Source organism: Pan troglodytes, chromosome X (genome assembly GCF_028858775.2).
Source record: "Pan troglodytes isolate AG18354 chromosome X, NHGRI_mPanTro3-v2.0_pri, whole genome shotgun sequence".
In the NCBI taxonomy this organism is placed as follows: Eukaryota; Metazoa; Chordata; class Mammalia; order Primates; family Hominidae; genus Pan; species Pan troglodytes.
In genome coordinates, this window is record NC_072421.2 from 99,390,926 (window position 1) to 99,535,104 (window position 144,179).

Genomic DNA, 144,179 nt, shown 5'->3' on the forward strand with positions numbered 1-144,179 from the left:
GGGGAAAGTGCCACACTTTCAAACCATCAGATATTATGAGAAGTTACTCACTATCACGAGAAGAGCAAGGGGGAAATCTGCTACCTTAATCCAATAACCTCCCATGAGTCCTCTCCCCTAACATGTGGGGATTATAATTTAACATGAGATTTGGTTGGGGACACGGAGACAAACCATATCAAATGCACAGCATCTTCTAGTGCTGAATACACATTTGCATCATTCATTATATTTATTGTTACTCCTCCCAACAATCTAAAAGAGAGTCGTGTGAATGGGGTTTGCATTGCCAGGCAATGTAATTGTTCTGTAGTGCTGCACCTTCATCTTTGTTGGGAACAAACTGGTTGACATATAGTTTAAAGGAAGACTATAAAAAGCTCAGGAGCAGTCTCAGATATATAACATTATTTAGTATAAAACAGATTTGGCATTTCCAATCCGTGCATTCAGATGCATGGTTCAAGAAATGAGACAGGCGCTGTTTGCAGATGACATGATTGTATATTTAGAAAACCCCATCGTCTCAGCCCAAAATCTCCTTAAGCTGATAAGCAACTTCAGCAAAGTGTTAGGACACAAAATCAATGTGCAAAATTCACAAGCATTCCTATACACCAATAACAGACAAACAGAGTCAAATCATGAGTGAACTCCCATTCACAATTGCTTCAAAGAGAATAAAATACCTAGGAATCCAACTTACAAGGGATGTGAAGGACTTCTTCAAGGAGAACTACAAACCACTGCTCAATGAAATAAAAAACGTTGTGCACATGTACCCTGGAACTTAAAGTATATATATATATATATATATATATATATATATATATATATATATATGAAAGGACACAAACAAATGGAAGAACATTCCATGCTCATCGATAGGAAGAATCAATATCCTGAAAATGGCCATACTGCCCAAGGTAATTTATAAATTCAATGTCATCCCCATCAAGCTACCAATGACTTTCTTCACAGAATTGAAAAAAAACCTACTTTTTAGTTCATATGGAACCAAAAAAGAGCCCGCATTGCCAAGACAATCCTAAGCCAAAAGAACAAAGCTGGAGGCATCATGCTACCTGACTTCAAACTATACTACAAGGCTACAGTAACCAAAACAGCATGGTACTGGTACCAAAACAGAGATATAGACCAATGGAACAGAACAGAGCCCTCAGAAATAATACTACACATCTACAACCATCTGATGTTTGACAAACCTTACAAAAACAAGAAATGGGGAAAGGATTCCCTATTTAATAAATGGTGCTGGGAAAACTGGCTAGCCATATGTAGAAAGCTGAAACTGGATCCCTTCCTTACACCTTATACAAAAATTAATTCAAGATGGATTGAAGACTTAAATGTTAGACCTAAAACCATAAAAACCCTAGAAGAAAACCTAGGCAATACTGTTCAGGACATAGGCATGGGCAAGGACTTCATGTCTAAAACACCAAAAGCAATGGCAACAAAAGCCAAAATTGACAAATGGGATCTAATCAAACTAAAGAGCTTCTGCACAGCAAAAGAAACTACCATCAGAGTGAACAGGCAACCTACAGAATGGGAGAAAATTTTTACAGTCTACTCATCTGACAAAGGGCTAATATCCAGAATCTACAAAGAACTTAAACAAATTTACAAGAAAAAATCAAACCACCCCATCAAAAAGTGAGTGAAGGATATGAACAGACACTTCTCAGAAGAAGACATTTATGCAGCCAAAAGACACATGAAAAGATGCTCATCATCACTGGCCATCAGAGAAATGCAAATCAAAACCACAATGAGATACCATCTCACACCAGTTAGAATGGTGATCATTAAAAAGTCAGGAAACAACAGGTGCTGGAGAGGATGTGGAGAAATAGGAATACTTTTACACTGTTGGTGGGACTGTAAACTAGTTCAACCATTGTGGAAGACAGTGTGGCGATTCCTCGGCGATCTAGAACTAAAAATGCCTCTTGACCCAGCCATCCCATTACTGGGTATATACCCAAAGGATTATAAATCATGCTGCTATAAAGACACATGCACACATATGTTTATTGTGACACTATTCACAATAGCAAAGACTTGGAACCAACCCAAATGTCCATCAATGGTAGACTGGATTAAGAAAATGTGGCACATATACACCATGAAATATTATGCAGCCATAAAAAAGGATGAGTTTATGTCCTTTGTAGGGACATGGATGAAGCTGGAAACCATCATTCTGAGCAAACTATTGCAAGGACAGAAAACCAAACACCGCATGTTCTCACTCATAGGTGGGAATTGAACAATGAGAACACTTGGACATAGGATGGGGAACATCACACACTGGGACCTGTCGTGGGGACAGAGGGGAGGGATATCATTAGGAGATATACCTAATGTAAATGACGAGTTAATGACCAACATGGCACATGCATACATATGTAACAAACATGCATGTTGTGCACATGTACCCTAGAACTTAAAATATAATAATAAATAAATGAATAAATACATAATAATAAAAAGAAATGAGACAGGTGCATCTATAGATGGTTCAATAAAAATCAAAGCTCAATACTTTTCCCATGGCAAATCATTTAATATTAATTAAAACATCAACAAAACAATAAAGCACAAAACTGTGTATCTATCAAAGCTCTATGAAATGCCAATGCAATATACATGCAATGTATTTGCATGTTTGCAAGCAAAAAAAAAAATAAGGGAAAGAAATGCAGGAATATTTTAACAGTTTTTTCCTGGTTATTGATATTTTCATCTCTACAGTTAACTGTATTTTAATCATTTGAGTCATTGGTAAAATGAGTATATGTTTATGATATAATAAACCTTCAGCTTCTAAAATTTGTGTTACTTATCCAACATATCAAATATACAAAATGTTATAGAGAGCTATGAAGTGAACACTTGTGTATCCACCACCCAGGTTAAGCAATAAACTTGACAAATGTTTGAGCCCATCCCCTCATTTCACTTGTCCTTCCTCTATTCCTCAGATGTAACTCATAACCAGAGTGTGGTGTTTATATTCTCCATAAATTGCTTCATAATTTTATCATGAATAAAAGCATTCTTAAAGTATTATATATATGTTATATGCATATATTTTCATACTGTAGGTGTCTTTATTTTCCATATGATCATGATATATATTTCCACATATATATGAATATATGGTCTGATTCTTATAGGTCTAGGGCATTTATTTTCATGACTATAGAATATTCTACTGTAAGAATGAACAACAGTGTATTTTTTGGACTAATGGTACTGGACATTTTTGTTTTTCCTATAGTTTTGCTCTCACAAACAATGCTGAAGTTACCACGATTACAGATGAGGCCATGTACGGACATGCCAGACAATCTCTAGTTTCTTGCTACTCAAAGTGTGATCCATGAAATAGTAGCTTCAGCATTACCTGGTATATTAGGGATCTACCAAGAAATGGGTGTGTGTGTGTGTGTGTGTGTGTGTGTGTACTTTTAAAGAAATTAGCTGCCATGAATGTGGAGCCTGGAAAGCCTGCAGAGAAGGCTGGCAGGCTGGAGACCCAATGAAGAGCTGCAGTTCACATCTGAAGGCAGTTTGCTGGCGGAATTCCCTCTTCCTCAAGGGAGGTAAATCTTTTTATTCCTGAAGGCCTTCAACTGATTGGATAAGGTCAACTGACGTTCTATAGGGTAATCTGCTTTATTCAAAGTCTACAGATCTAAATGGTAATCTAATCTAAAAATACCTTCACAGAAACATTTGGAATAATGTTGGACCAAATATCTGGGTACATGGATAAGTATGTGAACTACCTAAGTAGGCCTAAGTTGGCATATAAAATTAACCATCATACCTGGGATCCTGTTACAAATGCAGATTTTGAGGCCATGCTACAGAAAATCACATCCCCAAGCTCCCACAAACTGTGCCCTCCCGTCATTACATCATCACCTTTCTTTGATGCAGGTTAGAGTGCTAAGAACACCCAGACGCCATTTCTCCCCACTTTATTTTATTTTGGTGGGGGTGAGGGACAGTGTCTAACCTTGCATGACCTAGGTTTGAGGTTTCTGCTCTTGGATGTGGCCATTGAAGGGGAGAAGGGTTCACATCCAACCACTGGCTTTCTCCAGCACAGGGGTGACAGGAGGGTGGGATCATAAGGAGTCCCGCATAGAGGGGAATTCTGAGATCATTAAAGGAATGATGCCATTAAAGACTCATGAGCAGATAACTAGGATGAATGGAATCCATATTTGCAAAGATCAGCAGCAGCTATGCACTAAGGCTGAGGGCAGGAGATATAGGCAGGAACCCCAGGGGTAAGGGGATCAGTTGGAGGCAAGTTCCGGGATGAACTATTAGGAGTGCAGAGTAACACACAGGTGCCAGAGATATTCTGAAGGAAGGCATAAAAGTTAGTTGGAGATGAGGGATAGAAAAGGGCCTCTTTGAGGCCACTCACCCTGGAGTTCCTGCAGTTGCTTCTGGACTCCTTCCACACTGAGGTTCCTAGGCTCCAATGAGGACAGGGAGGGATCCACCACCCACCCACACCAGCAACCCTTGTAAGAAGTGCAACTTTGCTGGGTGACTGTAATCTCAGCTACTTGGGAGGCTGATGCTGAAGGACTGCTTGAGCCTAGGAGTTTGCACCCAGGAGTTTGAGTTCAGCCTGGGCAACATAATGAGACCCCAACTCTAAAAAAAGTACACCCTGTTGGAGGTGTCCATAAACTTGATGCCATCATTTGCAATGGGCAGGAAAGCAAGTGACATATGGGAAATAATGCCGATTCTCAGGGATGAGCCCTTTGGATTCCATAGCCCCAGGCTCCCTGCCACCCTGTCCCTAAGGAGAGTGTGCCAAGGCCCAAGGAAATGAACAGAGAAGCTGTGGCTGGACTCTCCTGGCTGTGACTGCCATTTGCTGCTTTCTGTCCTAATCAAACTTTCCACTCCATGCTCCACGCTATTAACACATAAATGAACAATGTCAAGAATAAAAGAAAGTCATCACTGCAGATCTACATAAAATTATAGCATGATGCCATGAAGAGCTTTATGTTAATGACTTTGTTAACTAAAATGAAATGGATATAAAACTGTATCTGCATTATTTCTTTTATATAAAAATGTGTGCTTATATATATTTATGTGCACATATAGATTTATTCAATCATTTATGACTGAATTGTTCTCAATGATTCTAAAAAATGGCTATGTCAATTTACATGCTTGGAAACAATGTATGTGAGTACTCATATCTCCTCCCTCCAACTTCAGAAATAATCTTGGGAAGCATACACTTTGCCTCACCATTTAGACTTCCAAGATTGTGTCCTAATGGACCATTTGCAGAGAGACGTGTGTGTGTGTGTGTGTGTAGAGCTAGAGAGCTCGAGAGATGAAAGAAAGAGTGAGTTCAGGTGTTTAGAATTAGCATGTGCTGGGAACATAGGACCACAGGAAATCGTGGGAATTGGCAAGAGGATGAGTGACTGGAAGACCATGGCATCCGAGCTGGCTAGGGAAGAAGGTCCAGGCTGTGGAAGCCTGATGATGTACAGAGAGGAAGTAGAGGGGACATGTGTTGGGTTCCATGGTTCCTACCCACAAAGGAGTCCTGGCAGCTCCAAGAGCCTGAGCTGAACAGGCACTGTGGTTGATAAGTAACATGTGAGGCCATCCGTAGGCTACACGTTGAGGCTGAGAAGCACACAGTGTGGTCTCTGCTCCCTGGGTGAGAGGACCAAGGCTTAGAGAGGTACAGGAGCTTGTCTTTGACTATTGAGGCACTACAGGGAAGAACAAGGTTGGCATTATTCTTTATGTAATTGCAACTATCCCCTTAGTTCCTAGTTTTAAGAAATTCACACTCCAACATATGGCTCCTTAATGTACATGTACATAAAGAACTGAAAAGTGGCAAGTGGTAGGAAGGTGGCAAGTGGTAGGAAGGTGGCAAGTGGTAGGAAATAACGTATGCCAAACGAAAGTGGAGGCATAATTTGTAAACTGGTGGTACCTCTTCTATGTCATCATTTATAGGATTATGACTTGAAAATGTCATACTGCTATTATTTTAATTTCGAAAAGGATGCCTGCTGGTTGTCTAACATGCAAGCATCACAGAAATGTGGACAATAAATTGTGCAAATGTCCTGTTCAACTCTTGCCTGCAATTTGGAATTGCTAAATGCTGGTCATTGAGAACTGATCATAATGTGAGATTCTGTGCTACTGCTGTTTGTTTAGAAATGAAAATAAATGGCTGAACCCCTTCAAGAACATGGATGTGGAGTACCTGGTGCCAGCTCTCTGAAGAGTTCCCTGGGCAGACAGGCTGAGTCTCCCTCCCACTGCAGGTGCTAACCTGAGACTCCTCGAAAAGTGCACCTTCAGGAAAGGGAGGGGTTGGGATAGTGGATGGAAGCCCCTGGTGTGCCAGGTAACATGCCTGCTTCTGTGGGCCTCCAGGTCGAGCATATGACAGAGTTCCATTGTCTCTCAAGGCCAATATCTGGAAGGGGCATGTGTCCTTTCTCATCAGGATTTATTGACAAAATTACCTATGAAGGGAAGCCAGATCGTTGTATCTGCTAAGGCCAGCCAGCGATAAACAGGGATGCAGGGCTTTTCTGTCCTGGCCCCACTGGCTCATGGTTGGGGCAGGGGAAGAGCAATCCAGGGCACACAACATACAACATGTAACATCACTGTTTATTATGAAAATAAACGGTGATCATGAGTGGGGCAAATACACAGAACAACTGGCTCTTCAGGTGGCTATGTCCTGTGGCCTGCAAGTTAACTTTGGCTTCTTGGTCAGCCAGGCCTCCAACCCCAGTCCTTAGAGTGGCCTTAGGCTGGTGAAAAGAGGAAACAAAGAGGATGAGAAGGAAGACAAAAATGACATCAAAGGGCTCCTTTTAGGGGATTTGCTTGAAGGCCTCCACTGGGATCTTGCCCTCAGTCTAGAGGAAGTAAAGAAAAGGAGTTGGGATGTTAGTAGAGCCAGGTGCCCTGGGTTCCATCCCCACACTACCCGGCCTCCATCTTCTTGGCCCTCCTGAAGGCCCAGAGACAGCTGTCTTTTACCCCCTTGATTCCCAGACCTCACCTGGAGCATAGTGAAGACCTGACCAGCTCTGATGTAGTTCCACTTATTGTCCTGAAGGCACTTGGGGTGGGAGAATAGGTGCTCTCCATTACTACCCCAGTACAGACACGCTGACTATGCAATGCCACACTTAGTCTATGCTACCTGTTTGCTGGGACACATGTACCAATATGAGCACTATTGTAAGGATGAAAAAAGGCCTAGGGAAAATGAAAACACCTATCCCTGACATTCATTCCCACTAGAATTCAAATCAGAAACATAGGGTTATTCAAATGAAGAAGGGAGCTTAATCCATATTGGTAAAAAAGATGTTCAAGAAATAACAAGTGGAAATTCAATAATACGTTTCTTTTTTATTGAGATATAATGTACATGCTGTAGCAGTCACCATTTTAAGGTGTACAATTCAGTGCTTTTTAAGTCTATTCACAAGATTGTGCAACCACCACAACTATCTAATTCCAAACTATTTTTATCGCCTCAAAAAGAAACTCCTTAGCTGTTAGAGATCACTCCCTGTTCTCCCTCTTCCCCAGATCTTGGCAACCACTACTCTGCTTTCAGTCTCTATGGATCTGGCTATTCTGAACAATTCATATGAATGGAATCATATAATTATGTGGCTTTTTGTGACTGGCTGCTCTCACTTAGCATATAATGTTTTCAAGTTTCATCCATGTCATGGCATATATCACAACTACATTCTTCTTTATGAATAATATTCCAATAATATTCCACCATATGGATGTACCACATTAATCTATCCATTCATCAGTTAAAGGTCACTTGATGTGTTTCCATTTTTTGGCTATTTCGAATAACACCATTATGGAAATTCATGTGCAAGTTGTTGAATAGGCATATATTTTCATTTCCATTGATGTACACTTAGGAGTGGGATTACTGGGTCATGTGGTAACTGCATGTTTAAGATTTTGAGGAATTGCCAAAATCTTTTCCTCAGCGACTGCTCCATTTTATGTTCCCAGTTGCAATCCATAAGATTTCCAATTTCTTTGTATTCTCACTGACATTTGTAATGTTTCTTTTTATTGACTAAAGCCATCCTAGTGGGTGTGAAGTGGCGACTCATTTCGGTTTCGATTTGCATTTCCATAATGACTAATGATGTTGAGAAATTTTTCATGTGCTTGTTGGTCATTTGTATATCTTCTTTGGAGAAAAGTCTATTCAAATCCTTTCCCCATTTTCTAATTGGGTGGTTTGTCTGTTTATTGTTGATTTGTAAGGGTTCTTCTTGTCAGCAATGTAATTTGCAAACATTTTCTCTTGTTTCATCAGTTTTCAACTTTCTTGATAGTATCTGTTGATGCACAAAAGCTTTTAATTTAGACGAAGTCTGATTTACCTATTTTTCCTTTGGTTGCTTGTGCTTTTCATTTCATATGTAAGAAATGGTTGCCTAATTCAAGGTCATGAAGATGTACACCTATAGAGTTTTACAGTTCTAGCTCTTACTTTTAGATCCTTGACCCATTTTTCAGTCAGTGTTTGCACATCATGTGAGGCAGGTGTCAACATTCATTGTTTTACAAGTTGATATCCAATTGTTACAGCATCATTTGTTAAAAAGACTACTTTTTTCTATTGGATTTTTTTTCAGCACCCAGAATGATAGTCAACTGGATATAAATGTGTGAGATTATCTGTGAATTCTGAACTCTGTTCCATTGATGCCCACGTCTCTTCCTATATCGGTACCACGCAGTCTTGATTAATGTAGTTTTGTAGCAAGTTTTGAAATCAGGAAGTGTTAGTCTTCTAACATTGTTCTTCTCTTTCAAGATGGTTTTGGTTGTTTGGGGTCCACTGTATTTCCACATGAATTTTGAAATTATCTTGTCAATTTCTGCAAAGAAGCCAGTTGGGATTCTGTCAGGGACTGCAATGAATCTGTAGATTGTTCTGGGTGATATTGCCATCTTATTGATACTAAGTCTTCCAATCTGTGAACAAGGGATGTCTTTCCATTTATTTAGGTCTTCTTTAATTTTTTTCAGCAATGTTTTGAAGATTTCAGAGTATAATATTTGCATTTATTCCCTTAAATTTGTTTCTACATATTTTACTTTTTTTCATGCTACTGTAAATGGACTTGTTTTCTTAATTTCATTTTTTTGTATTGTCCATTGCAACTACATAGAAGTACAAGTGATTTTTGTGCATTATATCTTGCAACCTTGCTCAATTGGTTTATTAGTAGTTTCTTGTGGTGGGTTCTTTCAGATTTTACATATGGAAGGCAATGTCATTTGAGCCATTTACATGACCATATAAAAATTATCTACAATATATCAGTATAAAAGTATGATACCTTTTTGATGGGCCCACTTTTTTTGGAAGCAAAACATCCAGATTACTGGGGGAAACCACCCCCAATATTTCAATGTAGGTTCTTTCTATTTTCCATAAGTGTTGGCCAGCTGAGAAATAAAGAGAGACAGTATAAAGAGAGGAATTTTACAGCTGGGCCACCGGGGGTGACATCACATATCAGTAGGACCATGATGCCCGCCTGAGTCTCAGACCAGCAAGTTTTTATTAAGGGTTTCAAAAGGGGATGGGGTGTAAGGACAGGGAGTAGGTAAAAAGATCACATGCTTCAAAGGGCAAAAAGCAGAACTACTAATAAGGGTCTAACAAAGATCACATTCTTCTGAGGGAAAAAGACAAAGGGAAAAAGCAGAACTACTGATAAGGGTCTATGCTCAGCAGTGCACATATTGTCTTGATAAACATCTTAAACAACAGAAAACAGAGTTTGAGAGCAGAGAACTGGTCTGACCACAAATTTACCAGGGCAGAGTTTTTCCCCACCCTAGTGAGCCTGAAGGTACTGCAGGAGACCAGGGCGTATTTCAGTCCTTATCTCAACTGCATAAGACAGACATTCCCAGAGCAGCCATTTATAGACCTCCCCCTAGGAATGCATTCCTTCCTCAGGGTATTAATATCTTCCCTACTTGCACATCCATTTATAGGCTCTCTGCAAGAAGAAAAATATGGCTCTATTCTGCCTGACCCCGCAGGCAGTCAGACCTTGTGGTTGTCTTCCCTTGTTCCCTAAAAATCGCTGTTATTCTGTTCTTTTTCAAGGTGCACTGATTTCATATTGTTCAAATACACATGTTTTACAATCAATTTGTACAGTTAACACAATTATCACAGTGGTCCTGAAGTGACATACATCCTCAGCTTACGAAGATAACAGGATTAAGAGATTAAAGTAAAGACAGGCATAAGAAATTATAAAAGTATTATTTGGGAACTGATAAATGTCCATGAAATCTTCACAATTTATGTTCCTCTGCCGTGGCTCCAGCTGGTCCCTCCATTCGGGGTCCCTGACTTCCCACAATAACAGATAGTTATTTTTCCAAATTGCATGTGAGTTTCCATTACTCACTCTTCTGATGTCCCAACTTCCCCCATCCCCATGTACTCCTAGTACTCACTTCTGAGACCACTCTAGTTTCATCCCAGACTGGGCAGAGAAAGCCTGCACCATTTCCTGTGCTCCTAGGAGAGGGAGGGCTCAGAGCTGGAGGAGAGTGTGGACACTGGGATGGAGAAGGCACTCTGAGTCTCTTGGGGGCTGGCATCCCTCAGAAACAGCTTATCATTCACGATGCACAGACTGGAGGAAAGAACAATGCACCCTCAAACTGGACAGGTAGACAATTCCACACTCTCAACAACAGGATCCTTCTTAACCACTACTGCCGCTCAACAACCAAATTGCTTCCATATCCCTACTGTGCCTGCCTCCCAGATATTTTGGCTGGTACCTTCTAACCCTCCTACAGAGTCTGCCTTTGGAGAGATTGTCTACCAGCTTCACTAGATTTTTAGAACCCCAGCACGTTTACCCTGTACAACAGCGCAAGGAAGTGGATACTCTTATTCTAATTTTCAGAGAAAGGCACTGAATCTCAGAGAGGTCGAATAAGTTGATCAAGGTCACATAGTTTGTGAGTGTTGGGGTGAGGAATAAAAACTGTATTCCAACTCCAGGGCCCACACTCTTAAATATTAGGCTGGACTGTTCCTTGGATCTACCTGTTGGCCTTCCACAATATTGAGAACACCCTGAGGACTGCACCCAACACATTCCCACAACACTGACCCCAAGCTGGGATGCGTGCTCCCACCCACAACATAGCACTAACCTGGAATTGCGGCCAGAGGTAGTGATGAAGGTCCACATGAAGGCAAGATCAGAACCCTGAGACCATCCTTCCACTTCAGAGACAACAAACACCACCACCTGAGAGTTACACAGGCTTTACATGCTCACACAGTGATCCCCAGTCAGAATCTTGCTTGACACTCACACAGAAGGGGGGACAGACCAGGACAATTGTTCATTTGGAGTCAGGCAGATGTGGCAGGAATGGGGAAGGCAACAACAGGAACAATCAGCTCCCAGTGATAGGGCCCCTATCATACATGGGGCCCTGTGAAAACCACAGATTCACTTGATTCCTATTTCACAGTAGCCCAAGAAATGGGTTATTATTAGCCCCATTTTGCAAATGAGGAAACAGAAAGGTTAAGTAACCAGCACAAGTTCACAGAGTAAGGACCTGGGATGAGAGCTGTCAAACTCCACAGTCTGTGTCCTTAACGTACACCTGAGCTGTGCAGGGCAGACAGGCATGGACCTAGGTCAGATCAGGGTGGTTTGTGGGCAAAGTGGGGGTGGGAAAACACAGAGGGAAGAAGAGGAAGGGATGGAATGAAATCAGAGAAGCTGGGAGAATTCTGGGAAGGAGCCCAGCCAGTGGGAGGGAGCAGTGGGGGATCTGGGGAGGGGACTCTGCAGTCACTCACCTTCCTTGAACACTCCGTTGACAGAAAAGCACAGCATCCTTTCCTGAAAAGGAAGCGCTCAGGTGCTCAGGATCCCCCTTAACCTCCTACCCACCTCTGGCTCTCTGGGCCTGCCCGAGGGAGGAAGCAGGTGTTCACGGTCTGGCACCACATGTCCACCAGGATGGAGCTGAAGTCATGCTGAGTTTCAGGCAATGCACTGAGGGAGTCCACATTTCGTGGACATTTTGTGTGCTTTAGCAGCTTCCTCTGCAGGTCTATAGAGAAGAAGAGAAGCAAGGAAGGTGCGGGGTGGGGGGAGCTGCCATACCCTGGTCCTTGGCCCCTGTGATTGTTCCTGTCACACTCCTTGACCCTGCCCAATCTTCTCCGTCACACACTTACAGGGGTCTTTGAGAATTTTTATATTCCTGCTATCCTTGAAGTACTTGCACAAGTTGCTCCTAGGAGAAAAAGAGGAGCAGGAGTGGGTGGTCCGGCCAGTGTGGGCATTTCCAGGAGTTGGCCTGTGTCTGCTGGGGAGACACACAGCCCCAGCGCAGGGTCTGAGCCGTGATACTCACGGGGCTGAGTCCTTGGGGTCGAAGGGAATAGCCAAGGAGAAGCAGGCCTCATCGTGGTAAGCACTGAGGAGACCCTGTCGATCTCCAGAGTCATAGATCGAGTAATACCTGTGGGGAAGCAGTGAGGATAGGCTATCTCTGTGGCCTGGGCCCCAGATGAGACTTGAAAACTCCCAGGCTGCACGGGTGGCCCAGCCTGTCTCAGCCCTCCCCTTCCTCATGGTCCCAGGGATACTCACTGCTGCAGGAATTGCAGGACTAAATGCTTTAGGGTCTCAGATCCAGTAAAGTTTTCCTGAAATCAAAAGACAATTTGGATCTATGCGGTGGACAAAGCCTCCCTTACAGCAACCCAAATCTTGCTTGGTCCTTCTTCCTCACCTTGCAGGGTTTCATTGTCTCAGAGCTGTCAATGTCAACAATCACTGGTGCAGATAACTCTCGGCCGTCCTGGAGAAGGAAAGAGGAAGTCAGCAGTGGAGACCAAGGAGGTGGAGCTGGATGATAGATAAGATGAACATGCCCAGGGAGACAAGCATCAGAGGCTAGGTAGGAAATGGCCCTGGAAATTCCAGTGGGTGGCTTTCTCATGGGGTGCTGGACATCTCTACTATCACATGCAAATGTGTGTGTGTGGGGGGGGGGGGTGGCGGCAGGGGGACACATTTTCCAGGGAGAATATTCTTGTCTTTTTCAGGAATCCATGCCTGTAAAATGGATGAGGGTCTGATACAAGCATGTAATCTAGGCAAGACCCAAAGGAATTGAGGGCAGGCGTGGAGGTCCTTTTCTTGAGTAAGAGGAGACAATGATGACGGTATTATACATACTTACCAGGCGTAACAACTTGGGGAAACAATCCCGGATGGCACTGTCCAAAACCAAAAATTGAATGAAGTGACTGACAGTTCAGGGTTGCACAGTCTCTCTCCCACTCCCTCTCACACTCCTCCCTCTCCTTCCTCCTGGTTAGCTTCCATCTAGACTGTCCTGACTCCCTTTTCTCCAGTGCCACAAGAAGCAGCATTGGGAGCCCAGGCTCCAGGGCTTTCTTCCTCTCCCTCCTTCCCCTTTGCCCAAGTCACCATGGAAGGCTCTGCAGGGAGCAGGAAATGGGGTGGGAGCCCAGGGCTCTGCCACCTCACTGGCTGTCCATCAACCTGCCTGACCAGGCCCTGGCCAAGACCAGGTCAGCCCTTAGGGATGGCCCAGGATGCTGGGACACGGAGGTGAGTGAGGCCGGACTCAGGAGGCAGGAAGCGGAAGGCAGAGGGGACGACAACAGAAACGGGGTGAAGGTAGGGGAGGGATGGGTGGGTGAGACATAGGAGAGGAGAGACAAGGGAGAAACAGGATGCAATGCAAAGGGAAGGGAAAGACTCTCTACTGTGGAGGTGGAGTTCAGGGAGGAGAAGAGGAGAAAAGGGCTCCCCTGCTGCAGCCCTTTCCCTCACTGCTCCCTGGCTGGCCCTGGGGACCGAGGCAGGAAAGGAAAACATGTGCCTGTTGGGCTGGGGCCCACTGGATGCAGCTGGAGCCTTCCTCACCTGTGTGAGCTCAGTCTGAGCTGGGCATGGGAAACAGAGCAGCCACGGGGACAGGAGACCTTCTCCCGGGAGGAGTGAAGAGTCAGGCCCCAGCTCAGCATGGGGTTCAGAGTCTGGGGACCCCCTCTCCAGACCACTGCATTCTCTTCTGATGGTCCCTGACTCCTGTGCCCCTCTGTGCTGACGCCTTGACCGAGGAATGCTACCCATCTTGGGCTACCCAGGGCTCCTCTGAGGGCCCAGGAAGGACGACGTGAGGTGGAGAAGGAGGGAAGGTGGGGCAGTGCCCTGAGAGGCCTGTCCTTCTGTCTTCTCAACCTCCTCTGCCCTCTGCCTTCCACTCCTGCCTCAGGAACGTGGCCCGCTTCTGGCCCCTTGACGCAGGAAACCCAGGTTTCTCCCCAAGGAGGGCCCAGCTCCTGGCATTGGGCCAGAGGAAGAGATGGCATGACAGCAGCCACCCAGGGCCCCAGCCCTCAGTATGGGGCAGGGAAGCCCCCATGCCAGCCCAGGACAGGTGGGGGGACCTTTTTGGAGCAAGAGAAGGAGAACCCCTCTCGGGACAGGGGAGGGAAGCCCCATCTCAGCATGGAGGCAGGAAGGCCTGTCTCAGCATGAAGCCCCGGACTAAAGGACTCTTCTCGGTCCAGGGCACCAGCATCTGAATACTGCTGGTCCTGGGGAGGTGGGGGAGCCCCACTTCCTGGAGCACACTCACAGAGGGCACACTGGAGGAAGCTTGGTGGAGACAGGCGGGAAACACACCCCAGAGCAGGTGAAAAGGGGACCATGTCAGAGGAAGGAAAGGAGACCTCTAAGCACAGATGAGTGAGTGACAGAGAGAGAGGAGAGAGAGAGAGAGAGTAGGAAGGGAGGTCTGTGGTCCTCCCAGAGGACCAAGGCTGCTTCTTCCTGCAGAAGGGCACCTTCAGACACAGCTCAGTCACCCAGGGAGCAAAGGTGCCCAGGAAGGGTGCCAGGGGTTGCCACTGACCTTACATAGGCGGACTGGTCCAAGAAGGTGCTGCACAACGGGTTCCCTTCTAGCCATAGCTCTTCGAGCTTCAGCCCTTTCACCTTGCCCAACTCCCACGCCGACTCCAGCTAAGAAAGATGGGGAGGAAACTGGAGAAGGAGGGCCAGGGAAAGAGAGACACCCAAGACCCTGGGCCCTGAATTCCCCCGGCCCTCATAGTCATCCACAGGTGCCACTGCCTGGCTGTTGCCATTATCCTGATGTGTCCTGCCCTCCACCCAAAGTTGATCTGGCTCCCCCTTCTCACCTTATTTTTGGAGAGATTCAGGGTCTTGACTTTGGGAGCCTTCTCTGTAATGTCAGAAAGGCCATCCAGCTGGTACAGTTTGTTGTTGCACAAGTTCAAAGACAACAGCTTTGGGTCAAGAAGAGTTAGAGTGGCGGCTACTATCTTGGGCCTCAGAGACAAATCTGCCCTCCACCTTATCCCTTCCACCCCTCTAACTAAATACCAGCACTGAGCCTAAGGCTTCACCTCAGGGAAATTTCTTTCAATGATCTTCAGGGTGGCAGCCATGCAGTTTCTTCGATTCAGGATTATATCAATGTCACGGCCCATCAAGTCTTGAAGAAGCCAAGAGAAGGGAATCGGAAGGCTGGGAGGGCCCTGGCTGGACCAGAGCCAGCTCCAACCCCTCTGTAAATTGCCATTCCTAAGTCTCCCTCCCAGGCAGACCTCTCTGCCCCCGCTTGTCTTAGAATTGCTGCTGTCAGCCTTACCTGGGTCAAAGCGGAGATTCTGGAGATCAAGAGCTTGCTGGGAGACATTGTACCGTTTGTTCATGGTCAGCTGCAGAGATAGAGATGAAGACAGAGGCCCTGGGGCTCTGGTGATGGTGGTGGTGGTGGTGGTGACAGGGAAAGAGGGGGCCAGGGGAAGAAGAGGTGGGTCCAGGAAGTGGACATACAATGATCCTTGAGTCTGTATTACCTTTAGCATCTCCATTTGGCCTGGCTTCAACTTATTCTTCACAGAGTAGGGCGCAGTAAAATGATTGACAAATATACATATCTGCAGGAAGGCAGGGTGGTAAGTACCAGGACCTCTAATCCCAAAGACGATGACCAGTCCCCTGGCCTGTCCTCCTGCCCAAAGACTAAGTACAGGGAATGCCCTCGGCACACACCTTTTGGTTCTCATCATCATAAATCTTATAACTGACATCCTTCAATGCGGAGGCAGCACTAGCAACCTGGACAAAGAAGCATGCCCGATTTCGGATGTAGTGGAACTACAGGGAGTGAAGGCAAGAGCAACAGCGTCAGAGGCCAATGGCCCCTGCTGAGCCAGGTCTCTCTCCGTCCCCCGTGTCCACTCATCTGGCTTCACCATCCTCTCTTACATCAACCGGAGTGAAGGGGACACTGCAATTGCTCTGGATTGAATTCATTAGCCATGCCTTGTCATACTTTATCCCATAAGGAATCTAAGCATAAAAAGAAGAAATAGCAGAGAAGGGAGAGACAACATGGAACTAAGTTTGGAGAACAGAAACAACCAGCTGTTTATTTTTCCAGCTTTCTACTTAGCTTGGACTTCTAAAGAAGGGACCACTGACATGATTTCTTATTTTTGTGCCAAATATGGATTCCCTAAGCTACCTTTCTCTCCATTCTGAAGCTCTCTTTCAAATAATCAACTTAGGGTGTTTTATGTGGTCTTCTTTCTATCAGGTTCCAGAATATTCTCTCTCTCTCTTTCTGTCTTTCTTTCATTTCTTTCTTCTTCTCCTTCCTTCCTTCTCTCTCTCTTTCCTTCCTTCCTTCCTTCCTCCCTCCCTTTCTTCCTTCCTTCCCTCCCTCCCTCCCTCCCTCCCTCCTTCCTTCCTTCCTTCTTTCTCTCTCTCTTTCTTTCTTTTTGGAGACAGAGTCTTGCTCTGTTGCCCAAGCTGGAGTGCAGTGGCATGATCCCAGCTCACAGCAACCTCCGCCTCCCAGGTTCAAGCAATTCTCCTGCCTCAGCCTTCCGAGTAGCTGGATTTACAGGTGACTGCCACCACGCCCGGCTAGTTAGTGTATTTTTAGTAGACGTGGGGTTTCACCATGTTGCTCAGGCTCGTCTCAAATTTCTAACCTCAAGTGATCTGCCTGCCTCGGCCTCCCAAAGTGTTGGGATTACAGGTGTGCGCCACCGTGCCTGGCCCAGAATATTCTACCTAATGCAGACCTCAACGAGATACTCACTGTGACCTTGAACCATTTCCTCATGTTTTCATCTTGTGTGTTCCGCCTCATTTTTCTCTCTGGAGGTTTTCTATTTCTCCAAATGGTAATATGGATTTGATCTTCACTATGTCATTTCACTAGCTTCCTGTTGCATTGGATTCTATAAGGAGTGCTGTGGGGAAAGGGAGAGAAGGCGGATATTCATTAAAGCTAAGAAAGTCTTCTATACACACTCCCCTCACTGACACGACGGCTACAATTGGGATTGCTCAGCCATTATTGCACTTCCAGCATTCTTCAGTTCTCTAATGAGAGAAGAAAAGGAAGACCACAGAGAATGAAAGGGTTGCACAGTCCCGGAGGCTGCTACGTGCAAACCAGGCTGCCTGGTCACTTACTGTCTTAGTTGGCGGTCCTTGTGGACATCCCTCATCTCCATGCTTCCATCATTCTCCCGGCAGCGTGAAGGCAGAAGTTCATACCCACCATGTTCATAATGACAGTTCCTCTTGTCAAAATTACCCTGGAAATGACTCCCACCTTTCTTCCTTCTTTGAAAAGTGCTACTACATATACGGCATTCTGCAATTGGGAACAAAACACAAGTTTGAAGACACATCAATGGTCCACTTACCATGTCTCATGTTGTGGGCTAACTCCGTGGTAGGACAAGCAAAGTGCCAACCTGCCCCAAGGGACCGATCACACAAGCCCCAGAAAACAAACTCCTCTGCCTGTCCAGATACAAGAGCCTTATCTCACAGGTGGCACAATCAGGGGAGAAATCCTGGAAGAGGAAGCAACTGTGTTGAACCTCTTAAAAAATGGAGCAGGAATTATAAAGAACAGAGGTGCGTGTGTCCATGGGTTAGACTAGACACCAGCTACACACCTGGAAAGGGTCCTAATCTTGCCTTCTCTCAGGCTTCTCTAATCAAACAACAGCACCAACACTTGGGAGACAACCTCTCTCGCACCTCCGAAATCGCACCTCCAGTCCCCAAATGCATTCTGTGAACAATCAGCAAGCTGTACTTCTTTGCCGGTGTAGTACAAGCTTTAATGACAGGTGGGACTGATGTAACAGCTTCCCAAGCTGCCCTCCTGTCTCCAGCCTTGCCCTCAACAATACTCAGTTTGAAATATCCAGAGCAAGCTTTCTTTTTGCCCAGCCCGAAATGCTTTCAGCCCAAGAGACAACTCTTCCTAAGCAAGTGACAGAATTACTAGAAAGAAAGAAAATCGGCAAGGATATTAAAAACCACTACAGTAACAGGATCTAAATGACATGTATAAAACACCGTAACCAACAACGAAAGCAGGGCATGCTTTTTCCACTCCCCCCCTACTGTCTTGCAGCATTCACGAAGGTAGACCATCTCCTGGGCCATCAAACAGACCTCAACCAATTTCAAAATGTACACGTTGTCTCAGGGCAACCTTATGAATAAAATTTCAGTCACTGCTGACCTCTCTGCAATGTACTGATTATGGCCAGGCCTCTGATTAACTTCTGTTGGGGGGGGGTCGTTGCTTTCACTGTGTGTGACCCACTGTCAGGACAGTCCTGCTACTCTCGAGTGTTGGGACTTTCCCTGTGTGCCGTTAGAAGTGAAATTAAATATGGGCAGAGCATGTGACCTAGACATTCCTGATGCTTGGTCCCCACAACATGGAAGTGGGCCTGGAATGCTCTCTTTATCTCACACTCTACATCCAACCGATCAGAATGGATGTATCTTCTCTTGTCTCTACCTTTAAAATATATCCAGAGTCTGGCAACTTCTCACCCCCTCCATTGCTACCTACCCTGGCCAGGTCACCAACATCTATCTCCTGGATTATGTTGCTTTCCAACTTGTCCTTCTGCTTTTGCCCTTGGCTCCCTTACCATCTATTTTCAACACAGCAGGAAGAGTGATTTTTTAAAGCATAAGTCAAATCTTGTCATTCCTCTACTCAAAATCCTTTAACTGGTATGTTAAAAAGCTATGAGTCCATAACAATACTCAACAACAACAACAAAGGTCCCTATTGGTGACATTTGGAGGATGTCCAGGAACCAACTCATTTTCATGAAAGTCCATAAATGAAAGGGACAAAAATCAAAGATTAAAGTGAGGGTTAAGGGCACATGGTCAATATATGGAGCACAGGAAGAGTCAATGTTATTTTTGAGAACCAGCATTACTTCAGAAATAATGTCACTGAGGGGAAGAAGGTGTAAAAGTTAGCTAGCCAACAGCTACAGCTACAGCCTCAGGCAAGGCCTTGTGTTTGAAGAGAGCACATGTAATAAAAAGCCACAGAGGGACCCGACAGAGAGAGATGCTGAAGATAAGACACACACAGGTGCACATCTACTTACTGAACTCTGGCATCTCTGCACAATCCCTGTCTTGCAGTTGTGCTGCCAGAATTACAGGTGTTCTCAACATAAAGCAGCTTGTGCTTCTCACCCAGACCACCTGGGTTTCCCATCAGGCCCCACCATATGTTGGTTGGTCCTCCCACACAGACATAGTAGTGAGTATCGTTTATGACATCATGTGCGTTCCTACTGGAACTTCCTGTGTCATTTTGGAATTCTGCCTACATCACTGCCATGCCACTGAGTGCATGGCATCAGCATCCCTGCTACGGCAGGGAAAGAATGGGATAAGAAGAAAACCAACCCTTGCCCAGTGGCAACCAACATCTGCTCAGTGTTGGGCAGACTCACTAGGTTTCTCTTGACCTCCTCACAGAAATCCCATGAGAATTCTATCCACAGTCCCTTTTCAGATCGTGAATATTAGGCTCACAGATGTCATGTACATTTCCCAGTCAAGTAAGTGGCAGAACAGGAATTATGTCCTCACGTATATTGGTCTGCCTCTACACCCTGAGTGCTCCTCCAGAGACTGCACTGGTTCTCCCTTAAATGGAAAGCTTTCCGGTCTCATGGACAGATTTTTCCGAGCAGGCCAGGGATGATGTTTTATGCTAGTCACTCCTGTTGGGGTGGGAACCAGTTTTCTTGGATAAAGTGGAGATCTCTGTCTTGGACCAGATGGGTGAAATCTGTTTGGGCCACTGGTTTTCAGATTAGGAGTCACTTTAGGCTGGTAGTGGTCTGGCATAGAATAAGGGCCTAATTAATATTTGTGAAAAGAATGCACGTGATGTCGTTTTGGGATCATCGACAAAAGCACTTTTGAGAATACATCCATCTGAACCATTTCTACCAACCTCTATTTATTTATTCCAGACCTATTCATGCTGCAGAACTATTTCATAACCTGTTTGCAAAACTAAAATGAATTACATTTTTCTTCTGCAAAATTAATATTTTTTTCATTGATGTATCATTAGAAATAAGTACCTCCCTGTAGACTAAGTACCTCCCTGTAGACTAAGGCTAGAACTGCAGCTTTGAGGATCTCAGAGAAGGGGACTTTTGCAAATAATGGTGACAAAAATGAGGAGAGGCATTCCCTGAATCCAGTAGATAGAGCTTTCTGGACATCTGGTGTCCGTAGGAAGAATGTTTTGGACCTACAGGCATGCTGTGTTCACTCAGCCTTGTGACAGACAGGAAGTACCATCCCTGTCTCAGAGAAAGGAAAGAGTGTGTGTCTGTGTGTCTGCGTTGCCCATGCAAGCAAGATTAGTGTTTTGTATTACATACTTTTAGAATTAGGTTACTGATACATGTACTCCAAATCATGTTGGTAAACACATTGCCACACAACACTGGATCCCACTGCACATTTCGTTTCCTGTGTTATGTATTGTATATGGCCAAATTTTGTTTCTTGTTCAGAATATGCTTTTTAGTGTTTTTTTTTCTTTACCTCTTGGTGTTTTAATATTTGAGTTGATTGTTTTAAAATAAGAAAGTAGTACAGTTGTCTGTACAATAATGTAATGGAACAATATCCATGAGTTGACCAGGGTTACAGAGCACCCCCAGTGGGGGAGGCCAAAAAACCCAGTGGAACACAGCTTGGGCTTTGAAGTGGGGCTAAGATTTTGAGTCCCTGCTCTACACTTTCCCAGGAAAAGCACATGAATACTTTTAAGCATAAAGTGATATTTTCCTAAGGATTTTCAGTGATATTTACACCAATATACACTTGCACTAACCATGTGTGAGTCTAATTTTCTGCAATATGCCTAACGATTCAGAAGTCATTCTTACAATGATCTGGATATTTCACTTTTTGAATTTATTACATAAATCACTCTCTGCCTAAATATATACATAAGATTATATGGCTGTGCTTTACAGGTTGTTTGGGACAGAAGGATGACGGGACCAGAGAGTGGCTAATATTGTTAGGGGAGAAGTAGAAATGATTGTCCTTGGAATCAAGTAGGCATGGCAAGGAAAGGGCATGAGTACCTGACATACAGACTAAAAAGGCCAAGGAATGGATGTGTGGGTCAGAAAGAAGAGGGTGAGTACAGAGAAGACAACAAAACACACATTGAAAAAGCCTCCAGGGAAATGAATTCATCCTGGTGATACATCCCCCTCTGGAAACCTTCCTTCCTTCCTTTCCATGTATGTCTTATCTGTCCCTGTTACTTCACTTCCAGTTGAACACCAGAGAAACAGTTCCCACACAGTCTCAAAAAGGAGAGATGGTACCGGGCAACAGTGTGCATTGATAAGTCTCTTGCACAGAAGGCTGGAGTCAGGGGTCATTGGTTTCAGACACAACACCCATCGTTGCCCAGCAGACTTTGAGTGGGCCCTGTCGCACCGCTCATTTCAGCCTTGACACAGAGTCGCACATTATTGGTTATGGGCCTAGGATTTGAGGTCAGATCCACCAGGATTTCAATCCTGGTGCTAAATTCTGTGATCCAAGGCAAGTAATTGACCTCATTGTGACTCAAGTTCTTGTTTGTTTTCCCTCTAACTCAAAGATAGTAACAGTTTCTACCTCCTGGGTTAGTGTAAAAATTAAATGAGTTAACACATGGAAATACATAAAAAGCACCTGAAGAAATGCCTGTGACCTAACAAGCACTATAAATAAGTTTTCTATTGCTATGTCAAGAACTTAGTACAACATCTGGCATTTATTGAGGAAGAAATATGTCTTAGTTGCATTTGTTGTTATTAATCCTCCTGGAAATGAGGAGGAATACAGATGAGTGTATAGGGACAAATTGCTGTGTTGGCTACTAATGTGTTTTATTAAGTGGCAATATTAAAACAAGAAAACCATGTTGGAAAATAATCTGACATACTGATTAAGGAAATCAAAATAAGAAGCTCAGAGACTGAAATATGTATATGGAAAGCTTCAATGGTGGTGGGGGGGATTTAAGTTTCTAATTTCCAACTTCATTATTCAAGAAATTGTTCTGGTTTAAGTGGTAGACTTGGAAAATAAAGCTAGAGTATTCCTCATACTACATGACACAATGTGGAAAAAAGTCCAGGATATAAAATTGAATATTCCAGACTGACATCAGCATGATCTCAAGCTAGAAAGCTACAAGTTGTCCTTCCATATACATCTTGAGTTAACAATACATGGATCAGAATACCTCTGACAATTCTAGAGACAAGTTGGGAAGCTATAGCACTTAGGCTATTGTAAAACCCAGAGGAATACTGCAAACGGGGTAGGAAAATTTGTGGTATTTAGGGCATCCATTAATGTTTCTCCTATGTGGCATAGCACGGAATGACCATGAGAAACTTCTGTACCCAGGCTCCTTCCTCATAATGGAAAAAATAGTGGGCTATATGTCCAACGTTCTGGTTCATCTGAAAGCTTCCCAAGGGGCTAGTTTCTGTCTTGCCTGACTCAAGAGCTGATGGGACCCATGCAATATTTTGGACACTGCTGAAAACAGAAGTAAGAAGCGTGTTAGACTTTCCATTCCACAGGCAGATGTCAGGGGGAACAATAGATTAGAAAATGCTTGAGAGATCCTAGAATCTCCAGCTGGACTGGTTTTTTATTTTTTATTTTTTTTGAGATGGAGTCTCAGTCTTTCACCCAGGCCGGACTGCAGTGGTGCTATCTCTGCTCACTGCAAGCTCTGCCTCCCGGGTTCACGCCATTCTCCTGCCTCAGCCTCCTGAGTAGCTGGGACTACAGGCGTCCACCACTGCGCCCGGCTAAGTTTTTGTATTTTTAGTAGAGATGGGGTTTCACCATGTTAGCCAAGATGGTCTTGATCTCCTGACTTTGTGATCCGCCTGCCTCGGCTTCCCAAAGTGCTGAGATTACAGGCGTGAGCCACCACGCCCGGCCTGGACTGATTATTGATAGTCTTCTCTTGCACGATGCTAGTATACAAAGACTGCGTGAGGTGGCTTGTTTTTCAAATACTCAAATTCTAACAAAAAATAGGAAGGCATACAGAGGAACATGGCCCAATCAAAAGATGAAATTAAACTCTAGAAACCAACCTAAAGAAACACAGATCTATGAGCTGCCTGACAAAGAATTTAAAATAACTGCCATAAAGATATTCAGTGAATTAAAAGAGAACATAGATATACAGATAAGTAACATGAATGAAAGAATGGATTAACAAAATGAGAATATCAATGAAAAATAGAAACTATTAAAAAAGAAATTTTAGAGCTAAAAAATACAATAATGAAACTAATATTTATTAAAGGGGTTTAACAGCACAACTGATCTGGCAGAAGAAATAATCAGCAAACGTAAATATAGGTCATTTGAAAAACCAAGTTAGAGAAGGAAAAAGAAAAAGCAATGAAGAAAAGTAAAGAGAACACTTGGGACATGATCAAGCAGGCAAGACATGCATTATGGAAATTCCAGAAGGAAAAGAGAGATAGAAAGAAGCAAATAGCTTATTTGAAGAAATAATGGCCAAAAACTTTCCAAATCTGGAAAAGGAAATGGATATATAGATTTTAAAAGCTCAAATATCTTCAACTCGGAAAATAAAAATAAAATGAGACACATTATAATGAAACTGTCTGAAGTCAAAAATAGAATCTTAAAAGCAGCAAGAGAAAAGTGATTTGTTGCAATGGAGCTTCCATAAGATTATCAGTGTATTTCTCAGCAGAAAATTTGCAGGCAAGAAGACAGTGGGATGACACATTCAAACTGCTTTAAGAAAAATAACTGTCAATCAAGAATAATGTATTAAGAAAAGCTATACTTCAAAATTGAAGGGGAAACAAGACTTTCCCAGATAAACAAAAGCTGAGGAAGTTCATTACTGCCAGACCTGCTCTAAAGACATGCTAAAAAGAGTCCTTCAAATTGAAGTAGGACAGTAGACACAAAGCTGTACAAAAATATAAGGTTCATCAGTAAAGGTACACAAATGGATTAATAAAATAACTGGCACTATTGTAATTTTATGCACAGAATTTAAGTGACAAAAACATTTTTTAAAAATATAAACCTATTTTAATGAGTACATAATATATGAAGATGTAATTTGCCACATCAATAACATAAAATGGGAAGTGTGGAGTTGTAAAGGAGAATTTTGTATGCAATTTGCAGTTAAGTTGTTATCAATTTAAAATATAATGCTATACCTTTAATTTAATATGTTTTATGTAATTGCAGTGGTAAACCACAGAGAAAATATCTACAGGATACACATAAGAGCAAACAAGAAGGGAATCAAAGCATAACATTATAAAAAAAAATTGATGAAACACAAAGGAAGTCAGTAAGAGAGGAAAAGAGGCACAAGAAAGCTGCAAGACATATAGGAAACAATTAACAAAATGATAATTACTATCAGTAATTGCTTTAAATGGAATTGGATTAAACTCCCCAATCAAAATACCTAGATATGCTGAGTGGGTTAAAAAAAAAGACAATTAATTAAAAAAAAATTTTATTTTAAGTTCCGGGATACATGGGCAGAACATGCAGGTTTGTTAAATAGGTATATGTGTGCCACCTTGGCTTGGTGCACCTATTGATTGACCCTTCATCTAGGTTCCCTCCCCTCGCACCCCACTCTCCAACAGGCCCCAGTGTGTGTTGTTTCCCTCCCCGTGTCCATGTGTTCTCATTGTTCAACTCCCACTTATGAGTGAGAACATGTTGTGTTTGGTTTTCTGTTTCTGTGTTAGTTTGCTGAGGATGATGGCTTCCAGCTTCATTCATGTCCCTGCATAGGACATGATCTCACTCCTTTTTATGGCTGCATAGTATTCCATGGTGTATATGTACCATATTTTCTTTGTCCAGTCTATCATTGATGGGCATTTGGGTTGGCTCCATGTGAAACAGACAAATTTTAAATTAAGAAAAGACTGTTACAAGAGACAAAAAGGACATTATATAATGATAAACGGTTGATTCACCAAGAAGATATAATAAGTATAAGTATTTAGGCACCAAACCTCAGAGCTATTAAGTACATGAATCAAATTTTGAAAGAATTAAAGTGAGAAAAAGATAGCCACATAATAGCAGGATACTTAGATACCTAACTTTCAACAATAGACAAAACAACCAGATAGAAGATCAATAAGAAATCAGAGGATTGAACAACACTAGTTTAACTGCACCTAACATATGTATACAAAACACTGCACCCAACAACAGCAGAATATACACACTTATCAAGTGCACATGGAACATTCTATAGGATAGATGATATTAGGCCACAAAACAAGTCTTAACAAATTCAAGAAGATTGCAGTCAAACAAAGTATCTTTTCCTATCACAATGGAATAAAACTAGAAATCAATAGTATAAGGAAAACTAAAAGTCTACAAATATGTGGAAATTAAACTACATACTCCAATAAATTGGCCAAAGAAGAAGTCACAGAGGAAACTAGAAAATACTTTGAGACGAATGAAAATGAAAACACAACATATGAAAAATTATGGGATAGAGCAAAAGCAATGCTAAGAGGTAAATGCATGGGTGTAAATGTGTATATTAAAAAGAAGAGGCTGGGCGCGGTGGCTCACGCCTGTAATTCCAGCACTTTGGGAGGCCAAGGCGGGCGGATCACGAGGTCAGGAGATCGAGACCATCCTGGCTAACACGGTGAAACCCCGTCTCTACTAAAAATACAAAAAATTAGCCGCGCGCGGTGGTGGGCGCCTGTAGTCCCAGCTACTCGGGAGGCTGAGGCAGGAGAATGGCGTGAACCCAGGAGGCGGAGCTTGCAGTGGGCCAAAATAGCGCCACTGCATTCTGGCCTGGGTGAAAGAGCGAGACTCCATCTCAAAAAAAAAAAAAAAAAAGAAGAAAGATCTCAATCAACAATCTATCTTTATACCTCAAGGAAATTTTTAGTTCAAGGAACAAACAAACCAAACCCACAGATAGCAGAAGGAAGAAAATAATGAAGATAAGAGCAAAAATCCATTAATTAGAGAATTAAAAAATGTCAGAAAAAAATCAACAAAACGAAGAGTTGGTCTGTTGAGAAGATAAACAAAATTGACAAAACCTCAGCTTGATAATCTAATAAAAAAGATGGAAGACTCAAATAAAATTAAAAGAGGGCACACTGCAACTAATGATACAGAAATAAAAAGGATTATGATAGAATACTATGAACAATTTTGCAGGAACAAATTTGGAAAACCTGAAAGAAAGGGATAAATTCCTAAAAACACGCAACCTACCAAGACTGAATCATAAAGAAACAGAAAATTTGAACAGACCAATAACAAATGAAGAGGTTGATTCAGTAATCAAAAACTTCCCAATAAAGAAAAGCTGGGGCCAGATGGCTTCACTGGAGAGTTATACCAAAACTTAAGAATTAACACCAATCCTCCTTAAACACTTCCAAAAAATTGAAGAAGAGGGAATACTTCCAAGCTCTTTCTATGAGGAAAGTATTGCCCTGAGACCAAAGCCAGACAAAGACACTAAAAGAAAAGAAAACTACACAATATCCCTAATGAATATTGATACAAAGGTCCTCAACAAAATACTTGCAAACTGAATTCAGCAACACATTGAAAAGATTATAGGCCAGGTGTGGTGGCTCACACCTGTAATCCCAGCACTTTGGGAGGCTAAGCAGGAGGATCACTTTAGGCCAGGTGTTCAAAACCAGCCCAGCTACTCAGAAAGCTGAAGCAGGAGGATTGCTCGAGTCCAGGAGTTTGAGGTTATGGAGAGCCGTGATTGTGCCACTGCACTCCAGCTGGAGTGACAGAGTGAGACCCTGTCTCAAAAAAAAAAGGTTTATTCACCATGACCAAGTGGGATTTATTCCTGGGATGCAAGGATGGTTCAACATATGAAAATCAATGTAACATAAAACATTAACAAGATGAAGTATAGAAACCACATGATCATCACAACTGATGCAGAAAAAGCATTGAATAAGATTCAATATCATTTCATGAGAAAAATACTCACCAAACTAAGACTAAAAAGAAACTACCTCAACATAATAAAGGCTATTTATGAAAAGCCCACAGCTAACATTATACTCAATTGTGAAAGATTGAAAGACACACACACATGCACACACACATACATATACACACAGACACACTCACATGGCCATCCTTTTTTGTTTTTACCTTTTTAGTCTCTATAGTAAAGGAAAGCATAGCACATAAGAGTGTGAGTGCTGGAATAGTTGCCAAGTGAGCCAATTCATAGTATATTTTACAAAATCTTTTTTTCTATTGTAATTGGTATATTCCCAATGAAAATGGTGTTTTCTCTATTTTGCAAGTATTTTATATTATTCTTATACCCAGTAAGTTTAATTTCTATTATTAATTATAATTTTCTATAGATTCCATAGTTTTATATAAAGATGATTATATTAAGACTTTTCTTTTTTATCCCTTTTATACATTTATATATGTGTGTGTGTGTGTGCGCGCACGTGTGTGTGTGTGTGTGTGTGCATGTATTTATATTGGCTTACTTTACTGCCTGGAAAACAGTAAGAATCTGAACAGAAGTGGTTATATGAGTCATACTTGTCTCTTTTCTGATTTAAAAATGGAAAGTCATTAATGTTTCACTATTATGTTTGGTATTTGCTGCTTTTTAAAAAATACCCATTATCAATTTAAAGAAATGTATTTCTATTCCTGGTTAGCTGGGAGTGATTGCTATTGTTGCTGTTTAGTCTTGATTGGTTGTTGAATTGCATTGTATACTTTTTTTCTGGATCTTTTGTGATAATTGTCCTTTTCTCCCTCCTTTATTCTATTGAAGTGTTGAATTATATTATGGATCTCCTTATGTTAGGCCAATATTCCAAGCATAGGATAAACACAGTTTTCTCATGCTGTATTACCTCTTTTAGCCACTACAGAATTTAGTTTGCTATCATCTTATTTCTATATTTACATTTACATAATTAATTGAGATGGAGTAGTAATTTTGAATTCCATGTCAAGAAAACATTTAATATTTTCTATTTCTTTAACATAAAAATTATATATTTTTTTCTGGAAACTAATCTAAATTTTCAAATTATCAGCATATCTTTTTAATAACATTATCTTTTTTTTCTCTAGCCACCTTTATTTTTATTTTTATTTTTTATTATACTTTAAGTTTTAGGGTACATGTGCACAACGTGCAGGTTTGTTACATATGTATACATGCGCCATGTTGGTGTGCTGCACCCATTAACTAGTCATTTAACATTAGGTATATCTCCTAATGCTATCCCTCCCCCCTCCCCCCATCCCACAACAGGCCCCGCTGTGTGATGTTCCCCTTCCTGTGTCCATGTGTTCTCATTGTTCAATTCCCACCTATGAGTGAGAATATGCGGTGTTTGGTTTTTTGTCCTTGTGATAGTTTGCTCAGAATGATGGTTTCCAGCTTCATCCATGTCCCTACAAAGGACATGAACTCATCCTTTTTTATGGCTGCATAGTATTCCATGGTTTATATGTGCCACATTTTCTTAATCCAATCTATCATTGTTGGACATTTGGCTTGGTCCCAAGTCTTTGCTATTGTGAATAGTGCCGCAATAAACATACATGTGCATGTGTCTTTATAGCAGCACGATTTATAATCCTTTGGGTATATACCCAATAATGGGATGGCTGGGTCAAATGGTATTTCTAGTTCTAGATCCCTGAGGAATCGCCACACTGACTTCCACAATGGTTGAACTAGTTTACAGTCCCACCAACAGTGTAAAAGTGTTCCTATTTCTCCACATCCTCTCCAGCACCTGTTGCTTCCTGACTTTTAAATGATCACCATTCTAACTGGTGTGAGATGGTATCTCATTGTGGTTTTGATTTGCATTTCTCTGATGGCCAGTGATGATGAGCATTTCTTCATGTGTCTTTTGGCTGCATAAATGTCTTCTTTTGAGAAGTGTCTGTTCATATCCTTCACCCACTTGTTGATGGGGTTGTTTGTATTTTTCTTGTAAATTTGTTTGAGTTCATTGTAGATTCTGGATATTAGCCCTTTGTCAGATGAGTAGATTGCAAAAATTTTCTCCCATTCTGTAGGTTGCCTGTTCACTCTGATGGTAGTTTCTTTTGCTGTGCAGAAGCTCTTTAGTTGAATTAGATCCCATTTGTCAATTTTGGCTTTTGTTGCCATTGCTTTTGGTGTTTTAGACATGAAGTGCTTGCACATGCCTATGTCCTGAATGGTATTGCCTAGGTTTTCTTCTAGGGTTTTTATGGTTTTAGGTCTAACATTTAAGTCTTTAATCCATCTTGAATTAATTTTTGTATAATGTGTAAGGAAGAGATCCAGTTTCAGCTTTCTACATATGGCTAGCCAGTTTTCCCAGCACCATTTATTAAATATGGAATCCTTTCCCCATTTCTTGTTTTTGTCAGGTTTGTCAAAGATCAGATGGTTGTAGATATGTGGCATTATTTCTGAGGGCTCTGTTCGGTTCCATTCGTCTATATCCCTTTTTTGGTACCAGTACCATGCTGTTTTGGTTACTGTAGCCTTGTAGTATAGTTTGAAGTCAGGTAGCGTGATGCCTCCAGCTTTGTTCTTTTGGCTTAGGACTGACGTGGCAATGCGGGCTCTTTTTTGGTTCCATATGAACTTTAAAGTAGTTTTTTCCAATTCTGTGAAGAAAGTCATTGGTAGCTTGATGGGGGTGGCATTGAATCTATAAATTACCTTGGGCAGTATGGCCATTTTCATGATATTGATTCTTCCTACCCATGAGCATGGAATGTTCTTCCATTTGTTTGTATCCTCTTTTATTTCATTGAGCAGTGGTTTGTAGTTCTCCTTGAAGAGGTCCTTCACGTCCCTTGTAAGTTGGATTCCTAGGTATTTTATTCTCTTTGAAGCAATTGTGAATGGGAGTTCACTCATGATTTGGCTCTCTGTTTGTCTGTTATTGTTGCATAAGAATGCTTGTGATTTTTGCACATTGATTTTGTATCCTGAGACTTTGCTGAAGTTGCCTATCAGCTTAAGGAGATTTTGGGCTGAGACGATGGGGTTTTCTAGATATACAATCATGTCATCTGCAAACAGGGACAATTTGACCTTCTCTTTTCCTAATTGAATACCCTTTATTTCCTTCTCCTGCCTGATTGCCCTGGCCAGAACTTCCAACACTATGTTGAATTAACTCTCTGCTGTAGCTGCAAGTGTGACAGCTTTTCATTCCAAAAGTGGTTTATTTGTGCCATAGCTCTAATTTTCTTGATTCATATTGCCAGAAGATTTTTTATTACCTTATCTTTTGAAAGCATTGACATCTACCATTTTTATTTAACTCTTTCATATATCTTATTATTTTCATTAAATTTGTTGTTATTTACATTATTTGTTCCTTGACAATAATGGAAAGACGAGATAGTTTTATTAGACATATCATAAATGAACAGTCTTTTCATCTACCGTTAGGTTTTACCTTATAATGATTATCTGTGAATAGATATACCAATATTCAATACATTTATTTACTTGGAAAAGACTTGTGGCTTACCAATCCTTGAGATTTTTAACCAATTCCATCATGTCTATTTAATTCCATTACTGGAATATCAGCCACTGAGGTTTAGGGGTTGCTGATAAGCACAGCATTACCTAGCCTCTCCTGACTTATATATCTCATCTGTAAATTTAAATGACACCCTCTTTGGATTTTTCTGTGAGTTAAATGCAATAACTTTCATGATGAGGTTATCATAGTGCTTGACACACAACAGGGACTCAAAAATGGCAGCTATAATTATTAAATAATAACATTATTTTTAGAAAATGTAGAAAATTTGTATAAAATGAACAAATTTGCATCTGTTCATCCTGACAGGTAAGTTGTAACCTGCTTTCAAGGGTGAGGTACTTTATTTATTGGTATAGACAACACTTCCTAATGAAATGTTAGGCTCTTATTTCTTGAAGTACTTATGCACTTATTTCTTGCCATCATGATATTAGAAATATGCTTATAAGTTACGGGTACTTATAAAGAATGAAAATTGGAAAGAGTCAAGCAAGAGAGAGATTGACTAATGAAATAAAATGAGCTAAAGAGCAATAAGTAACTCCTTACTGAGAAGAATAGATTATAATTATTATTTTTATAATATAATTACTAGTAAACATACATTCCATTGTTCTTTGTAAACAAAGGTATAAGATATTAATGTGGCAGAAGATACTTAGTTTGAACAGGATTTCCCACAGTGTTTTGTGACTAACACTAGTACCTCAACTACTCATTGGAAAAATACTCAATTTCCATATAAGTTGGGGAAACTATCCCTCCTTTTGAAATTCATGTTTCATATCAGCATATTATCTAAAAAATTGCTATTATATGGAAATCCTTTTACCCTCAGTTTTGTGTGTCTTACATTTCTTTAATGGTAGAGTATACTTTTGTTGTTGCTGTCTCTCAGACCTAGTGTTTTCCAGAACAAACCTGGAAATGCTGAAATGAGAGAAAAATAAAATGGATTATTTAAGCTACATGTAATATAAAATATCTCAAGTTTAACCTTATTTCAAACAACAGTTAAGTCTACCATAAATGTAAATGCAATCCTTTATTTGAAGAACTTTATTCATTTAGTACCATCTTCATGAATTTTTAAAAATGAGAATATCGCCTATAATTTTGCTTAAATCTTTTTTTAAAACGATTCACTATTTTTTTCCACATGGAGGAAAAGTGAGAGTTTTCAAGAAGGAGTCTAAAAAGCAATTGTTAGAAAAATCGGAGCGAGGGGTTGTGGTGCAGAAGAAAATAGTGTCTGGCTGGACTAGTTTAAGCTATTTAGAGATCCCAAGCACAACAAGATTATGGCATCCTATTCCATATGTACCTTGAAAACAAACGGACTTCCAAGTAAACATAAGAACAAATTTCGAGTCTTCACCTGATGGCTACTTTCACATTTTTATCAATATATCAAATTCTTTTTTAAAAGTCTTTCTCCCTCCCTCTCTCTTTACAAAATCAAATAAGACATAGAAATTAATATTGTATTGGGAATCATCTATACAAACTGGCGTCTAGGGAGTCTCAAGTGTCCTTAATAACAGCATGGTCAGAGGAAGAGCAAAGGACATCATGCTGATTCATCCAGCATTGAATCAGGAAGCCCTTTAGTGTGTGTTGCGGGAGGGGGTTTCCCACCTAGGCTCTACAGCCCTGTGGCTGAGATGACTTACAAGTCCATGAATCCATGCTGTCTTCCCTAACCCACCTCACCGCCAACTCCCTTAGCTGCACCTTCTGCCCCAGTGCTTTCTACTCCTCCACTTCACTTTCTACCAACAATAGCTCCTATGAGTTCAGGATCAAGACAGATACACACACACACACACACACACACACACACACACACACACACTGCCAGGCATACAAAAGTTTGGCCAGATTCAGAAAGCCCTCTGTCTCCACTTAACCCCCTCTCAGGCTCTCTGCTATTTGGAGGCCACTTGGCCACCCCTTAAAGTTCAATTCTACGAGTAATCATCTAGTACTAGCCAGAATACCAAAATACCACCTAGTGTGGCAGAATATAGGAGTTGGTGGAAAAGTTGGGATTGCAGCCAGAGTCTGATCAACTATCAGCCTTAGCGAGAGCTCTGATCATAATTCTAAACATCTTCTGCACCTGTAGCTCAGACTCTTCAGAAGGCCAAACATGGCTACAATACTTAATTGGCGGGGTCTGGTGCATGACCACAGGGAAGGTCACATGACTCCAGGATCCGTGTAACGCGTAAGTGTGGGGCCCTACCTGGCTGCTAGGTGCTTGCCTGGCAGGGGCTACATGATTGTAAGAATCAAGTGACCTCAGGGTTCAGGAGTCCTCAATTTTTATGTGACTAAAAGGGTTGAGCCACATGGTGATAGTGTGGCACGTGACCATAGGATTCACATGTACAATAGCCATAGTATAGCTCTGGTGCTCACATGACTGCAAGGGCTTTGCCTGCTGCGTGATGGTAGGAGCCACATGGCTGCCGACACATGGATCTGCAGAGTTCAGCTGCTCACAATCTTCACGTGAGAGAGCTGAGCCTGACACTGTGTTTGTTATGGGGAGGGATGTACTTGACCATAGCATTTACATGACCCTAAATAGTAGGCCATATATAGGACTTTGGGGGCTGAGACTTCCACATGCTGGTAGTTAGTGATGACCACCTGACAGCATTCACGTGAACGGCAGGTTTCAGGACTCTAGTGACTAGAACAGCTGGACCCACAACATGATCATACTGGCAACATGACCAGAAAGATCACTTGACCTCAGAGTTTAAAAGTCCATGGTGCTGCCATGACCAGTAGGGCTCTAGTTGTAGGGCTCCTAATCATATTGTCCTCATGATGGCAACTTCCAAGTGATCTGCAGCCTTAGGGACTGACAAGGCTCCAGTGCCCAGGAGGGATGTGTCAGCTTGGGTTATCTTCCTGACAGTAGGGTCCCGTGACAGTAGGGTTCTTCTGATCTGCAGGCTTTAGGGCACCATTCTGTTCATAAGACCTGGAGCTCTGAGATTGCCCACATTACTGAGATGGTGGTGCCTCCAGGTGATCTGCCACAGCATACAAGCTTGGGCTTTAGCTACCTTCACCCCTCCTTGATGTGTTAATTTTACGTGGTTTTTTTTCTAATAACACATAAAATATAAGGGAACTCAATTTGGTCAGGGTACCACTTGGGCTCTGGGAGGGCAATTTCCCTTATGACAACCACCCAAAGGAGGTGTTGATGCTGGCACAGGCCAACCTATGGGATCTGTCTGGGTCTACTATCCATTTTCCACCACTGACTTGTTTAATTGGAAAAACAACAAGCTCACTTATCAGGAGGATCCAAAGCAGATGGAGAAGATGTTTTCCTCCATATTTGCTACTCATAACCCCACCTGGGCAGACATACAAAATTTATTTAACATACTAACCTCAGAGGATGGGAGAATGGTTTTAGATAAAGCTTGGGAGGAAGCTGATTGAATGCATGCCGACTCTCCTGGCAATCTGGTAAGAGCAGCTGCCCAAAGAAGTGCCCACCATTGACCCAAGATGGAACATAAACACATTCCATAATGTAATGTAATGTAAACACATACACACAAGCTTATAGACTACCAGGATTGCATTTTGGCTGGTCTCTGCCAGGGAGTGCCCAAGCAAAGAAGCCTCAGTAAGGTACAGGAAGTTAGACAGAAACCTGAGAGCCCCTAGAGGCCTTAGAGTGGGTTTTCAAGGCCTTCAGATAGTACACACATACTGACCCAGAAGTCGCAGACAATTAAAAAATGGTAGACATGATGTTTATTAACCAAAGTGCCCCAGATATTCAGAAAAAGCTGCAAAAGCTGGATGAAACTTTAGGAATGCCTTTGTCACGATTGGTGGAGAAAGTATTTACTGATCAAGATGAAGAAATGGGAAAAAAAGCAGAAAATGAAGAAGCAGGCTGATTTACTGGCTGCAGCTTTAACTCAAGGAGTCTCTGGGCCATGATGGGGGGCCCCAGCAGGCTTACCATCCAAGGTAGGAGCACCCAGGCCCCAAACTGTCAATAAAAAGAGACATCCCACTGCAGGTCCCAAACAGTATGCCTATTGCAAACAGGAAGTTCACTGGAAACCAAAAAACAACCATTGCCCATGCTTCAAAAAGCCCAATGCTGGGAAAAGTCAGCCTTCAGTCAACCTAATGCCCAGGATGGCTGAAGCGCTTGAGGCAGATCCGGAATTACAGGGCCCAGGGGTTCCACTCAACCCAGACCACACCCTCCTATATTTCCCACATGGAGCCCTGGGTTGCAATGATGGTGGGAAATCAGCTTTTGGACTTCTTAGTAGATTCTGGTGCCTCTTATTCAATATTGAACACCTGGTTGTCCAAACTTTCTTCACGGACTATGAAAGTGACTGAGGTCTTGGGAAAGATACTGACAAGATCATTCCTCCAACCATTGGACTGTCAACTAGGACAAGCTCAATTAAAACACAGTTTCCTATATATGATTGAATGCCTGATCCCTTTGTTGGGGTAAGACCTGACCAAATTAAATACTAATGTTATCTTTTCCCTGGGACAGCTGAACATCTAGGTGCCTCTGGAACAAACTCTGTAGGCTGTTTTGTTACAACTAGAAGTTCCTGAAAACACCTCCATCTCTGAGGAGATACTCCAAAAGGTGAGTCTGGAAGCCTGGGTGGATAGGAGGCCAGGCAAGATGAAAACTGCACCCCCAGTGTGAGTCAATGTTTGTTCAGAATTAACACTGCCAAACCTAAAATGGTACTCTCTGAGAGAATAGGCACGATTGGATATTCAGCTTCTGTTGAGGCAAAATTCTGATGAATTTTTCTGGTTTTCAGACTTAGACCTAAAAGATGCCTTTTTCTGTATTCTTCTGGATCCATAGTCCCAAGAGCTGTTTGCCTTTGAATAGGAAGATCCAGATTCTAAAGTCTGACAGCATGTACTGTTGGACAGTGCTTTCTAAAAGTTCAAAAACTCTTCAACAACCTTTGGGGAAATACTTGCCAAGGACCTCCAGTATCTCCAATTAAAAGATGGGACTTTGTTACAATATGTAAATGATATGTTAATAGCCAGCACTATTAAGACAGACTCTGAACAGAACACTATACTGACTTTAAATTTCCTGGCAGAATAGGCAGACCAGGTACCCAAGGAAAAGGTACAGATCTCACAGCCCATGGTCAAATATCTTGTCTTTGAACTTTCCCAGGGGCAGAAAAATCTGCTCCCAGACTAGAGGGAAGCTCTTGCCAGGGAGGCCAGACCCATCACATGGTGGCAGCTATGAGGTTCTTTGTGTATGGCTGGGTTTTGCCACATCTGGATTCTTAATCTTGGACTTACGGCCAAAACTCTATATGAAGCTTTAAAAGGAATAGACACTGAGCCTCTAGAAAAGACTGGAGAATGTCAAAAAGGCTTTCAAACCATTAAACGAAGATTGTTAACAGTTCCAGCCTTGGGACTCCCAGACATAAGAAAGCCATTAGATTTGTTCATGCATGAGAAACAAGGGATGGGTTTAGGAGTGCTAATCCAAGACCTGGGAAATTAAGAGGCCTGTAGCTTAATATTCAAAACAGCTGGACATTGTCACAAGGGCTTGGCCCTTTTGCCTGTGATCAGTTTCTGCCACCTATGACCTCCAGGAGGCAGAAAAGTTTACTTTGGGGCAAGCTGCCACGGTGCACACCCCTCACTGTGTGCTCTCTCTATTAGAACAGAAAAGGGACTACTGGCTGACTTCTGGAAGCTTGGGTAGATATCAGGCCATACTTCTATATAACCCAAATGTGACTTTGAAAGCTGTCTCCACTCTAAATCCTACCACCTTGCTTCCTCAAACCACAGCTGAACCTGTACATGACTGCTTACAAGTTATTGAGCGAGTTTAGTCTAGTCAACTAGACTTGACTGATATTCTTCTGGAGAATCCACACTGAAAAATGTTCAATGACGGGAACAGGTTTATGGATCAAGGGAAACAGAAGGCTGAGTATGCTGTGGTAACACTCTGATGGGTTCTGGAAGCAGAGGTACTTCCTCCTGATGTGTTAGCACAGAAGGCAGAATTCATAGCACTATGTAGCACACTCCAACTAGGTAAAGATTTCCAGGTGATCATTTACACAGATTCCAAGTATGCCTTTTCCATTGTTCACACTCACAGGACTATCTGTAGAGAAAGGGGACTCCTAACCTCCAGTAACGAAGAAATTAAACATGGTAGAAAAACCCTAGCCTTACTAGAAGCAGTCTTAGAGCCCAAGAAAGTAGCTATAATACATTGTTTTGGGCATCAACGGACAGATAACTTGGTGGCAAAAGGTAACAGTTGAGCAGACTAGGCCACTAGAGAAGCAGCAAAGAAAAAGACCTCCAAAGCTCTGCTAATGCCATTAATACTTGAAACAGACCTCAGTATAAAACCGCGTAATTATTCAGAAGACTTAAAAAGAGCACTTGAGTGGGGTTTTGGCCCTGATCAAAGAACCCAGGACCGATGGATCTACAATGAAGAAGAAAAAGTCCTAGTACCTAAATATTGTGTGATAGATATTATCAAACATACACATGACACCACACACTATGGCAGAGAGACCAATCTCCAATGGATTCAAAATTACATTGTTGAGACATACTTAAAGAGGACTATGCAAAAGGCATTTCTGGACCTACCCTGGTCCAGAGGGGAGCCGCCCACTGCTTTGAAGGGTGAGTTCCAGTCTGGGCAGCATTCACCACAAGCTGCCTTAAGAGCCCTTGGCTCTTAAGGGAACATTAGCAGTAGTCGGACAGTACTTCTTGTGGTCTGAGGCAATGGTAGCTATTAGATGAGGCTCCTCTGTATTTCCAAAGGGGAGAAAACAGTGAGAAGGACTACATCTTGTGGTTTGAGTGCCAGCTCAGGTACCATACCATAGAACACCAGGTAGATTTCTAAAGTTTCTGACTCTAGTCCCTGACTCATCAATGGCACCTCTGGACCCACCCAAGGGCCTGGGGGACCTTGCTTCCCTGAAGGGAAGAACACAGGCCTGGCTGGTTTTACCACCTGCTGATTGTAGAGCGACAGGGCCTTGAGTGGCAGTAGCCAGGGAGTGGTTACAACAGGTCTTGGTGTGAAGAACACCTGACCTGTGCTTCAGGTGTGACCCAGCACAGTCATAGTGGTGGCTACAGGGGTGCATGTGTCACTCCACTGCCAGATTTAGGTGGCTCAGAAGAGAGAGAGACATTCAGTTTGGGAGACAGTACAGGAGGAGAAGAAGAGTCTATTCCTGTTAAACCAGAAAATTAACGTGGGTCTTGTCCAAGATAAATAAGGCAGTACCTATCCACAAGAACCACAGAGTTACTGGGCTTGGGGTGCCCCCTAAAGAAGATATAGCTTAGATTACAACACCCAAGTCCTTTAAAATATCTGGAAAGCCTTTCCAAGAAGGACAGCTACAAATAAGCCTAGACAATGAAGACTACAATAAATAACTAACTCTTCAATGCCAGACACTGAAGAACATCTACTAGCATCAACACCATTCAGGAAAACATGACCACAGTAAATGAACTAAATAAGGCACCCAGGACCAATCCTGGAGAAACAGAGATACGTGATATTTCAGACACAGAATTCAAAACAGTAGTGTTGAGAATAAACTCAAAGAAATTCAAGATAATACAGAGAAGGAACTCAGATACATTTAACAAAGAGATGGAAATAATTTAAAAGAAGAAAGCAGAAATTCTGGAGCTGAAAAATGCAATTGGCATACTAAAGAATGTATCAGAGTCCTTTAATAGCAGAATTGATCAAGCTCAGAAGAATTAGTGAGCTTGAAGACAGGCTATTTCAAAAGACACAGCCAGAGGAGGCAAAAGAAAAGAGAATTAAAACAATAAAACATGTGTATGGAATCTATAAAACAGCCACAAAAGGGCATATCTAAGAGTTATTGGCCTTAAACATGAGGTAGACAAAGAGATTTGAGTAGACTTTATTCATGGGATAATAACAGAAAACTTCCTAAGCCTAGAGAAACATATCAATATCCAAGTACAAGAAGGTTATAGAACACCAAGCAGATTTAACTCAAAGAAGACTACCCCAAGGCATTTAATATATCCAGTGAAAACATCCTTCAACATGAAGGAGAAATAAAGACTTTCCAAGACAAACAAAAGCTGAGGGATTTCATCAACACCGGATGGGTCCTACAAGAAATGCTAAAGAAAGTACTTCAATCAGAAAGAAAAGGACATTAATGAGCAAGAAATAATCATTAGTAAATAAATAATCAAGGTACAAAACTCACTAGTAATTAGTAAGAAAACAGAAAAACACAGTATATTATAACACTGTAACTGTGGCGTGTAAACTACTCTTATCCTAAGTAGAAAGACTAAATGATGAACCAATCATAAATAATAACCACAAGAACTTTTCAAGACATATTCAGTACAGTAAGATATATAGAAACAACAGAAAGATCAAATGAAGGGGGACAAAGTTAAAGCATAGAGTTTGTATTAGTTTTGTTTTTGCTTTTTTGCTTGTTTATGCAAACAGTGTTAGGTTGTTATCAGGTTAAAATAATGGGTTATAAGAAGGTATTTTTGCCAGGCATGGTGGCTTCTGCCTGTAATCCCAGCACTTTGGGAGGCCAAGGTGGGCAGATCATGAGGTCAGGAGATTGAGACAAGCCTGACCAACATGGTGAAACCCCATCTCTACTGAAAATACAAAAATTAGCCAGGCATCGTGGTGCATGCCTGTAATCCCAGCTACTTAGGAGGCTGAGGCAGGAGAATTGCTTGAACCCGGGAGGTGGAGGTTGCAGTGAGCCAAGATGGCACCACTGCACTTCAGGCTGGGTGATAGAGTGAGACTCTGTCTCAAAAAAAAAAAAAAAGGCATTTTCAAACCTCATGGGATCCTCAAACTAAAAAACATACAATGAATACACTAAAAATGAAAAAAAAGAAACTAAATCACATCACCAGTGAAAATCACATTCACTAAAGGAAGACAGGAAGGAAAGAAAGAAGGAAGAGACGACCACAAAACAGACCAGAAAACAATTAGCTAAATAGCAGGAGTAGGCCCACACTTATCAATCATAACATTGAATGTAAATGGAATAAATTACCCAATCAAAACACACAGAGCAGCTGAATGGATAAAAAAACAAGACCCATTGATCTGTTGCCTAGAAGAAATACAATTCACCTACAACACATACATAGGCTGAAAACAAAAGGATGGAAATAGATATTCCATGCCAATGGAAACTGAAATAGAGCAGGAGTTGCTGTACTTATATCAGACAAAATAAATTTTAAGACAAAAAGTATAAGGAGAGACAAAGAAGGTTACTATATAATGATAAAAGGGTCAATTCAGTAAGAAGATATAACAATTTTAAATATACATGCACCCAACACTAGAGAACCCAGACATATAAGTAAATATTAGAGCTACAGAAAAAGATAAGCTTCAATGCAAAAATAACTAGAGACTTCAACACTCCACTTTCAGCACTGGATAGATCTTCCAGACAGAGAGTCAACAAAGAAAGAGCAGACTTAATATGCATTATAGATAAAATGGACCTAAGAGATATTTACTGAACTTTTTATCCAATGGCTGCAGAATACATATTCTTTTCCTCAGCATATGGATCATTCTTAAGGATAGACCATATGTTAGGTCACAAAAAAACTCTTAAAACTTTGAGAAAAATGAAATAATATCAAGAATCTTCTCTGACCACAATGGAATAAAACTAGAAATCAATAACAAGAGGAATTTTGGAAACTATACAAATACATGGAAATTAAACAACATGCTCCTGAATAACCCGTGGTTCAATGAAGAAATTAAGAAGGATATTGAAAAATTTCTCAAAACAAATGATAATGCAAACACAACATGCCAAAGCTTATGGAATACAGCAAAAGCGGTACTCAAGGGAAGTATATAGCTTCATCAAAAAACAGGAAATACTGAGAATGATGGTTTACAGTTTCATCCATGTCCCTATGAAGGACATGAACTCATCATTTTTTATGGCTGCATAGTATTCCATGGTGTATATGTGCCACATTTTCTTAATCCAGACTATCGTTGTTGGACATTTAGGTTGGTTCCAAGTCTTTGCTATTGTGAATAGTGCTGCTATAAACATACGTGTGCATGTGTCTTTATAGCAGCATGATTTATAATCCTTTGGGTATATACCCAGTAATGGGATGGCTGGGTCAAATGGTATTTCTAGTTCTACATCCCTGAGGAATCACCACACTGACTTCCACAATGGTTGAACTAGTTTACAGTCCCACCAACAGTGTAAAAGTGTTCCTATTTCTCCACATCCTCTCCAGCAGCTGTTGTTTCCTGACTTTTTAATGATCGCCATTCTAACTGGTGTGAGATGGTATCTCATTGTGGTTTTGATTTGCATTTCTCTGATGGCCAGTGATGATGAGCATTTTTTCACGTGTTTTTTGGCTGCATAAATGTCTTCTTTTGAGAAGTGTCTGTTCATATCCTTTGCCCACTTTTTGATGGGGTTGTTTTTTCTTGTAAATTTGTTTGAGTTCATTGTAGATTCTGGATATTAGCCCTTTGTCAGATGAGTAGGTTGCAAAAATTTTCTCCCATTCTGTAGGTTGCCTGTTCACTCTGATGGTAGTTTCTTTTGCTGTGCAGAAGCTCTTTAGTTTAATTCGATCCCATTTGTCAATTTTGGCTTTTGTTGCCATTGCTTTTGGTGTTTTAGACATGAAGTCCTTGCCCATGCCTATGTCCTGAATGGCATTGCCTAGGTTTTCTTCTAGGGTTTTTATGGTTTTAGGTCTAACATTTAAGTCTTTAATCCATCTTGAATTAATTTTTGTATAAGATGTAAGGAAGGGATCCAGTTTCAGCTTTCTACATATGGCTAGCCAGTTTTCCCAGCACCATTTATTAAATAGGGAATCCTTTCCCCATTGCTTGTTTTTGTCAGGTTTGTCAAAGATCAGATAGTTGTAGATATGTGGCATTATTTCTGAGGGCTCTGTTCTGTTCCATTGGTCTATATCTCTGTTTTGGTACCAGTACCATGCTGTTTTGGTTACTGTAGCCTTGTAGTATAGTTTGAAGTCAGCTAGCGTGATGCCTCCAGCTTTGTTCTTTTGGTTTAGGATTGACTTGGTGATGCAGGCTCTGGAAACCATCATTCTCAGAAAACTATCGCAAGGACAAAAAACCAAACACCACATGTTCTCACTCATAGGTGGGAATTGAACAATGAGAACACATGGACACAGGAAGGGGAACATCACGCACCAGGGACTGTTGTGGGGTGGGGGGAGGGGGGAGAGATAGCATTAGGAGATATACCTAATGCTAAATGACGAGTTAATGGGTGCAGCACACCAACATGGCACATGTATACATATGTAACAAACCTGCACGTTGTGCACACATACCCTAAAACTTAAAGTATAATAATAATAAAATTTTAAAAAAGCAAAAATTAACAGACACAAATCCCGCAGTATTGGTAAAAAGACTGAATGTAAATGAATAAAAAATGTAATCAAAAGACAGCTATTGTAAGACTGGATTTAAAATTCTAAGTGTATACTATCTACAGCACCTTGATATAAAATATAAATTTATTGAAAGTGAAAAGATGAATAAAGATATATTATACAAGCAGCAACCACAGAATTAGTGGCTATAATAATTCTAGGCAGATAATGAAACAAAATATGTTATTGAGCTAATAACTTTTTTTTTTTGAGACAGAGTTTCTCTCTTGTTGCCCATGCTGGAGTGCCATGGCGCCATTTCGGCTCACTATAACTTTCGTCTCCCAGGTTCAAGTGAGTCTCCTGTCTCAGCCTCCCAAGGAACTGGGATTACAGTGGCTGCCACCATGCCCAGCTAATTTTCTGGGGTTTCACCTTGTTGGCCAGGCTGGTCTTGAACTGATGACCACAGGTGATCCACCCGCCTTGGTCTCTCAAAGTCATGGGATTACAGCTGTGAGCCACCACGCCTGGCCCATAATTTTTGTCATTATAAAATGATATATAATTTTATCATTATAAAAATATATTCTATAATTTTATTATATTAAGAGAAACATTTTATAATTATAAAAACATGTAACAATAAAATGTTAGTTCATCAAGAAGATACAATAGTTATAAATACATATGTATCAATAGTAACAGAGCACCAATTTACATGAAAAAAATCTGATGAAAGTAGAAAAAGACAAGGTGAAAAAATGGTTGCATACATAAATGCACCACTTTCTGTAATGGATAGAACAATCAGACAAAAAATAAAGGCAATAAACGATTTAGCACTATAAGCCAACTAGACCTGGAAGACATCTATAAAATGCATCACGATAATAGAATGTACACTTTCCTCAAGTGCACATAGAACACCTCCATGATAGACCATATCCTGGCCATAAAGCAAATGTTAATAAATGTAAAAGGATAGAAATAATGTGAAAAAAAGAGGAAATACTTAAAAAAGAGGAAAAACTTCAAATAAACAATCTGGTGATGCATCTTAAAGAGCTAGAAAGAACAAAGCAGGAGGCATCACGCTACCTGACTTCAAACTATACTACAAGGCTACAGTAACCAAAACAGCATGGTACTGGTACCAAAACAGAGATATAGATCAATGGAACAGAACAGAGCCCTCAGAAATAATGCCACATATCCACAACTATCTGATCTTTGACAAACCTGAGAAAAACAAGAAAGGGGGAAAGGATTCCCTATTTAATAAATGGTGCTGGGAAAACTGGCTAGCCATATGTAGAAAGCTGAAACTGGATCTCTTCCTTACACCTTATACAAAAATTAATTCAAGATGGATTAAAGACTTAAATGTTAGACCTAAAACCATAAAAACCCTAGAAGAAAACCTAGGCATTACCATTCAGGACATAGGCATGGGCGAAGACTTCATGTCTAAAACACCAAAAGCAATGGCAACAAAAGCCAAAATTGACAAATGGGATCTAATTAAACTAAAGAGCTTCTGCACAGCAAAAGAAACTACCATCAGAGTGAACAGGCAACTTACAAAACGGGAGAAAATTTTTGCAACCTACTCATCTGACAAAGGGCTAATATCCAGAATCTACAATGAACTCAAACAAATTTACAAGAAAAAAACAACCCCATCAAAAAGTGGGCGAAGGATATGAACAGACACTTCTCAAAAGAAGACATTTATGCAGCCAAAAAACACATCAAAAAATGCTCATCATCACTGGCCATCAGAGAAATGCAAATCAAAACCACAATGAGATACCATCTCACACCAGTTAGAATGGCAATCATTAAAAAGTCAGGAAACAACAGCTGCTGGAGAGGATGTGGAGAAATAGGAACACTTTTACACTGTTGGTGGGACTGTAAACTAGTTCAACCATTGTGGAAGTCAGTGTGGCGATTCCTCAGGGATCTAGAACTAGAAATACCATTTGACTCAGCCATCCCATTACTGGGTATATACCCAAAGGACTATAAATCATGCTGTTATAAAGACACATGCACACATATGTTTATTGCGGCACTATTCACAATAGCAAAGACTTGGAACCAACCCAAATGTCCAACAATGATAGACTGGATTAAGAAAATGTGGCACATATACACCATGGAATACTATGCAGCCATAAAAAGGATGAGTTCATGTCCTTTGTAGGGACATGGATGAAATTGGAAATCATCATTCTCAGTAAACTATCGCAAGGACAAAAAACCAAACACCGCATGTTCTCACTCATAGATGGGAATTGAAAAATGAGAACACATGGACACAGGAAGGGGAACATCATACTCCGGGGACTGTTGTGGGGTGGGGGGAGCGGGGAGGGATAGCATTAGGAGATATACCTAATGCTAAATGACGAGTTAATGGGTGCAGCAGACCAGCAGGGCACATGTATACATATGTAACTAACCTGCACATTGTGCACATGTACCCTAAAACTTAAAGTATAATAATATTAAAAAAAAAAACAAAAAACAAAACAAAAAAAAGAGCTAGAAAAGAAAGAGCAAACCAAACCCCAAATTAGTAGAACAAAAGAAATAATAAATATTAATGAGGAAATAAATAAAATTGAAATAAGAAAACAAAGATAAATGAGACTAAAGTGGGTGTTTTGAAAAGTTAAACCAAATAGACACACCTTTGGCAAGACTAACAAAAAAAGAGAGAAGATCCAAATATATAAAATCAGAAATAAAAAAGGAGACATTACAACTGATACTGCAGAAATTCAAAGGATCATTAGTGGCTACTATGGGCAACTATATGCTAATAAATTGGAAAATCTAGAAAAAATTGACAAACTTCTAGACACATACAACCTACAAAGATTGAATCAGGAAGAAATAAAAAACCTGAACAGAACAATAATAATAAGTAATGAGATTGAGGCTGTAATAAGATGTCTCCCAGAAAAGAAAAGCCTGAGACCTGATGGCTTTACTGCTGAATTCTACCAAACATTTAAAGAATCAATACCAATCCTACACAAGCTATTCTGAAAAATAAAGGAGAAGGGAATACTTCCAAACTCATTCTAAGAGGCCATATCACCCTGATACCAAACTCAGACAAAGACACAACAAAAAAACAAAAGCTATAGGCCAATATCTCTGATGAATATTGATGCAAAAATCCTCAACAAAATACTAGCAAACTCAATTCAACACTTTAGAAGATCATTCATAATGACCAAGTGGGATTTATCCCTGGGATGCAAAGATTTAACATATGCAAGTCAATCAATGTGATACATCATATTAACAGAATGAAGGATAAAAATCATATATTTATTTCAATTGATGTTGAAAAGCCATTTTGATAAAATTCAGCATCCCTTTATGATAAAAACCTTCAAAATACTGGGTATAGAGGGAACATATCTCAACATAATAAAAACCATATATGACAGACCCACTGCCAGTATCATACTGAAAGACCTTCCCTGTAAGATGTGGAACACAGCAAGGATTCCCAGTGTCAATGCTGTTATTCAACATAGTACTGGAAGTCCTAGCTAGAGCCATCTGACAATATAAATACGTAAAGGGCATCCAAACTGGAAAGGAAGAAGTCAGATTATCTTTGTTTTTTTTGGGTTGGGTTTATATCATTTATTTATTTATTTATTTTTCTTCATTTATTCTAAACACAAAAATGGGATACATGTGCAGAACATGCAGGTGTGTTACATAGGTATACGTGTGCCATGGTGGTTTGCTGCTCCTATTGACCCATCCTCTAAGTCCCTCCCCTCACCCCCCACCCCCCACCCCCCAAAAGGCCCTGGTGTGTGTTGTTCCCCTTTCTGTGTCCATATGTTCTCGATGTTCAACTCCCACTTATGACTGAGAATATGTGGTGTTTGGTTTTCTGTTCCTGTGTTAGTTTGCTGAGGATGATGGCTTCCAGCTTCATCCATGTCCCTGCAAAGGACATGATCTCATTCCTTTTTACGGCTGCATAGAATTCCATGGTGTATATGTATCACATTTTCTTTGTCCAGTCTATCATTGTTGGGCATTTGGGTTGGTTCCATGTCTTTGCTATTGTAAATAGTGTCACAATCAACATACATGTGCACGTGTCTTTATATTCCCTTGGGTATATACCCAGTAATGGGATTTCTGGGTCAAATGGTATTTCTGGTTCTAGATCCTTGAGGAATCGCCATACTGTCTTCCACAATGGTTGAACCAGCTTACACTCCCACCAACAGTGTAAAAGCGTTCCTATTTCTCCACAGCCTCACCAGCATCTATTGTTTCCTGACTTTTTAATAATTGCCATTCTGACTGGCATAAGATGGTATCTCATTGTGGTTTTGATTTGCATTTCTCTGATGGTCAGTGATGTTGAGCCTTTTTTCATATGTTTCTTGGCCATGTAAATGTCTTCTTTTGAGAAGTGTCTGTTCATAAACTTTGCCCACTTTTTGATGTCCTTTTTTTCTTGTAAATTTAAGTTCCTTGTAAATTATGGATATTAGACTTTTGTCAGATGGGTAAATTGCAAAAATTTTCTCCCATTCTGTAGGTTGCCTGTTCACTCCAATGATAGTTTCTTTTGCTATACAGAAGCTCTTTAGTTTAATTAGACTCCATTTCTCAATTTTGGCTTTTGTTGCGATTGCTTTTGGAGTTTTTGTCATGAAGTCTTTGCCTATGCCTATGTCCTGAATGGTTTTAGGAAGAAGTCAAATTATCTTTGTTTGCAGATGATATGGTCTTATACTTGGAAAACCTGAAAGATTCCACAACAAAACTATTAGAACTGATAAACAAATTTGGTAAAGTTGCAAGATACAAAATCAACATACAAAAAGCAGTAGCATACTGCATGTCTATATGCCAACAGTGAATGATCTGAAAAAGAAATGTAAAAAGTAATCCAACCCCATCAAGTTATCAATGACTTTCTTCACAGAATTGGAAAAAAACTACTTTAAAGTTCATATGGGACCAAGAAAGAGCCCGCATTGCCAAGTCAATCCTAAGCCAAAAGAACAAAGCTGGAGGCATCACGCTACCTGACTTCAAACTATACTACAAGGCTACAGTAACCAAAACAGCATGGTACTGGTACCAAAACAGAGATATAGACCAATGGAACAGAACAGAACAGAGCCCTCAGAAATAATACCACACATCTACAACCATCTGATCTTTGACAAACCTGACAAAAACAAGAAAGGGGGAAAGGATTCCCTATTTAATAAATGGTGCTGGGAAAACTGGCTAGCCATATGTAGAAAGCTGAAACTGGATCCCTTCCTTACATCTTATACAAAAATTAATTCAAGTTGGATTAAAGACTTAAATGTCAGACCTAAAACCATAAAAACCCTAGAAGAAAACCTAGGCAATGCCATTCAGGACATAGGCATGGGCAAGGACTTCATGTCTAAAACACCAAAAGCAATGGCAACAAAAACCAAAATTGAGAAATGGGATCTAGGTAAACTAAAGAACTTCTGCACAGCAAAAGTAACTACCATCAGAGTGAACAGGCAACCTACAGAATGGGAGAAAATTTTTGCAATCTACCCATCTGACAAAGGGCTAATATCCAGAATCTACAAAGAACTTAAACAAATTTATAAGAAAAAATCAAACAACCCCATCAAAAAGTGGGCAAAGCATATGAACAGACACTTCTCAAAAGAAGACATTTATGCTGCCAACAGACACATGAAAAAATGCTCATCATCACTGGCCATCAGAGAAATGCAAATCAAAACCACAATGAGATAACATCTCACGCCAGTTAGAACGGCGATCATTAAAAAGTCAGGAAACAACAGGTGCTGGAGAGGATGTGGACAAATAGGAACACTTTTACACTGTTGGTGGGACTTTAAACTAGTTCAACCATTGTGGAAGACAGTGTGGCGATTCCTCAGGGATCTAGAACTAGAAATACCATTTGACTCAGCCATCCCATTACTGGGTATATACCCAAAGGATTTTAAATCATGCTACTATAAAGACACATGCACACGTATTTTTATTGCAGCACTATTCACAACAGTAAAGACTTGGAACCAATCCGAATGTCCAACAATGATAGACTGGATTAAGAAAATGTGGCACATATACACCATGGAATACTATGCAGCCATAAAAAGGATGAGTTCATATCCTTTGTAGGGCATGGATGAAGCTGGAAACCATCATTCTGAGCAAACTATCACAAGGACAGAAGACCAAACACCACATGTTCTCACTCATAGGTGGGAATTGAACAATGAGAACACATGGACACAGGATGGGGAATATCACACACTGGGGCCTGTCATGCGGTTGGGGGATGGGGGAGGGATAACATTAGGAGATATACCTAATGTAAATGACGAGTTAATGGGTGCAGCACACCAACATGGCACATGTGTACATATGTAACAAACCTGCACATTGTGCACATGTATCCTGGAACTTAAAGTATAATAATAAAAAAAGTAACCTCATTTACAATAGCCACACATAAAATTAAATACCTGGAAATTAACCAAAGAAGGAAAAGATCTGTATAATGAAAACTACAAAACGCTGATGGAAGACATTGACGAGGACACCAAAAAATGGAAGTTTCCATGTTCGTGGATTGGAGGAATCAATATTGTAAAAATGTCCATACCACCCAAAGCAATCTAGAGATTCAATGCAATCCCTATCAAATTACCAATGACATTCTTCACAGAAGTAGAAAATCCTAAAATTCATGTGGATCCACAAAGTACATAGAGTATCTGAAGCTATCCTAAGCAAAAAGAATAAAACTGGAAGAATCACATTACCTAACTTCAAATTATCCTACAGAGCTATAGTAACTCAAACAGCATGGTACTGGCATAAAACCAGACACATGGATCAATGGAATGGAATACAGAACCAATAAACAAGTCCACACACCTATGGTGAACTCATTTTTGACAAAGGTGACCAGGACATACTCTGAGGATAAGACCATCTCTTCAATAAATGGTGCTGGGAAAACTGGATATCCATATGCAGAAGAAAGAAACTAGACCCCCATATACATATCTTTCCATATACAAAAATCAAATCAAAATGGATTAAATACATAAATCTAAGACCTCAAACTCTGAAAGTACTACAAGAAAACATTGAGGGAAAATCTCCAGGACATTGGTCTTGGCAAAAATTGCTTGAGCAATACCCCAAAAACATAGACAACCAGAGCATAAATGGACCAATGGGATCATATCAAGTTAAAAAGCTTCTACACAAAGGAAACAGTCAACAAAGTGAAGAAACAATCCACAGAACGGGAGAAAATATTTGCAAACTACCCATCTGACAAGGGGTTAATCACCAGAAGATATAAGAAGCTCAAACAACTCTGTAGGAAAAAATTTAATAATCCAATAAAAAATGGGCACAAGATTTGAATAGACATTTTTCTAAAGATATATAAGTGGCAAACATGCATATGAAAAGGTGCCGAACATCACTGATCATCAGATAATTCAAATAAAAACTACAATGAGGCATCATCTTAACCCAGTTAAAATGGCTTATATCCAAGAGACAGGCAATAACAAATGCTGGTGAAGATGTGGAGAAAAGGACACCCTGTACCATGTTTGTGGGAATTTAAATTAGTACAGCCGCTATCGAGAACAATTTAGAGGTTCCTCAAAAAACTGAAAATTGAGTTTCCATATGACCCAGCAATCTCACTGCTGGGTATGTATCCCAAAGAAAGGAAATCAGTATATTGAAGAGATATTCCTGTTTGTTGCAGCACTGTTTACAATAGCTAAGATTTGGAAGCAACCTCACTGTCCATCAACAGATGAATGGGTAAATAAAATGTAGTACATATACACAATGGAATACTATTCAGCCATAAAAAGTATGAGAACCTGTCATTTGCAACAACATGGATGGAACTGGACATTGTTAAATGAAATAAGCCAAACATCACATGTTCTCAGTTATTTGTGGGATCTAAAAGTTAAAACAATTGAACTCATGAACATAAAAAGCAGAAGGATGGTTACCAGTGGCTGAGAAGGGTAATGGGGGGTGCCGAGGAGGGGCAGGAATTGTTAATAAGTAAAAAAAAACGTAGTTAGAAAGAATGAATATAAGACCTAGTATTCGATAGCACAACAGGGTGACTATAGCCAATAATAACTTAATTGTACATTTGTAAATAACTTAAAGAGTATAATTTGTTTGTAACTCAAAGGATAAATGCTTGAGAGGATGGAATAAATAAATAGGTTGTGTGAAAGTTCCCTCCTAAATATTGCAAGTCTATACCTAAGAATTATATCAATATACTCATAAAAAACAGAGATCGAAATATAAATGGGCCAAACCTTTAGTGAGTCTGTGCTAATGATTTTGTTTATAGAATAGCAGATCTGTGGGGAATCATTTTTGACCTTTCTGGAATATGATTAGTCATTCCTACTCCCAAACATGTTTTTCAAGTGCCTAACTTAAATTGAAGCTCAGAGTGAAACTTTATTGTCCCCAGGTTATACAGGTCAATTATTAAATACTTACAGTTTTTTATTCTCTTTGGTCTCAAAAGATCCCAGGAAACTTAGGTTTTTAATGAAATTATTAGGTTTCTTTTCATCTGAAGACTATCAGTTTCCTTTAATGACATCATGATCTTAGTTTGCCTTTCTTAATTTTGGACATCGTGGAAATGAAACAGGGCTTTGCTTTTCCCATGATCCAGCCTCTCAGTTTGAATTTTTCCAGGCATCCATGACCAAGCCTAGCATTTCAGAGTCTGGTCAAGAGAACTTCATAGTCTCTTCCATCTGTCTGTTACTTCCAGTTCTCTCTGACACCCTCCTAGTCCCTAGTGTCACATTTGGATTCCAATACAGATCCTGTGTCTGGTCACCTTTTCTGCCCACCCTTCCAGCTTCACACTAACTTTTTAAATGAGCACATTACAGTCATTAAGACTACCAGAGACAATTCAGTTCAACTTTCTCTCATTTTTTCCTGCTCATAAATTCTCAGTGACTCCAGTCTTAGCCTGCTTTGTGCTGCTATAGCAGAATACCTTAGACTGGGTAATTTATAAAGAGTGGAAATTCATTTCTTACAGTTCTGGAGTCTGGGAAGTCCAAGATTAAGGCACTGGAAGATTTGGTGTTTGGTAAGGGCTCAATCTCTGCTTCCAAGAGGGTGCTTTGAATGCTGCATCCTCCAAATGGGATGAACAATACTCCTCTCACGGCAGAAGAGCAGAATAGAGCAAACCCACTCCCATAAGCCCTTTTTATTTTGAACATAATCCATTCCTGAGGACACAGCCCTCATAACCTAAGCACCTCCTATTAGGCCCCACCTCCCAACTCTATTGCACTGGGGATTAAGTTTCAACATGAGTTCTGGAAGGGACAAAAATAGTCAAACCATAGCAACCTGTTTCCAAACAGGTCAAGACTACAACCCTCTTTGTCAGTCTTCCAGGTCTACCCTATCCTCCCTTTGCATATTCTGTTATACACTCAGATGGGCTGTTCTCTCTACAGAAAATCCATTTTTGCTCCCTGTTTCCCTGTTTCCGCCCTCCCTCAACACACACACACACACATACACACACACACACACACACACACACAGTGGAGCTCCTCCTGGAAACTCTTACTGCTCTTAGAGTTTGGCCACAAATTATCTAACCTTTGAGCCCAATCACACCAAGCCTCTTCCTACCTTTTTCCTTCCGTTAGAATGGACATAGTCCTCTTTTCCCTTATGATACTAGTACTTATCAGGTCAGGTGAAGTTGTGATTTGATCATAGTTAGTGGTTTAGTGGCCAGCAGGAGAGATGGGGACAGAAGCTAGGGGAGCAAACTTGTCTTGTAAGGCAGATGGCAAAATACTAACCTCATATAAGAAGTGAATGCTAGTCCTTAATTGGGAGAAACGGGTTGGGTTGCCAGTTTAGCAAAAAGATAAAAGAAATACAAAGATACTCAGTTAAATTTAATTTCAGATAATGAATTTTTAAAGTATAAGTTTGACTAAAGTATTACATGTAACATTACAATTAGCTCTTTATCTGAAATGCACTTTTAACTGGGCATTCTGTATCTTATTTGACAATCCTAGAGCTCAGAGGGTTCAGGTGAATGTGGGATGAAGATGAAGAGATGAAAGTCTCTTTATATGTTACCAAGGATGCCTTCTTTCATATTTTGCCCTAAATCGTCATTCATTTTCTCAGCTTTTTTCTTTCTATAATGCATCAATGGCATCTAAAAAGTCAGCAAATTCTATATAATTGCCATTTCCCCTTATCTTCTCAATTACTTGAGATATTACACTTGCATGTACATTCATTTCTACTAGTATCACTTGAAAGTTTAAACAACTGTACTGCCATAGCATGCCAGGGACTACCTATTATCAGTATTTTATCTATTACCAATGACAGAATCCTCATTGCCTGCTCTGAAAATCCCATTTTGGGGTCTGTTCCCTAGGATCACTTCTGTTATCCCCCGTTTTAGGTAAGGTTCTATGGGAAAATGACTATGAGATAAAAATTCGATTGTAGACAATTTATAGGGGTATGCTCAAAAGAACCTTTGTGAATTGGTGAGGGAGGAAAGAATAGCAGAGAAAGAATTGAACTGATACAGTCACAACGAAGGCCTCAGCTGATCCTGTGGTGAGTTTGGTAACTGAGATGACCTTTCAAAGTTGCCCAAAATTGAACCAGGAGGTCTGGCTTTTGTCTACCTACATCATTCCATCAGTGGATGCGGGCTGCATAACCTTAGAAGAGGCAGTTGCCTTCAGATAAGGGCAATTCTCCAGAATTTGGAGAAGTCAGTGCCCCTGACCTGAGAAGTTATGGCAAGCGGTGGGGAGTGGTTCCGGGCAGCAAAACACAGCCTCCATTTCAACAAATGTAATTGTATCTCTGTTGGCTATCTTTTATCTATTACTTTTATCGATCTTTAGTATATATATTTTTAAAATTCTGTTTATCTTCATTTCTCTCGTTACCAGTTTCTAGTGTCGTGTATTCCTTCCAAGTTAATCTTCATTTGTTTTTTTTTTATTATTATTTCCTTAGTCCTGTCAGTTTTTGTTTCATAGCCTTCTGTTATTTCCGTGTTCTTTTTCTGATTTATACTGTTTCAAAGGTTTAAATGTTTTCTTTCAGCTCATTTAGAAATACTAGGTCAGAGTTTTTATCTGCTTTGTGTATGCATGTTTCTGTGCGTTCACATCCTATGGGTCTTGTCTCTCAAGGTGTTACACTCACCTTTGGATGTTTATTTTGCTATCATACTTTCTGGGATTTGATTTCTCTGGATTCTTCCTCCATCTGCTACTATCTGAACTTTCCTTTTCCCTTACCCACAATCTCTCTTCCCTGTTCAATTTGATTTCTGAAATAAGCAGTTTTCTTTCTGTATGTGGAATTTTTTCTTCTGGAAGAAAACATATGGTGGATAGTTGTGAAATCCTTAAGGGATGAGTTCACCACAGCTCTCTCTGATCTCTTGATGATTCTGTGCAGTTTTCTTTACTTATCTGTAATTCAGAACCTGTGATCACTTCTTCCAATGTTTCAATTGCTCTCAAACCTATTTTCCCAGTTTGGTCAAGAAATAATGATATCTCAGAGTAGGGTGATGACAGTAAAGATGAAGAGAACTGAACATTAAGAGAAACATTTTGGTGATATAATCAAGAGGAATTGCTTATGGTCTAATGTAGGAGAGAAGAGATGCTCAAAAATGGTTTTTGGCTTAGGCAATTAGATGGTTTTACAGAAATAAGGGAAACTAGATGAACAATTGGTAATGACAGAAGGCAGCATTCTATTTGGCTATATTAAGTTTGCAGCGCCTATTAGATAACCATGTATATATATCAAATAAATAAATCTTTGAACTGAGAGAAAATGGTCTGCTTAGATGTCCTTCGGGAAGCCTTTTCTGAATGCCCTCTTCCCATCCCATTAAGCTCATTACCTTTGCTACCCACAGCGTCCTTCATCACTTTGATTGAAGCCTTTATAAAACTTATTTTGTAACTGCCTATTTATTGGTCCATTTCCTCTGTTGGACTGTGAGCTTTTTGAAAAACAATGTGTGTTCATTCTTTTTTCAAGTTCCTTCCTGGCACAATGCTGACAGTCAGCTCTTATTTGTTCAATGCATGCACACAAGACAGTAAATTCTATTTTTCTACAGCTCCAGTTTTTGAAAACTATTTTCCAGATTTGCCCAGTACTTGCCTCCCTGTATCTTCTACCCAGTTCGGGATTTATCTCTGAAGTTAGATACTTTTAACTTATTCCAAATATTCTCTTATATATTTGACTTAGACCATATGTGATTTTCATGTCTGGGTGAGCATATTAGTCTTTCAAACCAAGTACGTAATGAAATCCTCAACATTGTTTTCACATATAATATCTTAAATTATGCTTCCTCAAATATGTTTTTGTATTGAAATACCCAAATGTAGGATTTACTATTTATATCATTAAATTTCATCTTAGTGAGTTCAACACTTAATTCCAGAAGTGGAGATCATTTGGGATCCTGCACATAAACATCTTGACTTACATATACTCTTACCTCTAAATGCTCAGAGGCAGAAGTTGGGAGCATAACAAATGTGCCAAAGTTGGGCTCCAGACCCTTTCCCCACTTTCAACCAGAACATTATGTATTTAGGTTAATGTAAAATTTGTTTTATGGTGAGGTTAACGTAAAATTTATTTTTGGCAAAAAATTGTCTTAAAATTTTTGAAAACCACTTTTCTAGAGCAAGTCACTGGTGCATGTCCCAAGACCGTAATCAACACTACATCCTTTTTGGTCTACTCAACACATCACCAATTTAAATGGTTTTGGTTTTTAAAGTTTGCATGACTTATCCACTATAGATTAAAAATGGGTGGATAATTTTTATGAATCATTGTATCTATTTTTAAAAGATGAGAGTAATTTTGTATCTTAGGGAATATTTTTATAATATATAGTTTTGAGTCCTCTCCAACTTTAAATACAAGCTTCTATGAAAGAATTCGTCAATTTAACAGATGCTGGCAATTCAACTGATCTTATCTTGCACTTTGTGAAAAGGTGCTGCAGTTCTTGGTGTGCTCAAAAAAGATAACTGGCCAATTTGTGCTTGGTGATTCGCAGTCTATGTATTCTACTCTAGTTCTTCTTTCCCCTCTCCTTTCACCAATACACCAAATGTATTTAAAAGGGGGGATGATATTGTAGCATAAAATAATCTTACAACAACAGTCTCATGGAAGAAAAGTGGATTTGGGAAGCATCTAATTCCATTTAGGACTATTTACTCAACTAGGTATAAACCCAATCAATAATATTATGCTTCAGCTTACATTTACTATTTTATTTAAATTGCAAAGAACAGCTATTAAATGCCTTGCCCAAATGCAGACATGTCACCTATTAAATGCTTTGCCTAAATGTAGATATGTCACCATCTAAATTTATTTTGTTATCTTTAAAAAATAGAGACAGGATCTCACTATGTTGCCCAGGCAGTTCTTAAACTCATGGACTCAGGTGATTCTCCTGCCCCAGCCACCCAAAGTGCTGGGATTACAGGCATGAGCCACTGTGTGGAACATAAATTTGTTTTTTGATAGGATTAACACATGAAGAGAACACAAAGCCTACTTCTCATATTCCTAGTGATTCCAAGTTGGATTCTAATGGTATTCTCACAAGGTCACAGAGCAACTTGATGGTGCAACTGAGACCAGAATCCTGGAATTTAGATTCACAGGCCATTATTACACTGTCTGCTATCCCATTGTGATCCTCAAATACTTAGTGGTACTGCTCATAAATAAAGGGAGCACCAGCGTAAAAAATTTGTCAAAATCAAACAATTCAAAGGTAACACCCTCTGGTCCTCTACCACTTACCAATTCTTCCTTCTTCGGTTTCAACCATTTAATTGGTCATATTTTCCTAACCTTAAACTGAGTTTGAGACTCAGTATCAGCCTCTGTGAGATAAGATATAGAAAATATAAAATTATTACAACTTCACAGTGTGATCTCCTCAGAGGTATTAAGTGCCAACTGTTTAATTATTGCCCCTCCAACTCCCAAAATAATAATTTTGGATGGGAAATGATCATTTACATAAAACAATATGTAGAAATTAAAACACTTTAATATAAACATTTCCAGAATATAGACTGATCTTATATCAGTACTTTTTGAGACCGTTTTAAAACTATATATCATCTAAGTTTATTATAGACTGTTTCATTTTCCACTTTCAGAACTAGAAAATGCAAAAATACACTGCAAATTAGATTTAACAAAGAAAAAATCAGTTTAAGTTATTTCATACATATTCCTTAGAGAAAGCTGAGACACATAAACACAGAAAAACAACAATAAAATACCACCAACACTAACACAAAACCAAGCAAAGAACTGATTTTGTAATGCTTGGTAATTCTGTCCTTTAAAATAAATTATCTCCCATGAATAAATAATTCACTATCACAGCAATTTGATGAGCAGAAGTAGAGACAACTTCATTTAGGGAAATTACATTATATGTGAGATATGTGAGAAACATTTAATAATTTTTTTTCTTTTTTAAGAAAATGAAGGAAAGTAACTTGAGGAAAAGGCATACTGAATACTTTTACTTCACTTGGCTTTTTTAGAGATTAAAGTAGCCATCCACCTAGAAAAATTACAATAACATGAATTTTATAAAACCAAACTTTTTTTCCTTCAACTTTGAAGGAACAAAACTAAAAAGTTGAAAATCCTAGAGTAGACTCATCCCAAATCACTGTCTCTTCTGTCTTTTCTTGAGTAGGTTTCTTTTTCTCTTAAGTTCTTGTGTTCTCATGTTAGTGTTGTTCAGAGGCTAGGTTTAGGCTTTTTTGTTGTTGTTTCTTCTTTCAATTAAATTTCAAGTTTTTTTAAATAGCTTTCCTGAAGTGACACTGACTGTATCTACCTCTCCTTTTCTTCATCTGATCCTCTTGCTTTTGTCTAAAGTCCATTTTCTTAGCTGATTTCCTCAATTAATCCTTGGGCAAACAAAACTAAAAGTTCAATACCCAAGAATAGACTCATTCCAAAACACAGATTCTTGTCTTTTCTGTAACAGGTTTCCTTTTCTCTTATGTTCTCCTTGAGTTCTTATGTTCTTTCTCAGAGGTTAAGTTTGGGCTTTTTTTTTCCTTCTTTTAATTCAATTTAAATTTTTATACAAAAAAAACCTAAGTGTCCTGAAGTGACACTGACTGTATCTACCTCTCCTTTTCTTCATCAGGTGTTCCTTTTTCTAAATCCATATTGACTGTGTTTTTTTTTTTCAATTCAACCTTGGGTAAACAAAACTAAACATTCAAAATCCAAGAATAGACTCATCCCAAAGCATTTCCTCTTCTGTCCTTTCTTCAACAGATTTCTTTTTCTCTTTCCTGTGCTTACGTTCTTCTTTCTCGGAGGGTACATCATGGCTTTTTTTCTTTTTTCGATGCTTAAGCTTTCCTGAACTGACCTTGACTCTATCCTCCTCTCTTTTCCTTTGTCTGATGCTCTTGTCTTTGTCTAAATCTGTATCTTCATAACTCTTTTTCCTTTTATGCTTGGACTGCTCTTTCTCTGGCCTTTCTTTGCCTTCTTCTAGGTGTCGTTTTCTCTTCTGATGTTTCCGTTTATGACCTGCTTGATGGTCAGCAGTATTGTTTTCTGAAGAGAGGTGCTTGTAAACTTCAGATTCTACACTGTATGAGCCAGAGTTATTTTCTTGCTGATTAAGGCTCAAGGGTACTGGTTTTTCTGGGAAACAGTCTCTGGTGAGTTGATAGTAGCTAATAGAATCTAGTCTCTGTTTGCTATCATGAGCTGGTAAGCAATGAGGTAACTGGTTTTCCACTACTTGTGAAATACTGTATGGTCCTGAATAGGTCTGGAAGGTCTCACATGGGAGCTTTTGCTCCAACATTCTATGTCTGGGTCTGACATCAACCATTTCTCTGTTCCTGTGTGTTTCTACAGAGCTATCTCCTATCTTTCTGAAACAAGTTTTTGGCTCTAGTCCTCTGGCTTTCTGCACTTTTATGTAATCTTCAAGTTCATCTTGGAAAGAATCATATGTCCTCTTTGAATGGGTTGGTAGCCACTGAGGTAACTGGCTTTCCACTGGTGAAATATGGTATGGTCGTTGGTAGGTCTGGGAAGCCTCATGTGAAAATCTTTGCTCACACATTCTTGATCTGGGTCCAGAATCAACCATTTCTCTGTACCCATGAGTATCCACAGAGTTCTCTCTCATCTTTCTGAAACAAGTCTTTGGATCTAGTCCTCTGGCTTTCTGTACTTTGATGTAATCTTCAAGTTCATCTTGGAAAGAGTCATATGTCTTCTTTGAATGAGGTAACTGCTTTTCCATTGCTTGTGAAATATTGTATGGTGCTGGGTATGTCCGGAAAGTCTCAAATGGGAGTCTTTGTTCAAACATTCTATGTCTGGGTCTGGAATCGACCACTTCTCTGTATCTACGGGTTTCCAAAGAACTCTCTTCCATCTTTCTGAAACAAGTCTTGGCCTCTAGTCCTCTGACTTTCTGCACATTGATGTAATCTGCACACTCATTTTGGTAAGAGTCTTGTGTCTTCCTTGAATTCTTCACTAGATTGATAACAATGGATTCTCTGTAAAGAAGACAGTAGAAAATTCTTGTTATTAGATTATTTTATTCTAAATATTTTATTTGTTCTTAAAAGTATTAGTCTGAAAAAACAAAAACAACAAATTTAAAAACCCAAACAGATTTTAAAAACCTACTTCATTATAAAAGCTATAAATTGTGAATTTTTATGTCAAAAAAGCACATTGGACAGTGAGAACCTACCTCATTATAAAGCCATAAATCATGACTTTCTATGCCCCCCAAAAAGGAGCATGGAAAATGATATATCTCCTAGGCACCTCACAATTTTTATGCAAAAAAGAAAAGGAAATTTCCTTTGGCCCGGGATGAAAGGGAAGACGGGTATAAAGTAGCAGATATATCTGATGTTGTTGTAGCACTAAAAATGTTAAGGCATGTTGGAATGTATGGGTGGGGACTAATAATATTTAATGTCCTGACAGATGCTCTGATTTGAATGTCATATCATTTTTAAAGTTTTCATTAGTTCCTTATATACATCTTATAAATGTGATATGTGTTTATTCTGTAATCTTGAGATTTTTAAAAATCTGAATTATAAATCTAGCCAGGTGTGGTGTGTGTGCCTGTATTCCCAGCTACTGAGGCTGAAGCAGGAGGATCTCTTGAGCCCAGGAGTTAGAGGCTGTACTGCACTATGATGGAACCTGTGAATAGCCACTGGACTCCACCCTGGGCCACAGAGCAAGAACCCATCTCTGAAAAAAAGGAATGTAAATGTAGGTTAATTGGGTAAGTCAGACAATTTAGCTTCTAAGTATTCGGATACAAATAATAGAAATATTTTCTACTAGAACAAAACAATGTAACAGAAAGAATAGGTCTTGATTTTATTTTATTCATTTTATTTTATTTATTTTCTTGAGACAGGGTCTTACTCTGTTGCCCAGGTTAGAGTGCAGTGGTGTGATCATGGTTCACTGCAGCCTCAACACCCTGGACTCAAGCGATCCTCCTACCTTAGCTACCCAAGTAGCTGTGACCATGGGTACATGCCACTAAACCTGGCTAATTTTTCTTTTTTATCAGGTAGAGATAAGGTCTCACTATGTTGCCCTGGCTTGACCTCAAACTCCTTGGCTCTTCCTCCCACAGTGCTGGGATTACAGGCATAAGCCACCAGGCCTGGCTCTATGTCTTGACTTTAAAAGCATCAATACAAAGATAAATAGTCAAATACCCTTTGCTACCTGAACTAACCAATCTCCAACTGTCCATTCAATTCTCCTCTCCTTGAAATAACAGAATAAAATGGACTAAATATTTATTGAACTCCTACTATGTGCCAGGGCAGGCACCTTACACATATTATATTTCATCATAACAATCTTATATAAGAACTGACCAAAGTTATACACTTGGTAGAAAAATGGATCTGGTATTCTAATCCAGGTCCATCTAATAGCAAGACCTCTGTTCTTAACCACTATACATCACTGGAAAAATGGTGACTGGGTCACTGAATCCCTGGAACCAAGCAAACCTTCCAGAAATTCTCTGCATTTGTGTGGTTAGTGTGAGAGTGATCCTTTAGCATCTCTCCAAAGAACACTGCTCTCTAGTCAGGAGGGGTGCCAGTTAGCCAGGTTTGCCAGTACACTATCATTACTAGAACTAAAACTAGAACCCCTGAGGGACACTAGTATGCAATATGTTACAAATATTGCCAACCATACCCAGGTTAAACCCATAGGGACATGAATGCCTAAGAAGTTTGTAAAATACATCAAAGAGTGCTTGACTAGAAGCTCTGGTCTTTGGCATCATAGGAAAATTTTGGCAAAAATACTTACTTAATTTGATGTTCACTTCCTTGCATGTGGGACCGGAACATATCTAAAGATGTAAAAGCAATACTACAAATATGGCAAACATAGGTTCTCATACTAAATGCTGAAAAAACAAAGAGTTCAAGTTAAGAAGGTCAGTATAAATACATTTAGAATCACATAATGTTAGAACTGGACAAGAATTTATTAGAGACCATCTACTTGACATTTTCCAATAAAGATGGGGCCCAGAGAGGTCAAATGACTTGGTCAAAGTCACAGAGCAAGTTAGTAGTAGTGTTAGCCTCTCAGAGCCCACACCTCTTAATTGAATGCCCAGAATTCTTTACACCACACCACACTGCTTCTCTAGCTTAACTTCTTCCCTAAGAATCTGCTATCTGTCTACTTACTGTTGCTACATGGAGGTGCAACAGGCACCTGAAATTTAGCATGGCCAACCAACCTTTGCCTCTGAATCTCTTAACCAGCCTCTTTTTGTTTGCCCCAACTCTGTTTCCACCCAACCAAAACCTGAAACGTCCCAAAACATTAAAAACAAATAAAGGCAAATTTTTTACTCTCTTACCTGAGATCACTGCAGTGCCTTAGTTACCAAAAGTAATTTCCACAGATTTTAGAAAGGAGAGAGGTTCAGTGAGCCCCACTCTCAGGATAAAAGCTGAAAGCAAAATTCTAAAACAAAACTACTAGTTACCACTTCAAAAGAGTCAAAAGCTATACACTAGGAACTATATAGTAACTAGCACACTATTCCGCTTTGTAGGTAGAATTAGAAGCAAGGGATACATTAATTTTTTAAAAATCTCATCATCCTTCCACTTTATCTTTGACCAGAAGAAGGAAATTAATACATTTCATAAGCCAAATATAAAATCATTCTGACCCTAGGGAGGAGGAAATAAATTGGTACGTGCAAAGATTTTAGGGACAACCACGGTAATCTTTTAAACCAAAAAGTGACCTAATCATTTCAAAGAAGCTAAATTAATTATTATCAAGTATATTGGCCTTGTCTGAGCAAAGACTATTCATAGAAACAGGAGACTGCTTGCAAGGGGAAAGAAAGATGCTGACTCTGAAGAAAATGAGGCTGCGCACTACTGGCTATTGCGGGCCCAGGAAAACTCAGCAGGTTATGTCAAAATATGAATGAAATGTTCCCTCAAAACTATCCTTTTCTATGCTCTAATTTCATGCATACTAAGTCACTTTCTGATTATAATTGGTTTTTCATATTCTTTGATACCAAGAAAAGGATACCCTGGATGACAGACATCAAGAAAAACTAGGAAATGGAAATATGTATCTCCTCTTACCATAAATCAATACCAGAATGACAATACAATAACTTAAAGTACAATGTTTCCCAGACTTCTTTGATAAAAATCAACTGGGGTGTCAGTTAAAAATATAGATTCCCAGGCTCTCCCCTGGAGAACATGATTCAATGTTTCTAGGGCAGGGACAAGAAATTTCTATGATCACAAATATGGCAAATGATTATCACAGGCTTTGTGAGAAACATATTAAAGTAATATCTTTCCAGTTAGTTATCAGCCACTTTCAAGTTTGTTTGCGGTTAGTGAGTCCCTGATTTGAGGCTGATCATCTTGAAGATTTTGGACTTCTTGCAAAGCTAAGGACTAAACCCAGGAGAGTACATATTCACAACCTCTTTTAGGAAATTCGTACCATCTTTTACAGGTGCTGGAACTTAGGCTCAGATTAACTTTGCCAATACGATATATTTTGAGGGTACCCAAGTTGTGCAAGATAAGCAGGAGTCCTGGTTTCCTCTGGATTAGTGGTTCTCAATGCTGGTTACACATTAGAATCATACGGAAAAATTTAAAAATATTGATGTTACAGCTCCATGTCAGACCAATTAAATCAGAATCTCTAGGAGTGGAATTAGGCACCCTTACTTTTTGAAAGCTTTACACACGATTTAACTGTGCAGCCACTGTTGAGCACTTGCCCTAGATCAAGCTTGTCCAACTTGCAGCCCACAGGCCACATGTGGCCCAATGTGTCTTTGAATGTGACTTAACACAAATTCACAAATGTTCTTAAAACATTATGAGATTTTTATGTGACTTTTTTAACTCATCAGTTATTGTTAGTGTTAGTGTATTTTATGTGTGGCCCAAGGTAATTCTTCTTCCAACGTGGCCCATGGAAGCCGAAAGATTGGACACCTCTACCCTAGATTATTGAGCTAATAATCTTCATTATGACTATAAACTCAGATTATATTTCAGAGTTTTTACATATTTATTTAGTGCTTATAAAGTATACTGTATACAGTGTTCTCCTCCATTCCTGCTTTGTTTCTCCACAAACTACATCAGAAATAATATTCTAATAGAGGTAACATAGAGGTTTAGAAGAGCTGCCAGTCATGTATTAAAGATCCAGAGGCATTTCTAGAACTGTAGTCTGATTACCATTACCTTAGCCCTTGGCTTTTTCACATACTGATGTTCTTTATCTTTTTCTAGGATTCAGACATCTCAGAAAATGATATACAAAAGTTGTGTAAACCCTTTCTGTGAAGATATGAAACCTATTTATGGCCCCAAGGTCAGAATTCCTGAATGAATCCTCCTGGGGCCTGCCTCCATTCTGTTTCTTATACTCTCCACTCTTTTATTTCAGAGACTATTCCGAGGTTCTGTTCTGTTCTTGGCTGTTCTGCTCTCAGCCCTTCCAGGATTCCTTGTTTCTGAGTTCACCCAGAAACTCAGGCTCCTTTATCGCTTGTACCCTTCAGAATCTTCACTAACCTGAAACTTGTGGGGCCTACTCTTCCCCTAATCATAACCCTATCTCATAAGTCTCTGAACTAAGGTCTTTGTTTTCAAAGCATAAATTGGGAAAGTGTGTGTCTAACACTGTTTTCAATCTTGGCTCCATATAAAAATCACTTAGGGAGTCAAAAAAGAGAAAACAAAACACAAATGTGTAAGTCCCAGAGATGGTAATTTAATTGATTGGAGGGTTGGCCTGAGCAATGGGAGTTCTAAAAGCTCCTCACATGATTCTAATTAGTCAAGGCTGAGAACCACTGGTCTAACATCTTAAACGGGGAAAAGCCAATTGAGAGCTGCACATAATCAAAACTGCAGCTGTCAGGAAGAATTGCTAATGGACGCTGGGCTTAATACCTAGGTGATGGGATGATCTGTGCAGCAAAACCACCATGGCACACATTTACTTATATAACGAACCTTCACATCTGCACATGCACCCATGAACTTAAAATAAAAGTTGGAAAAAAACTGCATGTGAATATCGGATTTATGTTATAAAGAAAAACAGAAAATGTCCAATTTACCTATTTTAAAATTATGACAGGACAAAACATTTTTACAAACCTAACATTTGTTACAAACCTATTCTGCGATGGGTACTATATATACTACTTCAGTTAATTATTATTCAATCCTGTAGAGTCACATTATTTTCATTTTATACCAGAGGAATCTGCGGTGCAACTTGGCAAGTGACTGTATCTCCAAATCTATGTTTATCCCTCTATACAACACTGACTCTCAATAAACAATTTGCAAATATGAATTGAGAAAAAATTATGCCCTCATTACCATATAAAGCACTAAGAAGGATACTGCAGAATAAAATATAATCCTTTGTCTCAGAGAAGCTAATTCCCTTGAGGGGCTATAATTGTATCAATTGTCAATGAACAGTAAAGCCTATGAGAAATCAGAGAAAGGGGAGAACACAAAGAACTAGAACAGTAAGAGAAGTTGTGATGGATCTTTGAGGACAGAAAAGATTTGAATTTGTAAGAAAGCAGGTAAGGGCATTCCAGGGGATGAAAATAATATCAAGTATGGCAGAGACAGAAATCAGCACAATGTGTTGAATCCAAATAATTGGTTTAACAAATACTGAATATCTATGTGGCACCAAGCATCAGGTTAGATGCCAGGGATACAAGATGAATGAAACAGCCAAGTTGTTCACAAATCCAGTGTGAGAAAGATACATGAACAAAAAATTTCCGTCTCACTTGGTAAAAGTAAGAGAGGTATGTTTAAGAGGTATGCGAGCACAAAGAAGCAGGGGCACTTAGCATAATACGGGGGTCTGAAAAAGGCTACTGGAAGAGATAATGTCTTAGCTAAACTTGGAGGGATGATGAATAGTTAACCTGAAAAGAGTTGAGAAGAGTGTTTTAGGTACAAAAATTCATGAAAAAAGCATAGACGTGCTTACAGGAACTTCTTAAAATTTGGAATTGTTGTAGAGTAAAACATAAGAGAAAGAGATGGGAAGAGGCAAAATGGGTCAGATCAAAGAAAGACTTATATGTTATGCTAAGGAGCCTAAATTTTTTATTCTGTGCTTTGGGAAACCTTGAAGTGGTTTATGTATTAAGTGACGTGGTTGGTCAATTGTGTGTTTTAGATGAGTCTCTTCTGTGGCTGCAATACAAAGGATTAATTGAAGAAGAGTAAGCCTAGAAGTAAGGAGATCAAGCAAGACATAATGAGGACATGGACTAGATGGGTCTCAGTAGGGGTAGAAAGAAGCAGGGAGATTGGTGTAACATTTAACTTTAAAACTGGCAAAAGTTAGCGACAGAATGACTGTGATGGATTGGGGAGAGGAAAGAATCTAGAGAAGTCTAAAATAATTCCCAGAAACCTAATTTGGTAAGTGGTTGGGTGGTGATCCCATTAACTGAAATTGGAACTTCAGATGTATGTGTTGTTTTAATGGGTGGGAGAGTAGGCAATGGTGAATAGTGTAAGTTTGAACACAGGGTCTAAGATAGCTACAAAACTTTCATGTAAAGGCGTCCAACAGGCAGTTATATACAGGAGTATGAAAGGCAGAAGATAGGTCAGAGAGATTTTGGAGATGTCAGAACGCGGGGGTGGATAGTCAAAATAATCAGAGTGGATGAAATCTCCTGAAGATAATGTATGGGTGGGCACAGGAATAGCAACACACTGATAAAACCCTGGAGAATGCCATTCTTTAAAGAAAGATGGTAGAGAAAGATGAGCCTATGAAAAGTCCACCAAAGCAAAGGACAGCAAATTATAAGAATGAACAGGAGAGAGTGATGTCAAAGGAGCTAAATAAAGATGTTCATTGGACTTACAAATTTAGAAGTCACTTTGCCACTGTGAGTAGTAGTTACAGTGAGGTGGTAGACTGGTGGTGTGAAGGCTGAGGGAATAAGCACCAAAGAACGGCAGTGAGTTGAGTAAATAATAAGTGGAGACAGTAAGAGTGTACTACATTTTAAAAATAACTTGGTTAAGAAGGGAAGGGGAGAATGTAGTAGTTAAAGGAGAACTAAGGGTTACAGGAGGATTTAGTTAAACCAAGATACTTGGTAGTAATCCACATCTGATGGCCAAATTTTTCTTGATGAAATCACAAAGGAGCTTGTCTGAGAAGTGTGAAGAGAAGGAGTGTAGCGGGGGAAGAGAGTCTTGAAGAATGATATAGGTTTAAAATTGTCGCTAAGGGGAAAGTGAAGGAAAAGGAAACAGATTAAGTAGGACTAAAGGTCCAAAGAGGTTAGGTACCAAGACTCTGAAAACATACCCAATCTCTATAGTTTATAATTTTCCACAGCATCACTCAGTAGGCTTTAGGCAGAAGTAGAAAATGTATAGGGTGGAACTGATCCAGGGTTGAAATCCTGCTACTAGGGAGTGAGAGAATAACAATGAGGTACAAGTAAGCTTTCCAGAAGGTTGTTACAGCATTAAGGTGTGAGGTGATGGTAGTAGAAATGTAATGAATGGCTACAGAAAGGAGAAATAGTTCTAAGATTTGATAAGATTTGCTAATGGATAGGATATAGATAATTAAGTAGTCAAAGACAGCCTAAAAGATTCAAGTGTAGGTGACTAATAAACATTGGAACTACTAGCAAAGACAGAAAACTTGAGAAATTCAAGTTGACTGTAGAGATTATTAATTCCGTTTTAGGTATGTTGAGTTATAGGTGAAGGTGAGGCATCTGAGTGCAATAATGGGGCCAAAAATTAGTAAGATAAACAAAACAAATATAATAAATAAAAAATACATACATACTTTAGTTCCATATCGTTATGGTAGCCATTCCTGTGCTAATAAGATCTGAGCTGGATGAGGGACATGAAGAAAGCAGTGAGAATGATGAAGAAAAAGAGAAAGATTAGATATGAGAGAAACATACATAAACAATAGCAGATGGAGAGGAAGGCAGACAGAAGAAAATGGGTGATGAGTGAAACAGTTAAGGTGGCATATGTTAAATTATTACCACTTACTCACTTGTAATGAGGGCATCTGCTGTTACTGTTCTTTGAAATTGTCATTAGCTAGTTAAAATTCTCCAGGTATTTTTTAATGTTCAAATGTTTACTGCTCTCAAAATGAAAGAGCCAAGGTAGGGTTGAAAAATCTATTGAGCTCTAGCTTCAGAGGCTAATGTAAAGTGATTCCAATGACTGGATTAAATTATGCTGATGATCATCCCCTCTCCTCCACCATCAGATGATAATTTCACCAAAATCCTTCTTTCATCATTCTAATAACATTAAAACTTCAGGGTGCCAAAATGGCCCCCCCATTTAGAAGTGACAGGAGTGCACACACTTCTCATAGTTAATTCAGTTCAAATTTACCTAATGCTAGAAAATTAGAAGCCCCTTATTTCAGATACACTCAACCTAGCAACAGGAAAAATACCTTAACAAGTGAAAGTTGTCATTTCTCTGAACATATACTCCTACTTTCAGAAGCCCTAGCACTTGTATTTCTACACTTGCCTAAATCAACATTCTTCATAATCCTAGATAAAAACACGTATCTCTATGTAACTTTCTGGGATATGCTGAATCACACTAAGTAGAAACCTGAAAGACCAGAAAACAGGATAAGCACTCAACAAATAAAGATAATTAATAGTTATCTGATGCATGTATTAAGCTAATCTTTATTGAAGTGGTCCTATTTCTGTGCGAGTTTCTATCTATAGCACTGGAAATATAGATGAATTAGATGAAGTCCCTTGCCTCAAAGACCTTACATTCTAATTGGAGACAGACACATGCAGAGATACTTAGAAATGCAGGTTAAGGAAGCACATAAGATTAACCCTGAAGTAATTGAATGAGGGGGAGTTAGCCAGGGGAAGTGTTATAGGGATATTCCAGACAAAGTGGCAGCATGAACGAGGGCACAGACACAAAAAACAGGGTAATAGTTTCTGGCAACCATATGTAGTTTGCAGGTACTGACCCACATAGATCATGCCAGGAAGTAGCAGGGGATAAGCCTGGAGAAGGCAGGCAGAAACAAGATGGTGGAGAGCTATGAAGCTTAGATTTTATATTTAGAAGATGAAGGAACAATGAAGGGTTTTAAAGAAGGGGAATGACATGGAAATACTTACACTTTAAGTCAAACACTCTAGTGGTTAAATTGGGGGTGGGTTTGGGGAAACAAAACTGGAGGCAGAAAGAGTAGTTAGGAGGTTGTGGCAATCACTTCTCAAAACTTATTCAGTACAAATCACCTACAGATCTTGTTAAAATGCAGATTCTGATTCCGTAGGTCTGCAGTGGGGCCTGAGAGTCCTTGTTCTAACAAGTTCCCAGGTGATGCCAATGGTGTTGATCCACAACCCACACACTGAGTAGCAAACCTCTAGGAAAGATCTTGAGGACCTGAACTAATGTGGGAAGCGCAGGGCTGGAGATAAGGGGAGAGTAGTATTCAGGAGGTAGAAGAGTCACAGCTTGGTGCTTCATTAAATATATGAAGTTAAGAAGGTGGTGTTTGGGGGTTCATAGTTACCTGTGGGTTTCTACTTTGAATGACTAGGTGGATTTGAAATGGCTATGAGGCATCCAGGTGAAGCAGTAGCTGCCATTTGGATATGTGAATCTAATACTTGACAGAAAGGTCATAAGCATACAGATGAGAAATGAAATCAGGGAAATAGAAATCGTGTTTGTAGAGTAAGGTCAAGGATGAAACCATGGGAATACCTACATTTAGGTAATGAATAAAAAAAGAGCCCATAGAGAAAACAAAAAAGAAACAGAAATAGAGGAGAAGAACCAAAGCATAAAGAGTTACATATGACAAAGAATAGAGCTTCAAGGAGGAGAGAAGAATGAATGTTTTCACATGAAGGAGAAAGGCTGGGTAAAGAAAGAACTGAAAAATAATAGTGAGTGGAGGAAAAGAAGTGGGTGGAAGAGAGAATATGAAAGGGGAATAAAATACACTAGTAGTGAGAAGGTGCCTGTGGGGGGAAAAATGAAAAAAAAATATGGTTAGAAGAGCAAGTGGATCACTCCAGTCAGGATCAGTCTCTTTACTGTGCCTGAATTCTTGCCACTCTTAGCTCCAAGCCCTTTGGTTCATCCTTTCTTCTTCCCACTTCTATCCACTGAAAATCATCTAAATATATGAAGATTTTTCTGGACCATTATGCTTCACTTATCTAGTTACCAAAAATATGTACACAAAAATGCGCCTGTCGGCTCTTGCAATGAAGTATTATTATTAACCTAACTAGTTTACACGCTCGCTCCTTTAGGGAACTGTATTCCCAAGAATGACTAGCCTAGCACCAAAGAGACACTTAAAACATACTTAGTAAAAATGATATAACCACATGATATTAATTTAAAATGCTTCCTTATGTATATACCTAAGGATCCTTATTTACCTAAAATAACATGAAACCATGAGAATTCCTATGTTTGATTCTAAAATTAAGAGGGGTCATCTAAACCATTCAGGTTCTCATTTCCTAGGAAATGAACAGATCGAGTTAGATGGACTTGTAAGTCCTTATAAAATTCTATGATTCCATGAATACTATCAACCTCTCACTCAAGAAGAGTAAAATGGTATGTAAATAAGCTAGTATGTTTTATAAAACACAAACTTCCTATGAAAAAGTTTTGGGATAATTTTATGTTTACCATTTACATTTGATTTTGCTGGAAGAGATTTCTCTCTTATTTTGTCTAAAAATGTCTCCCAGGCTTCATTTCTTTTGTGTTTTTTTTTCCCAACATAATGTTGTTGAGTCATTACTGGACTATTAAAGGAAGCAGGATAGAGCTTGCAAAATTTGCTCTGATTATTCAAACCCAAATCACTGCTGGGAGAGGAAGGCATAGTCTTGTCTTTAATCCCACCTGGAGGAGGCTTGACAGGAAGGGGCTTCAGGAATGTTGACTCTGCAGAAGTAGTAAGAGGCACTCCTGCTGAAATAGTTGTAATAAGAAGTGATAAACACATTTTCAGATATTAGAACTGCATTTATTGTAAAGTACTAGGGAAATTTATAATTCTCTAAAAACCCACTCCCTGGACTTTTTTTTTCAACAGACAGCTGCTGGATAAAGCTTCTAAAGTAAAAAAGAATTTCCTTCTGTGAGAATGGAAGTGTGAATATGAATTTGTCACCAAGTTTGATATGAGAAGGAAGTAGTATTCTGTATTAGGCATTGCCTGATTATATTCATACAAAAATCAATGAAAGTATGATAGCCATCTTATGATTCTTTAAAATTAGTGAGGATAAAACATATGATATTAACTTCTAAGTTAGTCTTTCTTGAGTAACAAAGTAAGGCATCTATTCATTCTACATTTGTGATGTCTGCATCAGAATAAAATCTATGCAGTTGTTTAAGACTATAAAACTATACATGTTCCTACAATTCCAGTATTTCATAGCTCTTTTATTTATCCTCCTCTCTGAGCCCAAGTTGATAAATTTTGGGACTGAAGATAAAGCTTTTATAAGATGTTTTTTCTTTTAGGGCACACTGATTCTGTCTATCTTTTGAATGACAGGCAGAAAAAATGTATAAAAATTAGAGACTAAATTTAAAAAAATAATTCTGGCTTCATTTATTAAGAAAATAAAAGTTTTAATAACATATCTTGTGGCATTGACTTTGCTGGGTGACTATGAGTTCAAAATTGATGAGTTCAAATTATACTATGAGTTCAAAATTGATGTTGGTGAATTTTCCATGGCAGGCATGCCTTAGTCCTAAAGTGTTGAAGCTACAAAGAATGTGGTAAATTATTTACTACAGAGGATTAATCATCTTTTCTTGTTCTAGCACATCCATTTATAAAAATACAAGTTGGGTTTTCCGGGGTATACTCTGCCATCTTGGGCAACTTTGAGTCAGTTTTCTCATATGTGCTGGTGACCCAACATCACCAGGAGAAGGAAAGACGCAATGTTTTTATAATTCCCTGTATTTTCAGGATTTAACATAAAATAAGTACTCAGTAACTAACTGATGATGCTGGTAGTACTTCTTATTTATAGGAAGAAAGAAATAGGCTGTCATAATAGAAAGAGAGTCAGTAACTTTTTTTTTTGCCTACAGTTAGTAGGAAACACATAACTACATTATGGTGAAGACATTGATTTGAACACTCATATGAGATAATGTTTTGGAAAATACTAACGCAAAAAAGACGCCAAGGGGAAGAAGTAAAAAGTGAAGATTTTATTATTTGATTAAAAAATGATGAGTTCATGTCCTTTGTAGGGACATGGATGAAATTGGAAATCATCATTGCCAGTAAACTATCGCAAGAACAAAAAACCAAACACCGCATATTCTCACTCATAGGTGGGAATTGAACAATGAGATCACATGGACACAGGAAGGGGAATATCACACTCTGGGGACTGTTGTGGGGTGGGGGGAGGGGGGAGGGATAGTATTGGGAGATATACCTAATGCTAGATGACGAGTTAGTGGGTGCAGCGCACCAGCATGGCACATGTATACATATGTAACTAACCTGCACAATGTGCACATGTACCCTAGAACTTAAAGTATAATAATAAAAAAAAGACATTATAAAAAAAAAGAGTAAAGGTGGAACAAAGTGTCTACCTAAAAAAAAAAAAAAAGAAACTGACAAAGCTCCAGCTGCTTACTGTTGTTTCTTTATAGCAGTATAGCAAATCACTTGCTTTTGTTTGAATTTGGTGAACTGAAAAGGAGAGGTCACAACATTTCTTAAAAATCAACTAGCAATTAAAATCTCCATATTAAATGACAAAGACAGACACAGAGATTAACTGGGAAGAAGAATAATAATCAAGTTATTTCAACTGGGGTGAAAGTCTCCCCCACTAAAAAGGATATGGCAGAGTTAGACAAAACATGATAGGTAGATCCTGCATTGAAGATCAAGAGGTGAATGGAACCTTACCCATCTCTGGTTGAAATCCTGATGGAGATGCCTGATCATGTTCCTCCATTAATTGCTTCAGTTTTTTAGCATGGACCTTTCCCACATAGTGAGACTGAGCAATAAGTGGAGAGCTAAACATCATGTTGCAGAGATCACAAAATTTGTTTTTGTCCACTCCTTCATACCTATGCACCTGAAATAGGCACAATCTTGTTGGAAAGATTCAATAACTCAAAGTTTGGATTACAATACCAACACACATCACTCACCTGAAAATTCTCAACATGCATCTTCATTTTCTTACCAGGCACTTCATTTTGTTCCCCATGCATTTGAAAATAAAAACTAACATTTTGAGCATGTTTTTCACCCTGAAAAAAGATATAATATGACTTTGTTTATTCAATAAAAGAGTCATTCAAAATTTACACCTTTCTGAATTTGAGGATGGCACTCACGTGTGTTAATATATTTAGTCAAACTTGGTACAGACTCACATGATTTCAAATCTCTAAATGTCAGTTAAAATGAAAATAATGCTAAATTTAGAAGCCAATAACTTTTAGATTCTTGTTTTTGAAATGGATTCCTAATTGCTGCCCAATATCAAATATCTTCTTTTTACTTAGTTACAGATCTTGAGCAATGTACCCAGTTAAAAGACTATGTTTTTCAGCCTTCCTTTCAGCAAGATGTATCCATGTAACTAGATTCTGGTCAATAAGATATAATTTGAAGTGTTATGTAGAACCTCTGGGAAGCCTCCTTAAATGACTGGGCCATAAGCCCTTATTCTACTCTTCTTCCTTACTGATTTTGGAATTAAGATACAAAGGATGGAGTTTCAACAGTCATCTTTGGACCATGGTGACATTGAGGAGGAAAACCAGTTCATCAGAGCAGAAAGACAGAAAATGCCCGCCAGACGTGGTGGCTCACGCCTGTAATCCCAGCACTTTGGGAGGCTGAGGTGGGCGGATCACAAGGTCAGGAGTTCGAGACCAGCCTGACCAACATGTGAAACCCTGTCTCTACTAAAAATACAAAAATTAGCTGGGCGTGGTGGTGTGCGCCTGTAATCTCAGCTACTCAGGAGGCTGAGGCAGGAGAATCACTTGAACCCGGGAGGTGGAGGTTGCAGCGAGCCGAGATTGCGCCACTGCACTCCAGCCTAGGCGACAGAGACTCTGTCTCAAAAAAAAAAAAGCCTAGGTCCCTGATAATGTTATAAAGCTGTCATATCAGCCCTCTACTACCTCCCTTGCAAATTCTTTTATGTGAGAAAAGAAATCCTTCTGGGTTTAAGAGACATTAGAAATAATCACTAACAAATATATAACCAAATATGTAAGAATAACTAAGATGTTGGTGTAGGGGGAAGGGAAACTAACATTTCCTGAGCACATAATGTGAGATAATCACTCTCTCTACAGAATTTTATTTATTTTTAAAATTTAATTTAATTATACTTTTCCATAAGTTATTAGGGTACAGGTGGCATTTGGTTACATGAGTAAGTTCTTTAGTGGTGATTTGTGAGATTTTAGTGCACCCAGCACCCGAGCAGTATACACTGTGTCATATTTGTAGTCTTTTATTCCTCGCCTCCCTTCCACTCTTCCCCCCAAGTCCCCAAAGTCCATTGTATCATTCTTATGCCTTGCATCCTCGTAACTTAGCTCCCACATATCAGAGAGAACATACGATGTTTGATTTTCCATTCCTGAGTTACTTCACTTAGAATAATAGTCTCCAATCTCATCCAGATAACTGAAAATGCTGCTAATTCATTCCTTTTTATGGCTGAGTGGTATTCCAGTGTATATATACCACAGTTTCTTTATCCACTCAGTGATTGATGGGCATTTGCTTTGGTTCCACGATTTTGCAGTTGTGAATTGTGCTGCTACAAATATGCGTGTGCAAGCATCTTTTTTGAATAATGACTTCTTTTTCTCTGGGTAGATAGCCAGTAGTGGGATTGCTGGATGAAATGATAGTTCTACTCTTAGTTATTTAAGGAATCTCCACAATGTTTTCCATAGTGGCCGTACTAGTTTATATTACCACCAGCAGTGTAGAAGTGTTCCCTGTTCACCACATCCACGCCAACACTACTGTTATTTGATTTTTTTGATTATGGCCATTCTTGCAGGAGTAAGGTGGTATCGCATTGTGGTTTTGATTTGCATTTCCCTGATCATTAGTGACGTGGAGCATTTTTTCTTGTGTTTGTTGGCCATTTGCATATCTTCTTTTGAGAATCGTCTATTCATGTCCTTAGCCCACTTTTTGATGGGATTGCTTGTTTCTTACTGATTTGTTTGAGTTTGTTGTAGATTCTGGATATTAGTCCTTTGTCAGATGTATAGATTGTGAAGATCTTCTCCCACTCTGTAGGTTGTCTGTTTACTCTGCTGACTGTTCCTTTTGGTGTGCAAAAGCTCTTTAGTTTAATTAGGTCCCAGCTATTTATCTTTGTTCTTATTGCATTTGCTTTTGGGTTCTTGGTCATGAAATCCTTGCCTAAGCCAGTATCTAGAAGGGTTTTTCCATTGTTATCATCCAGAATTTTTATAATTTCAAGTCTTAGGTTTAAGTCTTTAATCCATGTTGAGTTGATTTTTGTATAAGGTGAGAGATGAAGATCCGGTTTCATTCTCCTACATGTGGCTAGCCAATTATCCCAGCACCATTTGTTGAATAGGGTGTCCTTTCCCCAATTGATATTTTTGTTTGCTTTGTTGAAGATCAGTTGGCTTTAAGTATTAGGGTTTATTTCTGAGTTCTCTATTATGTTCCATTGGTCTATGTGCCTATTTTTATACCAGTACCATTCTATTTTGGTGACTATGGCCTTATAGTATAGTTGGAAATCAGGTAGTGTGATGCCTCTAGATTTGTTCTTTTTGCTTAGTCTTGCTTTGGCTATGTGGGCTCTTTTTTGGTTCCATATGAAGTTTAGAATTGTTTTTTATAATTCCGTGAAGAATGATGGTGGTATTTTGATGGGGATTGCACTGAATTTGTAGATTGCTTTTGGCACAGAATTTGTAGATTGCATTTTCACAGTATTGATTCTACCCATCCATGAGCATGGAATATGTTTCCATTTGTTTGTGTCATCTATGATTTCTTTCAGCAGTGTTTTGTAGTTTTCCTTACAGAGATCTTTCGACTCCTTGGTTAGGTATATTCCTAATTTTTTTTTCTTTGCAGCTATTGTAAAAGGGGTTGGGTTCTTGATTTGATTCTCTGCTTGGTCGCTGTTGGTGTATAGAAGAGCTACTGATTTGTGTACATTAATCTTGTATCCAGAAACTTTGCTGAATTCTTTTATCAGTTCTAGGGGCTTTCTGGAGGAGTCTTTAGGGTTTTCAAGGTAAACGATCATATCATCGGCAAACAGTGACAGTTTGACTTCCTCTTTACAGATTTGGATGCCCTTTATTTCTTTCTTTGTCTGATTGCTCTGGTTAGGAATTCCAGTACTATGTTGAAGAGGAGTGGTGAGAGTGGGCATCCTTGTCTTGTTCCATTCCTCAGAGGGAATGCCTTTCAACTTTTCCCTATTCAGTATTATATTAGCTGTGGGTTTGTCATAGATGGTCTACATAATTTTAAAATGTGAAATATACCCATTGTATAGGAAAGAACAGGAAACAATATAATCGAAACCCATACCCACTATTCAGTTTTAACACTTTGTTGCATTTCTCTCAAATTTCCTTTAAAAGAGGTAAAATTTTACAGATACAATCCTATACCCTCATGCTCACAATCCTTTCTTCCTCTCTCTCTCTTAAAGTTGGTGTACCTGATTTCCTTTCATGCTTTTATTCCTTTACTACACATACATATCCATAAATAGTTTTATATATTACTATCTTGTAAAAATTGATTATAAAAAGTGGAATCATTTGATACATATTCTTTCCAAATTGCTTTTTAAAACTCAGTATTTTATTTATGAGATTTATTGATATTGATACATATAGCTCTAGTTCATTCATGCTATAATATTCTACTCCATATGCTACCTATCCAGTTCCCTGTTTAGGACAATTATGTTTCAGTTTATTTTGCTAACACAAGCATTGCTGCAATTAACATATATAAATAGATCTCCCCATATACATGTTCAAAAGTTCCTTTAGAATAGATATCTAGAAGTGGAATTCTTGGCCTATAAGGAGTGTGGATTTTCAACTTTACCAGGTATAAAATTTTGAAGCAGTTTACATCTCCAAATGCAGCGATGAGAGTGTTTCCCTATATTATCTTGAAGTGTTAAGTGTTATTAGATTTTAATTTTTGCCAGTATTATGGTTCTTATATGATAGTTTATTATTTTAACTTGCATGTCCTGTGTGATCACTAGTGAAGCTGAGTATCTATTCTATGGACTGTTCACATCACTTTCCCATTTTTCTATTTGCTTCTTGTTCTAATTGATTTGTAGTCCTTTCTATATTCTAGACACGAATCCTTCGTTAGTTATATAGGTTATAAGTATCAACTAATGTGTGGCATATATTTTTAATTTAGTTTATGATTTAAAAATTTTTAATGTCATATAAATTTCTTCTACAGATATTGTGACTCATTTGAAAGCTGTGACTTATTTTAAAGGTGAAATTGTTGTAGATATAGGAAACCAGGCTAATACAATAAAACAGGATAAAAGTCTCAAAACAAACCAATATATATGTGGAAATTAGCATACAATAGAGGTGCCACTACAAATCAATGAGGTAAGGATGGACTATACAATAAATAGTGCTGGAACAACTGGCTATCCATATGAAAAACCTGTTGTCACCCTCCATACACGAAAATCAATACCAGATGAATTATAACATAAGAAGTAAATCTTCAAAGTTTTAGAAGAAAATAGAGGAAAGTATATGACAAAAGTGTATAGAATGGTTTATTAAACACATAAGCGCAGACACAAAAGAAATATTAATAAATACAACCTCATTAAACTTCAAAACTTCTGCAATACTGTTATATTTTACAATACTATACTGAGAGTCTGTATATCTTTTTTGTAAAAATGCATGTGTATGTGTGTGTGTGTGTGTGTGCAGAAATCATATTGGAATCACAGAAGCAAAAGAGAAATTCAATAATGGTTAACTACAAGTGATAGAATTATAATTTATATCTATTTTCTTGTATTTTTGCCTGTTTTCTAGACTGAATAGTGCTTTATGATTCCATAAAAAGCTGTTTTTCCAATATAAATTAAAATGGTCCAAATGGATAAATTGTAGTTATCACAGAGCCCCTTGACTGTCTGTCTCTGTTACTAATTCTAAATCTTTGATCTATGGAGTCTAAAGATGTTCTAGGCACTCTCACACATTTGATTTCACTTAATTCTCACAAGTATAGTAAGAGGTTTTTACCACTCTCACTTTACAGGTCCAAGAAACATGCTCAGAAAGGTAAAGTGACTTGCCAAAGCTTATGTAACTAGTCAATGGTGGAATTAAGACTTAACCCTACCTCCTCTCAATCCACAGTCACACAATTTCCCTATCTGTAATTATAGTAAATTAATTTCAACCAACATTAGGACTAAAATATAATTACCAATAAGATTAGCAATGGGAAGAACAAGATGAGATGTTTAAAAAAGTAGAACTGGCATTACATTAGTTTTAAATGAATGTATCTAGTATTTTTGGTAACCTAGATACCAGATATGAAAGAAATCCAACAGCTCATCAGATAATGTAGAAACATGAAGCAACACCAAATGAAGGGAAAGAACACTGGATATGAAATAAGAAGAAATCATTTTTAGGCTTAGTCATACCAGTGATTAGCCATGGAGAAGTATTAATCCTCTTGGTCTCAGTTTTCTAATCTATAAACTAAGAGAGTAAGGACATTAAACATTCTCTATTTTAGCTCTAGGATTCTACATTCCTGTGTCTAAAAACATGTGGTTCAATCAAGTGCAAGACTGGTTCGTTTTGTTTTTATAGTCTTCATTTGCTGTTAAGGAAGACTCTGGGAGTTCTACATAATATCCCTTGATTCACATTAATAGTTTCCTATGCAAGCTTCATAATGCCTCACTTATATTTAATACAAGGGTGGATGGCTTGATGGATGCAAAGGGAGTGGTGTGAAGAGAAGAAAACAAGCTTTGGAGTAAAAGACTGAGTTTAAATCTGAATTCCCCAAACTTAAAGTAGTATATTACCATCCCTTTCTGAGCCAATCTCCTCATCCATCAAAGGAAAATACTACTACCTTTTTCACAGGATTCTCATAAGAATCAAGTAAGATGACTTACAGGAAGTTTACTTGCTACATTTAAAAACCTGCTTTAGACCCTACTTCCATTATTTTTAACCTACCTCATAATGTGAAATTCTTTGTGATTCAAACTGTAGCATCACTCCACATACTTGACAAAACTTATCTGTAAAAAGTTCAGCCTTTTCCTGTTCATTCCAAATGGCGTCTGTGAACAAAAAAGGGAAGACAAATATATCACATTAATAAATATTTAGAGGTATCATTTTTCATTCCTCAACTATATATGATTTCATATGATACTTCAAATTTGAGTGCTTGTGAGGCTACAGTAACAGCTTTTTGTTCGAGTGTACAATTTAATATGCACATACTAAGTATCCCTCTAATGTCAGATATGGCAAGAGTTATTTATTTAGTATGATAAGTCTAGGCAATGGCATTCTAAAGGAATCATTATGGGGGCACCAGTAACTTAATGAGCTTCATGGAATGACTTGGGACACCAGTAATTAAAGGCTGGATTTAAAAACCCAGCCTTGGCCAGGTGCGGTGGCTCATGCCTGTAATCCCAGCACTTTGGGAGGCTGAGGTAGGAGGACCACTTGAGGTCAGGAGTTTGAGAACAGCCTGGGCAACATAGCAAGACACAATCTCTAAAAAAAAAAATTAGAAATAAAAATTAGCTGGGCATGGTGGCATGCGCCTGTGGTCCTAGCTACTCCGGAGGCTGAGATGATCACTTGAGCCCAGGAGGTCGAGGCTGCAGTGAGCTATGATTGTGCCTTCCAGCCTGAGCGACAGCAAGACACTGTTTCAAACAAACAAACAAAAAACAAACCTGAAAACCAACCAAACAAAAAACAGCCTTGATATTTTATGTTTAACAGCAGACAATCCTAAGAAATGCTTTGTTTTAGGACTGTCATTTGTCACAGGATTCTCGTTAAGAATCAAGAGATTTTTACCACTCTCATTTTACAGGTCCAAGAAACATGAAGCTATGCCTTCAATGTTATCTAGAAATCACAAGGAACCACAAACTATCTTTGCCCATAGTGGGCAAACATCCTTCATCATTGTACAAACACTAGCCTACTAATGTGGCCAAACAAGTCTCACACAAGCCTCTCAAAGCTATAATGTAATGTTCGTATACATATCTAGAAATGTATGCTATAGTGTTTCTCACTGTAATAAATAAGGGGACATGCCAAAACTTTCTGCATTTACACTTGAGGTCTATAGTGTCATCTAAAATTCTTAAGAACTACAATGTATTCTGCCAAAGTTTATCCATTTTTTATACAGTATGAGTCACAAACATCAAAATTCTCATTGCTATTTGGCTATCAAAGTGAATAAGTTGGTACACATGCTTTCACAGAGAGATGCCAATTGCTTATTAAATGAATAAAAAGCTGTAGAACAAATACAATACATCCAATTCCCAATACTAACAAAAATTAAATATATGCACATATATGCACAGAAAAATCTGGAATAAAATAAACCGAATTTAAAAATGGTTAACTCTGGTAAGTAGGCCTAGAAAAGGAACAAGGAGAGACAACTTAATGTTTAACTTTCTGTACAACTGTCTTAATTTTTGCAGAAAAGAATGCAGGACTTTCTAATTAAAAAACTATTAGGACGGACATCATCAAGATGGTGGAATAGGGCTCTTCAGCACTCATCTCTCTACAGAAACATCAATTAAAATAACTATCCACAAATGAAAATATCTTCACAAGAGCCAAAAAACTAAAAAAAAAAACAAAACAAATATGTAGGAGATTATATCAGCACCTGGGTGTAGCACAGAAATAAGGTGCATTCAAGAAGGTAGGAAAGAGAGTTTTACACTATCAGCATCAGCCCCCTACCAAGCCCAGCACAGAGTGGAGAGAGATACCCTCTGTGTGAGAGAAGGAGAGGGAAGTGAGCACTGAACTTTAATTCCAACTCCAAAACTGGACCCACCCCAGTAATATCCAGTGCTAGGAAGGCCCCCACAGCCCCAGACTTCAGGACAGTACCAGTGGACTCAGCCTCCAGGCCTGCTCCAGTGCCAAGCCGAATCATTCAACCCCAAGCTCCAGGCCTGCACAGTGGACTTGGTCTCCAGGTTACCCCAACATCAGGCCAACCTCAGCAGTACCATGCCCTCGACCATCTCCAGCACTGGACTAGCTCCCAAGGCTCCTGGCTTCAGGCCAGGGTCAGCTCCAGCACCCGGCCAACTCCCACAGCCCTAGTCATAAGGCTGGCACCTGCAGACTCAGCCTCCAGGCCAGCCCCTGGAGGGAGCTAATATAGGCCCCAAGAGGCTGGTACCCACAGACTGAGCCTCCAGTCCCACCCCAGAACCAGGCAGGATCCCACAGCCCTGCCCTCCAGGCTGGCTCCTGTAGCTCTTGCTGGAGCTCCTGCATCTCAGTGTTCCAGCAGACCCAGGGCCCACCCAGGCCAGTTCCAGTAGACCACAGTGCTCGGCTTGCCCCCGTGGACCCAGGTGCCAGGACCATCCAAGACCCACATTAGCCCCCAGGGACCTAGCCTCTAAGCTAGCCCTTGCACACCCAGCCTCCAGGCTTGCTTCTGCAGACTCAGGCTCCAGGCCAGCCCAAGTAGCTCCAGGCATTGGGCTAGCATCCACAATCCTGGACTCCAGATGAGACTCTGGTTACAAGTTCCACACTGGTCTCAGCACCAGGCCCCAGGCTCCAGAGGACCCAGGCTCCAGGCTTATTCTAGAAGACCCAGGGTCCATGCCCACTCCTGTAGACCCCAGTACCAGGCAGGACCCCTTGGACTGAGGCTCCAAGACCACCCCTGCAGACTCAGGCTCCAGGTCTATCTCAGTGATCCCAGGAACCAGGCACCTCAGTGATCATTTCAATAATCCAAGACACCCCAGTGCTAGGCTAGCCTCCATGGACTCAAGCTCCAGGCCCATGCCAGTGGACCTAGGTGTCAGGCCCATCCAGTGTTCAGCCATCTCCTATAGACTCAGGTTCAAGGCCTACCCCAGCACCAGGTGAGCCCCTGTGGACCAGGCTTCAGGTTGGCAGGTTGGCTCCTGTGGATACAGGCTCCAGGCCTGCCCTCGTCGACACAGGCTGTAGGTCCATTCCTCAAGACCCAATCAACAGGTCCACCCCAGTGGATTCAGGCTTCAGGCCCAACCCTGAAGACCCAGATACCAGGCCCAACAAGCGCATCAGGGATCATACCAGATGGCCTGCCTGGGAATCTCTGGATGGGCTGACTGGTGAAGGGCTTTCCCAGAAAAATTAAGTCTGCAAAAATTGGAATAAGTCCTTACGTTTCTTTAAATGTGCAGACATTAATGTAAGGCAATGAGAAACATGAAAAACCAAGAGACATACCACCACCACAAGAACACAATTTCTTAGTAGCTAACCTCTATACAAACGGTCTGACAAAGATTCAAAATAACTGTTTTTAGAAATCTCAATGAACTTCAAAAAAATAGAGAATTTAATGAAATCAAGAAAATAAATGATCAAATTAGACATTTAACAGAGGGACTGAAATTATATTTTAAAAGTATCAAATAAATTCTGGAGCTTAAAAATACAATGAATGAAATGAAAAATGTAATAGCATCAACCTCAGAATTGATCAGGCAAAAGAAATAATCTATGAACTCAAAGATAAGCTATTTGAAAATATACTGTAAGAGGAAAAAAAAAGAAAAGAATGAAAAGGAAAAACTAAAACAGAGCAGGAGTACCTATACCTATACCTATATTAGATAGAAACCGTTGAAGATATTTATTTTAAAAGTTATGTTAGATATCTTCACCTAAGTTAATTTTCAATATCATTACATGGACTAAAAAGGCTTACTTTTAAAAGTGCATACTCAAGAATAAATGTAACTAGAAACGTGTAAAAAATAACAATGAATAGTTACAAATTTATCTCTACTACATATAGTATCACCTCAATTATTTTTGAGATTGTTTTAGAATATGTGATTTATCTAACTTCGATTCTAACATCAGCAGTGTAAATAAGTTAATTAAAATGCATTTCATGACTTCCCTTTTTCAGGATTAACTACTATGTGCAAATTGAGCATAGTGGTATAATCTTGAACTTCCCATCCATTAAAATCTTTAATACGAATAAGTAAATATAGAAGGCAAAGCAAGATGGCAGAACAGAAAGCTCTACTGATTGTCCCCCAACCCCACAAGGACACCAAGTTAACAACTATCTACACAGAAAAAAATACCTTCACAAGAACCAAAAATCAGGTGAGAGCTCAAAGCACCCAATTTTAACTTCAGATCACTGAAAGAGGCACTTAAGAGATAGAAAAAAAAAGGTCCTGAATAGCTGATGCCACCCCTCCCCCATCCCTGCAGCTGCAGCCTGGTGCAGAGAGCATTTCTGGATGCTGGAAGGGAGAACACAGCAATTCTTAGGCAGTGAACTCGGTGCTATCCTGTTAGAGCAGAAAGGAAAAGCAGACCAAACTCAGCTGGTACCCAACCAGGGAAGGATCATTTAAACCAGCCCTAGCCAGAGAGGAGTTGTTCATCCCAGTGGTTCAAAGTTGAGTGCCTGCAAACCTTACCTCTGAGGGCCAAAGTGCTCTCAGTCTCTAAGTAAACCTGAAAGGCAGTCTAGGCAATAGGTACCGCAATTCGTAGGCGAGTCCTAGGGCTGAACTAGGCCCAGAGACAGTGGACTGGGGTGAGGGGGCAGGGCACATGACATACTGAGACACCAGCTGGGGCAGCCAAGGAAGGACTGAAATCACCCCTCCCTTAATCCCAGGCTACATGGTTTGAGGCTCCAAAAGAGACCTCTTCCTTCTGCTTGAGGAGAGGAGAGGTAAGAGAGGAGAGGACTTTGCCTTGCATCTTGGTTACCAGCTCAGCCACACAAGGATAGAGCACCAGTCAGAGCTGTGAGGACCCTGTTCCAGGCCATAGCTCCCAGATGACATTTCAAGACACACTCTGAGCCAGAAAGGTATTCCCTGACTTGAAGGAAAGGACCCAATCCTTACAGCGTTCATCATCTGCTAACTGAAGAGCCCTTGGGACCTGAATAACCAGCAGTGATACCCAGGAACTACCTTGAGGGCCTTGTTGAGCCTCTGACACTTGCTGGCTTCAGGTGGGGCTCAGCAAATTACCAGCTGTGGTGCTATGGGGCAAAACTCCTTCTCCTTTAGAAAAGCAGAGGGAAAAGTAAAGAGGACTTTGTCTTACCCCTTAGGTACCAACACCACCACAGTGGGGTAGAGCATCAAGCGGGCTCCTGGGGTCCCTGATTCTAGAGTTGACTGTTGGACAGCATTTCTGGGACTGCCCTGGGCCAGAGGCGAGCTCACAGCGCTGAAATGTGAGTCCCAAGCCAGGCAGCATTCACAAGTGCACTTAAGAGCCCCTGTGCCTTAAGGGAACACCAGTGGTAATCTGGCAGTACACCTTGCCTTGTGGCCAGGGGTGGCCGTGGCTATGGGGTGAGGCTACTCTGCCTTTGGAAAGTGAAGGAAGGACAAGAAAGACTGAGTCTTGTGGTTTGAGTACCAGCTCAGCTGCAATACAATAGAATACCAGGTAGACTTCTAAGGTTTTTTTAACTCTAGTCGCTGACTCCCAGACAACACTTCTAGACTCACCCAGAGATTAGGGGACCTCGCCACCCTGAAAGGAAGGGCACAGGCCTGGCTGGCTTTGCTACTTGTGGATTGTAGAGCCCCAGGGCCTTGAGAAAACATAGGCAGTAGTAAGGGAGTGGTTACAATGGGCCTTAGGCAAGACTCAGCTCTGTGCTGGCTTCAGATGTGACCCAGCATAGTCACAGTGGTGGTGGCCACAGGGATGCTTCTGTCAATCCATCCCCTGATTTAGGTGACTCAGAACAGACAGAGACTCTGTAAGTTTGGGAGAAAGTAAGGGAAGAGAAAAAGAGTATCTGCCTGGTCATACAGAGAATTCTCCCAGATCATGTTCAAGACCATCAGGGCAGCACCTCTATGAGTCTGCGAGAACCACAGTGTTACAGGGCCTGGGTGCCCCAGAAAGAAGACACAGCTTAGATCACAACACCCAGGTCCTTTCAAATATCTGGTAAGCCTTCCCAAGAAGGACAGCTACAAATAAGCCCAGACAGTGAAGACTACATTAAATGCCTAACTCTTTGATGCCCAGACACCAAAGAACATCTACTAGCATCAACACCATTCCGAAAAACATGACCTCACCAAATAAACTTAAAAAGGCACCAGGGACCAATCCTGGAGAAACAGAAACATGTGGACTTTCACAGAGAGAATTCAAAGTAGCTGTGTTGAGGAAACTCAAAGAAATTCAAGATAACAGAAGGAATTCAGAATTGTATCAGATAAATTTAACAAAGAGATTGAAATAATTAAAAAGAATCAGGCAGAAATACTGGAGCTGAAAAATCAACTGGCATACTGAAGAATGAATCAGAGTCCTTTAATAGCAGAACAGATAAAGCAGAAGAAAGAATTAGTAAGCTTGAAGATAGGCTACTTGAAAATACACAGAGGAGACAAAAGAAAAAAGAATAAAAAACAATGACACACACCTACAGGAACTAGAAAATAGATTGAAAAAGGCAAATCTATGAGTTGTTGGCCTGAAAGAGGAGGTAGAGAAAGAAATAAGGTAGAAAGCTTATTCAAAGGGATAATAATGAGAACTTCTGAAATCTAGATAAAGGTATCAATATCCAAGTACAAGAACATTATAGAACACCAAGCAGATTTAATTCAAAGAAGACTACCCCAAGGCATTTAATAATCAAGTACCCAAAGGTCAAGAATAAAGAAAGGATCCTAAAAACAGCAAGAGAAAAGAAACAAATAACATACAATGGAGCTCCAATATGTCAGGCAGCAGACTTTTCAATGGAAACCTTACAGGATAGAAGAGAGTGGCATCACATATTTAAATGCTAAAGAAAAAAAAAGCCCTTTTACCCTAGAATAGTATATTCAGTGAAAATATCCCTTAAACATGAAGGAGAAGTACTTTCCAAGACAAACAAATGCTGACGGATTTCATCAATACCAGACCTGTGCTAAAAGAAATGCTAAAGGGAGTACTTCAACCAGAAAGAAAGGGACATTAATGAGCAATAAATAATCACCTGAAGGTACAAAACTCACTAGTAATAGTAAATACACAGAAAACCACAGAATATTATAATACTATAACAGAGGTGTATAAACTACTCTTATCCTAAGTAGAAAGACTGAATAATGAACCAATCAAAAAGAATAACTACAACTTTTCAAGACATAGTACAGTAAGATATAAGTAAAAACAACAAAAAGTTAAAAAGTCACCTCACCCAACACCAGCGAATCCACACAGGGGAGAAGCCCTATGAATGCAATGACTGTAGCAAGGCATTCAGTCACAGCTTGTCCCTCACCAAACATCAGCGAATCCACGCTGGGGAGAAGCCAGCCCTACGAATGCAACCAGTGTGGCAGAGCCTTCAGCCAGCTTGCTCCCCTCATTCAGCATCAGAGGATCCACACAGGAGAGAAACCCTATGAATGTAACCAGTGTGGCAGAGCCTTCGGCCAGAGCTCCTGTCTCATCGAACACCAGAGGATTCACACCAAGAAAAAGTCCTATCGGTGCAATGAGTGTGGGAAATCCTTCAGCCACAGCTCCTTGCTCAGCCAGCATGAAAGGATGCACACTGGGGAAAAGCCCCATGGGTGTCACGATTGCGGAAAGTCCTTTAGGCAGAGCACCCACCTCACTCAGCACCGGAGGATCCACACAGGAGAGAAGCCATATGTGTGCAGGGACTGTGGAAAGGCCCTTACACACAGCTCCTCCCTTACCAAGCACCAGAGAATTCACACTGGATAAACCCACTCCACATGTGCTGGGGACATAGGAAGACCTTAAGCCATAGCTCATCCTTTTCTAGATTTGACCCAATCATACACATGAGAAACGTATATTCATACACAAGCCTTTTCACACAGCACTCCCCTCAGACACCCTCAGAGAATTCACACTGATGGGAAATGACCATGGGACCACCAAGCTCTAGGTCATCCATCCCTGCATCCAAATAGTAGGGAAATGTGGAAATAATCAACACTCATGACCTTCAGCCTCGAACACCCATTAGTGCTACATTATAGAACGTACAAAAAAGAAATGGAACAAGTGTAGTGGATCCAGGGAAAGCTTTTGTCCAAGGATTCACCGTATTCCAAACCAGAGATGTTCAAATTGGTGAGAAATCCAACAAATGCCTTTCATATATACAAGAACCAAATGAAGTCAGAATTTGCCATTATTGCACATTACATTTTTGGGTGGGGGGGGGAAGTGCTTATGAATGGTGCAGGTTGACTCTGATATTCATTCCCAAATGACAATATGGCAGAGTGTTCCAGAAATGAGAGTGGCATCTTTATGGAATCACTATGGATACTGACTGTCTCAGTAAAAAGCTGTCTGGTTTGTGCGTATATTGTTTGATCAGGGTACATGGCAGCCAGTTACAGATTGGAATTCCATATGACAAAGTATCAGTGTACTATAAACAGGTTTTTAGCTATCCCTGCATTATTTTTGCAATTAATCTTTATATGCAATGAGACTGAAAAGCTTTGTATGGGAAGACTCAAAATGTAAAGCTGCTTCCATAGAGTCTCACTGACTTTGAGATGGCTTTTGCTGCTCTGTTCTCCCTCTACATTTCTCTGCAGAACTCGCATTAGCAACACAGATATTTGTTTTACAAAAAGGGAGATTTTTCCTTTGTTAAACCATCATCTTATAAGCAATAGCAAATTCATGTTAGAAAAAAAAAGTGGGGGGATGAAGTTAAGGTGAGTTTTTATTAGTTTTCTTTTTGCTTGTTTATGTAAATAGTGTTAAGTTGTTAGCAGTTTAAAATAATGGGTTGTAAGTTATAAGAAGGTATCTGCAAGCCTCATGGGAACCTCAAACCAAAAAATATACAATAGATACGCTAAAAATAAAGAGCAAGAAATTAAATCATATTATCAGAGAAAATCATCTTCACTAGAGGAAGACAGAAATGAAAGAAAGAAGGAAGAGAAGACCACAAAACAACCAGGAAACAAAAATCAAAAGGGAAGAACTAAGTCCTTACTTATCAATAATAATACTGAAGGTAAATGGACTAAACTTCCCCATCAAAAGACACTGACTCACTGAGTGGATGAAAAAACAAGACCCACCGATCTGTTGCCTAGAGGAAACGTACTTCACCTATACAGACACACAGACTGAAAATGAAAGGATAGAAATAGACATTCCATGCCAATGAAACTAAAACAGAACAGGAGTCACTATACTTAGATCAGACAAAATAGATTTCAAGACCAAAACTGTAAGAAGAGACAAAGAAGGACACTATATGATGATAAAGGGGTCAGTTCAGCCAGAGGGAGGACATAACAATTTTAAATAGATATGCACCCAACACTGCAGTGCCCAGATATATAAAGGAAATATTACTCAAGTGAAAGAGAGAGATAGGCCCCAATACAATAACAGCTGGAGACTTCAACACCCCACTTTCAGCTTTAGAAAGATCTTCCAGACAGAAAGTCAACAAAGAAACAGCAGATGTAATCTGCACTATGGACGAAATGGATCTAACAGATATTTACAGAACATGTCATGCAACAACCGCAGAATACACATTCTTTTCCTTAGCACATAGGTCTTTCTCAAGAATAGACCATATGTTAGGTCACAAAACAACTCTTAAAACTCTCAAAAAACTGAAATAATATCAAGCATCTTCTCGAACCACAATGGAATAAAACTAGAAATCAATAATAATAGGAATTTTGAAAACTATACAAATACATGGAAATTAAACAATATGCTCCTCAATAACCAGTGGCTCAATGAAGAAATTAAGAAGGATATTGAAAAATTTCTTGAAACAAATAACAATAGAAACACAACATGCCAAAACCTATGGAATACAGCAAAAGTAGTACTCAGAGGGAAGTTTATAGCTATAAGTCTCTACATTTAAAAAGAGTTTAGAAAAACTTCAAGTAAATAATCAAATGATGGATCTTAAAGAACTAGAAAAAAACAGCAAAACAACCCCCAAATTAGTAGAACAAAAGAAATAATAAATATCAAGCAGAAATAAATGAAATTGAAATTAAAAATACAATACAAAAGACCAATGAAACAAAAATCTGGGTTTTTTTTGAAAAGTTCAACAAAATTGACAAACCATTAGCCAGACTACTAAGAAAAAAAAGCAAGAAGATCCAAATATATCAAATCAGAAATGAAAAAGGAGACATTACAACTGATACTGCAGAAATTCAAAGGATCATTAGTGTCTACTCTGAGCAACTATATGCCAGTAATTTGGAAAATCTAGAGGAAATGGACAAATTCCTTGATACATACAGCTTACTGAAATTGAACCAGGAAGAAATCCAGAACCATTCAGGCCAATAACAAGTAATGAGATAGAAGCCATAATAAAAAAAATTATCAGTAAAGAAAAGCCCGGGACCTAATTGCTAAATTCTAGCAAACATTTAAAGAACTACGACCAATCCTACTAAAACTATTCTGAAAAACAGAGGAGGAAGCAATACTTCCAAACTCATTCTATGATGCCAGTATTACCCTGATACCAAAAACAGACAAAGAGACATCCAAAAAAGAAAACTACAGGCCAAGATCTCTGATGAATATTGATGCAAAAATCCTCAACAAAATATAGCAAACAGAATTCAACACTACATTAGAACGATCATTCATCATGACCTAGTAGGATGTTTTTCCTGGGATGCAAGGATGGTTCAACATATACAAATTAATCAATGAGATACATCATAATAATAAAGGATTAAAAACCATATGATCATTTCAATTGATGCTGACAAAGCATTTGATATAATTCAACATTCCTTTGTGATAAAAATCCTCAAAAAACTGGGGATAGATGGAACATACTTCAACATAATAAAAGCCTTATACTACAGACCCACAGCTAGTATTGCAATGAATGGGCAAAAACTGAAAGGTTTTACTCTAAGATCTGGAACTTGACAAGGATGCCCAGTGTCAAAACTGTTATTCAGCATAGTACTAGAAGTCCTAGCTAGAGCAATCAGACAAAAAAAAAAAAATATATATATATATATATATATATATATATATATATATATATATAAAGGGCATCCAAATGGGAAAGGAAGAAGTCAAATTATCCTTGTTTGCAGATGATGATATGACCTTATACTTGGGAAAACCTATAGACTCCACAAGTAAACTATTAGAACTGATAAACAAAATCAGTAAATTTTCAGGAAACAAAATCAACATACAAAAAGGACTAGCATTTCTATATGCCAACAATGAACAATCTGAAAAAGAAATTAAAAAATAACTCAAATGCTTACTTCAGCAGCACATATACTAAAACTGGAATGATACAGAGAAAATTAGCATGGCCCCTGCACATGGATGACACACAAATTCATGAAGCATTCCATAGTTTTCATCTCATGCCAGTCATAATGGTGATTACTAAAAAGTCAAGAAACAACAGATGGTGGCAAGGCTGTGAAGAAATAGGAACACTATTACACTATTGGTGGGAATGCAAATTATTTCAACCATTGTGGAAGACAGTGCAGTGATTCTTAAGGATCTAGAACGAGAAATATCATTTGACCCAGAAATCCCATTACTGGATATATAGCCAAAGGATTATAAATCATTCTGCTGTAAAGACACATGCACATGTATGTTTATTGCAGCACTATTTACAACATCAAAGACATGGAACCAACCCAAATGTCCATCAATGATAGACTGGATAAAGAAAATGTGGTACATATACACCATGGAATACTATGCAGCCACATAAAGGAATGAGATCATGTTCTTTGCAGGGACATGGATGAAGCTGGAAGCCATAATCCTCAGCAAACTAACACATGAACAGAAAACCAAACACCGCATTTCTCACTCATAAGTGGGAGTTGAATAATGAGAACACACGGACACAGTGAGGGGAATAACACACATTGGGGCCAGTTGGGGGGTGGGGGCGAAAGGAGGGAGAGCATTAGGGCAAATAGCTAATACATGCAGGGCTTAAAACCTAGATGATGGGTTGATAGGTCCAGCAAACCACGGCACATATATACCTATGTAACAAACCTACATGTTCTGCACTTGTATTCTGGAATTTAAAGTAAAATTTAAAAAATTTAAAAAAGTAATCCAATTTACAATAGTCACACATAAAATTAAATACCTAGGCATTAACTTAAGCAAAGAAATGTAAGATCTCTGTAATGAAAACTGTAAAACACTGATGAATTATATTGAAGAGCACACCAAAAAATAGAAAAATATTCCATGTTCATGGATTGGAAGAATCAATATTGTTAAAATCTCCATAGGACCCAAAGCAATCTACAGATTCAAAGCAATCCCTATCAAAACACCAATGACATTCTTCACAGAGATAGAAAAAAAATCTCAAAATTTATATGGAACTACAGAAGACCCAGAATAGCCAAAGTTATCCTAAGTAAAAAGAACAAAACTGGAGGAATTGTTCCTCCATTGCCTGACTTCAAATTATACTACAGAGCTAAAGTAACCCAAACAGTGTGGTACTGGCATAAAAGCAGACACATAGACCAATGGAACAGAATAGAGAACCCAGAAACAAATCCACACACCTACAGTGACCTCATTTTTGAGAAAGGTGCCAAGGACATAATCTGGGGAAAAGATAATCTCATCAATAAACAGTGCTGGGAAAATTGGATATCCATATGCAGAAAAATGCAGCTAGACCCCTATCTCTATATACAAAATTCAAATCAAAATGCATTAAAGACTCAAATGTAAGACCTCAAACCATAAAATTACTACAAGAAAACATTGAGGAAAATCTCCAGGACACTGGTCTTGGCAAAGATTTCTTGAGCAATACCCCACAAGCACAGGCAACAACATAAAAACGGACAAATGGGATCATATCAAGTTAAAAAGCTTCTGCACAGCAAAGGATATAATCAACAAAGTGAAGAGACAATTCACAGAATGGGAGAAAATATTTTCAAACCACCCATCTGACAAAAGATTAGTAACCAGAATATAGAAGGAACTCAAAGAACTCCAATGGAAAAAATATCTAATAATCCAATCAAAACATGGGCAAATGATTTGCATAGACAGTACTCAAAACAAGACATACAAATGGCAAACATGCATATGAAAAGGTGTTCAACATAATTAATCATCAGCAAAATGCAACTCAAAGCTACAACGAAATAACATCTCACCCCTGTTAAAATGGCTTATATCTAAAAGACAGGCAATAGCAAATGCTGGCAAGGATGTGGAGAAAAGGGAATCCTCATACACTGTTGGTGGGAATGTAAATTAGTACAACTACTAAGGAGACCAGTTTGGAGGTTCCTCAAAAAACTAAATTGAGCTACCATATGATTCAGCAATCTCACCGCTGGGTATTTACCCCAAAGAAAGGAAATCAGTATATCAAAGAGATATCTGCACTGCTATATTTGTTGCAGCACTGTTTACAATAACTAAAATTTGGAAGCAACCGAAGTGTCCACCAACAGATGAATGGATAAAGAAAATGTGGTACATATACACAATGGAGTACTATTCAGCCATAAAATGAATGAGATTCAGTCATTTGCAACATCATGAATGGAACTGGAGATCATGTTAAGTGAAATAAACCAGGCACAGAAAGACAAACATTGCATATTCTCACTTATTTGTGGGATCTAAAAATCAAAACAACTGAATTCATGGACATACAGATTAGAAGGATAGTTACCAGAGGCTGGGAATGGTAGTGGGGGGTTGGTGGTGAGGTAGAGATGGTTAATGGGCACAAAATAAACAGAATGAATAAGCCTAGTATTTGATAGCACAACAAGGTGCTTATTGTCAGTAATAACCATATATTTTTAAATAATGCAAACAGTAATTGGGTTGTTTGAAACTCAATGGATAAATTAGGGGATGGATACCCCATTCTTCATGATGTGCTTATTTCACACTGCATGCCTGTATCAAAACATCTCATGTATCCTACAAATATATACACCTACTATGTACCCATGAAAAGTAAAGGCCGGGCATGGTGGCTCATGCCTGTGATCCCAGCACTTTGGGAAGCCAAGGTGGGTGGATCACAAGGTCAAGAGATTGACCCATCTTGGCCAACATGGTGAAACCCCATCTCTACTAAAATACACACACACACACACACACACACACACACACACACCCCACACACAATTAGCTGGGCGTGGTGGTGCACGCCTGTAGTCTCAGCTATTTGGGAGGCTGAGGCAGGGGAATCGCTTGAACCCGGGAGGTGGAGGCTGCAGTGAGCCGAGATTGCGCCACTGCACTCCAGCCTGGTGACAGGGCAAGACTCCATCTCAAAAAAAAAAGTAAAAATTAAAAAGAAAGTAAATAAATATTATTTTTTGATTACAATATAACTTATTACAGAAGAACCATTTCTTTTAAGGAAACAAAAGGAAACTATTAAAGGTTCAAGAATTCCTAAAATTTAACACTTATTTCTCTCCTAGATCAACCCTTAATTCCAGACTTCTCCACTATTAACAGTCAAAGTTTGAAACTGACACTCAAGTTCATAAATATCAATGCTTTTTTTTTTAAACACACCCTTTCATGACTGGGGCTCCAGATCATTTCCATGAAGCCTATGAAAATACTAGTGCTCCTATAACTTTTCGTTTAGAATGGTGTTGCCTAGACTTACTTCCTTTGACTCATTTCCTCAAACAAGTTCTTGGTCTCTCTTTTTTTTTAATCAAATGGCATAATATTCCTAGGATTAAAATCTCAGTCATTCTTCTCCCCAGAAAATTATTGACTCATATCAATTCTAGCTTATAACATTTTTCAACATCTACCTTTTCCTTTTAATTCATAACACTACCTAGTTCAGGCCCTCAGTGTCTTGGGTATCATATAGCTTTATTGTTATGTATTGAGCTTAGTTTCAAAGTATTATGGTAGATATTTTTGAGAGATAAGAAAGAACAAACATTTAATGAGGGCCTCTATATGTCAAAAATGATAGATTATCCCTTTAGACCTTAAGACAAATGTGCAAGGTAAGTGGCACATTTGTCTGAATGTTCAAAAATTTTGAAGAATAGAAAATTAGGATTCAGTGAAATCAAAATAACTTGTCACGTCATTTGGGTTTAGCTGGAACTTAACTTTGCGTTATCTTGACTCTTTTCATTATGCATACATAACGGTTCCACATGTTGGAGATGACAAACTACGTGATGCAATTCCTAATTTCATGAAATTGACAATTTAGTAAGGAAGATGAGATGTGTACCGAAAGAACTATGATCCCAACACCAACATGGTCTAAGTGTTATAAGACACAAGAAGGTACAGTGTGCTCCTGCTGAGGAATTTGGGGGAAAAAAAGGTTTCTGGAGTAGAACTGATTTTGAGCGAAACTTTAAAAGATATGTAAAATTCAAACAAAAAGAGTGGAATAAAAGTATTTCAGGGGAGGCAAGAGTATGAAGGATAATAACAGAAAGCTTAGAATAAAGCCAAGTCATGATGGGCTTCACAAGGGCATATGGACTTAACTCTGCATTCAACAGGCGGAAAGGAGTGACTTAAAGTGGGTATATCAGCGGTCAGTTTCAGGCTTCAGGATTGAACCAGAAGAAGGGTAGTGGGCACAGAATGGAAGGAAAGAATAGAAGAGGTATATCAAAACTAGAGGGTATTAAAGCTTGAGTTTAGAGCTTGCTATGAATACAATAATCCTTTAGATTTATTACACTTTTTTTTTTTTTTGAAACAAGGTCCTACCCTTTACTCGGGCTGGAGTGCAGTGGCGCAATCATGGCTCACTGCAGCCTCCACCTCCTGGGCTAAGCGATTATCCCACCTCAGCCTCCCATGTAGCTGGGACTACAGGCACACACCACCATGCTCAGCTAATTTTTTTATTTTTTGTAGAGACGGGGTTTCACCATGTTGCCTAGGCTGGTCTCAAACTCCTGGGCTGAAATAATCTGCCTGCCTCTGCCTCTGCCTCCCAATGTACTGGGACTACAGGTGGGAGCCACTGTGCCCAGCCTAGATCTATTACATTTAAGCTTAAGTAATGTTGTTCCTGATGCAGGAGATGGAGCTTTGACTTTACATGAAACAAATTCGTCTACAATTGTCAATGCCAAATTCTCTTTGTGGGTGTAATAAAATAAATGTGTTGATGCTCTGATTTCAGTAATTGAAAATTAAAATACATGAAAATATGAAATTATAAAAGATACTGGAGTGATGATTCACATTTACAATGTACTTAAAAGGTAGACTGTGAGTTCTGCAAGGAGAAAATAATGGAAAAAAAAGAAAAATTAAAATGTACTTAAACGGATTTATCCAAATTTTTTCTAAGTAGCATGCTTTCCTAATTCAGTCAAATGGTTTATATCTACTCATATATTCAGGAACAAATCCTAATGTAAAAATAATTAATCAATCAGGGTTTTCTATCACATCCAAACACATAGCTTTTCAAAATCATACATGCTGAATTAAAATCAAAGTATCTGTGGGTGGTTCAATTCATCCATAAGTGATTCTTATGATCAGTTAGGATGGGAATCGTTGCCCTACAGGACAGGCTTAGACTCTTACAGATAACAGCTGTCCAATATCTATTTGGTGACTAAGCTTATTGATATAAAAGTCTTGCCATCTAGAATGGTACTTATCAAGCTAAATTATGCTTTAGTCTAACATGAAGAGATTTTTGAAAAAAAAAGGATATATAAATGTACATCTTTTTTGCACTACTTCAAATCTACTTAATTCTCCGAAGTTGAGGCTAAATAATCTCTGCTTTTGGCCTATATTTGGCCGTAATCTCTTAGTCAAACTAGTCATTTGGTTCAACCTTCCACCACGGTTGTTTTCAAGCCTAGCTGCACAGCAGAATCACCAATTAAAACATACCAGTGCCCAGGATCCACTCCAGACTAATTAGAATCTCTGAGAGCGGTTCCCAGTCATATTTTACTATTTGTTTTGTTTCTTAAAGCTTCCCAGGTGATACAACAAGGGTAAGTATAAACCTTCTTCTAAAATGACAATCCTTCAATATTTTAAGACAGCATTATTTATTTAGGACATATTTATTCTTCCCTCCCTCTCTGCCCTATTTGTGAATTAATCCCAGTATGTCATAATTTCTAATCCTTTTTTAGTGTTATTAGTTTGCCTAAATCCCTGCCACTCATAAGGTATAACCTAAACACAATCACTTTAATACTGTAATAACAACAAATAAGTAAAATGGGACCACCTTTTTCACCCTGCTATTAACTAGCTGTGTGACTAAGAACATATCACAGCCTTTCAGATTTCTGTTTCTACCTGACTTTATATGGGTTGATGGAGATCAATGAAAAAATATATTTTAGATGGGAATATATACGGAAGCAAAATTTTGGTGGGGTACTTATTTTTTTTAATTGTGGTAAAATCCATGTAAAATTTACTATCTCAACCATTTTAAGTGTACAGTTCAGTAGTATTAAGTATATTTAACTCCTTATTTTGAGTATTTATCTTCTATTAATACAGTCTACAATAGCTTCACCATTTTTTGGTGGTCATATCATACTGTTGACTCATGCTCAGCTAACTTTCGATTAAATACGTGGTTCTTTTTGATCTAGAACTGGTTAAAATATATCCCTCTAGGACATAGATAGAAATTCTTCTGGATCCCAAAACAGATCTAATATATACTTATATTTTTTATTTTAAGTTTCACCTTCTTAGAGTCAAACAACCATTTCCAGGCTTTCAAGATCTTTTTGGATCTTCTAGAATCTGCCACCAGGAGGCTCATGGAAGGGGGGTTTCCACTGAGAACAAACTTATAAAATGGGTGTTGTTTTCCAGAGGCTACTGTACACTGCCACATTCTCCTCAGGTTGCATTTCCTCTAAATTTGACATGAATTTGATGATGTCCACTTTCTAAAAGTCATACCTAAGACTTGGAGAGGTTAAACAGTTTGCCCAAAGTCACACAGTTGATAAGTGTCAAAGCCAGGATTCAAATCTAAGTCTGCCCAAGATTTCCCTGAGCTCACTCTTAGAAAGGCTAGGCCTTTTTTTTTTTTTTTTCTGAGATGGAATCTTGCTATGTCATCCAGGCTGGAGTGTAGTGGTGTGATCTTGGCTCACTGCAACCTCTGCCTCCGGGGTTCAAGTGATTCTTCTGCCTCAGCCTCCCAAGTAGCTGGACTACAGGCGTGCACCACCATGCCCGACTAATTTTTGTATTTTTAGTAGAGACGGGATTTCATTATGTTGGCCAGGCTGGTCTTAAACTTCTGACCTCAGGTGATCCGCATGCCTTGGCCTGCCAAAGTGCTGGGATTACAGGCAAGGCTAATCTTAAAAAGAGACTTGATCTCCAGGCTTGACATATGTAAGAAACATATGTCTGATTCACAAGAGATGCTAAATGTTTCTTTCGATCCACCCGACGCCCAACCCCCACTATTTGAGACATGATTTTTGGACTCCCAGAAAAAAATGACCAATAGCCAATTCTGGAAGTCAAGAGGAAACTGGTGACAATATAGATGTCTTTCAGCCTGTTTCAGGGTGACAGCTTAGAGGAAAGGCCAGCCTCAGGGAGCAGATGTTCAATTAGAAGTTAGGTGAGCAGATAATGTTGACTGTGAGGAAGATGACTGGGACAGGAACTAATGTTTACTGAGAACTCACTACCTGCCAGGAATAAAACTGTTCTGGCATAGAATTGGGACTTAGGAGCTGATTCTAGTAGAAATGGGAACCAAGGGATAGCTGAAGAAACTTGGGGGCATCTTCCTCTCTTTTCTTCTTTATACTCTCACCATGTCTTTTCTCTTCCTTAACTGATTAGAATATGAAATAAATCTATTTTTATTGGTTGGTTGTTAAGTGTGGGTTTATACTGATTCTTAATTCCAATAGTAAGAGTTATAAAAAGCATTAGGATGAGAGAGACTGCATTAGTTTTCACCCTGCTATTAACTAGCTGTGTGACTAAGAACATATCACAGCCTTTCAGATTTCTGTTTCTACCTGACTATATGGGTTGATGGTGATCAATGAAAAAATATATTTTAGATGGGAATATATACGGAAGCAAAATTTTGGTGGGGTACTTACAGAGGACCCAAACACCTAGCTGCTTCCAAATACGAAGCACAGAAGATGATTTAAAGTTTTAAGCAGCTATACAGTTAACACAAACCTTTAAGGGCCTAAAAAATCAAAGGGTCCCAATATTTCTTCTCTTACTCTTCCATTATCTTTATTTTCTTGTCTATGTCCTAACCCTAAAGCTGGTTCTCTCCAAAATATCTCTTTGTAAAGATCTATGAGGCATTTCTATTACCAAGTGTAATATTTTAATGATTGCAACTAGAATTAAAAAGAAATTTTTCTGCAAAATTAGTATTTTGGTTATGATTTAGGTACAACAGTTGAGTTTTCCCCAATGATAAATGTACAAAATTCATGGCAGATGGTGTTTTATCTTTCAATCTAATTAAGAAAGAAATTAGGAGAGCTAGGGTTAAAAATATAAACAGATTACACATTAGAATATCAAATGACAATATACTGAATATTGTGAAGTATGATTTCAAGTCTCATCTGGAAAAAATACATGTCTTTGAAAATGGTATGGTAAATACTTCCTGGTTAATTTTAGGCATATTTTTTCAATATTTCTAGCCTAGAATTTTTCAACTGTTCTTCATTCCCTGGTACATTTGAATTTTTTTATGCTACTATAAACTTGGAAAAGAGATAAGGATAGAGGAGCAAGTTTTTTTTTGTTTTTTGAGATGAAGTCTCACTCTGCCGCCCAGGCTGGAGTGCAGTGGTGAGATCTTGGCTCACTGCGACCTCTGCCTCCCGAGTTCAAGTGATTCTCCTGCCTCAGCCTCCCAAGTAGCCAGGATTACAGGCACGTACCACTGTGACCGGCTAATTTTTGTAATTTTAGTAGAGATGGGGTTTCACCATGTTGGCCAGGCTGGTATCGAACTCTTGACCGCAGGTGATCCACTCATCTCGGCCTCCCAAAGTGCTGGGATTACAGGCGTGAGCCACCGTGCCCGGCCAAGGAGCCTACTTTAGTGAAACTTGGTATTGAGATCTTAATGACACAAAGGCATACTCTCAAATATGAAGTGGAATATACCATCTTTAAAATATACAGGAATTTCTGATGCTGATATCATTTATTTCCATTTTAACATGAAACAAAAGCAATGGGGAATAAGAAAGTACTATCAAAACCTAGGTTCAAAATGGGAAGATAACCTATATCTGATAATGAAGTAAGGGTTTAAAAATAATAAGATGTGGAAAAGATAAGACCAATGTTTACTAGATGGTCCCATTTATACTCAGGGTATAAGAGGGTAAAATTGCTTTGCAATGCTGTGCTTTGTGGTAATAAGAAACTATTCAAGTTGCCAACTGTTAACAAATTAAGCATGACTTTTAAATATATATTACTTTCCATAAATACATCAGAAAGTTCTTCAGAGTGGAGAAATATGGTCACATAACAAAACTATGACCTATACGTACAGAGTTTCAATTTGGGATGATGAAAAAGTTCTGGAGATGGACAGTGGTGAAGCTTGCTTGGCAATGTAAATGTAGTTAATGCCACTGAATTTCACACTTAAAATGGCAAAGTTTATGGTGTGCATATTTTACAATAAAACATAAAATAAAATATTGAAAAAAATAAAAGATAAAAGCATCTGAATCACTGCATGAAGGACAGCTGCCCTGTAGAGTCAACCTGCTGCTCAGAGGAAACTGCATGAGCAAGTGATGGTTGTTTTGCTACCATGACATAAACAATCCACTTCTGAATAACATTTATGATGGTTATTTGAAATGAAATGGTAGTTTTGTGACAAATTATAAATGGGATCTGATCAGAGAGCTCATATATTCCAGTAATGTATTTGATTACATTTAAGTGTGGCTTCAGCATTTGGTGGGAGAAATGAATAAACTCCAATTTTCTATAAATAAGAGTGTTTTACCTCTTCATTTCCCTCTTACAAGAAATGTTTTCATGACCTAAGAAAATAAATCTTTCATAATAATTTGTAATGGGGAGAAAAACTATGACCTACAGTACTGGGATGTTGGAAAAAAATAAATAAGATTCTGAGTTGGTCAAACAGATTCAAATCCCATCTTTACCCACAACTATATAGCCTTCAGCAAATTATGTAACCACTATGGACCGTTTTTTATTTCACCTAAAAGGTACAGAAATACAATGTGTAATTTTTAATTCTAGGATTTGGTGAATGTTAAATGAAATAATTTTTAAAATGTTCAACACATGTAGGCACTTGACAAAGTATGCTTGTTCACTAATCCAGAAGCTTTGCATTTTTTACTTAATATTATACATAATCATTTTATTTAGACCAGAGTTATTTTAGAGGTCATCTAGTTCATGGTTTCTGAAACTCGGCACTATTGTCACTTTGGGCTGGATAACTGATTGTGGTGAGGAGCCTGTCCTACGCATTATAGGATATTTGGCAGCATCTTTGGCCTCTGCCAATCAGATGCCGGTAGCATTCCATAGTTGTGACAACCAAAAATATCTCCAGACAACGTCAAATATCCCGTGAGGCAAAACTGCCTCCAGTTTAGAACCAATCCAATGTCCTCATTTCATAAATGAGGAAGCTAAGGCCCAGAGAGGTAATAGGAATTAAAGAATTGAGGGAGGTAAAATGTAAAACATGATTCTAGACTCAGGTGGATTTAGTCTATCAAAAAATTCTAGTAGTCTGGGAAGAGACAATAGTAATAGAGGGATGTTCTTAAGTCAGTAATATGCAATTAGGAGTACTAATAGGTCACATTCTATGGACTTGGGCATTACTAAAATTCCTTATGTTGATATAAAATACTCAATTCAGTTTGTACCAGAATATCTGCCTTCAATGATATAAAAAGCAAAGAGATTGACTTGACAGAAACTTACTTTTTAGCTACTTTTGTTGGATTGTGCCTACTCCAAATAGCAGCACTATTATGTGAAAGTAAAGTAACATTAACTTCTGCATTCAAAAGTGCAGCTGAGTGTGAAATCCAAATTATCATATTTGAAACTTTCTAATTAATGCTACTACATAACAACAGGCAATTTAAGATGAAATGCATTTTTATGACAAAAATAAAACATTTATGGCTTGAGTGAGAATAATGAATTTGGTCCACCCGTGCTTATGGAATTGTAAACCATGCAGGATCTCTGAGGAAAGGAACCAGAAAATTACCATATTTCTTCAGTTCCGGGCAAGATAATTCTCTGTTCATTCCAATTAAATGTTCTTTGTTAACCCCCAAGTTTAAGCTATTCAAATTAGGTGACTCTATTTTAGATATAACTGGTTATATTTAATAAAGTGAATCTCACTTGCATTTGTTAAATGACAATTAGGTTGAGTTGCACAAAACCCCAAATTTCCTCCTCAGGATAACCCGTCAGATGTTTATGGGAAAAACTTGCTATTAGATGTTTTAATGCTTTGCTGAAGTGGGAAGTTCACAGGCCAACTGATCTTGATGCAAAAACATCTAGCATTATAAAGGATTCGTTGTATACCCTATTTTAATAAAGTAACAAAAATGGAGCAAACTTCAGGACTGGCTGCAATATCATAAACATAAATCTCATTCTCAGTCACAGATTTAAAGTCAGGCATTACAAAATCTGAGAAATAATCATTTTAATTGTGCAAAGAGCACATGTGCTATATTTTCCATGATTACACTTTTAAACTCCCTCAAGCATTCTTGATTAAATAGAATTAAAAAAAACTGACTTGACCTTTGCAATCTTTTAACACCATCACAATCTTAGAAAAGAATGAGCAGAGCACAGCACTAAGTTATAGGATACTGGGGAACTGAGTTAACCTACACAAAATGTTTTAACTCTTTTTCCCCTAAAGGTCACACTCTGTTTAAGGAATTTTCATGAATAATAGCTGTGGTAGAAATGCAGATCTGTACCTCTCAGCATGATGACCACTCACAGCTACAACGCTATCTAGTGTCCTTAGCTTTTCAGTTTATAAGACTAACACCTGACTTATGAGTTTGCCAAGTTTTAGCTACTTTACACAGTTATCACAATCAAAGAAATAATGAAGGGTTTCCCATGGCATGTTAACAATTACATATTACAACAGAATTAACAAAATAATTGGGAGTACTAGTTATATGTTTAACATTTACATTGTCTTTATTTAAACCAAGTCCTTTACCTTCATAATCATAAGCACTTTGTAGCTAGCCAGCTCAGGGTTCATGCTTGTGAAGTCAGAAACTGAATTAAGGTACTGTGTAAATCCATTAATACACCTGATCCCATGACAGCTACTTTGCATCAGAAAGCCACCAAATACATGGCATTCATTCCAACAGGTTAGTAAATGTGAATGAATCTGCAAGGCTGGTTTCAGATGAGAAAGAATCAAAGTTTTTATCCTAACTGATATGTAATAAATATAGTAGGGGGTATGCTTTAGTCTTTACAACAAGCTTAGTTAGTATTTTCACACACTGAAATCTAATAGAGAGGATCACAAACGAACAAATAATAATTTACCTCTCTCCAGATATCTCCACCTGCCAAATGCAGATAATTAAAAACTAATTCTGTAACAGTTTACTATTCTTCCGTCACACCAACATTAGATTTACAGTATAATTTGCTTTACTGTGCCTGTAGTATATAAAATACTATGAGCTACAGAGTACAGATTTATAATAAACAATGGAATGGTCCTGTGGCTCAGGATTCTGACTAGTAACATTTAAAACTGCATTCCTTCCCTTATTTAAATATTTTATAATTTTACTATCAAGCACTATTATTGAGTTGTTTAGTATAGCTGTGTTTAATTTGTCCGTATATCCTTAACACTAAGCATAGTGCCTGGCACACACACACAGAAGTGTTCAATAAATGATTCCTGAATACATGAAAGGTTACCCACTAGATTTTCTTTTTCTTTCTTTTTTTGTTTGAGATGGGGCATCGCTCTGTTGCCCAGACTGGAGTGCAGTGGCACTATCTCCGGTCACTGCAACCTCCCACTCCCAGGTTCAAGTGATTCTTCTGCCTCAGCCTCCTGAGCAGCTGTGACTATAGGCATGTGCCACCACGCCCGGCTAATTTTTTGTATTTTTAGTACAGACAGGGTTTCACCGTGTTAGCCAGGATGGTCTCCATCTCCTGACCTCGCGATCTGCCCGCCTCCGCCTTCCAAAGTGTTGGGATTACAGGCGTGAGCCTCCGCGCCCAGCCTACCCACTAGATTTTCTTATGGTGGTCTTACTATCATTTGACTTGAAACTTTACTGAATAATATGGAGACAAATGATAGTCTTGTTAGGGCATTGCTACACAAACGGATTAATAGCTAAATAAAAAGCCAGAAGGTCTTCCAATCTAAAACAGGATAAATTTGATATATTTTTTCTTAAAAGGAAGAGGTAAATAAGCAATATTTTTTTTTACTATGAATATATCAGAACATTATTCCTGGGTGAAAATTCACTTTTGAGCCATTAAACATTTTTGAAAAATGAAATATGAAGTGTCCTACAAAATTCTCATAATTCCCTTTACTGTGAATTCTGAGTGTATATGTGTCTTTTCAGATGGCATTTCTTTTCTTTCTTTGTTCTATTTCTAGGTTTACTGCTCAATGTCCCATTTGTAATCTTTGAAAGCTTCTAATATTCCCTGTTTGCTAGTTTCTAATCTCCATTGACATTTGTTTATTATCCACCCCAAGACAGATGAAATCCTCAAGAATAACAGCTACAGTTCAAAATGGATCAGCAAATGCTTTTCCAAACCACTTTTAATGATCCTATAAGGAGTGGATTTGCAATAACTGAATCTTGACAATTCTTTGACATCTTTTAGGGCAATCTCTTTAACTAGGACTTAAACAAGCAAAAGATACTGGCACACCACCAAGTAACATTTTCCTTTCTTCTCCTTTATCTGCCATCATAATTGACAACCATTTATGGCATATATATATATATTCTATATATAGAGAGAGATTTTATATATATATATATATATACACAGAGAGAGAGAGAGAGAGAGAAACAAAAATATTTTGAGGCCTAATAGTGTTTCGAACAGTGCAATATATAAAATGTTTGCCATTTGTTAAGTGAAAAGGTGAGAGAATTTTAGTTTGGACTGAATAGTGAATGAAGGATATATAGCTAAAATGAAATGGTAAGAGCGAATTTTTAGGTTAACAATTATATTTGGTTTTTCATATGCTAGTAAATTGTCTCATCACTAACTCAACATAGATCTCATTATTCATTGAATGTCAGGTGATAACTATCAGAAAAGGTTTCTTACGATTTATGAGTTATTGTTCTAGTGCACAGCCATGGAAATGTGATTGAAAGACTATCAATCAGAACAGCAAAATCATGGTTGATACTTTCAGATCTGAAATCAACCCTCGGAGTGTGGGTAGTTTTACTCCCTTATTTCAAAAATGTCAAAACCCAAATCGAGAGGGCATGGGGCCTGTTCAGGGTCACAAAGTCCAGTGAATTAATTAGCAGGTGAACCTACGTTAACTGCATCACACTCCTATGCCAGGGTGCTCCTCATTTTACTGCCTACAGCAATAATGTAAGTAAGGTATTGCTCCTACTTTATGAAATTAGCTCTCTGAAAGCCTTTAATATTTGCATATATTAAAAGATACTGCAAACAAACCAGTTACATCTCCAGGCAAAAAGCCATATTTTTTTTTCCCACGAGATACTGGTCTTAAACCTTACTGTGAACAGACGATGAGAGCCAAATTGAATTGTGATCTTGATGCCTATAAAACTGCTCTTGCCTACTAGCTGGTTATGGACATAAAGGTTGATATAAATTTTTAAAATCCAGATTTCATGTTTCCATCCATTAAGGCTGATTGAAGACACTAAATGGAGTCTTTCAAAGGTTGACTTTAGTAAGAGAGTTGATAAATAAAACATTACAGTGTATTTCTAACTTCCATATTTAATAAGTGGCATTTATGTAATGTGCCTATACAAATATTGTAAGGGATTTTTTTTCTACTTTGCCATTCCTCCAAAGTGAAAGGTGTGAAAGGTTATGGAATAGCACCCAGGGATATATCATTTAAGAATGTGAAAAAGAGATTATTTTTATGCGATAATTTTAATGGAGTATCTTCCTAAGAAAAAGGAACTTTCCTCTATTTTGGTGTCCACAATCTTTCACTTTTGAGGCAAGTTAGCAACATAAGGTAACACAGCAAATTCTGGAAATTAATTACGAAATTTACATGGCAAAATGCTTTACTGGGATGCTCTGCAGTGGAATGGTCTCCACCAGCTAAGAACATTTCCCAAACTGCTTTAAAACACATTTCAATGGCAAATTTTACAGTTTGCTATCAGTAGGCTGTTTACAACTATACAGAACTTTGTGTGAATACCGCTTATATTGATACAGTCAAGAAATACCTTTTTATGTTAGGAGTAATATGTGTTGGTAGGTACAACAGAACTTATTAAAGCCAAACCACCTTAAAGATGGACCTGTAAATCTTGCTTTACTAGGTCACATCCTCAAATAGCCAAAGAAAACTCTCCAAAGTGATTCCTGAAATCTGTACTTCTGCCACACTCTCTTCCTCTTTCCCTAGTAGAGTCCCCTCCACCAGACCTTACCTTCCTAAAATCCGACAGATCCTACTTTAAAGCTCAAGTATACACTTGTAACCTGCCCAAATTTCTAACGCCATCTCTCTGTAAATATTCTACTTCGAGTTTCTACACTGCAGGACGTTGAACACCAAAGGGGGTTTACTCCCCCTTATTTCTTCGGTATTTCCTCTTTTATCTCCGCCCCTTTCTCCATCGGTCCCCCTTCCCTTATCCTTGACCCTCTTGGCCCACAGCATTTCTATCTTGCCTCCTCTCTCTTCCAAATCACACCTCAGCTTCCTACAGCACACTAAGGTGTCCTGGCTGGGAGAGAAATTATGTGGTATTTTTTTTTCCCTTCAAACTCCTGCCTCATGAGTACCTGCAATTCTTTTGCCTGGGGGCCCCCATCCTTTACAGGTGGGAGAGGTAGGGAAGGCCCTCTCTGCTTCAGTCCATCTTGCACACTCGGGGCTAATACGGCGGGGCGGGGCGGGGCGAGCTTGGCCTTTACTGCGCCACGGCAGGTGGGGGGTGGGGCAGTGGCGAACCGCGCCCAGCCCAATCTCGGACGGGCTGAAGAGAGGCAGCGAAGGAGATGGGGCCGCCCCCGCACCCCGGGACGGGAACTCACCTTCTCTGAGGCAAGGGCGGGTGTCTACTTTAAAACTACTGCCCCCCCTCCCCGCCGCCGCCATAGTGGAGCCGCCGCCGCCGCCGCCGCCGCCGTCGCCACAGCCACCGGCAGGCGGGCAGGCAGGGGCGGAGGTGGCGGAGGAGGCAGGAACAATTACTGCCGCCGCCGCCGCCGCCGCCGCCGCCGCCGCGCAGGCGGTGTAGGAGGAGGAGGAGGCGGCAGAGACGGTAGCTTCCTGAGGGGAAGACTCCGCCGCCAGCGGGGTGACTGTGCTCGGCGCCGCCGCCATCGCAGCGAGGCGCGCGGACAATTGCACTTGCGTTTCGATTCCGTAAAGCTCCTTTAGCCCCGCCTTCCGTTAGCCCCACCCCCTTTGTTCCTCTTTTCAACGCTTCAGCTCGAGCCTCGTTCTCGCTCCTCAGTCCACCAATCGGAGAGCTTTAAGCCCGCCGGCCGTTTCCCCCTCCCCCACTGCCTTGCGTCACCCCACCTCCCTTTGGAGGGGAAGCAACGACGGCCAAGGGCAAAGGGCAAAAAGCGCGGGATGTGAAAGCACGTGCGCCTCGCACAGTGAGGCTTCTTTGGCGAGCTAATCTAAAACCAATTTAAGAGGAAAAAATGTCTGGAAACCTATTGATCTCACCTCCAAAATATCTCTGAAATATATCTTCACCTGGTTTTTTTTTCTCTTTCTTTCTTTTTTTTTTTTTTTTTTTTGAGGGAGAGTCTCGCCCTGTAGCCCAGGCTGGAGTGCAGTGGTGCGATCTCACTCACTGCTACCTCTGCCTCCCGGGTCCTGGTTCAAGCAATTTTGCCTCAGTGTCCCGAGTAGCTGGGATTACAGGCATGTGCCACCATGCCCAGCTAATTTTTGTATTTTTAATAGAGATGGGGTTTCACTATGTTAGCCAGGCTAGTCTTGAATTCCTGACCTCATGATCCACCTGTCTCGGCCTCCCAAAGTGCTAGGATTACAGGCGTGAGCCACCACGCCTGGCCCCTGGCTTTCTTAAAGCACTTAGTACAGAGAATAGAACAGAAGCTTTCATTCTGACACATTGTTTTCGTGGCCTCTTAAAGGACTGCCTATCTATCGATCTGCCCATCTTAATTACAATAACTTCCTGTGAATTCAGCACCCAATAGAAGTACTAGAATATTACTGATCACTTAAATCTCATCTTGTCCCCCCAACCTCTCCTCTCAAAGAGACCAATATCCTGATTTATATTTATTATTTCTTTGCATTTTAACATATATTCTTATCACATAGATATGTGCCTAAATAGTGTTGTTTAGTTTTGATTGTTTTCAATTTTCACAAATATTTATATCTTTTTCTAGGTAGCATTCTGGGACTTGTTTCTGCTTTTTTTTCCCTCAAGCAATACTCCCACGTCAGCCTCTGGAGTAGCTGGGATTACAGGAAGGAGCCACCATGCTTGGCCTGGGACTTGTTTCTTTCACGCAACATTCTAAGATTCATCTATGTTGTTGCTTGTAGCTGTAGTTATGCACTGTCGATGCTGTAGGATATCTCACCCTTTTCCTTATTGATGGGCACACCTCCTGGTGCCTTTGTGCAAGTCTCCCTTAAGTATTCTCTCCTTTCCAGTCTTAGATCCATTGCTGTATTTCAAGTCCTCATGATATATGGTCAGAAGTATGGCATCTACCCCACTGGTCTTCTTTCCTCTGATCTCAATCCCTCCAATCTATTACCAAGTTGTTGCCAGTCGTCACTGGCTGTCCAGTGCTTATTGGACAAAGTCAAAAGACACAGTTTTGCCCTGTTAGTCTCCCCATTCACCTCTTTGACCTCATCTCTTTCCACTGTCCCCATCTCTCCCCTCTGCTTTTACTTTGATTTAGCAATCCCTAAATCTTCTTAGATTCCTGTGAAGACCGCCAGGCGTGGTGGTTCACGCCTGTAATCCCAGCACTTTGGGAGGCCGAGGCGGGTGGATCACGAGGTCAGGAGATCGAGACCATCCTGGCTAACACAATGAAACCCTGTCTCTACTAAAAATACAAAAAAATTAGCTGGGCGTGGTGGGGGGCGCCTGTAGTCCCAGCTACTCAGGAGGCTGAGGCAGGAGAATGGCTTGAACCCGGGAGGCGGAGCTTGCAGTAAGTCGAGATTGTGCCACTGCACTCCAGCCTGGGCGACAAAGCGAGACTCCGTCTCAAAAAAAAAAAAAAAAGATTCCTGTGAAGACCATGTTATTTCATGACGTAATGTTACTATATATGTTCTTCTCTCTTCCTGAAACACCTTTTCCCCCACATTAGGCACTTGCCTAATGAAATCCTATACACCCTTAGAAACCCAGACAACACATCACCTCACCAAGTAACCTGTTCTGTCTCTCCTTAGAGTTAATTTCACCTTCTTCTGTGCTACATCTATATCTGGTGTGTATTTTTATTGTAATGAATTATATACTTTGTACTTCTCAAGAACCTGGGACCATTTGAGACAAAAGACAGCGTCTTATTTTCCATGACTCATGCTCCAGCCCAGTAAAGTCCTAGGACAGAAGTTGAAAGGCAGGGATCCCTAGGCCCAGGTCTCTAAGTCCCTAGATCTGGCTTATGATATGTTTTCTTCTATGTACACAATTGTTTATTCATGTCCTCATCAACATTTGAAAGGGGTATTTCATGCAAAATAAAAGTCTCTTAACAACATGAAGATTTGGCAGTACTGGCTGTGCATTCCTGAATGGCTACAGTTGGCTAGAGCTGAATAACCAGTTAGAGAGACTTGGAGTTCTGGGCTTTTAAGCACTTATCTTTATGTTGTTTTTTGTGGTTCAATAATTTACCCAAGATTACCTGAGTCAATGGGTAGCTTCTCTAGACTTCTACCTTGTCCTTATGTAAGTTAGATCAAATTTTACTCGTTAAGGAAATTACTGGATAGGCCAGACACAAGAAATAATCTGCTCAAGTAGCTAGTAGGACAAGGCAAGCATACAAATGGGGTGTGATTTTATTCCTTCTTATATGGAGGGATCTCTCAAAAACATTGTTTTTTGAAATATGAATCACAATCCACTTATGTAAGAAATATTCAATCAGAATCTCTGGAGGAGTGGGCATCACTCAAGATTCAGTCAGCAAAAAAGAAACTACACTAGGTATTTCAAACAGAAAATATTTAATGTAGAATATCAGGTACTTAAAAGAATCAGAAAGGTTAAAGAAGTAAAATCCAGGAGACTTACGCAGATAAGGTCATCTGGCAGTTGGAAGCTTTTTCATCCTCGTCTATGTTCTCTCCTTTGTTGCAGAAGCTGGAATCCTATGAATTGCATTTCCTAAACTTCTTGCCAGCAGGATTCTGAATATGGTTTAGGTATCACCAATGCTATGTATTTGTATGATATTTTTTAAATAGAAAGGAAATAAAAACTGTTCTTTATGTGGAATCTGGCAGATATAAAACAAATTTTTTTCAGACCCTAGCATTCTTCTGTAAGTCTTGTACTCAAAGGCTTTGGAGGATCTGTGAGATTAGCAGTGGTTTTCTGCAGTTCCCTGACCTCTGTCTGACAGTAACAACTATATCAGTCAATAAATATATATTAAATTATGGAATTACTTTGTCCTTCTTAGGATCCACGGAAAATTCTGTCTCTGCCACTTTAACAGTAAAAAGAAGTGGTAGGATAATGCACAAAATAAAATAAAATTATTAGTTAATTTTCTCCCCATCCTTCAACTGCATTTGGTGACATGCCATAACATGAAAATGCCACCAAACCTCAGTCATGCACTGTGACAATAAGCACACACTTCCCTTTTCCTCCTCTTATACTTATCATTGCTCTCAATGACAGTAATGTTATTAAGTGAATGCCAATGTAATTTATCTCACAGGAAAGAGGAGGTGGAATATAGCACAGAGTAGCAATTAAGGAAAGCCTGCTATGGGCCAGACGTTTCCTAGAATTTGCCAGTCTTCTCACAAAAGTGATGTTATATTGGGCTCATTAATTCCATTTAAAAACGCAAAACTCAGTCTCATGAGTGTAAATAACTTCTCCATGGTTCTTTACTTATTGATTAAAATGGTCTGTTTATATCATTGACCCACAGGGAGGAGACTGTATTAATTGAAATGAATTTCAACTACCAATCCCCCAAATCATAGAAAGGAAACAAGGGTGGGATTAGGGGAGGGAAGTTGTGTGTAAGGTAGGGGTAGAGGTGCTAAAAAGAAATGAGAGAATATTTTTGCATATGTGAGAAATCAGCAAAAAACAAAAAGCATACCAGTGGTCATTTCACTATGTTTGCAGTGAAATATAATATACCTCATTTGGAATAATATGGGGAAATTGAAAAGCCATTATCAACAAACACAATACATTTAAAGGCATCAGAAAATGGGAGAAATAATCCAAACAGAATTTAATAGCATATAAGTAATATGACTGACATAGGAATGAATCTGACTAGGTATAATAGTAATGTTTAATTTTATTAACAAATGATTCAAAAGTGAGAAGCAATGGCAAACATCCAAAGTTGTTTAACAATACTAAAATTAAAGACAAATAAAAAGATACATTGAGATATACAAATAATCACCTCCCAAAGGCACTACCACTTAACACTATTACATTGACAATTAAGTTTCAACGTATGAATTTTGGGGAACATTCAGACAATAGCAGTATGTATAATGTGACTCAATTTTGAACAAAAATGTATTTGCACATATGAACATATAGCCTTTGAATTATATATAAACACACATAAAATATATCTGGAAAGTATATATGAAAATACTATGAGTAGATAGCCTGTGGTAAGTCAGGCTTAAGATGAAACTATATGCTAATTAATGCATATATTTTCCCATTGTTTCAGGATTAATAGTGATAGATAAAATTACAATAGTATAGGATGTACCTGGTAGGGAATGGAAGTTATAGAAATTTATCTTTATTGATATGAAATGTTGTCAAATATATATACATACATATATTTAAATGAAAAAGAAGTTATACAGAACTTTTATAAAATAGATCTGTGTATGCCTAATGTATTTGTCTCATAGTGTACACTTTCATATATTCTCATTCTTGTTCTCTGCTCCCTACCCTCATCACAGACACACGCACATGTTGTCAGCCTAGAGAGGGTCTGAAGGAAATATCCTAGCATGTGATTTCGTATCCAGATCTATGCCAGAATCACTCTTAATGTTTCCTTTCCTATGTAAACATCTAGAAAGTTCCAGAACATTCTCACTGTTTGACTTTAACCATAGGGAAGTGTTTTCCTTTAACCTAAGCTTCTTTATAATTGGTTAAAGGAAGAACGTAGTTAGGCATTGGTCACTTAATCATTCTGTGGAGTATGGAGTCGGTGAACGATTTCATCACTCCATTTTCGTTTGTTTCATGTGCCTTTCTGATCTCTGATTTTTATATTTTATGTTATTCATCCTCTTTATATCGCCATGCAGGTCTTGCTTTAAAAGGCATCAACTTTCCTTCCAGGTGGTGTCTAGAGTTGTTCTTTTGGATAAAAACTGTTCTCCGCATTCAAGTGACAATGAAGATAAATAAAAGTAATTTGACATGTAATAGTGTATATTAGATTTTTAAAATTTAAGACTGATCCTAAACCTAGCTAATAATCATCTTCTGGATGTAAAGAACATCAGAATAAATGTCATTGTAGCCAATTTTTTTGTTATTGATAAAGGGTGTATTTCAGGTAGGCATTCTGAAAGAATTTAAGACAATTATAGAATGTGAAATTTTGTGCTAAGGGAAGAGGCTGAGAATTTAGCTTGATGATATATGGTGTGTGTGTGTGTGTGTGTGCATGTGTGTGTGTGTGTGTACTTAAACCAAATCTAGGTGTTTGAACTCTTCTTCAACAGAGCCACTCACCACAAGTCTTTTCTTCAGGAAAGAATGATTTTAAAATAACTCTATTCCAGGAGTGTTTGGGTGAGGGTCTGAACATTTTTACTGGGCCTCGTATTCCAAAACTACTCAAAAGCACCACAGTATACTTAACTAATTATAACAGTTGGCATTTACTGAGTGCTGAGTATGATAAGAGAGAGAGTGGCCTACTTTAGGTGCTGCAAAGACTGATGGCTCTGATTATGGGATACACATCTGCTGATTCTCACTTTAGTGCTCAATCCAATAGACCTACTCCCCTGAGTATTGTGTCTTTTCAGCCTCCAGGGATAGCACAGAAATGAGGTTCCAAGAAGGGAAAACCTTGCAACTTTATAGCAAGTTTATATAGTAATGATTCTGATAGTCCTTCCCCAAAGGGACCTATGACCATTTACTTAGCTAATTGTACACTGAGGGAAATTACTTATACATTTTTTAGGCCTTTGGACACAGGATTCTAGCTGACCCTATGCCAACTAGATGCCTGAAGACCTGAAGCATCATCATGGCCCTCTATTGGAGGCCCTCACTGTGTTTCTACTGAGTCTGCTCAGGTCCGGTTCACTGTCATTCTAATGAATCCACAGACTAATCTGCTTGTTGTTTCCCTGATCCACAAATATATAATTAGAATGGATATACATGACAGATGATAGAATCTCCACATTTGTTCCTTAGCCTGTGAGGAGAAAGCTATCATTCTGGGGAAATTCAGTAGTAGCAGCTTCAGAGCTGCTACTATTCCAGCCAGAACAATAAATAAAACAACCATAAAAAATCCTGTGTGGGCCAGGTGTGGTGGCTCATGCCTGTAATCCCAACACGTTGGGAGGCTAAGGTGGGCAGATCACCTAAGGTCAGGAGTTCAAGACCAGCCTGGCCAACATGGGGAAACCCCGTCTCTACTAAAAATACCAAAAAACAAACAAACAAAAACAAAACAACAACAACAAAAAAAACCGAGTGTGGTGGCACACACCTCTAGCCCCAGCTACTCAGGAGGATGAGGCAGGAGAATCGCTTGAACTAGGGAGCTGGAGGTTGCAGTGTGTGGAGTTTGCACCACTGCACTCCAGCCTGAGTGACAGAGTGAGACTCCATGTCAAAAATAAATACATAAATAAATAAGTAAATAAAAATCCTGTGGGGAGTGGCAGAAATTTGTGCCACTCTTAATGAATTAAATGATGTAAGGGTAGTGATGTCTATCATTTTCCCATTTAATTCACTAGTCCAGAGAGATTATATAGAGGAGGAGAGTGAACTACCATAAACACAAACAAGTATTAGCCCCGATGAAACTACTGTACTGGATGTGGTATTTTTGTCAGAACAGATGAACATGGTTTTAGGTACATTGTGTGTGGCCGCTAATCTAGCAATGAATTATTTCCCATTACTGTCATGAAGAATGACCAAGTGCAGTTCACGTTCACATGCTTTGAAAAACAGAATCAATTTAGGGCTTTGCCCCAGAGATATGGTAACACTGCCACTGTTATAACGTAGTCTGAAGAGATATGGACTGTGTGGACATTCTGCAGAACATTGCTTTGATCCACTATATCGATAACACCACATCAATTGGATCAAATGAGAAAGAATTGGCAGGTACATTGAAGTCATCAGTAAAACACATGTGCTTCATAGGGTGAGGAATAAAATCATTGCAGATTCATGTCAGTAGAGTTTATAGGGGTCCAGTGGTTTTGGGCATATTGGCACAATCCTACAGAAACACTACACACATTGTAGTATTTTGTGTTGTCCACCAATAAGTGGGAAACACCACACCTGACACACTGCTTCAGATTGCGCAGGCAATATATTCTAACTTGGGAATACTGCACTGATCCACTTACTGAGTGGCATGCAAGACTACCAACTTTGACTGGGGCTGAAAGCAGGAAAAGACTCTAAAGCAGGTCCAAGTTGGAGTGCAAGTAGCCCTGCTTCTTGGGCCATATGACCCAACAGATCTTATACTATTAGAAGTGCATTTGGAGGAAATAGATTCCATGTGGAATTTATGGCAAGCTTCAACAGGAGACTTACAAATAATCTCTGATGTTCTGAATCAGGGCCATGCTATCTGCAGTGAAGAATTAGCATTCAAAAAAGATTCCCTGTCATGTTATTAGGCCTTAAAATACACAGAGCACCTGATTCTTCAACATCAAGTGAACATATAGCCAGAATTTCCCATCATAAACTGGATATTGTCAGACTCACAAGATCATAAAATTTATTATTATTATTATTATTATTATTATACTTTAAGTTTTAGGGTACATGTGCACAATGTGCAGGTTAGTTACCTATGTATACATGTGCCATGCTGGTGTGCTGCACCCATTAACTCGTCATTTAGCATTAGGTATATCTCCTAATGCAATCCCTCCCCCCTCCCCCGACCCCACAACAGTCCCCAGAGTGTGATGTTCCCTTTCCTGTGTGCATGTGTTCTCATTGTTCAATTCCCACCTATGAGTGAGAACATGCGGTGTTTGGTTTTTTGTCCTTGCGATAGTTTACTGAGAATGATGATTTCCAATTTCATCCATGTCCCTACAAAGGACGTGAACTCATCATTTTTTATGGCTGCATAGTATTCCATGGTGTATATGTGCCACATTTTCTTAATCTGGTCTCTCATTGTTGGACATTTGGGTTGGTTCCAAGTCTTTGCTATTGTGAGTAGTGCCACAATAAACATACGTGTGCATGTGTCTTTATAGCAGCATGATTTATAGTCCTTTGGGTATATACCCAGTAATGGGATGGCTGGGTCAAATGGTATTTCTAGTTCTAGATCCCTGAGGAATCGCCACACTGACTTCCACAATGGTTGAACTAGTTTACAGTCCCACCAACAGTGTAAAAGTGTTCCTATTTCTCCACATCCTCTCCAGCACCTGTTGTTTCCTGACTTTTTAATGATTGCCATTCTAACTGGTGTGAGATGGTATCTCATTGTGGTTTTGATTTGCACTTCTCTGATGGCCAGTGATGGTGAGCATTTTTTATGAGTTTTTTGGCTGCATAAATGTTCTACCAGAGGTACAAGGAGGAACTGGTACCATTCCTTCTGAAATTATTCCAATCAATAGAAAAAGAGGGAATCCTCCCTCACTCATTTGATGAGGCCAGCGTCATCCTGATACCAAAGCCGGGCAGAGACACAACAAAAAAAAGAGAATTTTAGACCAATATCCTTGATGAACATTGATGCAAAAATCCTCAATAAAATACTGGCAAACCGAATCCAGCAGCACATCAAAAAGCTTATCCACCATGATCAAGTGGGCTTCATCCCTGCAATGCAAGGCTGGTTCAATATACGCAAATCAATAAATGTAATCCAGCATATAAACAGAACCAAAGACAAAAACCACATGATTATCTCAATAGTTGCAGAAAAGTCCTTTGACAAAATTCAACAACCCTTCATGCTAAAAACTCTCAATAAATTACATATTGATGGGACGTATCTCAAAATAATAAGAGCTATCTATGACAAACCCACAGCCAATATCATACTGAATGGGCAAAAGCTGGAAGCATTCCCTTTGAAAACTGGCACAAGACAGGGATGCCCTCTCTCACCACTCCTATTCAACATAGTGTTGGAAGTTCTGGCCAGGGCAATCAGGCAGGAAAAGGAAATAAAGGGTATTCAATTAGGAAAAGAGGAAGTCAAATTGTCCCTGTTTGCAGATGACATGATTGTATATCTAGAAAACCCCATCATCTCAGCCCAAAATCTCCTTAAGCTGATAAGCAACTTCAGCAAAGTCTCAGGATACAAAATCAATGTACAAAAATCACAAGCATTCTTATACACCAATAACAGACAAACAGAGAGCCAAATCATGAGTGAACTCCCATTCACAATTGCTTCAAAGAGAATAAAATACCTAGGAATCCAACTTACAAGGGACATGAAGGACCTCTTCAAGGAGAACTACAAACCACTGCTCAATGAAATAAAAGAGGATACAAACAAATGGAAGAACATTCCATGCTCATGGGTAGGAAGAATCAATATCGTGAAAATGGCCATACTGCCCAAGGTAATTTATAGATTCAATGCCACCCCCATCAAGCTACCAATGACTTTCTTCACAGAATTGGAAAAATCTACTTTAAAGTTCATATGGAACCAAAAAAGAGCCCGCATCGCCAAGTCAATCCTATGCCAAAAGAACAAAACTGAAGGCATCATGCCACCTGACTTCAAACTATACTACAAGGCTACAGTAACCAAAACAGCATGGTACTGGTACCAAAACAGAGATATAGATCAATGGAACAGAACAGAGCCCTCAGAAATAATGCCGCATATCTACAACTATCTGATCTTTGACAAACCTGAGAAAAACAAGCAATGGGGAAAGGATTCCCTATTTAATAAATGGTGCTGGGAAAACTGGCTAGCCATATGCAGAAAGCTGAAACTGGATCCCTTCCTTACACCTTATACAAAAATTAATTCAAGATGCATTAAAGACTTAAATGTTAGACCTAAAACCATAAAAACCCTAGAAGAAAACCTAGGCATTACTATTCAGGTCATAGGCATGGGCGAGGACTTCATGTCTAAAATACCAAAAGCAATGGCAACAAAAGCCAAAATTGACAAATGGGATCTAATTAAACTAAAGAGCTTCTGCACAGCAAAAGAAACTACCATCAGAGTGAACAGGCAACCTACAAAATGGGAGAAAATTTTTGCAACCTACTCATCTGACAAAGGGCTAATATCCAGAATCTACAATGAACTCAAACAAATTTACAAGAAAAATACAAACAACCCCATCAAAAAGTGGGCGAAGGACATGAACAGACAGTTCTCAAAAGGGGATCATAAACTTGAGTGGTCCAGCAACAATTCTTTGTAAATTGGTAGTGGTACGGCTGCGATTGGGCATAGGCAGGTCCAGAAAGCACAGTGAAACGATTGGAGAGGGGATCCAGACTTCCAATTTATCAACACTGTTGCATCAGAGCCTCAGGTCTCAGCTCACATTTACAGCCATGGGAGATCCCTTATGACTAGCTGATGGAGAAGGAAAATGACAGAGCCTGATTCATGGAGGGGTTGGCTCAATATGCGGGTACAAGCTGAAAATGGAATGCTGCTGCACTAAGCCTCACTCAAAGGTAACTGAAAGACATCCATTTTAAGGGCAAAGCTTCCCAATATGCATAGGGAATACCAGGGCAGAGCATCTGGTAATTTATCTTGGTTCAAGGAGAATTGGCTGGAGGTAGGTATATATATATATACTCACAGGCAGTGGAAAATGTCTTGTCAGGTTGGTCAGCGTCCTGGAAGGAGAAATATTTGAATATCAAATACAGTAAAGTCTGGGGAGAAGGCAGGCATGTGGATGGACTAATGGGAATAGGCAGAAAGTGAAAATCTTTGTATTGCCCATTAATGTCCACTAGAGAGCATCTACCACAGAAAAGATAATAAACACTTAAGTAGACAGGATAACCCAGCCAGTTACCTTCAGCCAGTCTCTATTAGCAGTCTATTATGGTGCTAGCAAAATGGGTACCTGAAGGGAGTAACCCCTAATGACAATGATGAATACTATGCATGGGGCCAACAGCATGGGTTTCCTGAATCCATTTTTCTATCAAGTGATCCCACTATTATGCTGTGTCCCTCTGTACCATCTTTTGGAACTCAATGGGAAATTTTCTCCTAAATCACACTATATGATAAAATCGGTGATTAGGAAAATACATGAAATAAAAGAAAATGATAAAATTATTCTTTTCTTCTTTACTAATTCCATAAGGTAATTCATCCTATAACCACTGAATATTGAAAATAATGTGATAAGTCTCTTTCCCTCCCCCCGCCGCAAACACACACACACACACACACACACACACACACACACACACAACTTTCCTTGAAAAATGAGATACTACTTATCAAGGAACAAATTCAGTACTTTGGCTGCTGGAAGGGCCACTGGACTGAATTCAGGAAACCTCTCTGGGTTCCAGTGAGAGATCTAACCCAGTAACTCTGCAACAACCTTGTGTAAATCCCTTCACCTCTCTTTTTTAGCTTACCTGTCAGCCTGAATTTTATCTATCCTGCTTCTCGAATATCCAGAAGTGTGCAGGAGAATAATGTGAGGATTAGATAAATTACTTTATTTAAACATCTTCTGGGTCATCACATTGAGGCATGATGGCATCAAAAGGCACACTGGGGCTAATTACTAGCAAGAGCAGAAGTCTTGGATTCAGTAGCCCTAGGTACTGGTTCCAGCTTTATGGTAAGGATGTGGAAGTGGTTTAAAGCACCCTGAATTAAAGTTATTGGTTATCATTTTACTACAAAATAGAATCCAGTTTAACATAGTATGCAATGAGAGTCCACCCAAGTACCCATCAAACCAAAGTGTCCATTGCCTTAAAGGACCAGTTCCCCTCCTAGGTTATATATGATGTCTTCTTTCTCATAACTGGAAGCCCCTTTTCTATACTCAAGTAACAATTGGGTAATGAGGTGCATTTTTGTCCTTTCTCAGGAATACCAGACTTTAAAATGCAAACCAAGATTGTTCTTTCAAATAGAACTTCATTCCCATAAGACCACACACCTACACAACAGGGTTATCATTGATCAAGACATTGATCACAAGATACCCAATGTACAATTCTCACAAGAGTACCAGGATCACAAGACCACAGCCAGTACACTCAGCCTTTTTTTGATACACAAAATCAAGCCATATTTTCCATTTTTTTTTTTGATTCGGAGTCTTACTCTGTTGCCCAGGCTGGAGTGCAGTGGCATGATCTCGGCTCACTGCAACCTCTGCCTGCCAGGTTCAAGTGAGTCTCCTGCCTCAGCCTCCTGAGTAGCTAGGATTACAGGTGCGTGACATTACACTTGGATTTTTTTTTTTTTTTGTATTTTTAGGAGAGACGGGGTTTCACTGTGTTAGCCAGGATGGTCTCAATCTCCTGACCTCGTGATCCACCTGCCTCGGCATCCCAAAGTGCTGGCATTACAGGCATAAGCCACCACGCCTGGCCCACATTTTCCATTTCTAGAACCCATATGATTTATAGAACACTTGCAATGTCTCTCAATAGCTCTTTTTCTATTAATATGTCTTCACATTAGACATTCAAATATATAATACAGATGACTTATCAAGTCAATTCTCATATTTTTGTTGATCTTACCTTAGGTTCTTTTCAATAATGACTCTAATGCTAAAGGCAATAACATTGAATATAATGTCATAGGAACATGAGTTACAATGTAATTTTTTCTATACAGTGACTGTGTTACCCAAGATTTCATCTGGTGAATAGAAATGATAACACTCCGGATCATAGTTATGCTGAAGGAAATAATTGGGTAATTTGTGTCAAGGAGCAAGCATAGTACCTGGCACACAGCAGTCATGGAGTTCCTGGGGTTCCCAGAGTACAAGGACAGTGTAAACTTTCTTCAATCCTTCCCAGAACCAGTGAGCACATATTTGGTGATAACAGCAACAATAACAACAACAAAAAACAGTTTTTAAAGTTTCTTCTTAATGTAGAAAAAGATGAAAAAACAAGTTTAAAACAATATCACTTGTTGATATTTGTTGTGAAAAGTTGGTAGGATAAAATGAAGGAAGTTAATAGGATAAAAAAGAAGCATGGGGTTGATAGGTGCAGCAAACTACCGTGGCACATGTATACCTATGTAACAAATCTTCACGTTCTGCACATGTATGCCAGAACTTAAAGTAAAATAAAAAATGGAAAGCTGGTGATTTTAAATCATGTCCACAAAATTTTTGACAGTTGCTATGGTCTGAATGTTTGTGTCCCTCTCAAATTCATATGTTGAAATCAATTTCCCAATGTGTTAATATTAAGAGGCGAGGTCTTTGGGAAATGACTAGGTCATAAGGGCAGAGGCCTTGTGAATAGGATTAGTTTCCTTATAAAAGAAGCCTGCAAGAGCTTGTTTGCCCCTTTTGCCCTTCTGGCATGTGAGGGTACAGCTAAAGGGAGTCATCTTTGTAGCAGGGAGCAGGCACTCACTAGACATCAAATCTGCTGGCAACTTGATCTTGGACTTCTCAGGCTCCAGAACTGTGAGCCATAAATTTCTCTTGTTTGTTGATTACCCAGTCTAGGGTATTTTGTTATAGCAACCCGAATGGACTAAGACAGAAACTGGTACCAAAAAGTGGATTGCTGCTGCAACTAGTATCTAAAAATATAGAAGTGGCTTTAGAACTAGGTAATGGGTAGAAGCTGAAAGAATTTGGAGGCACATGCTAGAAGAAGACTACGTTGCCATGAGTGGAGCATTAAGAGTGATGCTGGTGAAGGCTCAGAAGAAGAGGAGTGCTGTAGAGAAAGCTTCAGTCTTCTTAGAGATTACCTAAGTGGTCATAAGCAGATGCCAAGGTGTTAACTGCTTACACCCAGAGCCGACCAGTTGCACTTCAACAGTCCTAGGAACTGCCCAGACCACCCATTTTCCAGCCTAGGGTCTATATGGGTCTATTCAGATTACTGCACCAGAGGGAGGGTACTGGACTAAACAAAATGCATTAAACTTCCTCTATCTCCACTAATCTTCATTCTCCTTCTGGTTGGCTGGTAGGATTACAAATTATGATATATTCAGCTAACATACATTGAGAATATAAGTGTCAGGAACAATACCACTTAAGATATGTGCACTCCTTCTTTTATTCTTTCCAACACTTTTATGTTGTGTGTACTTTTATTTTTATTTCATAGATGAGGAAATAAGTTCTTAGGGAAAACACATAACTATGGTTAATTATCATGCAAACAACAATAAATTAAACTCAGGCTTTCATTAAATATATCTATATATTAGATCTCTTTATGAACTTGCCATTTTGTTCCTTAAACATTCATTATCATGTTTCTAGCCATAAAATGGGCACTTCTCACTTACGACTCTAGATATAGGATACCCAAATATAATATCACCTTCCACTTAATGACACCTTCCCATTTTACTACCTCTTTTCTATTTTGGCATAAATTATGCCAGATTGATGCCTGGATTTAAGGAAGATAACAGAATGGGGATCAATAAAATCCAGAACCTCCCCCACCCCAAAAGTTTATTCCATATGCCACAAAAAGGCATTCTGCCAAAGTCTGCCGTCATTCTCCATTATAATGGTTTTTAAGTTTGGTTAACTAACTGTAGGTTCTTAACAGGGAATAGAGATCTCTGCAACTGATCCCACACTTACAACTGTGTAGATCTTCCAATGAAGAATAAAAGATCTGAAATTAGTATTCAGAGCCAATATTATTAAGTAGGATACCAGCTCTGGCTCCAACCCATCACAGTGATGTTGAATGAGGAGCCACTACAGGATTCAAGATGACAATACCCATGAATCTCATCATAATAAACAAACACCCTGAGCATACCAGGGACTATATGCCAAAAGCCTGAAAATGTTGTAGAGCATTTATTCTGGTTATGCTTGTCCTGGCCAAGACTTAATTTAGTTCATGGTTTGGATGTGGACTTTGCCACTTCTGCTCAATGCCAAAGTCCTTGGGCTTCTTTTCCTCCTTCTTGTTTGGAGTATTCAATTAGTTCACAGTTTTTCTATAAGAAGTGACTCTGTAACTGCTAGGGCAAAAGACAAATCTCTGGACACTTTCATAATAACTTTTCAAAGGTACTTTACCTCAAGGTCTTAAAGGTAGCTCCAGACTCACATCAGGAGCCCTGACCTCCCACCACACTAGGTTCTTTACAGTTAACATCCACAAGCAGTAATGAACAACACAGGCCAACAATCATCACCTCAAGAATGATGACCTCAGACCGTCAATCCAACTTTTCCAAGATGATGACCTCTGCCAAAGAGACCAACTCTTTCCAAATGATGATCTCAGCACAACTGACAGTCCCAGCATTAACAATGATACCCTAGGATGTCCTGCCCCCAAAATTCCATGCCCAAACCCACCAAACAAAGATTTTGATCTCCTCCTTGCTTCCAAAAACAACCCCTGGCTCTTCCACTCCACCTGTAAACCCACCTGGATCCCCTATAATTTCCCCAACTGCTCTTTCTTATTTCTCACCTCCTGCCTTATACCCCAAGTTTCAATCTATGCAGATATTTGTTTCCTACCTACCAGATGCCAACACCACCATGGTTACTGTGAACTGCTTAACTAAAGATCCCACCCATCCTGCTTATATATGCCTTTGTGATTTCATATACTTCTTATTTATGCAATGTTAAGGATACCTTACCAAGAAGTAAAGCTTATTGGCAGGTCCTTACTTGCCTAGACCATACCTAAACCCTGTTGAATGACACCATGGAGAGATCTCACAAATACAATCCCATTGGGGATTATGGTTTAAACATATTAATTTTGAGGGGACACATACATGCAGCCCACAACGACCTCTCTCATTTAGCCTCCCCACAGAAAGAAGCACCAACCTATCTTTTTCTATCATATTGGACCTTATGACAATCTCTGGTATAACAGGAACACATTTAGTTATTTTCAATTCTGTAACACAGACTGAATTCATAAGGCCACTCAGACATTGTCACAGTCCTGGCAGACCATATACAGTAAGCATCTTAAGCCTTAGAAGCCCTTAATGAGGCACAAAGCCCTCTAGTTGCTGTGGTAGCTGACAAAAGATTAGCATTGGACTACCTACTGCCATGTCAAGGTAAAGTTTCTGCCTTAAAGAGGACCTCCTGCTGCATGTAGGTTAATAAGACAGAACAAGTCTCCAGAATATTTAAACAAATAGAACAAACCAAAATAATTAATAATACTACAAGAGTACTCTAAGAGATTCTCCAGACCCCAGTTGATACCTTCTCTTGGCCGTCTCCTGCATGCAGTGACTGGCTCTGCCCTATCTTTCAGGGAGCTATAATAGTTGCTGGTCAAATTATTGTGAATTGACTTTGCAAATTTGATCTCTCTCAGACAAAGTATATGTTTATTTACAGGAAACCTGAGCAGTTGCTGTGCTTACTCAGATTTAGGCATAATTGAGAAGACCACAGGAAAAAAAATCTTGTATCCCCACTGATACTTGATTGAGTGTCAGCAACCCCTAAGCCACATTCCTACTGTGTCTTTTGCCTTCCTTTAGCGTTAGTATCCTGATAACCGTCACTCTGCCCCCACACACATACCACAAGCTAATGCACCCTCTTGATTCCTCTTTTAAACTTTTTGCTGGCAACTTCCTCTTTTATAAAATGCCTGTGTACTTGCCAGTCTCTCTCTCTCTCTCTCTCTCTCTCTGTCTCTCCCTCCTCACCTGCCCCTAGGCTCTCTCCCAGAGGGCTAACCTTTCATCCTCTTGCCTTGAGATTTCCCTGCCTGTGTAATACATCTTCCTTTGATCATACCAAAGGATGACTGTTACAAGTTTCAATATCAGAAACAAATATTTTCAGGCCGGGAGATTTCCAGTGTCCCAGTACAGTTGCTATACCAAGAGGGTTTATTCACCATCCATCACAACAAAAGCGATTGGGATAGGTCATCCTTCCTCCAATTGGTCTGAGTCTGCTTAGGTGAACCGATGCATGTGCCCAGCTGAATAATTCCATAGGCTTCTGCTTCCATCTACTATATTCAGGCTCCTTTCTATGTCATTCAGTGTGACAATGTTGAAAAGAGAGACCACTATAATTCCATGTACACACTCATTTAAGCAATAGAGGAAGAGGATGAATAAGGGGAGATAAGAACCCTGACACATAATGAATGAACATGTATATTCTGGAAAATCTGTCTTTTTTGGAGGGAAAAACCAAATAAGAGGAAAATTCCATCTTTTTGGAGTGAACAGCCAAAACAGGAGAAAGGCTTTGCTTTGATTTAAGCAAATTTATCCACTCATTCAATACGTATTTACTAAATACCTACTATGTTCCAGGAGTTGTACTAGATACTGTAAATAAAAAGATGAATAAGAGGGCATAGTCCCTGACCTCTGAGAGCTTACAATTTGATGAAGTATACAGACAAGTAATCAAGCTTACAGCACATGTAAGAAGTGTTACTGGAGGGATGGGGGCTGTAGTCTGCTGTAGGTTGAAGAAGGAATTGAAGGTGAAAAACTGCAGAAATATAAGAGATAAGAAAGAATATAAGAAATAATTCTGGAGTTTGGCTGGCAAGATGGCTGAACAGGAACAGCTCTGGTCTGCAGCTCCTAGGAAGACCAATGCAGAAGGCAGGTGACTTCTGCATTTCCAATTGACGTACCCTGTTCATCTCATTGGGACTGGTTAGACAGTGGGTGCATCCCATGGAGGGCAAGCAGAAGCAGGGTGGGACGTCGCTTCACAAGGGAAGTGCAAGGAGCAGGGGAGCCTCCCTTTCCCAGCCAAGGGAAGCCATGAAGGACTGTGCTATCCGGCCCAGATACTATACTTTTCCCACGGTTTTGGCAATCCACAGACCAGGAGATCCCCTTGTGTGCCTACACCACCAGGGTCCTGGGTTCCAAGCACAAAACTGGGCCATTGTTCAGGCAGATACTGAGCTAGCCTCAGGAGTTTTTGTTTTTGTTTTTGTTTTTTTTTCTTTCTCTATCCCAGTGGCACCTGGAACTCCAGCGAGACAGAGCCATTTACTCCCCTGGAAAGGGGGTTGAAGCCAGGGAGCCAAGTGGTCTCATTCAGCGGGTCCCACTCCCACTGAGCCCAGCAAGCTAAGAACCACTGGCTTGAAATTCTCGCTGCCAGCACAGCAGTCTGAAGTTAACCTGGTACAATCCAGCTTGGTGGTGGGAGGGGCGTCCACCATTACTGAGGCTTCAGTAGGAGGTCTTCCCCTGACCACGCTGAAAAGGCCTGGAAGTTCGGACTGGGTGGAACTCGCCACAGCATGGCAAAGTGGCTGTGGGCAGACTGCCCCTCTAGATTCCTCTTCACTGGTCAGGGCATCTCTGAAAGAAAAACAGCAGCCCAAGTCAGGGACTTATAGATTAAACTCCCATCTCCCTGAGACAGAGCACCTGGGGGAAGGGGCAGCTGTGGGCGTAGCTCCAGCAGACATAAACATTCCTACATACCAGCTGTGAAGAGAGCAGCGGATCCTGAAAAGGAGGGTTCTCCCAGCACAGCGCTTGAGCTCTGCTAAGGGACAGACTGCCTCCTCAAGTGGGTCCCTGACCCCTGCGCATCCTGACTGGGAGAGACCTCCCAACAGGGGTTGACGAATACCTCATACAGGAGAGCTCTGGCTGGCATCAGACCAGTGCCCCTCTGGGACGAAGCTTCCAGAGGAAGAAGCAGGCAGCAATCTTTGCTGTTCTGCAGCTTCTGCTGGTGATACCCAGATAAACAGGCTCTGGAGTGGACCTCCAGCAAACTGCAGCAGACCTGCAGAAGACGGGCCTGACTGTTAGAAGAAAAACTAACAAACAGAAAGCAATAACTTAAACCTCAACAAAAAGAACCCCCACACAGGAACCACATCCAAAGGACATCAACCTCAAAGATCAAAGGTAGGTAAATACACAAAGATGAGGAAAACCCAGCACAAAGAAGCTCAAAATTCCAAAAACCAGAATGCCTCTTCTCCTCCAAATGATTGCAACTCCTCTCCAGCAAGGGCACAAAACTGGACAGAGAATGAGTTCGATGAATTGACAGAAGTATGCTTCAGAAGGTGGGTAATAACAAACTCCTCTGAGCTAAAGGAGCATGTTCTAACCCAATGAAAGGAAGCTAAGAACCTTGACACAAGGTTACAATAGCTGCTAACTAGAATATCCAGTTTAGAGAAGAACATAAATGACCTGATGGAGCTGAAAAACACAGCATGAGAACTTTGTGAAGCATACACAAGTATCAACAGCTGAATCGATCAAGTGGAAGAAAGGATATCAGAAATTGAAGATCAAATTACTGAAATGAAGTGTGAAGACAAGGTTGGAGAAAAAAAGATTGAAAAGGGACAAAAAAAGCCTCCAAGATATATGGGACTATGTGAAAAGACCAAACCTATGATTGATTGGGGTCCCTGAAAGTGACGGGGAGAATGGAACCAAGTTGGAAAACACACTTTAGGATATTACCCAGGAGAACTTCCCTAACCTAGCACGACAGGCCAACATTCAAATTCAGGAAATAGAATACCACTAAGATACTCCTCAAGAAGAGCAACCCCAAGACACATACTCATCAGATTCTCCAAGGTTGAAATAAAGGAAAAAAAGTTAAGGGCACCCAGAGAGAAAGGTCAGGTTACCTACAAGGGAAGCCCATCAGACTAACAGCAGATCTCCTGCAGAAACCCTACAAGCCAGAAGACAGTGGGGGCCAATATTCAACATTCTTAAGGAAAAGAATTTTCCACCCATTATTTCATATACAGCCAAACTGAGTTTCACAAATGAAGGAGAAATAAAATGCTTTCCAGACATCTAATGCTGAGGGATTTTGTCACCACCAGGCCTGCCTTACAAGAGCTCCTGAAGGAAGCATTAAATATGGAAAGGAAAAGCTGGTACCAGCCACTGCAAAAACACACCAAAATATAAAGACCAAAGACAATATGAAGAAACTGCATCAACTAATGTGCAAAATAACCAGCAAGCATCATGATGATTCACACATGACAATATTAACCTTAAATGTAAATGGGCTAAATGCCCCAATTAAAAGACACAGGCTGGCAAATTGGATAGAGTAAAGATCCATCAGTGTGCTGCATTAAAGGGACCCATCTCATGGGCAAAGACACACGTAGGCTCAAAATAAAGAGATGGAGATATATTTACCAAGCAAGTGGAAAGCAAAAAAAAAAAAAAAAAAAAAAAAAAGCAAGAGTTGCAATCCTAGTCTCTGATAAAACAGACATTAAACCAACAAAGATCAAAAAAGGCAAAGAAGGGCATTACATAATGGTAAAGGGATCAATGCACAAGAAGAGCTAACTATCCTAAATATATATGCACCCAATACAGGAGCACCCAGATTCATAAAACAAGTTCTTAGAGACCTGCAAAGAGACTTAGACTCACACACAATAATAGTGGGAGACTTTAACACCCCACTGTCAATATTAAATAGATCAACAAGACAGAAAATTACAAGGATATTCAGGACTTGAACTCAGCTCTGGATCAAGCAGACCTAATAGATATCTACAGAACTCTCTACCCCAAAACAACAGAATATACATTCTTCTCAGCACCACATAGCACTTATTCTAAAATCGACCACATAATTGGAAGCAAAACACTCCTCAGCAAATGCAAAAGAACTGAAATCATAACAGCCCCTCAGACCACAGTGCAATCAAATTAGAGCTCAGTATTAAGAATCTCACTCAAAACTGCACAACTACGTGGAAACTGAACAACCTGCTTGTAAATGACTACTGGGTAAATTACGAAATTAAGGCAGAAATAAGAAAGTTATTTGAAACCAATGAGAACAAAGAGACTACATAGCAGAATCACTGGGACACAGCTAAAGCTGTGTTTAGAGGGAAATTTATAGCACTAAATGCCCACATCAGAATGTGGGAAAGATCTAAAATTGACACCCTAACATCACAATTAAAAGAACTAGAGAAGCAAGAGAAAACAAATTCAAAAGCTAGCAGAAGACAGGAAATAACTAAGATCAGAGCAGGACTGAAAGAGATAGAGACATGAAAAACCCTTTTAAAAAATCAAAGAATCCAGGAGCTGGTTTCTTGAAAAGATTAACAAAATAGATACATGTTAGCCAGACTGAAAAAGAAGATAAGAGAGAGGAATCGAATAGACACAATAAAAAATGATAAAGGGGCTATCACCACTGATCCCACAGAAATACAAACTACCATCAGAGAATACTATAAACACTTCTATGCAAATAAATTAGAAAATCTACAAGAAATGGATAAATTCCTGGACACATACACCCTTCCAAGACGAAACCAGGAAGAAGTCAAGTCCCTGAATAGACCAATAACAACTTCTGAAATTGAGGCAATAATCAGTAGCTTACCAACCCAAAAAAGCCCAGGACCAGACAGATTCACAGCCAAATTCTACCAGAGGTACAAAGAGGAGCTGGTGCCATTCCTTCTGAAACTATTCCAAACAAAAAAGAGAAGGATTCCTCCCTAACTCATTTTAAGAGGTCAGCATCATCCTGATTCCAAAACCTGGCAGAGATAACAAAAAAAGAAAATTTCAGGCCAATATCCCTGATGAACATAGACGTGAAGATCCACAATAAAATACTGGCAAACCGAATCCAGCAGCACATCAAAAAGCTTATCCACCACGATCAAGTTGGCTTCATCCCTGGGATGCAAGGCTGGCTCAACATATGCAAATAAATAAACATAATCCATCACATAAACAGAACCAATGAGAAAAACCACGTGATTATCTCAATAGAGGCAGAAAAGGCCTTCAATAAAATTCAACATCCCTTCATGCTAAAAACTCTCAATAAACTAGGTATTAATGGAACATATCTCAAAATAATAAGAGCTATTTATGACAAACCCATAGCCAATATCATACTAAATGGGAAAAAGCTGGAAGCATTCCCTTTGAAAACTGGCACAAGACAAGGATGCCCTCTCTCACCACTCCTATTCAACATAGTGTTAGAAGTTCTGGCCAGAGCAATCAGGGAAGAGAAAGAAACAAAAGATATTCACACAGGAAGAGGAAGCCAAATTGTCTCTGTTTGCAGAAGACAAGATTGTATATTTAGAAAACCCCATCATCTCAGTCCCAAAACTTCTTAAGCTGATCAACAACTTCAGCAAAGTCTCAGGATACAAAATCAATGTGCAAAAATCACAAGCATTCCTATGCACCAATAATAGAGAAGCAAAGAGCCAAATTATGAGTAAATTCCAATTCACAATTGCTACAAAGAGAATAAAATACATAGGAATACAACTTACAAGGGATGTGAAGGACCTCTTCAAGGTCCCACTGCTCAAGGAAATAAGAGAGGACACAAACAAATGGAAAAACATTACATCCTCATGGATAGGAAGAATCAATATCGTGAAAATGGGCATACTGCCAAAAGTAATTTATAGATTTAATGGTATTCCCATCAAGATACCATTCACTTTCTTCACAGAACTTGAAAAAACTACTTTAAATTTCATATGGAACGAAAATGGAGCCCATATAGCCAAGACAATCCTAAGCAAAAATAACAAGGGTGGAGGCATCATGCTACCTGACTTCAAACTATACTACAGGGCTATAGTAACCAAAACAACATGGTACTGGTACCAAAACAGATATATAGACCAGTGGAACAGAAGCCTCAGAAATAATACCACACATCTACATCCATCTGATTTTTGACAAACCTGACGAAAACAGCAATGGGGAAAGGATTTCCTATTTAATAAATGGTGCTGGGAAAACTGGCTAGCCATATGTGGAAAACAGAAACTGGACCCCTTCCTTACACCTTATACAAAAATTAACTCAAAGTGGATTAAAGACTTAAACCTAAAACCTAAAACCATAAAAACCCTAGAAGGAAACCTAGGCAATACCATTCAGGAGATAGGCATGGGCAAAGACTTCATGACTAAAACACCAAAAGCAATTACAACAAAAGCCAAAATTGACAAATGAGATCTCTTTAAACTAAAGAGCTTCTGCTCAGCAAAAGAAACTATCATCAGAGTGAAAAGACAACCTACAGAATGGGAGAAAATTTTTGCAATCTATCCATCTGACAAAGAATCTACAAGGAACTTAAACAAATTTACAAGGAAAAAACAAACAACCCCATCAGAAAGTGGTCGAAGGGTGTGAACAGACACTTTTCAAAAGAAGACATTTATGCGGCCAACAAACACATGAAAAAAAGCTCATCATCACTGGTCATCAGAGAAATGCAAATCAAAACCACAATGAGATGCCATCTCACACCAGACAGAGTGGCGATCATTAAAAAGTCTGGAAACAACAGATGCTGGTGAGGATGTGGAGAAATAGGAACTCTTTTACACTGTAGGTGTGAGTGTAAATTAGGCAACCATTATGGAAGACAGTGTGGCAATTCCTCAAGGATCTAGAACCAGGAATACCATTTGACCTAGCAATCCCATTATTGGGTATATACGGAAAGGATTATAAATAATTCTACTATAAAGACACATGCACACCTATGTTTATTGTAGCACTATTTACAATAGCAAAGACATGGAACCAACCCAAATGCCCATCAATGATAGACTGGATAAAGAAAATGTGGCACATATACACCATGGAATACTATGCAGCCATAAAACAGAATGAGTTCATGTTCTTTGCAGGGACATGGATGAAGCTGGAAACCATCATCCTCAGCAAACCCAGGAACAGAAAAACAAAAGCCACATGTTCTCACTCATAAACAGGAGCTGAACAATGGGAACACGCGGACACAGGGAGGGAAACATCACACACTGGGGTCTGTTGGGGGATGGGGGGCAATGGGAGGGAGAGCATTAGGACAAATAACTAATGCATGTGGAGCTTAAAACCTAGATGACAGGTTGATAGGTGCAGCAAACCACCATGGCACATGTATACCTATGTAACAAACCTGCATGTTCAGCACATGTATCCCAGAACTTGAAGTAAAAAAAAAAAAAAAAAAAAAAAAAAAAGAAATAATTCTTTAAAAATATTTAATTATTGAAACAGTGACCAAAGAATCTCCATATTGTTTATTGACTGCAATGAAAAACCAGTAAATAGTGAAATTTCAGAGACCCTAGGAGGAGAGGGAACAATTTATTCAGCAAAGTCCTGAAGTCATAGGAGAAGTGGGGAGTTCTAATGAGGTGGATATTACAGTGGAGTTTTCAGCCAATGGAGAGTTCAAAGGAAAGGAAGTATTTTGGATATAGCCGTATAAGAGACCGGAAGAGCTAACCTCATGTGCAGAGATGACAGATATGTAGGATTTTGTTTTGAATGGGGAAATCTCCCATTCCACTAGGCTTCTAGGGAAGATTGTAGAAATAAATGCAGATAAAGATATGGTTGTTTGGGTGGGAGGAGAAAGCTCAGGGAATCCTATCTTCTGGTATCTGTTTTCTTTGTCAAGTAGGAGATGAGGTCATTTGATAACAGCCGAGGACTCAAGGACAACAGTAAATGTTTGAAATAACTCCTGGGATAAAAAGGATAAAAGGAAGAGAGACCCATAGAAGCATTATATAATTATTACACAGCAATTTAATTAAAAAGTACCAAAATTATTCCCACTTTTTTTTAGATATGGAAACTGAGAAATCAACTTGCCTGTGGCTCTACAGCTAAGTGACACTATTAGGTGATGGAGCCAGGAGTCCTAGGCAGGTATCTAAATGTTGCAGCTCCAAAATCACTGTGCAACTGTGTCTTTTTTACCTGCCTTTAATGGGAACTACAAAAAGACAGCATAATGTAGCACACATAGTGCTCTATTTACAACTTTTTGTTAAGAAGATCCATTATTAATAAAAGCATACAATTTTAGTGCTAAAATAGATGGTAGCAATACTTTTTGTCACGCATTTTATAGGACAAGGCAAGTGAGATTACTAGAGGAAAGGTGACTAGCTCAACAACAGATAGTTAATTATCGGCAGAACTAAGAATCTAATCCATGTCATTCTGACTGCAAAATCTCACTACCACCCTTGAAGTACTAATTCTTTTGGCTTACCACAGGATATGAAAGTCAACCAATAGTAACTTCCTTTGAAATAAGGTTTTGTGTTAAGCCATCTGTCTTCATCACTCATTTGCATAAAGAGAAGGCCTATTATAAAATTTATTAGCTAAGCCATTAGTTAATGGGACACAGGACAAGTAATTTTTAATAAGAGGTAGTGATATGGTTTTCATTTGTGTCCCCACCCAAATTTCACATTCAATTGTAATCCCTAATGTTGGAGGTGGAGCCTGGTAGGAGGTGATTGGATTATGGGGACAGTTCTCATGAATGGTTTAGCACCAACCCTCCTTGGTACTGTATAGTGAGTGAGCTCTCATGAGATCTGGTTGTTTAACAATGTGTGGCACCTGCCCCTCTCTCTCTTCCTCCTGCTCTGTCCATGTAAGACATGCCTGCTTCTCTTTCACCTTTGTCCATGATTCTAAGTTTCTTGAGGCCTCTCCAGCCATGCTTCCTCTACAGTCTGTGGAACATGAGCCAATTAAACCTATTTTCTTTATAAATTACACAGTCTCAGGCATTTCTTTACAGCCAGGTGAAAACAGACTAATACAGGGAGGAAGGAAAAAATGATCTATACTTGGAGAAAGGCAGATCAGGGCAGACACCAGACTGTCTACTTCAAAAGTAAGAGGACAGAAGAAGGACACTGAACAACTGGAGAAATGAAGTCTAAAGAGGTACTACAGGGAGTAGTAAGGAAGGAGGAGTGGCAACATGTGTGCTATATATTTGCTTTCTCTGGGTTAGACACACTTATAAATGACTGTCTGGGACCCATGATCATCACCTGTATGTAAACACACATCATCCTCTTGGTGAAATTTGAGATCTCTTCAAAGCTTGGAGGGAAGAGAAGACCTCAGGAACAGTACTTAGGATGTGTAGCATAGAACAGTTTATGTAAACAAAGGCTGGCTCCTGCTTGTGCATGCACTTCTAGCACAATTTCACAACCTAGATGAGTCATGTATCTTGTTTACTATAATTGCATTAGGACAGATCCTTCTTTGAACACATTTTAGGATCATGATGACATCAAGCACACATTTTAAGTGTGGGAATGTCCTCAACGAGTTTGGAGAGCAGAAGATATATAATTTGAATAACAAAATGGTCCTATTTGGCTAAGACACAGGATATGTGGGGAGTAAAAGGAGAGACAAAGCTGAAACACCAGGGTGAGGAGTCTTCGTGTGATTCAGTATGTAGTAGGAAAGTAAAAAGTGGCATCTGAGTGATATGTGATCAGACTTATAGTTAAAAAAATAAATTGTTATAACAATAATAGCTAACTTGATTAAACATACTTTGTACTACTTTATATAAGTGTTGGGAGAGGGTGTGTATGGAGAGGGAGTGCCCTCTCAGAAACCCTAAGAGATAGATGTTACTAACGTCCTCCTTTTTATCACAGGTGAGAAAATGGAAGCACAGAAGTTTACGTATTTTGCCTACTGTCACATGAGGAGCAAATGACAGAGCCAGAATTCAAGCCTAGGTTGTCCAGGTCTCTAGCCTATGTTCTTAACCCTCACTGATTCTCAATTCTGAGTACACATTAGACTCACCTGGAGAGTTTTTAAAACATATTCATATCTGAGACTTACCAAGGCTAATTAAAACAAAACCTCTGTAGTTTTTAAAAGCATCTGTATAATTCTGATGCACTGTAAAGTTGGAGAATCACCCCATTACACTCTGCTGGAAATGGACAAAATGGATTCTTATAATCGCCCAATGGGTTTTTCTTGCCTGCTGCACAGACAAAACCAATTCACTGAGACCATGGCATTGCAGCAAAAAAAGAGTTTAATTGATGTGATGCCAACCCACAAAGGAGAATTATAGTTATTACTCAAATCATTCTCCCCAAAGGCTCAGAGGTTAGGGTTTCTCAAGGATAGTTTGGTGAGGAGGGGACTAGGAAATCAGGAATATTGATTGATTGGGGATAAAATCACAGGGGTGTGGAAATGGTCCTCGTGTTCTGAGTTAGCCTCTGGGTGGGAGCCACAGGACTGATTGAGTCAGAAGTCACAGTCTGGGTGGGATAAGTCTGAAAAATATCTTAAACAATATTAGGTTCTATAATAGTGATGTTATCTATAGGAGCATTGGGGAAGACACAAATCTTGTGACCTCTGGCCTCATGACACCTGAGCAGTAAGGGAATATAGAAACAATGCCTACATTTTAGCAGAGTTCAGGTCCCTCTCATAATCATATTCTTGTGGCCTTTCATTATTTTACAAAGGTGGTTTTTGGACTCTGAGCAAGGAGGAGGTTAGTCATAGGGAGGGAACTACTATCATCTTTGCTTTTAAGTCAAACTATAAACTAAATTCCTCCCAATGTTAGCTTGGTCTATGCCCAGGAATGACCAAGGATAGCTTGGAGGTCAGAAACAAGGTGGGGTAAACTATGACAGATTTCTTTTACTGTCAAAATTTGGAAAGTCAGTTTCATTATCACTTTTTTTTTTTTTTTTTGCTTAAAGGAGAATAAAGTAGAATCTCTAGAATGTGCAGGGACCCATAAATGACCACAGTTAGACTTTTCATAAACATTCTAAGCATATATAGGGAGATGATAGTTAAAATACTTACTAACTGATACGAGACAGGCAGCAAACAATCAGAATAGACATGCTGGTCATAAACAATGAGTATGATGTTGCCTTACAGTGTGCTGAATTTTAAAAATTGCACACACATATACACACAGAGTAGATATTTTCCCTTGTCAACAAAGAGATTCATATTATCCTTTTAAATAGCTGCATCTTTTCTCACTGTACAGAGTTAGCATACTTTATTTAACCAGTACCCTGGTTATGCCCATTTTTTTCATTTTTTATTGTTTGTTGCACACATTGTTTTGTGAGGTGACTCTCCCTAAACTACCCAAAAGTAACAAAATAGTAAACATTAGTTCCAACAGAATAGAAATATTCTCACATTGTAGATAGAAATCAAGATTTTCTTTGACATTATTTCTAGCTGCTGTAGGCCAGCGCTGCAATTGACATTCATCTTGCAGAAAATAGTTTAATCCTTTCGCCAGGAAATCTTGCCTCAGAGCCAGGTCTCCTAATGTAGAAAATAATATATTTGTTCTTTAGCTCACTCCACACACTTTGGCTTCTGTAGAGTTCCTAACTATACTTGAACTTCTATCTATCTTCTTTTCCTTGTCTTTCCGTATCTTGGTCTTCCTTGAGTTTCTTAGGCACATATACTTGTGTTTCTCCCAGGTTTATTCTATTGCATGCATCTAATAACCATATGTCTTCTTCTTGCAGGCATGGTTTCTGACTTGATATTTGCCTCAACATTTGATTTGGGTGTGATTTCAGGTTTCTAGCTGCTCCTAGCCTAAAATAACCATGCACTTGACACCCTGGACCCTTGACTTCTAATCCATTCTTTACACTGTCCCAAACCTGTGGATATCTGTAGTGGAACTAAAAATCCTACCAACACAGAGAGTACTCTTTACTAAGTGTAGAAAAAAAGAACAATGTTTTATTTTTGAATAAGCATAGCCAAGTTTTGTGTGCATAAGCAATCTGAATGAGGCTACAATGTCAGGGCATTTTCACACACATTTATATAAAGAGTTTGTAGCCAGTACACAACTCACGTCCTTCAGGTTTAATGGTATCCTTATTTTTCCTATAAGAGGGCTTAACAGCACAATGTGTGCATATATATTTTTTCATATAAGTCATCTTAAATTCATTGGCAAATTGAAAATAGCTATTTGTTTTAGTTAATTGCCTTCAGTCTAGGGAATAATAAAACATCTTTTATCTTCTTTTTGAGCAAATGGTTACAGCCAGAGATAAACTCCTGGATTAAGCTTCCAAGGTGCCAGGGAGGCTTCCCTGGGTGTTTACATTTCAAAAGAGATGAAGTTCAGACCCTTAGGGAGAGTTATTTACATTCCAAATGTTAAAGACTGTTGATTAATTTGGTTTTCCAAAGAAAGGCTGTTAGAAGGGGAAGGGAAATTGTATATATGTCCCTTGTAAACAGACACAGTCATTACAGTAGGTCTGTCATTGATCCCAGTGGGATTTTAGACCCCCAAAACCGTTATGAGAACTGTCTAAAATGCAGCAGCAAAATCACCCACCGAGCTGAAAAGACTCAGGAAACCTTATTTATCTTTCTGGAGAGATTTCTAGTAAGCTATAGGATTGCTCCTAAACTTCTCTACCAGCATCCCGGGTCCCCAAAGAGAATCAGTTCATGCTTTTCTTTGAGAACAGAGGGCTCAAAAGCTCACTCTAATTTACTCTGGGTTTTAACGAAAGTAAGGGCTAAAGTCTCTTCTGATGCACAGACATTATTTTAGGGCCCAGGTGAGTGATAAGTTGGACCCTTTCCAGGAGTCCCAAAACTAGTAGAAGGAAAAAAGGGAGATGGGAAACAAGGATCAAAGGAAGGAGGAGAGGATCCAGAGAAGCAGGAGGAAGGAAGGATAAAGGGAAATGTTGGCTTTTCACCTTTGAGGAGTTAGCAAATATCTCCATTATGGAATGCATGGGTGGAGGCTACAGAGAAGGAGAAAAAGAAACTTAAATGTACTTAACAGGTAGAAGCCAAACTAAAACTATTTACCATATACATGTTTACATGTACATATACAAAAGTGTTCATAAAGAAAGTTGATGCTAATTTAAAATTTAAGATGTGTCAGAAAGGTTGGCATTCTAATGAGGTTACCAGACCAGGATAAATCAAAAGACAAGAAAGAAAGGCAATTGGTCACATCACAGATTGTCACTGTGTATAGAGCACACTTGACGTAAGTAACTCCATCTTAGAAAATGACTCGATCTTACATTTCAAAATACATCAAGCCAACAGGGGCCAAATATTGGTCTAATAAATAGAGACAACACCTAACTAGATATGGGGATAGCCCTTTACTATCAGTTCTCACCAGAAGACTCAAAGACCATAAAATGAGCAGGACATCACCAGCTAGACATGGTCATCTCCATAGACGACATCTTGCTGTCACTTGTGATCAGCACCCGACACCTGCCAACAAAGGCTCTTCCCAAATCAAGAACCCTTCCTTGCAAGACATTGATAATTGACAACCATCCAGATCAGTCTGGGACACTCTCCTTGTCTATGCCACTCTCCTTAGACTAGTTTGTAAACCTCCTTTTCCTGTTCACTTTTCTCTTGATGTTAAATGTTACCTTGTTTGATGTGGAATGTTTAATCTATAACATGTATATATTGATTAATTATACTACTATGTATAATTTGAAATATTGACTGACCTGTGGAGTGGTTTGAGCCTGTGTGCCCACAACTCTGACTACTGAATGAACATGTAGTACTAAGGAGAATTGCCATCTTGGGAACTCCTTCATGGCTTTTATAATTGAAACAGCATCAATAAAAGACTGATCCTGTGAAAAGCCACAAATGTGTGTGGACCAGTTATGCCTTTGAGCTGCTCAAGACACACTGCTTAAAGGAACCAATAATAAGTTAGTTCAACTCTTTTATCTTATGAATGAGGAAACTGAGGTCCCAAATGAAAAGATTTGGGAAAATTCAGGTATTTAGAGACAAAACTTGGCCTTTTAAAATCTTAGAGTGTGCATGCTTTTAAAAAGTTTTCAAAATATTTTTCTGCTGATTTTTTAGATTTGGCTATTTCAATAAAGATATCTATTTGATATTTTATAAAGACTATAAGTTCCCAGTTTTGAATCTAGAAGAACTAAAAAAGAGATTAGCAATCTTTAATATCGAGGAAATGTCCACTTTGTAGTTCAGACTAGGAGATTTGGTAATACTGTCATTGTATTAGTTCGTTCTCACACTGCTATAAAGGACTACCTGAGACTGGGTAATTTACAAAGAAAAGAGGTTTAATTTACTCACAGTTCCACAGACTCTACAGGATGCATGGCTGAGGAGGCCTAAGGAAACTTACAATCATGGCAGAAGGGCAAAGTGGAAGCAAGCACATCTTCACATGGTGGCAGGAGAGAGTGAAGGGGAAGGTGCCACCCACTTTACAACAACCAGATCTCATGAGAACTCACTAGCTTAAGAAAAGAAAGGGAGAAATCTGCCCCCATGATCCAATCACCTCCCACCAGGTCCCTCCCCCAACATTGGGGATTACAATTCAATATGAGATTTAGGTGGAACCTAGAGCCAAATCCATATCAGTCATTAACTAATAACATTTAAAGTGACAGAACAGGAACTAAAATTTACACATCAATTCTTTAGTCGTAGAAACTATAAAATAACCATGAAAAGATTTGATATACCACTAAATGTTTGTTCTATTTAAATTAGTTTTTTTATTTTGAAAAGAAAAAGGGGGTCTGAACTCTTTCTAAAAAGTGATTGTGAGAGCAGGTTGTAAAATGAATATAAAGGGCCAAGAGTAGAGAGGAAGGACTGTCTGCATTGCAGATGTAAGATGTTATCCCATGGGCTCTGTAAAGGTATGGGTAAGAACAGATCAGTAACACAATCTTCTCTACAGCTCCTATAATGCCTCATACATAACAATGCTCAATAAATATTTTCTGGAATAGGTAATTTTAGATTCTTTGAAAAAAATACTGTTCTTACATAAGCAGATGGAAAGAGAGGAAGCTTTGACTAAAACGCCAAGGTTGTCCAGGGTTGGAAAAGTTGAGAGTATCCCTCCTAGGTAGGAAAAGAAAAAAGCAGTAGAGACTCAAATAAAATAACTTAATGCCAAGAAGAGAATAGAATCTTTATTTTTAAAAAGTAGGGAAGTGAATATGGGGAAGGCCAAAAGGATAAAGACAGGAAAAGGAACATGAGAACCGATAGGGAATTTACATTTCCTACAATGAAATGCATCCTATTTCGACTGAAAAAAAAATCACCACTTGAAAATTTATTTTGAAGAAATAACCCATGTATGTAGTTAAAACAAATCAAATAGCCCAAAAGAATATATAGGGAAAAGTAATTCTCTATCCCAACCCTGAAACCCAGTTCTTCCAGTTCACTTCCTCAGAGGAAACTACTATAATGAAGGAGCCCAGAGGAACTTCACCCCAAGATATAGCACCTAGGTATAATGAGTATTTTGAATTAAGAGCCCTCAAAGATCAACAGATTCTGCAAGAGACATTTCCCTTATCTGCATTAAGACTGGCCCTATCAAAGAGAACAATTGTTTTCCTTCCCCTCTGTATTAGTCCGTTCTCACACTGCTGTGAAGAAATACCAGAAACTGGGTAATTTATAAAGAAAAAAGGTTTCATTGACTTACAGTTCTGTATGGCTGGGGAGGCCTCAGGTAACTTACTATCATAGCAGAAGTCACTGTCACCAGTGTCCGTATGAAGAGATCACCAAACAGGCTTTGTGTGAGCAATAAAGCTTTTTAATCACCTGGGTGCAGGCAGGCTGAGTCCTAAAAGAGAGTCAGTGAAGGGAGATAGAGGTGGAGCCATTTTATAGGATTTGAGTAGGTAATGGAAAATTACAGTCAAAGGGGTTTGTTCTCTGGTGGGCAGGGGCGGGGGTCACAAGGTGCTCAGTGGGGGAGCTTCTGAGCCAGGAGAAGGAATTTCACAAGGTAATGTCATCAGTTAAGGCGGGAACTGACCACTTCCACTTCTTTTGTGATTCTTCAGTTGCTTCAGGCCATCTGGATGTATACCTGCAGGTCACAGGGAATATGATGGCTTAGCTTGGGCTCAGAGGCCTGACAGGCACCCCTTACAGGGCAGGGGAGAGAATGAGTGCCCACAGGGGAGATGCCGGATGCTTGTAAAACCATCAGATCTCATGATAACTCACTATCATGAGAACAGCATGGGGGAACCACTCCCATGATTCAATTACCTCTCAGCAGGTCCCTTCCAAGACACGTGGGGATTATGGGGATTACAATTCAAGATGAGATTTGGGTGAGGACACAGCCAAACCATATCACCCTCCTTGTTACCTCATTATATTGCAGAAAAGAAGACTGAGGAATGTAACCACACTTGAATGAACCCTTTCACATGCTAATGCTTATCTCTTAGGATCACTGAATAGGACCATTTACAAGTTAATTTCTATTCCCTGCCTTGCATCCATTCATTCTCCCTAGTAATCATTTACTGCCCCTGGACAGAGTGACCTATATTCCCCATTTTCCCCCTCTCCCAACTCCTCTATGATGAAGCTAAAGTATTTGGGCCCTATTGGGTTATTTGGGTAGTCACTCTGTGATTCTCCCCTATGCATGTTAATAAATGTGTACGCATTTTCTCCTATTAACTACCTTTTGTCAGTTTACTTTCAGTGAACTTTCAGAGGATAAAAGGGAATTTTCTTTACACACATACAGTAATCAGCTTCTATTAGGTGAGGAAACATTCCCAAAGTTGCATGGCACTTTGGCGAGAAAGCCAAGGTTTGAACTCATATACTATTCATGTTTCCCCACATCTCCTGATATTTTTCCAGTTTAATCTTAGATTTTCAGTGCATAAGAAATGAGTAAAATTGGAGTAATCATTAAGAAACCAAGCTTGGGAGTATTACCATTGTTTTGCTATTTTTAAGGCTTAATTCTAGTTCCTAATAAAATATTAGGCTGAAATATAAAACAGATTTGTGAGTCTGTAGAAAAAAAATGGGCAATTAAAATTTGGAATATACCTGAGTTGACTGTAAATATAATAATTCCCAAATAATTATATTTTGTCTAATAAGTAAACATTTATTAAAACAGCGATTTCAAAGTATAAGATATATTGCTTTATAAGATGCCAAAATATTGATGAAATGATAGTTGAGTTGACTTAAGAACAGATAAATGACAATATTAAAAAATACTGTTAAAAGTCTTCTTGTTAACATGACAGTGTTAAAGTCTCTATTGCAGCACTAGTGGGCCCTGTTCTATTCTTACTGGGGTAATACAGCTACAGTTAATGCCAGTTGAATTATTAAAGAATCAGGAACTGTTAGACCTGTGTGTATTAAGCAGTGAGAGCCAGGAAGTGAAGTCCAGTACAGATGTATTCTCTTCCTCTGAGCCAGGCTTGGAAAATGCTACTTAATAAAAAGCACAGATTTCCTGATGAAGCCTTGAGAAATAAAAAGGGAAACTTTAGATAGAAATGTTCATACTCTCTCTGGAGCATATGAAATATTATACTGTATGTGTTCTAAAAATATAGTTTTGGGTATAAACTGTTAAAGCTGCTTCAAAGTTATCCTCTAACAGGTGTCTCTGGAGCAGATGTGAGAGGGGAGGTATGGAAAGCATGGATTTACAGTGATAACTAGTATGATTGTGCTTGCTTCCCTCTTCAGACAATTTCCTGAGCCTCATATTTTCTTCTCTGTCTTAGGTTATTCCTAGACTAGGTCTTGACACCCAGAGGGTGTGCATCTACCTTCCTCCTATTTCTCAACCTATGACATACTCTCATACTTACAGATGACTCAAAACTTGGCACATCAACATGAAAGATGGCCTGATCAAAAATCAAACTGACCTTGAGTCTGGTATGCTAGATTTAAAGCAACTAGACAAGATTAAAAGTGAAGATCTGAATTTGGATTCTTTAAAAAGAATTATTGCAATATGGGCAAGCTAAGAAAATTCTCACCAAGCAGCAGCACCTGTGAGCAAAATCACCAGCAGCACTGGAGATTTTAATTGACTTTATTTGCAATATGACCTTAGATTAGTATGAAGTTTTGCTGAAGAAGGAAATGTGCCCAAGGGCTAAAAGAAGGACAGTGTCCAGATCCAGGAGGATTTGATGACATTACATCTGTGCTGTTAAACTGCATTCAGGACACCGTAATTTTTAGGTGTCATGACTAAGAATGGTAAGGAACCCTTGGTTAGGTACATTTCTGTGGCTGTCATTCTCCCTTCTACATCTAACTCCCCTTCCTCTCACCTGCCACACTTTTGCCTCTCTCTCTATCATTTTTCTTCCTTCCCCTCTACTCCCTTTTCTGAAAGAGTGTAACTGCCCCTTAGTTAATACCACTGAAGGAGCTTTTTGGGTCCTGAGATGTAACTTCTCTTCCCATAAGGAACCCATCTAGCCCAAGCAGATAGTCATGTTGGATGTAAGGCCTTTCCTTTACCCAGATTGAAACAGAGGGTAGACAGGAGCATCTTGGGAGCAGAGGAGTGTTGGGAGTCAGAGAGATAAAAACCAGAGCTTCATGGTAAGGGCCTGCCTTGGAGCTGCAATGCCAGGGGCTTCATGATTTCTTGCATTGTAGACAGTGGACTGCAAAAGTATAAGGGTGGCCTTTGATATGTGGTAGTGGTTGTTTTTCTGCGGGCAAGCCAGGATCCTCCCTTCGATGCCAGTGAATAGGCTGAGACAGGAGAATTGTTATTAACAACAATAACACTTAATATTTACAGAGTCATTACCACATGCCAGTGATTCCCATATATTATCTGATTTAATCTTTATAATAGCTCAGTGAAGTGATTTTAATGTTTCTATTTTATAGAACAGAATTTCAGAAAGGTTATATAAACTGCAAAAAAATCATACAATTAGCTGGTAGCAGAAGATGGACTAGATCCCACAACTGTCAGATGACAGAGATTCTGCTCTTAACCATTACATTATTCAACCTAATTATTAATTCAATATAATAGAATTATCCTGGGGTTCCCTAAAGAGGTTCTATCGATGTTAATTTCTTATTTATTTATTCATTTATTTATTTTGAGATGGAGTCTCACTCTGTCGCCCAGTCTGGAATGCAGTGGTGTGATCTCGGCTCACTGCAAGTTCTGCCTCCTGGGTTCACGCCATTCTCCTGCCTCAGCCTCCCAAGTAGCTGGGACCACAGGCGCCCGCCACCACGCCCGGATAATTTTCTCTATTTTTTAGTAGAGACGGGGTTTCACCGTGTTAGCCAGGATGGTCTCGATCTCCTGACCTCGTGATCTGCCCGCCTCGGCCTCCCAAAGTGCTGGGATTGCAAGCGTGAGCCACCACGCCTGGCCTATCAATGTTAATTTCTGAATCAGATAACTTTCCTGCAGTTGGGAAAGATGCAAACTTTTGGGAAATCTGGGTGAAGTACATATGAGAATTCTCTGTATTATTTTTGCAATTTTTGTAAGAAATTAATCAAAATTAAAGTTAAAAAATTAAAATTGAAAATAAAAAATGTGATTACAAGACGGCTTTGGAAGCTGAATGGTTATAGAAAGCTTGGGAAAGAATAGCATGAGACTTTGTCAAGTCTCTGGACTTCAATCTTTCCTTATCAATTACAGGATGGGCACCATGAAAGGGATGTGGCCTCTGAAGTCAGGCGTGGGTCCAAATTCTTGCTCCAGTATCTAGCAGCTGTGTGACTTTGAGCAAATTCTCTAATCCTTCATTGTCTTATGTTAAAAGGGTAATAAAATACCTATCTGCTGCTATATTTTATTTAGATTAATGACTTTACTATTATCTTAAAAATAAAAGATGCTCATTATTAAAATGTTTAAGAAAGAAGAAAAGTATGTTTTTTAATCACCCAAAATGTCACCATTCTGTTATTTGGAAGAGTAAATTTTTAAAAATATGTAAAATAGCCAACATATATATTTATGTTTATAAATTTTCATGTTTATCATTATATAAAACATAATATGACATCAATTGTTAATGTATCAATGACATCAATTGTTAATGTATCATTTCTATTTACCTTTTAGAAAAAAAAAATCTACCAGTTATTCTATAATGTGCCATGACTGTAGGCTGCATCAGGATTTTAGAAATGTTAAATTTTGGAATTATGCATTCTGAAATCAATAAAATACTTTATTATGCAATATTTACTTCATTCTAAAAAGAACTTTTTCACATTTCAATGTCTTAAATATAAGATATATATTACAATCAATATATAAATTCAGTGTATTATTTCTTGTACTAGCCTTAGCCCACATGCAACCCATCTGAATCAAGGAAATATGCATTAAATAGGCATTAAATTTATATAAAAAGTTGCAAAGATATACAACAGAATGTTATCAGTCATTAAGTACAAGATAAAGA

The 144,179-nt window shown here is 39.3% G+C and overlaps 2 protein-coding genes and 1 non-coding gene across 10 annotated transcripts; 1 reads left to right on the forward strand and 2 right to left on the reverse strand.

Annotated features, from left to right (window-relative positions):
- Positions 1–11,373: 11,373 nt before the first annotated feature.
- Positions 11,374–18,034, reverse strand: NXF5 (nuclear RNA export factor 5). Its single transcript, XM_054676424.2, is given in 16 exon segments — positions 11,374–11,398; positions 12,084–12,246; positions 12,374–12,432; positions 12,553–12,660; positions 12,792–12,847; positions 12,934–13,002; positions 13,387–13,423; positions 15,094–15,203; positions 15,383–15,490; positions 15,611–15,699; positions 15,856–15,925; positions 16,067–16,147; positions 16,263–16,367; positions 16,479–16,562; positions 17,320–17,473; positions 17,700–18,034. Coding segments are annotated over 16 exon segments (1,557 nt in total). The 5' UTR covers positions 17,939–18,034.
- A 38,962-nt stretch (positions 18,035–56,996) lies between these two features.
- ZMAT1 (zinc finger matrin-type 1) lies at positions 56,997–106,737 on the reverse strand. 8 transcript variants are annotated; one of them, XM_016943851.4, is made up of 7 exons: positions 106,162–106,737; positions 78,952–79,058; positions 72,844–72,945; positions 72,593–72,767; positions 70,537–70,605; positions 61,343–61,442; positions 56,997–59,529 (listed from the first exon to the last, which is right to left on the reverse strand). In XM_016943851.4, the coding sequence occupies exons 1-7, from the start codon at positions 106,703–106,705 to the stop codon at positions 58,218–58,220; spliced, it is 2,409 nt and encodes an 802-aa protein (XP_016799340.2). In that variant the 5' UTR covers positions 106,706–106,737; the 3' UTR covers positions 56,997–58,217. The 8 variants fall into 8 exon arrangements, with proteins under 8 accessions (XP_016799340.2, XP_016799339.1, XP_016799338.1 ...); XM_016943850.4 differs by having other exon boundaries at positions 72,844–72,906; positions 106,414–106,735; XM_016943849.4 differs by having other exon boundaries at positions 70,537–70,602; positions 106,414–106,735.
- Positions 90,310–90,416, forward strand: LOC112207133 (U6 spliceosomal RNA). The gene has a single exon (XR_002941602.1). It is a non-coding gene; the product is annotated as a U6 spliceosomal RNA (small nuclear RNA).
- Positions 106,738–144,179: the final 37,442 nt, after the last annotated feature.

What these genes read in the sequence shown, in the direction of transcription:
- ZMAT1 (XM_016943851.4), bottom strand. Translation starts at nt 106,705, where the DNA reads ATGGCGGCGGCGCCGAGCACAGTCACCCCGCTGGCGGCGGAGTCTTCC. An exon ending in AAAGAATTTCACATTATGAG is followed by an intron (nt 72,946 to 78,951) that starts GTAGGTTAAAAA and finishes ATCTTTTTTCAG; the next exon opens with GGTGAAAAACATGCTCAAAA. An exon ending in AGGATTTCAACCAGAGATGG is followed by an intron (nt 70,606 to 72,592) that starts GTAAGGTTCCAT and finishes CAACTATTTCAG; the next exon opens with CAGGAGTGCCTCTTACTACT.